The sequence below is a fragment of the Topomyia yanbarensis genome, chromosome 1 (genome assembly GCF_030247195.1).
Source record: "Topomyia yanbarensis strain Yona2022 chromosome 1, ASM3024719v1, whole genome shotgun sequence".
In the NCBI taxonomy this organism is placed as follows: Eukaryota; Metazoa; Arthropoda; class Insecta; order Diptera; family Culicidae; genus Topomyia; species Topomyia yanbarensis.
The window spans coordinates 175,539,182-175,653,374 of NC_080670.1; the positions used below are offsets into that span (position 1 = coordinate 175,539,182).

The 114,193-nt window shown below is 40.9% G+C and overlaps 9 protein-coding genes across 14 annotated transcripts; 6 read left to right on the forward strand and 3 right to left on the reverse strand.

The window, feature by feature from the left end:
* Positions 1–285: 285 nt before the first annotated feature.
* Positions 286–25,069, forward strand: LOC131682019 (cytoplasmic dynein 1 light intermediate chain 1). The gene is made up of 8 exons (XM_058963170.1): positions 286–1,016; positions 21,381–21,571; positions 21,640–21,843; positions 22,165–22,364; positions 22,556–22,785; positions 22,843–22,954; positions 23,014–23,202; positions 23,270–25,069. The coding sequence occupies exons 1-8, from the start codon at positions 937–939 to the stop codon at positions 23,531–23,533; spliced, it is 1,470 nt and encodes a 489-aa protein (XP_058819153.1). The 5' UTR covers positions 286–936; the 3' UTR covers positions 23,534–25,069.
* An 8,366-nt stretch (positions 25,070–33,435) lies between these two features.
* LOC131682033 (non-structural maintenance of chromosomes element 3 homolog) lies at positions 33,436–35,263 on the reverse strand. The gene is made up of 3 exons (XM_058963204.1): positions 34,463–35,263; positions 34,104–34,390; positions 33,436–34,045 (listed from the first exon to the last, which is right to left on the reverse strand). The coding sequence occupies exons 2-3, from the start codon at positions 34,386–34,388 to the stop codon at positions 33,542–33,544; spliced, it is 789 nt and encodes a 262-aa protein (XP_058819187.1). The 5' UTR covers positions 34,389–34,390; positions 34,463–35,263; the 3' UTR covers positions 33,436–33,541.
* A 3,272-nt stretch (positions 35,264–38,535) lies between these two features.
* On the forward strand, positions 38,536–43,015 carry LOC131682025 (protein shifted-like). 2 transcript variants are annotated; one of them, XM_058963183.1, is made up of 7 exons: positions 38,536–38,726; positions 40,448–40,904; positions 40,992–41,174; positions 42,136–42,336; positions 42,446–42,541; positions 42,613–42,816; positions 42,875–43,015. In XM_058963183.1, the coding sequence occupies exons 2-7, from the start codon at positions 40,490–40,492 to the stop codon at positions 42,916–42,918; spliced, it is 1,143 nt and encodes a 380-aa protein (XP_058819166.1). In that variant the 5' UTR covers positions 38,536–38,726; positions 40,448–40,489; the 3' UTR covers positions 42,919–43,015. The 2 variants fall into 2 exon arrangements, with proteins under 2 accessions (XP_058819166.1, XP_058819174.1); XM_058963191.1 differs by having other exon boundaries at positions 40,992–41,135.
* A 38-nt stretch (positions 43,016–43,053) lies between these two features.
* LOC131682041 (5-demethoxyubiquinone hydroxylase, mitochondrial) lies at positions 43,054–46,010 on the reverse strand. The gene is made up of 3 exons (XM_058963217.1): positions 45,869–46,010; positions 45,623–45,806; positions 43,054–43,596 (listed from the first exon to the last, which is right to left on the reverse strand). The coding sequence occupies exons 2-3, from the start codon at positions 45,789–45,791 to the stop codon at positions 43,166–43,168; spliced, it is 600 nt and encodes a 199-aa protein (XP_058819200.1). The 5' UTR covers positions 45,792–45,806; positions 45,869–46,010; the 3' UTR covers positions 43,054–43,165.
* Positions 46,011–46,054: 44 nt separating this feature from the next.
* LOC131682051 (mediator of RNA polymerase II transcription subunit 10) lies at positions 46,055–46,732 on the forward strand. The gene is made up of 2 exons (XM_058963227.1): positions 46,055–46,283; positions 46,353–46,732. Exons 1-2 carry the CDS (start codon positions 46,162–46,164, stop codon positions 46,621–46,623), a joined length of 393 nt encoding a protein of 130 aa, XP_058819210.1. The 5' UTR covers positions 46,055–46,161; the 3' UTR covers positions 46,624–46,732.
* Positions 46,733–53,572: 6,840 nt separating this feature from the next.
* On the forward strand, positions 53,573–55,780 carry LOC131682059 (phosphatidylglycerophosphatase and protein-tyrosine phosphatase 1). Of its 3 annotated transcripts, none has more exons than XM_058963238.1 (5): positions 53,573–53,687; positions 53,748–54,027; positions 54,296–54,325; positions 54,461–54,931; positions 55,457–55,780. In XM_058963238.1, the coding sequence occupies exons 2-5, from the start codon at positions 54,022–54,024 to the stop codon at positions 55,628–55,630; spliced, it is 681 nt and encodes a 226-aa protein (XP_058819221.1). In that variant the 5' UTR covers positions 53,573–53,687; positions 53,748–54,021; the 3' UTR covers positions 55,631–55,780. The 3 variants fall into 3 exon arrangements, with proteins under 3 accessions (XP_058819221.1, XP_058819230.1, XP_058819240.1); XM_058963247.1 differs by having other exon boundaries at positions 54,299–54,325; XM_058963257.1 differs by lacking the exon at positions 54,296–54,325.
* LOC131682074 (succinate dehydrogenase [ubiquinone] cytochrome b small subunit, mitochondrial) lies at positions 55,710–56,655 on the reverse strand. The gene is made up of 3 exons (XM_058963268.1): positions 56,446–56,655; positions 56,065–56,368; positions 55,710–56,012 (listed from the first exon to the last, which is right to left on the reverse strand). The coding sequence occupies exons 1-3, from the start codon at positions 56,486–56,488 to the stop codon at positions 55,823–55,825; spliced, it is 537 nt and encodes a 178-aa protein (XP_058819251.1). The 5' UTR covers positions 56,489–56,655; the 3' UTR covers positions 55,710–55,822.
* A 6,554-nt stretch (positions 56,656–63,209) lies between these two features.
* Positions 63,210–81,704, forward strand: LOC131682081 (nuclear pore complex protein Nup205). The gene is made up of 5 exons (XM_058963283.1): positions 63,210–63,401; positions 63,525–66,655; positions 78,584–81,077; positions 81,142–81,318; positions 81,379–81,704. Exons 1-5 carry the CDS (start codon positions 63,392–63,394, stop codon positions 81,588–81,590), a joined length of 6,024 nt encoding a protein of 2,007 aa, XP_058819266.1. The 5' UTR covers positions 63,210–63,391; the 3' UTR covers positions 81,591–81,704.
* A 5,432-nt stretch (positions 81,705–87,136) lies between these two features.
* LOC131682085 (cytosolic endo-beta-N-acetylglucosaminidase) lies at positions 87,137–95,111 on the forward strand. 3 transcript variants are annotated; one of them, XM_058963304.1, is made up of 4 exons: positions 87,137–87,266; positions 92,550–93,058; positions 93,121–94,190; positions 94,584–95,111. In XM_058963304.1, exons 1-4 carry the CDS (start codon positions 87,239–87,241, stop codon positions 94,762–94,764), a joined length of 1,788 nt encoding a protein of 595 aa, XP_058819287.1. In that variant the 5' UTR covers positions 87,137–87,238; the 3' UTR covers positions 94,765–95,111. The 3 variants fall into 3 exon arrangements, with proteins under 3 accessions (XP_058819287.1, XP_058819294.1, XP_058819279.1); XM_058963311.1 differs by having other exon boundaries at positions 87,146–87,266; positions 92,553–93,058; XM_058963296.1 differs by lacking the exon at positions 87,137–87,266 and having other exon boundaries at positions 92,035–93,058.
* The last annotated feature ends 19,082 nt before the right edge of the window (positions 95,112–114,193 follow it).

The following is a 114,193-nucleotide window of genomic DNA, read 5'->3' on the forward strand; positions in this document are numbered from 1 at the left end:
GCTACTTGTGGCTAAAAAGTATACGATATTCCTATGAAATTCGCTGTATTTTTTGCCTGAGTGTGGATATCCAGTTTAATTTTACTGCTCTATTTATTTTTGAAATTTGTAGCTATTTTGACAATGGCAATCTGTCGAAAACGCTATTAATTTAATTTTATGAAATGGTTTCTTTCAGTGTATCTAAATAAATGTACTAATAAACGAGCGTCACAAATCGCGCCATCTTTCCTTTTAGTACACCCCCTTTGACAGCTATCTGACGTAAGCGCCTAAAACACCAAAAATACACAAAGAAGAAAATCGCGACGACGTCGAAGGTGTGTGAAAACCTCTGCGTAAGAAAAAAGAACAGTAAAACGGGTCGGTCGGATTGTTCGATAGATATAGTGGCAAACGGGGACGAAAAAAATGTTTTAATTTAACGGGTCCAACTCGATCGTTTGCCTCCGCGCACTAGTTCTCCAGCTGTAACCTTCGAGAACTAGTTTTGGATTACGGTGGATCACAAATCGATCCGGAAGCGAGTTTTTCCTGCAACTTTGTGGCTGCTGCTTGAAGTGAAAACGCAAAGAAAATCTTCCCCTTCCTTTTCCTCCGCCCTGTTCCTAACTTGTATTTTTGTGTGCATCACCACCAGCATCAATGACCTGATCTCGGAGACGGCCAGTGTATGAGTTTTTTGTGGAATTATATTTAAATATCCTTACTAAATAGCGAAACGATTTGGAACCGTGTTGTCCCGTTGCGGTGGCGTCAGTGGAACCTCGCATAAGCCCGTGTGTGCATACTGATCATCGTCTGCGGGAGTTTTCATCGCGGCGCGAGAGCGTCTCAAATTCCAAGAGTCAACTTGGTCGGTCGGACATCGGAGCCTGAAAATCAGCATCGTTTGGTGTTACAGATTACTCGACATTGAAAATCTTCACAGCAACTATGGATATTCTTTCGGTATCGCAAGTAAATGGATTAACAACGCCCCGAAAGAAGGATATCGATCCGAAGGAGAACCTTTGGTAAGTTTGAAAGCGGATGACGCACCTGTTGTATTCATAGCTATAGAGCATCTGCTAGGAATATTTTCAAAACTCGTCACGGTTTTCAAAGTAATATATCTGAAGGTGGGAAACAAATTTTGTTCAATCATTCATTGCTAAAACAAATTTTCTGGTCACTATTTGCCTAGCCGTTGTTTATCAGCATTCGTGTACAATGTCACAAACACAGGTGGCAGCTAGTACGACCGATTGCCCATATGAAAACGCTCAGTGTTTTCTGCATAAGCAATTTCCTCTCGCACCATTTTAGCTAATGGTTGCACTCATTCAACGAGCCACGATCACATTTTTATTTACTTCTTTACCGCACTCTCTCCCCTATTCAACATCAACGATCGATCGATAGATTGGGAGAAGGTGAAAATCGAGGTGCCAGCCTATTGTATTGTACAGCTTTTTGGGGGGTTTCTTTTCCTACAACAGTCATCAAATTTCAATGATGCGATGAGTCCAGGCGATTTTTGAAGTGCATTTTTTCGATTTTCGTGTCACATGCTTAGTTGAGTAAATAGTAGCTAGCGACACTGCGAATGTTGAAAGAGAGAAGGCGAAATAAATACGCTCACGATCAGCAGTAGTTTTGATGAATCATATCGGGTTTTGCGATAAAAAATAATGTCGCCCACCCCCTCCCCCGTTGCTTCAACGCATTTTATTCAAGAGCATCGACGTTAGGTCTGTTGTTGGAATTGTTAAATCATTAATACTAGTGCGGTATAGGTAGTATGCGTGATGACGAATAATATTTGTTTTAAAACTTATCAACATATGGTTAGCTAATCGGTACAACGGGCAGTGTGCCAAATGTATCAATGTGAATCGTTGAATTTTGTGCAATTTGTGACCAAGTTCTAGGTCATCCATATTGATCAGTTTACGAATGAATTTTCTCATTTCAAAATAAGAAAATTAATTAGCTCAACTAAAAGCGTCAGTTTCTACAGTGTCTCAAGCGTGTACAGAATTACGCTGGTGGACATACAAATGGGAATTACAGTCTCGAGATGACGTTAGTGTTCCATATTGGAATGCAGTACCATTTGTAGAAAAGTATGACTAGACAAGACAGTCTCTTTCACACAAAGAAGGCACTGTCTACGTTGGCAATATGCGGTTATCACCACATAAATTTATAAAGTGGGTTTATTCATTTGCGATCACTTGACACGAGATCATGGAAAACAAACGACAAACAAAAATCGTGCCTCTTGAAATTTATTCAACCATTCTTTGCATACAACTACAGTAAATCATACCTGGTTGAATGACTTCACGTGCATGACGTAATGTTTGTTCCCTCCCTTTCGTGTATTTCTTTCGCTCGAAAAGCATGATATATCGTTTAGTATTGACTCTCGAATACAGCACTACTACCTAATAACACGGCACATTTTTTTGGGGGTGTCCGTCAACCAGTGTAGTCCGGATGATGTGAGATTATTTTGCGATTTGGGTCCCAGCTGTCTTGGCCTGTTGGTGTAGGCTGAATAGGTATGCGAAACCGGACGGTAAATACTTATCGCATGGCTTTCCCGCGAGTTGTCTTCTTCGCAACTAGTTGCTTGCAGTGGTTCAAATTTACAGACGTATCCTCATATTTTAAGGCATGTTAATATGATACAGATGGATTCTACCCTATGCCAAACTAGATTAGAATATCTAAAAAAAATTGAAAACTTAGATAGAATCGTAGCAAAATATGATTGATATCTTTGCTGGAAATTCTACGTCTGTTTATTCATTGTACAGGCAATGTACAATGAATCGGCCAGAAACGGCGCTTCGATGACCATATTTAGTTGTCCGGAAAAGTAGTCACAGGAGAGTGCAATTTCTTAGATTAACAAGCGTCTCTTGGCAAAGTCTGGTAGATGCTTCAATACATTAAATTTGATTCTATCTAGTTCTGGAACTTGATTGCTACATGCTAAGAGAGCAAATGAGAACTTCATCATTGAAAAGGTGCTTTGATCGCGGTATCTTGAGGGGACGTGGCGCGGTAAATGTAATATCCGAATATCCAACGGTTTGAATATTCAACACAATCTTTCGACCCTTTGCCTTTGCGGAAACCAAATTTTGTATCTGAAAGTAAGCCATTTGCTTCAACCCATTTGTCGAAGCGAAGCAATATGATTCTTTTGGATACAGGACAGCATTGCAATTGGTCGATACGAGTTGTGGTCAGAGGATGGTTTACCTGGTTTATGGGTAGCGATGACCTTCATTTATCTCCAGGCATGAGGGACAATATTACCCTCGAGAAACTTATTAAATAAATTCAACAAGCGTCTCTTGGCAGAGTCTGGCAGATTTTTTAAGAAGTTTAACTCGATTCTGTCTGGCCCTGGGGCATTATTGTTATATGATAAGATAGCAAGTGAGAACTCCACGCGGTGTTTCTTTCGCGTTATCTTGAGGGGCGCGGCGCGGTAGATCTTCTGTGCCGGGGCGGTATCCGAACAAATCTTGACAAAATCGAATATCCGACGGTTTGAATATTCCACGCTCTCGTTAGTATTGTTTCGGTTTCGTAAGCGCCGAGCCGTGCCCCAAAGAGTGCTCATCGATTCATTTGTGAGTGGTTCGTTGGAATGGTTGACTTCCATTAGCTGAGACCGTGCTAATGTGAGGTAGGTTTTCAATAGAAACTAAAAGGGGCAAAAACGTCAAATGATCAGAACCTGTTATTCAATTGACAGTGAACTCTGAGTGACTCAAACGAAGACGGCAGCAGAACTCAACTGATATAGTGGCGGTATGCTTACAGTGAAAGACTCGCAGTTTCAATTGAAACGAATATTTTCGTTTGAAATTGATATTTTACCGCACTGATAATGGTTCATTTGTTATGATTTGTTTTAAGATTTAAGGTGGCGTGGCTCTTGAAAAATAGGGTTGCTAATATTATCTTTTGATGTGTTAATTTCTGCAATGCATTGTTCTAGAGATTTTTGAACTTTTATTGGAGCATATTTTCACCGCAGCACTGATGTTTTAATCCTTTTGTTTGGACAATTGCAAGTGATTTTTACAGGTTTTCTTCAAACCTATCTTCAAACATTGCAATTTGATTTTCAATCTATCAATGCCATCTGAAAGATCGACGATTGGTAGTTATAGAGGACAAAATTCATTTATTTTTTAAAAGAGCTATGTTTTTTTAAACAAAATTGTTCATTAATATTCACGAAAGAAAAGATAACAATCCCAGGAGCGAATGTCATGATAGCACACTTTGAAACTTTTTTCGAAGATGTAGAAATAAAACATTATTTTTTATTAAAAAAAAATGTTAAAATTCATTTTCTCGAGTATTTTTTTAAATGTAATGTAGTGCCTTCTACATAAGCCTACATAATACGTTAAAAATATCAAACAAACAACTTTGTCGAGGAAAGTTTTTTGATAGAACACCTCTGTCAAAAGATAGAACTAATCTAGATCAGTTTCTACTTATCTAGATCAAAACCTAAAATGTCAAAATAATTATTATTTTCATCTAAGATATTTTGCTAAAGACACCAATCCTCCACAATATATACCCAAGGCGCTAGAGGTTTTGAGCGTCGAAAGTAGCATTCTGCCCCACCCTACGACGTCTGAATTTGATAAAAACATGAATAAAATTGAATTTTCTTATATTTTTCATCTCATTCCATTTCACATATGATTAAAAATCCATGAAACATTATTGAAATCGTAAATTGAAAATCTAAACTTCAAAAATTAGGTTCCATTTTTGGCACGGCTCCGGTTTTGGCAACTGAAAAAAATAAAATTGTTGCCAAAAACGGAATCCTACTGTACTACAAACAGTTGTGCCTGGAAGCTGATGACAATCCTGGGGGAACGCTTATCGAGTCGTGGTGGCAAAGATAAAAAGTCCATAGACGGTGGTTAAAATGAATGTACTCGTGAACGATCTGTTCCAGAAGCACGATCCAACGAGGTATCCGCCCACACAGCACGGCGAAGTAGGCGCAGAAATCGCCGGAAATATACAGGTGTCCAATGTCAAGTTTTTGACAGCGATGAAGAGTTTAAAAGTGAAGCAAGCTCCCTGTGCAAATAGATTCCCCAAAGTGGCATTGAAGATGTAATACTGGCACCCCCGTATATATTCTGGATGATGAAATGCCTGAAATAAGCCTACTTTCCAGACGGAAGATGCAGAATCTGACTGCTGCCCAATGCAAAGATACCGCCAGCAGATCTAGCATCATAAAGGCCCCTTTTGCATATTGGATACTCTCGGGAAGGGTCATTCTTAACAGGGTGACGGAATGCACGAAATGTGAAAGGGGTCTGTCAAATAGGGATTCCCAGAAAGAATGATCAACAGTGGCAGCGGAGGAGGTGAGTTCAAACTAAAACAATTTGCAGAACTTAGTGTTGGTCTACGACACTGATCCGACGTAGAAGACGATGATAACAATCCCGCAAACATGAGAACCGCCCCGTTTATGCCTATGCACTAACAAATTCAATAACCTCAATCGTGAATTTGCAAGCGCGCTTGTGCACGTCCAGGGTTACCAAGAATACAGAAAAATCTGTGTTTACACAGATTGTTCAGCCATTTTCAGACCAAGAATCTGTATGTACAGATACACAGATTTTTGAGAAATGTTACTGAAGCGACTGCTAGAAATATTTTTTCAATTTCAGTGAAACTTCTCCTCTGTCTCTCTCAGTTTAGCCCTCTATGTTTGAATTAACTTATGGGGTTTTCGATTGATTGACACCGGTGTAGTGGATTGCACTGGTTTTGCACTTTCTAGCAGAAGTGTCAATGGAACATACCCAGTTTTCTGCACTTCTGCTAGAAAGTGCAAAAAACGGTGCAGTTTCAATGCACTCCACTACACCGGTGTCAATCAATCGAAAACCCCATTAATTTTTGAGAGTGGTAGCTCACTCAGCAAGATAAAGGTTTGCAAAACACTCAGGTTCGCACCCAACAAACGCCTGGCTGTGTAGTGCTCCCACAAACGTTAATTGTAAAGTTTGTTAATTCTCTAAAAATTCGACAGCTACATTGGTTGACTTAATGTATATAACATTATATATCAACAAAACCTCCATTAAATGAAGAATACAGTTATTTTTTCATTATTCATATCATGATTGATGTTGCTTCTCAGTTTTGCACGACCCAAAGCAAACTTGACCTCAATCCCACAGCTCTGTCATCGGTGTTACGTGACATTCGCTCGGGAATATTGTTTGTAAGAAGGCCATTCATAAACAATGCACCGCAGAAAAAAGTCCAAAAATTATTGCTGGTTTTATTAACCCCGCTTTCACTAGTACGTCTCACATTTTTAATTTTTTTTCTCGGCTTTTCCCCAACTGTCAATACGCGACACCATTTATGAGCGGCCCTTGGTAATATCTTTAGAGCAGACAATCCAATGAAAAATAGGATTGACAGGACAGGAACAAAGAGAAAAAAACTGTCATTCGCGAGGCAGTTTTTTCAGACAGAGCCGTCTATAGGAAGCAGCTAAGTGGCTCAATCAAACGCAAAAAGTTATAAATGGTAGTGCCTTGTTCCTATTTAGATCATGATTATAGTGTCCAATTGGTACAATAAGCGCTATGGATTTTCGGCAATGTTAGCATTTGCACACACTTGCACCTAACTGACTAGATCAAATACAGGTATTTTTTAAATAGAGGTGTCATGTGCCCGTTCAATCATTCGTCGCTCGCTTGCCAAACGAGCAACGTGATGACTATATCGTCCGGACGGTACAATCCTCCGTAAACATGCACATATTCAAATCGACCGGGATGAAGAACGCGCAATAAACATTTTGCACAGCAATGAAACTTGTGCAATTTATACACGGTTAGACTGTGTACCAGTAGACGCTATGGATTTTCGGCAGTGGTGGCATTAACGCTCCACAGTTAAACGTTTCGCAATGGTTCGCAGGTTCAACGAGTTCTCCGAATTATTTGATTTTAACCTCACCGATCTTGATTTAGAAGACGAATAGGGATCTTTAGGGGTGTGCGGGTTAAGGCATATTCTGATGCAGATTAGTACCGTGAGTTAATATCTCAGTCCTTTTTCAATTTTTTGGCCCGAAACTATTGAAAAAAACATTTTTTAGTTTGTTTCCTTTTAGGATAATAACACATCCAAACCCACGCGACTTGCACGACCCTATAGGTTGCCTTATCAGATCTACCATAGTTTGCAGATGAAACTTGGGATGGCAGGTTGCTAGCGGATTGAAAAAGTACCAGATCATGCTGTGTGGGGTGCTATCCCGGTTAACAATGAGGCGAACGAGATATTTGCAGATACGTCATTTAGTAGGACAACTGTCAGTTTGCTGGTTGAGTTTAATTTGGTTTTTTACATTTCTTACAAAAGAAATGTATAGGATTCGCTCAAACTTTGACAACTTTTTCCGAGGCCCGGAGGGCCGAGTCTCATATACCAATCGACTCAGCTCGACAAATTGAGACAATGTCTGTATGTGTGTGTGTGTGTGTGTATGTGTGTATGTATGTATGTACAAAATGTCATGTAATTATCTCAGCAATGGCTGAACCGATCTTAATGAAATTAGTTTCAAATGAAAGGCCTAACGTTGCCATTTGACACTATTATTTTTGATTTTCGATATGTTCTTTACTTTCTGAGATATGGGCGATTTTGTCAAAACACAGTAGGTTTTTTGCAAATAACTTTCGAACAATACAATATTGTCCAACAAACTGCACATAAATAGAAAGCTTGTAAAAATACCTTTCTAACAAGCTATAGATTGTCTTAATCCGTGCACGAGCGGCGGAGATATTAGAAATTTTGTATTTTTAGTCCTCGCTTACCAATTTCCACTAATTAAAAATGAGATTGTTTCATACAGAGTATTGCTTTACTGGTGTTTTAGGGGCAAAACTAAACCGATTTTGAATATCGGGGTATGAAAACACATCTACGTGATTCAAGGAATTCGATGTTGAGAACATTTTGTGAATTACCTTTATAATAAATGAACTATTTCTCAAAAATTAATATATAAGTTCACTTCAAAGACAAAATAATGTGTTGATAAAGAAACAGTGAGTTCCAGTATTTATTCCTTGGACTAGGCATTGCGTTCAATCATGAGGTAAATGTTAGATGGTATATCAACACACAGATCAACAAGTAATTCACCTAGTAGTGAGATAAAAGATTTCTAATATAATTACTACTTGTGGCGTCACCGAAAGCAACTGTATGTTTGAAGCCCAAAAATCTAGCGAAAATTTAGCTCTTTTCCAAGATTTAGGTTATACTGGTTATAGAGCAAAAATTACTACTTACATTATTTATGATAAGAATGTAATAATCAATATATCATGATAATATACCTATAAAAATAATGTCACTGCATTAACCATCATTTGCCATTCCTCACACGCCCCCCCCATCTCTCTCTCTCTCTCTCTCTCTCTCTCTCTCGCTTTCTCTCTCTGTCTCTCTTCTATCGCATCTATCTAGCTATTTCTGTATCCATTTCTAAGTTGTGTGATAAGATCTTCTGCCAATCTGAAATATTTATAAATTGTAACTGCGAAGGTTTGAGAAAACAAAACTATTTTTGTCTGCTGCTACATCAACTCAACTTTAATTCAATTGTATTCAAAGCCTGTATCTACACTATAATTAAGGAAATTCATGGCTATATCAAAAAAATATTTGGCTTAACTAGGTAATATGAAAGTTTGACGAAGGAAATTTTCAAAAGAGACATTCCACGTGCGATATTTAAACTATTCGTATCTCTATTGAATTTTGAATGAAATATATGCTCAAAGACTGAAAGCTGAAGCCAGGATTTTGAAGACAAAATACATGAGAGGAAGAGGTTCTAGAGACGACAATGTGAACCTCCCACCCGAGTTCGGATTGACGGTGACGAAATCGAGATGGTCGACGAATTCATGTATTTGGGTTCACTGGCAACCGACGACAATGATAACAGCAGAGAAATTCAGAGACGGATCTTAGCGGGAAATCGTGCCTACTCCAGAGGACGCTCCGGTCGAACAAAATTCGCCGCCGCACGAAGTTAATTATCTTCAAGTCGCTGATTAGATCGGTGGTCCCTTACGGCCACGAGACCTGGACTATGCTCGTGGAGGACCAACACGCCCTTGGAGTTTTCGAACGAAAGGTGTTGCGTACCATCTATGGTGGCGTGCAGATGGAAGACGGAACGTTGCGCAGGCGAATGAACCATGAGTTGTATCAGCTGCACATTCGTTGTATTGGTACGAACTTTCATGAAAAATAACGGATCAAAGACCAAAAATATCCACAAATTAGATCCGGGAAAAGAAGTCCCCAAAGTACCCACTCTCGATGGGGGATGCAACTACAATGTGTCTTCTAGCTTATCGTCGTCCATATTTGGATATACTGAGTAGTTTGAACCATTTCTTTTTCACTATATTGGTCTGTATAGGACTTATTTATCCATATTTCCTGCACGAGAATTCCGAACGAAACAATACAAACACGGCTTTTATGCAATCGACATAGCCTAGACATTTCACACTATTTACTTCAATTCAAATAAAAACTTTGAAATATCTACCTGTCTCATTCACGCATCGCATTCTCCCTCTGTCGTTCTCTGTCCAAGGGGCTTGAAAGCACATGTGACCTTGTCTCACTTTACTATATTCAATTGCGCGTTAAAATACTGGACCAGTAAACTCTGTTCTGCACATAAATCTGTTTTCGGGAATATGTGACCAAAAAGTAAACTTTGAATTCGTCAAGTAAAGAAGCATGAAAACAAAAAGAATAAAACCAAAAAAAGATGGAAGCCCTAGAAAGTCCATTGCATATTATTTAGCCTTTTCTCAGAAGATGGGATTTTCAAAAACATTTCAAAACTTTCTGATGCAATGGTTTTCAAATTCGTACAATCCGGTTTATTCATTTTCTTTATTCAAAAATGTGTTTGGCTTCAAATATATGACCATTTAATTTTAATTAATTATTTCATTCCGCATCTTTTTATTCGTTTTGTTCATCTGCGTTCATTTTACTTATTTTATTCGTTTCATTCTTTGGATTCACTCTGATCAGTTTACTCTTTTTGTGCATTTTACTCATATCATTCATTGTTTTCATTGTATGCATTTTATTAATTTTTTCCAGTTTATTCATTTTGTTCAGTTTCTTCATTTTAATAATCTGACTACTTTTTCAGTTTTAATCATTCCATCCAAATAATTTATTCGATTCAATTTATTTCTTTATATTAATATATAACTTTTTACTGTTGTTCAATTTTTCATTTTAATCAATGCATTTAATTCTGCTCATTTTCATCTTTTTATTCATTTTATCACTTCAGCTCATTTTGTTTATTTGATTCGTTTGTTTTATTTATGCATTTCATTTATTTTTTACTTTATTCGTTTTGTTCATCAATTCTTTTTATTCATTTGATCCATTTCATTAATTTGATTCATTGTATTCACTGGATGAATTAAATCAATTTGATTCATTTAATTCATTTAATTCATTTTATTCATGTGATTCATTTGATTCATATGATTCATTTGATTTATTTGATTCATTTGATTCATTTGATTCATTTGATTTATCTGATTCATTTTATTCATATCTTTAATTTTATGCATTTCATGTTCAGTCATTCGTTTTATTTCATTCAATTTGTTAGTATGAGTCAATTTATTCTATTAATCTTATAACTATTTCTAAATATAATCTTAATTTTTATCTAATAACCTAATCTAATTTGATTCGTGTATTTGGATCAAAATTATAATGATTTCCATTAATTTTTATACTCATTTTATGAATTTAAAGACCTATTGTTTCATTTTTTGCTTTACTTTTTTATTTCGGTCGTTTTGTTGATTTCTATAATTTATTTAGTTTATTCGAGATTTTATTCGTGCAAGACTAGAAACTGTTTTCATCCCACCTCTAATTGGGTGCCTACTTCTCGTGAGTTCTGCAAACTAATCCAATGGTGAAATGTGTAAGAAATGTCTCATCTCACTGCTAGGTGGATTAAATCGGTTTTTAAATTTAAAAATCATAAATGAATAATTAAGGTTTAAGAATGATATGGGTGTACTCGTAAGGATACCCGCTACCAATACATATGAAAAACTGGCACAATTTTTCCAAATTAAAGATCCCTATTGAATCACACTAGTTTTAGCAAATTTCATTGAGACACATGTTGGATGAATAAAAATATTACAAGTACAAATACAAACCGTGAGTGCGGTTCTTGCTGTGTGCAAAGTTTATCGCGTGCTCTTCATCCTGCGACAGGTTCAAGATGATTTGCAAAGTGGGTGGGTTTGGATTGAATTCAACACCGCAGGGTAAGGCATGTGTGAGTTACGTTGGGATAAATTAATATTTCTGCTTGTATGTGGTTGATATGGAACTCTCGGAAAAATGTTTTCGATTTGTAGGTTCGTAGGGTAATGAACCTTTCGACACAACATAGCTTTCATATTTCGAAAGCACAGTCGGACTAAACGGGATTTGCGCCTACTGAAAGATGGATGTCAGTTGAAGATTTTGATTGAGTTGTGTTAGAGCAGTTTCAGTTTGTTTCAAAATGTTGCGAAGCTAATCTTGGTAGGTAACCCAAAAGTTATGCCATCTGACTAAGATAAGGTACTGATTGTTTTTTTTTTATTGTTATACAGGTTTGCAAGCATTCGTATTTTATAACAATCAAATCCCTTAGGGTATATTCAGCAGTGTGGCGCTTAACATGAAAGTTTAAAATTGAAATTGGATTGAAACGAAAATAATCACGTCACCAGCAAAGTATTTTGATTTATTATTACGAACAGTTGTTTCGAATTTTAAAACTGATGCACGCTGTCGTTCTCTTTGTTGCTTCATTCGAAGAGTTTGATAAAAACCAGGAACCGTAATTACTGGCGCCGGTTCATTGACGGATTAACGAGAAAAACTCCGACCAAGATAATAAATACATATAGGGTAAAGGCTATGATAAGACGACACAACTCAAGACGGATACAGCTAGGCACATTTTTTCCCTGTGTGAATGAGGCTGTCATGATATGAAAAAAAATAATCAAATGACGTACTGGGCTTTTCTGTTAATATAAGTTTTACAATAATAATTATTTTTGCCTTTCTCCTATAGAAAGGTTATGCAATCACTCTGAACATCGTAAAGCTAATCCCGGCCAATTTTTTTTACTTACATGGGTTTTCTGTATTTTAACAGGATCGTAGTTAGGGGGATTCGGTGAGGGGCACCCCCCCCCCCACGTCACTCACCACCCTTCCCTAAACCGCCCTTCCCTCATCAAGTACCCCTCCAGGCGAATAAAATTTTCTAATTCCTCTATAGTAAACTTTCCTGGTGGGTCTGAAAAACCTGTGAAAAAATTGGTTTGAAATGATTTTGAGTTGAGAGATTAATTTAAAATTTCTTAACAAGTTGAAATTTTTTGGCGAGGTCCAAACCCCCGAGCCCTCCTCCTGGATCCGCCGCTGGTTTCAAGTGTTTCTGCGTCGACACAGCAACTCAAGTTCGTAGCTGTCGATTCATTATACGTATGTGTAAATAGCACTGAATATCTAATAGACAGTTCCACCATTATATTAAACATAACAAGCCATGGAATCGTAGTTTGGATAAATGAGAAAGGCACAATTGCACCACTAGAAGGATTAAAACGGATTTTATCAGTAGTTTTGAGATAAAAAGGTAAAACCCGGCCTTTTCTTTCTTTTCATCGGCGTCAAAGAATCGGGATGCTCGTCCGGATGATTATGTTTACTACCAGGGGCCCGGTGGCCATGCTTAATTTTACAAGTATAAAACAAATACACTCAAAAATGACAATGTTCCGAACCTTTCTTTCTCCTCATCTTCCCAGTTAAACTCATTCCGGAACCGGTTCGGATTTTTAATGGAGTCATTATGGATTCCAAATCAAATGCAACAACCGATTCCGACTCAGAATCGGTTGTTTCATTTGATTTGGAATCCATACTGACTCCATTCAGGATTCCGAATCAAATTCCGAATGGTTTGACCGGGTTGGAGCAGTTGGCTCTGTATTTTTAGTTTTCTTACCTTTCTTGTACCCTGCTGAATAATTGTTGACAGATGACTGTATGCAGCTAGCGAGGTTGGTAGTGTAGCCAATTCCTTTGTCATATTTAGATATGTTGCTATAATACACATAATACTGACCGTTTTATTAACTCACATTTCGCCAAAATGTAACTGGAACTAATCAATCCAACATTTTTACCACATAATACATGTTTCTAGCAAATTTGGCCAGCATAACAGCCTATTCATCAGAATCAAATTTGCCATAAAAATTGAAATAGAGATGGACGTACTACCAAAATACAGAAATATACAGAAATCGTTTTACTAGTTGCCTTGTCTTGTCTTAGGAGTAAAAGGTCAAACTCGTTAAAGGTTCAAGTCATTTCAAACGAAGGCGTAGTTGGTTGAGTGGTAAGCGTGCCAGCCACCCATCCCAGTTGGTCTGGGTTCAATCCCAGCCGAGGTCGTCGAGATTTTTCTGAGGTGCAAATTATTCCTTCGGAAGGGATGTAAGGCCGTTGATTTCCGATCCATGAGTTGATGGGTTGATACCTAGTTACTAACAAATATCCTCCTCCTGTGATACTTGTGGAGTGCGCAGTAGTATATACGGCCTCTAGCAAAAGCAAATATCGGACGAACGTTCCTTCTGCGATCTACGTTCGGGCCTGACCGATGCCGGGTTTGATCAATAAACACTTTAGGATTACCAGGAGTTGCACATTGAAAGATGTTTTCCTAATCCCAAGCATAATTACCTTCTGATTCTCTTGCAACTTCAGCTAGTCCAGATCGATAACGGAGTAGCAGCCCAGGGGTGGTCGCACAATGTAAAGCTCAAGCTCAAGCTCGATGGTTAAAGTCATTTTAAAATCAGAGATGAGGGCAACATGGATACCATTTAAAAGGTGAGGCCATTTTGAAATCTAAGATGACGGCCTTTGGTTACTAAGAAGTAGTGAAAACAACTATCAATGTGGATATCATTTAAAGTAGTCATAAAACACCGGAATTTATGCATTTAGGCCATCATGAAAACAAAGATGGCGGTTTCCGGTAACCACTAAAGCGAAAATCATAATCAATATATCTCGATAAACATGTCAAATGAGAGCCTCTCTTTGTTTACTTTCTCTTTCGATTATTACGGCGTCATCTTAAAACTTTTCAGTATTGTTTCACGATATATCGAAAAACTCTGATGTCGACTAGCTTATTCTGCTATCAAACGTATAAACTGCCGAGTTATTAGCGAAAAAGAAAGTAAACAAAGAGAAACTGTCATTTGCACTTAGGACCATTTGACATGTTTGGCTAGATATATCTATATTGCTTTTACAAGTCTGGTCAGTAGATGACGGAAACTGATGATTGAGGACATCTTGCAATCAATCCAATAAGGCGACTTTTGGTTACTTCAAATCAATAAACCACCCACCATCGATATGGCCTGTTTATAGCATTCATGTCGAGCAAAATCCTTTCGAATTCTTTCTGTAGACTGTGTTCGTAATGTGTTCCGATAAACCGATCTTAAATTCGCAGATTTCAGACAAAAAATAATGAATCTAGTAATAACAGCTTGTTGGAACTGGTTGCAATGAAAAACGGATTTGGTAGTACGTTCATCTCTATTATATTTTTGTTGCAAATTAGATTCTGATGAAACTGGACAAATTTGCCAAAAACATGAAGTATGTGATAAAAATGTTGGATTGATTAGTACCAGATAAATTTTGGCAAAATGTGTGTTAATAAAACGGTCATTATTATGAGTATTATAGCAACATATCTAAATATGACAAAGAAATTGGCTGCACTGCCAACCTCGCAAGCTGCATACACTCATCTGTCATCTGGCACAAGAAAGGCAAGATAACCAAAAACACCAGCCTTTGTGCAGTGCGGTTGGAAAGTATACCAGGTGTATCATAGCGCGCAACGCGGTTATTTAGAGAGAAAAAAAGCTAACCTCAAAATTTGATTTTCATCGGAAGTGCCTTTCCGGCCATTTTGTTGCATTGTGAAAAAGTGTGTGAATCGCAAATTGACTAACTCCGTTGTTTTTCGGTCTCTCATACAAATAAGGTAGGTTACGTTTCACCTACGCAGTCTCGGACGAGACTCGTAGGAAAACATGGAGTTAGATGAGGATGGGCCTCGTGGTCCCGACCATGATGATGGGTCTGATACGGGATATGAGTCGGCGAGTGACGCCTCTATGACGGGTCCCAGAAAGTTTGTTCTATCTTCGGATGAAGAGGGTAAATTACAAAGGAAAAAAATGAAAAAGGACAAGAAGACTCAAATTAGAACAGCTACGATAGAAACCACAAAAGACACAAACTCGAACATGAATGAAAAACTGGAAAAGACAAACGACAACGAACCGACAAGAACGACAAGCATTCGAAAACGAAAATTAAGACTGGATGGATTCAGAACAAAATTTACAAGACATTCATTATGGAACCTACAGACGACAATTGCAAACTACATATAATGGAAATAGCCAAATTACTTCACAACATAAAAATCACTCAATATAAAGAACTTAAACCCGCTGGTAAATTCCGATATAAAATCATATTTGAGAACCCAAAACATGCAGAAAGCTTACTTAATTCCAAAATACTGTTAGAGACATACAAATACAAGATATTCGTTCCTAAGATGTACCAAGAAACCATCGGGGTCATCAGGGACATTCCAATATCATTCACGGACGAGGAACTGCTGAAGAACCTCGAATGCGAAAGAATAAAAATTACCAAAGTTGAGAGAATACAAAAGTTAGTCGATAAAAAACTTACGCCTACTTACTCGATAAAAATTTACGCTGAAGGGGAAAAACTACCACAAAATGTTACAATATATACAATCCCAAGAAGGGTTGATGTATATTTGTTCCCAATCAAATTCTGTTGGAAATGTTTACGCTATGGTCACACATCAAAGGTATGTAAATCAGAACAGGTCAGATGCAGCAACTGCTCATTGAACGGACACGACGGAAAAGACTGCAAATCACTAAAAAAAATGCTTTCATTTCAATGAAGGTCATAAGGCATTTGACCCAGAATGCAAGGAAAGAACCCGACAAGACAACATCCGCAAAGCCATGGCATTTAACAAACTCTCCTTTGACGAAGCCAATAAACTTTATCCCAGACAATCACAGGTACAACAACGACTGCAGTCGCTAGAAGAGTTCCCCCCTATCACACCGCTAAACACATCGGAAGAAACAAACACGACAAATCAACTAAATAAACCGACAGCTGACAAAAAACCGTTACAAACTACTAGTAAAGTCACAACTGCAAGCAATACTCAGACCGAAAATGAATCTAATTACATCACGAAACTTGAATTGACCCAAATAGTAAACAAACTCAAAATTGAAATAGTCAAACAATTAAATCTGAACAAACTCATAACTAAAATCAAAGAAATCCAAGAAAAAATAACGGAAAATATTTCAGAAAACAGCGCGAAAAAAGGAACAGACTATAAATTTCTAACAAACATTAATGAGCAGTTGAACGAACTAATAAATCCGGAAATACTACAACCATTAAAACCACCCAACAAACAATAATGGGCTCACTTCGCAATCTTAATATACTACAGAACAATATCAATAGCATAAGACCTGTTGCTAACCGTTCTCTTCTCACTAATTTGCTACAAACACACAATATCGATATTGCTATGTTATCAGAAATTTGGTTAAAGCCTGAAGAAGATTTCAAATTTCCGGGCTATAAATTTATCAAAAAAGCGAGAGATAAAGGCTATGGTGGCGTAGCATTTTTGATAAAAAACGAAATAGCATTTCAAGAAATTAACCTCCCAGACACACAACCAGTTGAAGCAATAGCAATTAAAACAACGAATACAATCGACCCACTTTTATTTGTTTCGACTTACATACCTCCGAGCCCTATAAATAATAACCAAATAAAAAATCCTCTCACTAGCCTTCTTAACTTTATTGATCAAAGTCGCTGTAAAACAATTTTTGCTGGTGATTTCAACGCACATCATTCAGTATGGAATGTGGCAAATAAAACTTGTCCAAGAGGTGAACTAATTTTAGACTCGATAGAAAACAGAAACATGATTATACTAAATGACGGCTCACCAACAATGACAAATCATCCAAATAAAACACCTTCCGCAATTGACCTGACCATAGTAACATCCTGCCTTGCCCCACGAACAGAATGGACAATATTAGACGACGAAATCTGTGGAGATCATAAAATAATAATACTAAAAATAATAAATCAAGCACAAAAATTCACTTACAACACCACTTTAATCAACAAGAAAAAATCAATAGCAAACCTAAACTCAATAGACCCAGAAAGTATATCATCACCAGAACAACTAAGCAATATTTTCAAACACGAAATTGAAAAAACAAAATATAAACCGCATAAAAAATTCTACCCAAAAAAATGGTGGAATAACGATATCCAACAGCTATTTAACGAAAAACAAGATAAATTTATCATATACCTTAAAAACTTAACAATAGAAAACTTCATAGCATTTAAAAAAGCAAGAGCAAAATTGAAAACAGAAATTAAAAAAGCGAAAAGAAAAAAATTCCAAGATCTCACAGACACACTCACACCGGACCTCGACATTAAACAGCTATGGACAACCGTCAAACTTATCAGTGGAGGATTTCCACAGAAACATAACCTAAAATTACTAAATAATAAAGAACTAGCAAATCAATTTATGGATTTAAATTTCCCAAACATATCAAACGAAATAGAATACTCGGTAAGAAATTCACCAAATCACCTACAATTATCAGTAACGGAATTCTTCAAAACAATCAAATTAAAAAAAAAAGACAGTTCTTCACCAGGCCACGATCATATTTCTTACTTTATTTTGAAGCACTTAAATCCAGAATTAATCAGAGTAATAACAAACATGTGTAACGATGTCTTAAATACTCTTATAATTACAGACAGTTGGTTAAAGATAAAAGTAATCACAATTCTCAAACCTGGAAAAGATGAAAATAGTTCCAATTCATATAGACCGATATGCTTAATTCCAATTTTTTTGAAAACAATAAACATTAAAATAAAACGCGAAATAGTTAAATTCACCAATGCCAACCAGATTTTGTCTCAATACTCGTTTGGTTTTAAAAGCAAAACATCATCAATTAATTGTGTTAATTATCTTGTCCTCAGAATACAAGAGGCAAAAATTAATAAAAAATGTATCATGGTCACCTTCTTAGATTTGTCTAAAGCATTTGACAACGTTGATATTTCTAAGCTACTGAAGATCTTATCAGAAAAAGAATTTCCCACACACATAGTTAACTGGTTATATTTTTATCTCCATAAAAGAACAATACAATTAACACTAAATGATGGTTCCACAATAGAAAGAGTTACAAATAAAGGATTACCTCAAGGCTGCCCGATATCACCAATACTATTCAACATTTTTACAACCAAATTACACGAAATTACAGAAGATGGTACACTCATTCAATTTGCTGATGATTTTGCAGTAGTTACAATAGGCACAGATGCAATAGAAGCTAGCCATAACATGAACACCACACTCAATACAATATGCAGAGAACTAGACAATTTAGGCATGCAAGTAAATCCCGATAAGTCTGCAACAATAGTATTTATGAATAACGTCCCCGAAAATATCAATATAAAAATCAACAATACTCCAGTAGAAATTAAATTTATACACAAGCATTTAGGAATCTGGATAGACCACAAGTTGAACTTTAAAGCGCATATCACACATACTATAAATAAAACCAGAAAGAAAATCAATATATTAAAGATGTTGAGTAGAAAGAAAGGTGGCTGCCACCCCGAGGTCTTACAAAAGATAAATAACTCCATAGTTCGTTCTCAGTTAGATTACGGTTTGACGGTTTACTCCAAAGCTTGCAAAACAGACCTAACTAGAATTGAAAAAGTACAGAACCTTGCAATTAGAACCTCTTGCCGTTATCTACAATCGACTCCTAATCACGTCCTCTATGCAGAAGTTGGTGAATTCCCACTACATTATAGAGCACAATATTTAGCTTACAAAGAATTGCTAAAAACGCTTTATTTCGAGACCAGCCCAATAACAAACCACTTATGGAATTTGATAAACTCAGACGAAATACCCAAATACCATAGTTACCTTCAAAAAAGCGCATCGATAAATAATTATCATATCCTGCAATGTAAAACATTAAAAATTAATTCTACTATCATTCACGACCCCAAAATAGTTGAAATAATACCAACAATACCTAATCTACATAGAAAAAACACCCCACTAGTATTACAGACAACTACAGTACAAAGATTAATAAGAGAAGACTATTTTACCTATTTCAAACTATTTACAGATGGCTCGAAAAGTGAATATGGAGTAGGATATGGTATATATGACCAAGAAAATAGAATATCCTTTAGCTACAAATTAAATCCTAATTTTTCTATCATGAATGCTGAACTGGTAGGCATTATTGAGGCTGTAGAATATGCAATTAGTATCAACCAAACCAAAGTGGTCATATTTACAGATTCACAAAGTGGCTGTATGGCGCTTATAGATAACAATATTGAAAATTACCTAGTACAGCAGCTATATACAATAGCCAATTGCAATAATTTACAAAAAATAACCATTCAATGGATACCCGGCCACATCAACATTTTAGGAAACGATAGAGCGGACGAAGCCGCTAAATTAGGGATTAAAAAATCTAGTACAGAATATTATCCTTTAACTATCGGTGATTCTCTAATAAGTTTCAAAAAAGAATTGACTACAGAATGGAACGAAGAATATACGAGACTATCACAGGAAAAAGGAAAAGAACACTACCAAATAATGAATACAGTGACAATGAAACCCTGGTTCTACAAAATGCAAATGACTACGACACAAACTATTACAATGGGAAGAATAAGAACCTTCCACACAGCCTCTAAAGACAGACTATATAAATGGAAACTGATACGAACCGAAAATTGCGACGATTGTAACGTTCAAGAAAACTTGACCCATATCCTCCATGACTGTCCGAGGTATAACTCGACCAGACAAAAATATCCCGTGCTAGACAACCGAATCAGCCTCATTAGCGTCCTGAAAAACAAAAATGCCGATGAATATATGCAAATAGCTGAATTTGTGAGAGAGATAGGAGGCAACGTTTGAGTGATTCCCGCGAAACTTAAACTTACCATCGATTCACAAACTTTCGCAACAAACTTGGGTTTTCACTTGTTTGGAAACGCATCTGACAGAGGGTAATCAAATTCATTATTTTCCTCGAATTCGTACGTCAATTGACAACTATCATTTGATACACCTGGCAAATATGGACCAACAGGTCTGTGCCACAAAAGGAGAGAAAAAAAAACCAAAAACACGAAGCCAGTTGTCTCTTCTTGTCTTGGGCTTACCCGGATCTCATTTGACTGGTGCTCACTGGGTAAATTGAAAGCGGATCTATTCATTTGAAAAGATCAAACGAAGGAGGTTCACTATGAATAGCGACTCATTTGAAAGCGACGGTGAGTGAAGAGCCATGAACCGAGCTTCAGATCAACAGCATCTGATGCGTTAAATGAATATGAATGCTACGACTGATTGACTGCGTTCATTCAGTTTCGATCGAATGAAATGTAATTTTACTGCACTGGCCCATCCAAAAGGCTCAATGAAAAAGTAAATTTTGAACAGCGTTTTACTCGGCTTGCTGTTTTTCAATATGGGACTGTCGCTATACGCATAACTGCCCCATGTACTATGCGATTGCCTATACACACGGGACAATCATGCGTAGAGCGGCAGTATATACTACCTATAATCGGGAGTCAGTCCCCTGTGTATAGGGAATCCCGCAGAACATGGGACTGACTTGCGATTATGGGCAGTACAGCTAACATCTAAATACGCTTGACGATCGTCATCTACAGGCTGATAACTGATCAATGACATTGTCGTATCCCTGCACAAAAAACTCAACTGTACATACTTTAGAACAAATTCCTGCTCGTCATCTACCAATTACCCGTGTCAATAACTAACAATTGGCACCTTGCAATTACGAGAGATTGTAAAAAAATGAATCATTTTGGGAAAACACTAAATCTAACGATCTCATTGTTCTCCCCCACCCCCACAGGTCCGCAATCCTCAGTGAAGTACAAACGCAAAGCAGCACCAAACTACCTACGAATAAATCCGTGCTCGTACTGGGCGACAATGCTAGCGGTAAAACGACACTAATCGCAAAACTGCAGGGCGTGGAAGATCCCAAAAAGGGATCCGGTCTAGAGTATGCATACATCGATGTACGAGACGAGTACCGAGACGGTAAGTGGGTCGACCTTTTTATAGTGAAACGTTTTAATCACACACACAAATTCCCCTCCCAATGTTAGATGTAACCCGCCTAGGCGTGTGGATACTGGATGGTGATCCCGGCCACAACAATCTGCTCAAATATGCACTGCACGAGCTGAACTACGCACACACCCTGGTCATTCTGACGCTATCGATGACGACACCGTGGAGCTGGGTGGATCAGCTTCAGCACTGGATCAAGATATTGGATGATCACATAGCGGGACTGAAAATCGAACCGGGTAAGTGGTGAAGAATGCTGCGAAAGACAAGAACACAGTAAGGAGCGAGCACGAGAGTTAGTAACGGTCACTAAACTTTTCGAACGATGCAATATCGTATTACCTACTTATGTGATTCGATTGTTGGCCATATAATACGTTTAGTTTGTATGGTTTCCTATTTCGCTTCTTTTGTTTTTGTGTCTTATGCTATGTTAGTGAATGGGACAAAATCGTAGGTGGGCCAATTTTTGCTTCTGCAAATCGAAACAACGTTGTTAATAATTTCGATCGGAGGAGTTTTGTTTTAAGCATAATAATATTTACATTTTTTCTTTACAGAGGAAAAACAACAATGCCGCCAGCGGTTGGTCACTGTATGGCAGAGTTACTGCGACACAATCGACGAGCTGGAGCCAGGCTCACCCATCAAGCGCACCAACCGTCTCTCCTCGGTGGATGACGATCTGGATGCGCTGCCACTTCCCGAAGGTGTACTAACGACCAATTTGGGCTTAGATGTAGTTGTTGTTGTAACGAAAGTACGTGTCCGTTTAAAATTAATCTTGTGCATTTATAATAATCTCATGTTCTCTACCCCTGTCTCTCCGTTAACTGCATTAAGATTTGTTGCAATTTTAGTCAAAATTCTCGATACTATACTAATAGCATCAATTCGTGGCGTGCTTTACAAAAGCAGAAATATTAACTTTTTGTTTGTAACTGTTCCCAGACCGACTACATGACCACACTGGAGAAGGAGCTCGACTACCGGGATGAGCACTTTGACTTCATGCAACAGTGGATTCGTCGGTTCTGTCTAATTTACGGAGCGTCGCTGTTCTACACGAGTGTGAAGGAAGACAAAAATTGCGACTTGCTGTATAAATATCTAACGCATCGAATCTACGGGTTACCATTCCGTACACCCGCACTTATCGTGGAGAAAGACGCCGTGCTAATGTAGGTTTATTTTTCTGATCCGTTGTAATTCGTAAGCTTATGGCTTTCCTTTTTCAGACCTGCTGGTTGGGACAACATGAAAAAGATCAATATACTGTACGAAAATATGCAGTCATGTAAGCCAGATGATTACTACAATGATATTATTGCACAACCGCCTTCTAGAAAGGTAAGGCTGCCCAGAAAATTGCTAAATCTTTGTAATTATAATCTCATCACCCATTTTAGACTGTCTCCAACCGAGAGGTTGAGGTTCAAACTGAAGAAGAACAGGCCTTCCTCACCCGACAATTGATGCTTCTGCAGCAGGGACAAACACCGACGCGGGGGGAGTCCCCGATGCGATCACAGGGTAGTGCCGGCAAAACGACACCACGGACCCCGGGTTCGGCGGGTGCGCAAGGCTCGCCAAAAAAGGTACCTTTAAATCGTGGACGATTCTGCAATAGTGTGCTGATTTTTTTTTATCTACACCCGTCCACAGGTCGATGGCAAGCTCAATCCAGGCACGCCCAGCGGCGAAGGTGTTCTGGCGAATTTCTTCAACTCACTGCTACATAAAAAGTCTGGCTCACCGTCCGGTGCCACCCTGCCGGGGTCTACCATCTCGCCGAGGGCAACGAACGGGGGCGATCTGGTGTCGAGCAGCGAAAAAATTTCCATGCGAACCGATGCTGCCATGGAGTTGGACCGTTTGACGCGTAGCGTCAAAAAGGATCTGGACTTTTCGGCACAATCGGACTGCTAGGCGCGCTGTGGTGATAAGCCTTTTCCGAAAGAGACCAGTTGGACATTGTAAAGACCGGAATTTACACGTTGTGTGATATGGCTTCAAAGCACTATAATGTACTCTGCGCTGCGCGATGTTATGTGTGTATGTATGAATGTGCGCTTCTACGCAATAGGCAGGGATGGACAGAGTTGGAGTGCGTGTATGTGAAATAGAAACGATGGTTTATACGCCATTGTTCGCCGGAGGCAAAACGTGGGAATGCTTATTGAACCACTTTTAATAGTTAGGTATTGCGAGAAAGTAGAAAGGTTAAGTCGAATATAGAAGAGGTTCAATAAAAAAAATATATTTAAAATGCTCTTTCTGCTCTCGCTATTGGTGCTACTTGTCGTTTTTTACGGTTTGTAACGATTCCAAATCGGAATTTTTACATCAGAATATTTTCAAATACTTACGTTTTACTCTCGCATGGAAAAAAATTTCAGCTTAAGGCATTCGACCTTCATTCGACTCGTTAGTAAATTCAAATATATACCATCGCGCATATATGGCAGATACAGTTGCACTCCACAAACATTTCCCCGGGATAAGGCACCGATTCGTGAGGTAGAAAGGGACATAGTAGCCTCCTGAAGCGTAACGCAAGTGAGAGAACAAGAAAACATTACTACTAATTAATTAACTTATATCAAATTGATGATAATTTGCAGCTTAGCGATGATGATAATGAGAAGAAAAAAAATAGGGATCCTAACTTATAAACATTTACCCATTGCAATTCCTTATTGAAAGCAGAAAATAAACACAAAACATCGGCGAAGCAAGCTGACTACCGTTTAGAGCGAAGGATCAGATTTGTAGTCTTAATTCCATATTTTTTCCGCTCTCCCGCTCAACAAAAAAAATGGTTGGGGAGATCGGTTAAGAAAAACATCGAAACTGCGTTTTTTGTAATATGTTTTATTCTCATTTTCGGATCATGCATCCCCATTCGAACCGGGTTTTTTTTAAGTACAACTAAAAATAACAAGTCGTGCTAACTAGAGACGTACTCAAATATTTTAGTGATGCCTGCTTGAATTCAGTCAAGGATATGTTTGTTTGAAACACAAATTACAGCCGCTTATTACTACTGAGGTGTTATCAAGTGTAGGAGATCATAGCGTTGATCGTGTTACAGAGTAGCCATACATTACGTGGTTTCGTTGCGCAGTTATTATTGGAATTTCCGTTCTAGAAATAAAAGATGTTTTATATACTTTTGCCTTTTGTTAGAAACGAGAAAAAAATGCATCTGCCACCAACTAATTTATGTGAATAATCCTTTATATATGTAGACGTTTATCAAAAACAAAAACCAGCGTAGCTCACGTCAGATTGAGAACGACATAATACCTAGTAACTCAGTAATTAAAAAAACATACGACCTTCATGTAGCTAATCTGTAATTATACCGACTTTTCAGCAGAGGATCAAAAAGTTTGGATGATTAAATCAGTAACACTGTAGGGATAATGAGAATGAATTATTGCAAAAAAGAAGTTTCCCGTATTTCCTGACTGTATTCATTGATCCGAAATCCTCGGATAGTTCATTCCTCGCCTAACCGACGATCGGTTCCTAAACGATGATAGCTCTGCTGCCATTTTGTGAGAACGCGGATGGGCTAAATAAGTTTGCTGGCCGGAGGAGGAATTGGAATCGAAAATAATTGAATTACTGCACTGCACCGAACGAACGAGTGACGAAGCAAACAACCGAAATAAATCCTTCAGCGCGACGGTCATGAATTAAAATTCGTTCTTCTTTCAAACTTACTCGAGCCTGTTAAATCAGCCTTTTTCTGCATTACGACGGACCACATTTTCAAACAAACATAACATAAACAAGAAAAACGCCTATTGTTTGGCATATTTGCGCATAATGAACCATCAGCCTCTGATGATTTCAAAAGGTTTGTATCATACTGTGGCAGAAATAAGTTTCCCCTCATAATCGGCGGTGATGCAAATTCCCATCACATAATTTGGGGCAGCTCAGGTATCAATTTGAGAGGCACCGAATTGATGGAATACTTCAGTAGTGCAAATCTGCACATACTTAATGTAGGAAATCGCCCAACATTTGCACGAAATGGCGGAGAAGAGGTGTTAGATATAACTCTCTGCTCTGACGGTATTACGCACGAATTGGCAAACTGGCTCGTACCAAACGAGCTCGAACTTTGGCATATTATCACAGTCACGTTACCTAGTGACTAGAAGAAAATTTCCTTCTAGTCACTAGGTGATGTGACTGTGAGAATAGGGCCCCGTAAGTACATCATCTTTCATCATTTAAACGTCTCACTACACATCGCCACATATCGTATTCGCAAATCTACGAACTGGGAGCTCTACGAAGAGGGCTTGGTGGCTGGGTTTGATGGGTATCCTCCGACGATTGAATCTCCAAGTAACTTGGACGAGATCGTTGATCAAATAAACTCACAGATTGTGGCAGCATAAGGCACAAATCCCCGACTACTTACGGGGAACATGCCATTTGAGCCATTACATTCTGATTCCTGGGCAGCATACCAAGAGGCTTGTTCGCTTCGAGTTGTGCGTGCTTCTAGAGGAACATCTTGGTAGAATACCGAACTGGTTCGACTCAAAAAGTTAGGTAGAAAAGCTTGGAATCGCAGACGCTGGGACGGGTCGGAGGCATTTAAGTTGGCTCCCAAAGCATACAGAAATTCCCTTCGATTCTCTGAGCCAAATGGTTGGAAAAGCCTTTGTACAAATGTCTCAAGTCTCAACGAGACTAGTAGATTAAGTAAGTTACTCTCGAAATCGAAAGACTTTCATATTAGTTCGATTAGATGGAAGACATGGAAGATAAAAATAAAAAAAAAATCTCTCGGAGCAAATGTGGTAAACCCGTTCGCCAATGGTGGGTAACGATAGGTTTGTTCCAGTACACGGAAGTCACTCCCTGTTGCTCCGGAGCAAAAAATTCTTGCTCCTTTTCACTCCGATTTGCTACCAGAAGATGAAAAAGAAAAGAAGATAATACAGGAACGATTTTCTCCGTTTGCTCCGGAGTACTTCCAGTTTCTCCTGGTACTGGAACAAACCTGATGTCGCCGACCCAGCAAAATGACCAATTGCCAGAGATGCCAGGTACTTTTTTCAAATGTCTGCAATAATAATTTTAAAAGTCTGGGAAGAACAAAAAATGTCAGGAAAGCTAGTGTAACCAAAAGCCTTTATATTCAAAAATCTGCAAATATCTGCAACAAAACTAAAAAATCTGCAAATATCTGCAACCAAACTAGAAAATCTGCAAATATCTGCATCATCGAAAAAATCTGCAGCTTAAATTAAAAGTCTGCGAATTTGCAGACTTGTCTGCAAATCTGGCATCTCTGCCAATTGCGAGAGCAGCCCAGGGAGGCCATACCGAGCACGAGCGGCTACAAATCATGCGTGCACGCTGAAATCAAGCATTACCCAAGAAGATTAGCAGTTTGGGTTGCCTAAAGTGAGGAAGCTGAGCAGAGCTCTACAAATTCGTGAAAAGCAAGGGCAACGTGTTACGATAAGATTGTGTTTCAGTATGCGAATTTAGTTCAGTCAACAATAGCATGTCGACACAGATCTTTCATTAGGGCCTAAGTCGCAATGTACTCAAATGGAGAAAAATCAGTTTCAATATTCGGCGAAGCTTTTCTAAATGTAGTTTTTATTGTAGGTATAAATTACTTTATGACCGTGTTTTTCCGGAAGCATTTTTCGTTAAACCTTATGACAATATAACAAAGAATTTAATTCCTATGTGCTCTTAGTAGGTAGAAACTAAAAAAATGCTTACGCCCAATTTGCATCCCAGTCGTGATTTCGCCCTTCTGCAACCACCATTTGCGGAAGGGCTAAACCGTGTACATAATTTTCAGAAGGGCGCGGTAAATGGGCTAAACTGACTCTGTTTTGCTGGGTAGGGCTGGGTAAATGAGCGAGCTTGACAGTATACTTTTTAATAGGGCTCAGCAAATGGGCGCATAGAAACCCAATGTAAATGAAAGGGCGCGTGAATCTTTTCTTCAAATTTCATGAAAATATCGAAATATTCGAATGTTTATGTGCAACAACTATCGAGTAGACATGATCGTAGTAGATATTCCTTATCATTTATATAATAGAACCGCCGTTTATTCTTTTATTTGTGAATAATAACCGTACGCCCGCTTCTGGCTAAAAATGTAAGTTTGGCCTTTATATTCCATATGAGAAGAAGGGCCTAAGTCGAAATCTCGAAGAAAATGCATGTTTCGCCGTTTTGTTTTCTTTAATTATACATCGAACTAAAAACCATTTTAACTAATTTTCACCTCAATCTTGTAGTATTTTTGTTGCATAATGTCGTAATAGCGAAAACGCAGTTTGTTTACATTTGCGATTTAAGCCCTAATGAAAAATCTATGTCGATGTATTACACGCACTCCCAGTCAAAAAGGGCAAGTTGCTGGCTAACGGGGGGCTATTTACCATCTCGGATGCGCTAATTGCCCTTCAATTTGCCAGTAAATTGCTGGCAATTAGGGGGCTATTTCAAATGCAACATTTGGGCGTCATTTTTTCTGCCCAACCCGCCCTTAAATCGCCCACGGAACGCGCCATTTAATCGCCCTTAATTGCCTAATATAAAAATTAAAAATAAGACTTATTTTCGGATTCATTATCAACTCACATATACTGACCAGTATACTAGGTAATCACCACCAACTTATAGGAAGAATCAAAGGTTAAATTGGTATTGCACACCACAACTTATCACAATCTGACGTTCATTAAGATTTTAGGTCAGAGCTCTTGTTCTACTATACTTACACACGATTCCACAATTTCCCACATTCGTTGGCTAAATGAAGTGCACTAGACAAAAAAATACAAGCGAGAACACGCCAATTGGTTTAAAAAAAAACAATTTTAAGATTAAGCCAAACATGAACCGCCATGCTTGAAAAACGCAAAAAAAAACAACCAAGTCCATTTCAGCCGCCAGAAAATTTGTCTAATGTGGTTTTTGTTTGAAGCGAAACTGAGTCAGTTCCTAACCCCAACTGCTGTCAAAATGTATGAACTGACAGCGGTTGGGGTTAGAACCTGACTCAGTTTCAGTTTCAAGCGAAATCGCCATAAGTGTTGAAATTGCCTTTAAATCGCATTCACAAATTGCATTTGTTCCTAGGTGCAATTAGCAAAGGCGAGATGAGTCAAACGTCAAACTGTTTAAATCGCCTGACCATGTTCGTCCGCATTTTTTTGACCGGGTTGTCACACACTTGCTTGATCACAGCGCCGAGCAACAAATTTGCTGCAAGCAAAACAGCTGTCAACCTCTTCCGAAATCGAGACGAGAGCTAGCACTGCCGCTATATAAGGTGTGCGCAACAGACAAACGAGTCATTCGCAATTGGGACGCCGAGGAGGAAGGACGACTAGCAGCAGCCAGCAGCAAAACCCCCTCCCAAAGCTCGGATGAGAGCTAGCACTGCCGCCATCAGTGGAATCCACTTCCAAAGCCAGTGACGAGTAGATGAGTAAGCGAGCCCTCTGTTCTTCGGGAACAGAGTAACTGCAAGTCCTCTGTCGAAAGTCCGCGGCAAATAGCAGCCGGCGATACACACACAGCAGCCCGCGGTGCGCTTTACAATGGCGACGCACAGCAGTGCAATGGCGGTCAAGGAGCTGTCTGGTCACAACAAAGCATCCGATTACGGCACTTCCTTCCGCTCAGACTAAAAATTTCATTCGTAGTGGAGTGAATCGACACGACTGGTCGACTAAAAGATCGCCGGAAAAAACGTGTGCCGTGAGTGTTTCGCCAGCGAATAAAAAACTAACTGTCGCGTCGGATGATACAGAGAAAGAACGATACTTTCGGTTTAAACGTGGCAAGCAACAAAATTTCGCTCTATTCATCGCTACGTTCCAAAACGCCACTATCTTTCCCAGATTCGACCAGAGTGTGGAGCACGCGAAACCACTCGCATTACCCGAAGGAAGCGTACACTGAAAAAAATCCAAACGTTAATTCTATTAACTCCAAACCGCTTAAAATTCATATGAAGAAGAAATGCTATTGTTATCACGCGCACACATACCTTCTATGTGTCAACTGTATAAACTATGTATGCACACACATAAGTTATATGTGCATATTGTTATAGAACGGGGTTTTATGTGCCTAATAGTTATGAAATGTGAATGTAAGATTAATATTTCTTTCTAATTCATAAGGTTTATGTGCCAGCAAATAGTGTCTATATGCCTCCGTTAATTGCAAAAATCTATGTGTAAAATCAATAGGCATAACGCAGAGATGCCAGGTACTTTTTTCAAATGTCTGCAATAATAATTTTAAAAGTCTGGGAAGAACAAAAAATGTCAGGAAAGCTAGTGTAACCAAAAGCCTTTATATTCAAAAATCTGCAAATATCTGCAACAAAACTAAAAAATCTGCAAATATCTGCAACCAAACTAGAAAATCTGCAAATATCTGCATCATCGAAAAAATCTGCAGCTTAAATTAAAAGTCTGCGAATTTGCAGACTTGTCTGCAAATCTGGCATCTCTGGCATAACGTTTACTTTTTTTTGAGTGTACAAATGCGAGGTATTTGTGCGGCACAAAACAGGGAGTAGATTAGCAAAAAAATATTGTGGCGTGGTGAGTACACGCGCGGGCAAGACCAATTCCTTTTGTTGAAGTCTTTCATTTAACAGGAGAGAAAATATCTATATCGAAGGAGCCAAAGGATTTGCGCTAAACGACGGAACTGCACCAAAGAAACGACCCACTGTAAGACGGTAATACCGAACAAACGGTTAGGCGAGTCGTAACGCTGCTAAAAGGGCGCCCTGTAGAGGTAAATTGCTAACAATGACATTGGTTTTAGGGCTTTTTACTGGAAACTGATTGTTATGCTTGAAACTGAATTTTTGCTTCGGAAGCTGATTCGTTGTTTTCGTTCTGAGCGCGACGGAGAAAACGTCGGTTCGGAAGCGTACGGGGTCGACGTCGAGCGACTGGGATTGCTCCCGACGAAGGTGTGTGGGAAGTACTAAACCCGAGGGCATAATTAGTACGAGTGCAAGAAAGAACTATTATGAAGAGATGTCTGATTGGGCCTAGTAAGTAGCGTTCAGGAAGGAGAAAAGGAAGAGAAAGCGGAGTGAGGTGGAACATGACAGGGATGTAGGAGTGAGAAGCAAATTGCGTTGGAGGAAGTTTTAAAGAGGAAGCGAGAAACACAGCAACAAAATGTATGTAGAATAAGATTTCTGGATTGTTTCGATTACCAGATTTGGGTAAGCCTTTTTATGCTACAATACGTGCACGGGCACCTCATGGATCTAGTGATTAGCACCAAATCCGCCGTAGCAGCGGCCGAATAATGCGAACATTTGGCGGTAGTGGAGAAAGCTGAAAACGGCGCAAAGATACTGACGATCACGGAGGTAGCGAAAGCACAAGCCTATGAGACGCCGAATAGTGACCAGTATAACCGTTCTGTGAAAAGAATAAAAGAAACACCAAGAGAGGAGGAGAAAGAGAGAGAAACGCAAAAAGGTCGGCGAAGGACAGCGAAACAGCCGACAAATGGAGAGTGGATGGCGAACCGTAGGAAACACAGAATAGAGGAGGAAAAAAAAACAGAAAGAAGATGAAAAAAGAAGAAAGATTCAGCCACGCCAGAAGAAGTATAGGGGAGACGCTCTAATCGTCAACGCAAACGACGGCGTGATGTCGCATCGATCCTCAAAAGGGTGAGAGAGGATCCAAAGCTAAAGAAGAACGTAGCAAGTGCTAGACGCACTCAAAAAGGGCAGATGCTGTTCGAGCTGAAGATGGATCCCTTGATCAAGAGCTCGACCTATCGTGAACTCGTGGCAGAAGCGATGGGAGGAGAAGCGAACGGAAGACGAAAAGAGAGCGCACTATTAGAGAAAGTAGATGTCAATCGCGATCCTTGCGTTTCCTGACATGTTCAGAATAGTTCTTGTAAGCTGAAGCCACCCAGAATAACAATCGAGGCAAGATGTACATCGATCAAGCTGGATTCACTGATCACCACATGCTCGGAGCTCTTCCACCGGTCATTGTTGATCACTCGGCCTTTATACCAGGGTGAACAGCGATAAACACACCACCACCCGATGTCTTATAGCTGTTGATGACGTTACGGTCCTAACAGTAGCCATCGAATACTAAACCAAATACCTAGCGAGCACGGTTGTCGAGCCACATCTCGTTGGAGGACGGATCAGGTTCGGCAGAGAGCCAGGTTATGTTGCCGTTTTGAGCGCTTGGTCGACTGTAGTGGAGGATTAGAAGCATCCGGAACCAACTGCATCGAGCCTCACGACGAATTTCGAGAGAAATAGTTGACTTCTAGTCGCAAGATGTGGGAGCAACAGGCAAATTAGTGGAATCAAAGAATATATCAGCGCTTGAAGTGTTCGGAGGGGAGATAATGCCAAATGCCTAGAGCAGCTGGACTACATTGACGATTTTTAAGAAGCGGTGAAGCTGGCACACGAGGTCAAGCTTGTCTACCCTCGGTGGATTTCAACTTACAGACCCCCCTGAGGCTCTCGCATGGTTTGAGGAAGCAGTCACGGAGAATTGTCTCCAGCTGGACAAAACAGCTCTACTAAACGCATGCTCAAGATGTACAGGAAGCCAGCCAAAGATTTCTTTACATTTACTACGACTCTGTGCGAAGCATCAAAATAAACGTCAAGTGCTGCGTGTATAGTCATGAGCCAATACGATCCAACAGAATTAATGTGTTTTTCCTCATCCAAAATACTGATCCAGGAGCCGTGGAGGGCGAAGACGGCCTGGAATCAATCGATCACGGAGATGTTGCTTACGAAGCGATCAAATGGGGTGGGCGAATTTTTAGCTATCTTAGCATTCTACGATGCTACTTCGCTCAGCATTGAATGAGAGATACTCTATCGCTGCAATTGCATATCTGCATGGACGCCAGTGAAGGAGCTTATGCATGCGTCACTTACATTCGGGAGGTATTTCTGGACTAAATTTCTGTTGCACTAATCGTGGAAAATCAAAGGTAGCTCCACTGTCGACACACTCTACCCCACGGTTGGAGTTGATGGCAGCGTTAACGGGATAGATGAAGACCGACCTCACCGGGCATTTGCAGGTTGTCGAGAGGACAGTATTATGGTCAATCCAAGATGGTCGCTGGGTACATTGGGAGATATTGCCAGTTCGGTATCTGCCAAGTAGATGAAATTTTGTCCAAGGCGCAATGGCGTTGTAAACTACCGAAAAAGATTGTCGCTGACGGTGTGAAAAAATGGGGGAAAGGTCTGTATCAAGCGCCCGTTGCTTCCGTGGTGACGACGATTTGTATTTGCACGAAGAAAATGGACCGTGGATTTACATACAGTCAAAGCGACGACAAATGAAGAACTGAGGCCGTGTCTGGAGCCTAAGGAGGCCATCGTATAGCAATTGTTGAAGTGGGGGCGATTCTTAGAGTTCACACATTTTTATCAATCGATAGCCCATGCCCATTGCTACATAAATAGTCTCTAGCGAACGGTGAATGCGTTATAAGCAGCTGAGACAACAAGTGCGGCTGATGAAAACCAACAAAATACACAAACTATCTCGGTACTTGTACGAGGTAGGTGTAGGACAGACGTTTCCACTATGCGAAGATCGATTCATGGCAGACGATATCAAGGAATCCATCTGGTCATTAGGATGACGTGACTGTGAGAATAGGGCCCGAGATCGTTGATTTCGACTTACTAATCGAGTCCAGACAACAGAGATGGATGTTAGCACCAGTTTCGAAAAAATGAAAATTATTTAAGTAAAAGCTCCTTCAAATATTTTTGGAATCGCTTCCATTCAGTTACTTTTTATTATTCATTAACCTCAGTTTATATTTACATATCCAATCTTACACATACCAATAAAACAAAATTAACTCTACTCAAGCTTGCGAAGCATCCATCGATTCGTCATCCTCCCCGTCATCGCGGCTCTCGCCGTAAGCAGCCGTGTGCTGAGTGACGTAGCAGATCGAAGGTTTCCCGAGCAGCTTACAGATAGATTCCAGAATGTCCTTCTGGCTGAGCTCGTGATGGGCCCGCACGCCCCAGCTATACAAAAACCGATCCTCGTTCATACCTTCCACCACCTGTTTGGTTCGGACTATGTATGCCTGTTTGGCGAAAGTTTCCCCCACCAACTTTCGAACGTTGCCGAAATACGTATGCTCTTCCTCATCGTTAATGTTGAGCTTGGCCAAGAAATCCCACAGACCCTGCTCCGGTACGTTACCGTTCTTCATGAAAATGTACCCGAGCACTAGATACAGCAGGGTGTACTTTCGCCGGTAATCTTCGTTTAGGTCCAGGATCGAGCCACAGGGCAAATTGGACACAAGAATGAAGGTTTTGTTCCGTTCCGTTTCAATCAGCTTATAGCCGTAAACCTGCGAAACAGTTAGTAGGTTTGTATTCTATAAAAAAAAAACAAATGCAAGCACATACCTCACTCAATTCAGTCATGGCCGGTCCGATTACCTTCGGGAAGGCACGACTGTTCCCTCCGAGGGCGTTCTTCGCCAGATCAGTCTTCTTGATGGGATACTTGTTAACCGATAGGTTCAGGATTACCTTAACCATGTTGACCACTAGCTGATCCAACTCTCCATCGACAGTGGGAGCGCTTTGGCTGGCTTGACTGCTGGATGGGTTCAGTTGGCTTCCGCGCGGCTCTCTTGGCCCCCCGGCGGAGGAGGACGACGGTTGCGATGCTCTACTTTGACGAGGCATGGCTGTTGTAATTATTTGATTTACAGGACATTGAGAACAACTTGAAAGCACATAGGTATTTTAGAAAGCCTTACTTGATGCTGAAAATGATTCCGATAAGATTGTGATAGAAATATAACGTTTGTTTGTATTTTGTGCGTTAACTTTCTGCTAAGAAACTACAAATTAATAAATTTGCACATTCGCGCTTCCTGATGTTTATTTCATATTCGAGTTGTGAAACAAATTTGAAATAAGCCACTCACATCTCTATTACAAAAAGCCTTTTCCATTTTCCCAACAAATTGCACTGAACCAAAAGAAAAACAAATCGTGTAATTTATGATTAAGGTCGAAAAGCCATCTGTCAACATACATCATAGACTTTTCTACGGCTTATGTACGTACACGCCACATGACACAAATACTACATTACAAGCTGGTGGAAAATAATAAACAAAGACGGCAAAAGTAAATGGGATTGTTTTCAACCAGGAAACTTCATTAGTGTTCGTGAGACCGGTCGCAAAGAACTCAATTACATTATGTCCGATGCAGCTGACTTTAAAGATTATGCAGATCTTTTTTCTACGTTGAATAATAAATAAAAATTATTCTATCAAATTGGATTTACATTCCATATGATCGGTGTTAAGACAGACCGAACTAAGTCGCAAAATAATCGCAGTGAGATAATGAAAGCACTGGATAAAGAATTTCTCCAGCTATACAGTCGTGATTCGCTGGTTGGACACTTTTTAACTGGACCGCTTTTTAGTTGGACTTCCGCTAGTTGGAGCATTGTCCAACTAAAAAGCATCTGAACGTCAGAATCTCGTGTCAAATTTACTTTGACAATCAATCTGACAATATTTAGAGATTTGAACAGATGCATTTACACTGCCAACATCTCCTTTGGAGAGTTTATGACATATGTCAATCGGTCCAACTAGCGAATCAAATTCGTTAGTTGGGCAAGGCTGTGGCCCAACCAGCGAATCACGACTGTATTCCACCTTTGCCAGAATCGTAACATGATGCAATAAGCACAGAGAGCAGACATCTATGATCGAACAAAAATATTTAAAAAACGTGTGTAAACATTTGAATTGATATACAATAAACACTAGCGCCGCCACACCAACCTATCCCAGCTATCCGTCAAATCAATTCCGAAACCGGTTCGAAATCCTGAATGGATTCAGTATGGAATCTTGCTCAAAGAAAACAACCGATTCCGACTCTATCGGTTGATGCATTTGAGCTGGAATTCATACTGGAAGTCCGAACCGGTTCCGGACTAGTTTGGCTGGGTAGAGGAATAACCGCTGTCAATTCTGTCGAACTCAGCCACAAAAAAAACATGACGACAGTAGCGCACCTGGTTTGGATATCCCAACTACCTTCGAAACCGTTAGAGATTTTACACAAGTTGAATGCTGAAGATGGACGCCTGTTCTCTGTGCAATAAGCATGAATTATGGCAAATATTATTTTCGAACTGTAATGTAAAGGATGCTGCGATTCAAATTTTAAACTCGTTTTTCTCGAAATCAATATAATGTCACTTAGCCCGGTCTGACTCAACACCGACCATTTAACCACCATGATTTCTATCTCTATTCATTGGGTTTACTGCCGAAGATGCAAAATCCGCTACATATACATGTAATACACTGTCGATTTGCCGGCACACAGGGAAATCAGCAGATTTCGTCAAACTTTGGCGACTTTCTATAGAAGCACGCTGCATATTCGAATAATGTTCATCGAAACTTTTTTTTGCCAAATGTTTGACACAGTGAACGACATAGAAATTTACGAAAAATCAACTTAAAGAGTTCTAAAGTGTAAAGGATTTTTAGAAGTATGTAAATCGTCATTTAATAGTATATTGTTTCTGTTAAAAGTAGGTGTAATATATGTACATAATTGAATGTTTATTTGTGACGATAGCGTATGCTTTAGATCAGGTTAAGGTATCCTTTTTCAACATTGAACAACTCTGCCATTTTCAGCCGATTTTCACAAGTAAATAATTTTTTTTAGGATATTTTATGCCATTTATTATAAACCAGGTTTAGAATATAACGTCGATTAAATGACCACCCCCATTTTAATACACAAAAAGCAGCTTTTTTGCGGGCATTTTGCATGATATTGGACAGCGGGCTTAATCGAAGCAATTTCAGCTCGTGTACAGTCGTGATTCGCTGGTTGGGCCACACCTCTGTCCAATTAACGAATTTGATTCGTTAGTTGAACCGATGTCAAAAACTCTGCAAAGGAGACGTTAGTAGTGTCATTGCATCTATTCACATCTCTAATAATTTTCAGATTGATTGTCAAAGTAAATTTTACATAAGATTTTGACATTCAGATCAGGGTTGCCAAAATTAAATCTGTATTTTTATCCTAAAAAATCTTTTCATCTGTATTTACTCTTCGAAAAATCTGTGTCGGTATCTGTAACGAATCAGTTGACTTGTTTAACATTTTGGTGGATTATCTATCAGAGATATTAATTCCTGTGGTTTAAATGAGTCAAGCAAGGACCTTTTCGCCATAAAAACACTGCAAATCGTTCTGATATTTTGCATCCAGAAACTTGAACTTTACCGATGTGCTCAATGGAAAAATAATTTTCTTCTTCATTTAATGACTTTTGTTGATATATAATGTTACATACATTAAGTCGACCAATGTAGCTGTCGAATTTTCGGACAAAAAATTGACAATTAACAAAGTCACAGAGCATTACAATTAACGTTTCCGGAAGTAGACTTTAGCCAGGCGTTTGCTGGGTGCTAACCTGAGTGTATTACAAACCTTTACCTTTCAGAATAAGCGACCACTCTCAAAAGTGAATATTTTTTAATTAGGCTGTGCACGCGGACGAAGTCGACATAAATAATGACTTTTACTGTGAGCCGGGTTTACCAACACTGCCATTAAACTGTGAAGCAATGTTTGTCAACACGGCTGACAGTAAAAGTCATTTTTAAGTCGACTTCGTCAGCGTGCGCAGCCTATTTAGAGGGCTAAGCTGAGAGAGACACAGAGGAAGTATTACTGAAACTAAGAAAATATTTCTAAAATAGGTTTGGTAACATCACTTCTCAAAAATCTGAATATCTGTACATACATGCAAAAATCTGTTTATCTGCACATACAGATTCTTGGTCTGAAAATGCCTGAAAAATCTGTATAAATACAGATTATTCTGTATTTTTGGTAACCCTGATTCAGATGATTTTTAATTGGACAATGGTCCAACTAGCGGAGGTCCAACTAAAAAGCGGTCCAGTTAAAAGTGTCAAACCAGCGAATCACGACTGTATGTCATGCTTGGAAAGATGGTCTCTATCAGTTTATGAAATAAAAGAAGAATGTAACGCAAAAATTGCCCAAAACAAACTCCCTTCTCCACCAAGTAACGAATTGTTACAAATTTCTCTATCCCCGTTTACGTAACGTTCTAGCTTACTCCCCCTCCATTTTTTTAAATTTTGATTATGATTGTTTTAACCTTAAGGTCATTCGCTTATTTTCGGGTCAGAGAAATCTCTTTTAGAAAAATCACTAACCCTATGTGCGGTATTGGGAATAGAACTCAGGTAAGCTGCGTACAAGGCAATCGATTCACCAACTACGCTATGCCCGTCCACGAATTTGATTCTTCATTTAATTACCCAATTGTCTAGAATTTCTCTTCAACGTGAATTTTGAGTGATTGTTTCAATTCGGATATTTTTAACCGCTTTCTCAAGCATAACACATTACAAAATCAACTTTCATTTCACACAACTATATTCGTACTTATAGAATTCGCATGCTTTTCGGCATTGAGTTCAAAGAAAACATCCCAGAATCAACCGTTGTCGTTTGAAAGAGTGCTTTAGTTCATCCTTAACTATTAAAAAACGACAATCCTTTTCAATAAGAATTTCACTATATGTAATGCACTACAATCGGTCCGTTCCACTCGATAAATCCTCTCCTGCACCTGGTCCACGCGGTCTTCTCTGTTTTTGTAATCCCTCGCGCGCTGCACCATGCTCTCGCTCTCTGTCCTCTCTCCCGCTCTGTCACTGCCTAAACTGAATCAAGAACATTTCTGCTAAGACGATCGTCTTCGCTCACACGATCAGTTAGTCCTGCAATTTACCTCGTCGCGATCGGTTCTACAGCATCACTGCTCGCTTATAGCGTATCCTTCTGCCTAACAGTTTATTCGGTTGTGATATGGTGCTTTCGCGGAAACGTTTCAAAGAGTGTTATTTCTGAAATCGTGATCCAGCAAGATCCTGCATCGCACTGGCAGCGCCACAGTAGGCGGAGCCATCCGAATCGAATATAGTGCGTACATTTTCAGGTTACTTTTTTACCATCTAATGGCGACCAGGGCAAACGGGGGTAGCATCTAGACATCTGTTTAGTTTCTTTGCTGAAACGCGAAACGACTCCCGGTTTCCCAAGGGGGGGTGGAAGCAACTGCCTCCTGTCCGTTTGGATAAAATTTATTGGATGCGTTTTAATTTTTGCTGTGCGGGAGCAAAAATCTTTCGATCACGAATCGCGCAAAACGAGAAGACAGGCGCAGTAAAACGGGAAGAAAACATTCGCCTGCACGTCTGGCTGGAGGAAAAGTCAAGAGCCAAAGCAAGCCTGAGCAACGCCGTGCACCGCACCGCAGTTGGCAGAAGTGTCGACCGGCGGAAGAATATGGAAAAGGGACCATAAAAAAGATGGGACACGGAGATGTGCAAAAAAAAATGAAACGACCCGATGAATGGGCCCAGGGGCGGGTTCAGGGAGTAGTCTATGAACGAAGACAGTTCGGATGTGGGACAAAAGTGCGGACCTGACTCGGCAATTGGCGGATGATAGTCTGCCTGGGTTTCGGGGTGAAGATGTTTTGTATTAACGAGATGTCAGAGCCGGAGGATAAATTGTCGACAGTGCAATTTTTTTTCGGGAGAGCAGACGAACGTATGACTCGAATCAAATCGGTTTTCTGTGTCGAAAACCCTTGGTTCGACTCTTACCAGCACGGAACAAGACGAGGGCCTGAGAAAGATAGAGAGAGCGCGAGAAGCACAAACAATTAAACACTTAAGTGGATTAACTTCATTTTTCGTTCATACAGCACGCAAACTCTCTCACGCTGCCTGCACTCGATCGGGCAGCGATCGTGCGCACACGACCGGTGCCGAGATGGGGTGTGGATGAGCATCCCAGGCTGAAAGAGGCCAAACTGACCAATATAATTAGTTAAGCAAAATTAAAAAGGAAGTGAATAATTAAGATTGATGAAAGTGTTTCGAAGACAGGCCGCATGTCAAGAACAACAGGGACGGCTCGTGTTCGCGTTGTCGCTTGACAAATTGCGACATTCTCGCTTTTCGGCACGCATTATTGGGCTCCGTGGGCATCCACCGCCAACTGACTGTGACGACTTCGCCTACTCACATTTCCATATTAAGAACGCTCGTACCAGGCGAACAGGTTCGCGTCGTAGTAGAATGTTTTGCTTGCGGTTCTTGATCGCGAGTTTGCATTCTGCCTTTTTTTTGTTTGTTTGATTATTTACTTGGCACCCTTCTGGCTCACACACGGCTGCTCATTATTATTACTATTATTATTCGGTTCGTTTGTCGGCTTGTTGGCAGTTTGGCTTAACGAGATGCCTGCGCATAGCCCATTCATAAGAGGGTGCGGATGTACCACTTTCTTCTCTTTGCCTGATCGCTCTGCTCACGGAGCGAGTAGCTTGCAGTCGTTTATTTTTATTTTATTCTCGGATAGTGAGAAAATTTAATCTCTCGGTTAAGGTTGTCGAATGGATCACGATTTATGTGGATTTTGGGTTCTTTTTCGGAGCGGTTTGATCAGAGTTGATTCACACCGCCGCTTGCGCAATCGGTGCGAGGATAGCCACAGGCTGGTCCCAGTTTCGGTCGGATGCGAGCCCAGTACGAAGCGGATATTGCAACAATGTTGCACACGATCGACAGTGCTACATAACCGTTTTTTCATTTACTCCTTTCTCTTTGATCTCTATGTTCATTACTGTGTAGGTTTTGCCCCTCGCTACCTACCAAGATATAAGTGACACAGAAATGGCGATAGGTGTCCTGCTTCGGAATATAATCCAATACTCGCTGATACTGATACTAGTGATCACAGTTGGACACGTTAGAACCCGCCAGGATTATTACTACAGCTACCAGGATCCGTACGATGATGATCTGTCATTATGGATCAACGAACAGCAGGTGAAGATCTTCAGTGGGGTGGCGATGAAGATCTACGCCATCGATAATGGCCGAGTTTCGCCACACATCCGGGATCCGATGTTCAGCCAATACCTACCGATCATTCCATCCGAGGTCAGTTGCGTCAACTTCACCTGGAAGTCTGGCTCGAAGAAATACCACTACAACTTTGACCGGCTCATGTCCGAGGATGAGTCGGTCTTGAAACCGCCGAGCATTTCGATCAAGACCAGTGGACGCGTGCCGAAAAATGCCAAGGGTGAGTGCGGTTCGACTCGTTCATTTGCAGACGATTTTGGCAGACGATTTGTATACCTAATATTGTTTCTTTTTCGGTTACCTGCAGAGTTCAGTGTGACACTGCCCTGTTCTGGCAATGTGTCGGGCATCGCGGTGTTCAGCATTGGACTCCTGATACAGAGCCGAAAGGGCAAACCGGTCCCCGGTACGCCACTCCGAATCAAGCTCCGTAAGGAATGTGCACATAGAGGTGTGTATGATAGAACTTCTTCTCTAGCATCTTCGCAAGGTAGTGTATGCCTTTTTTATTTAATATTACTGACTCCCTATCTTCTCTCTATCACTATCGCTTTTCTTCCGCCTCTCACTCTCTTCTGTACTGCGTGGTTATTTTCTTCTCTTTTGGTTTTGCGTGAGCGAACAACAGCATCAGTGACAAACGAACCGCTCTCCGTCATTCGAGACTCACGTGTGCAATGTTTTTCGGCATCTGCACATACTTTACAATTCAAAATTCCATCAATAAATACAGTGCTTGCGGTATGTTTGTTTATTTTGCGCTCGTTCTGCCTCTCTCGCTCTGCCCACCTGTCATTCGTCGCACGATTCGTGCTTGCGTTTTCGGGTGCTCAATTATCGAAACGTGCCTGCGCATTCTAATTAACCTTCGAATGAAGTTTTTTTTTCTCATAATCAATTCGTTCCGTAATTGTGTATGGCGGGGTAAGCATCCCAGTTTATCGCAGCCGCTGTGGAATGTTTTGAATAAGCTTGGTTCGTTTATTTTTTTCCCTGTAGTACCGCTTGATCGAACTGTCTTTCGCTTAGTAAACATGTTTATTTATGACTCTCTTTTTTTCCTTTTAAAAAGTAGATCGCTTGAAGCCTCGAACCTCCAGAGCATTTCTAAACGGCAAAATTAATTGGCATTAGTGTAAACAGAAAAAACGTTTCTATTTCGATCCATTCGGTGCAGAAATGCTGTGCTCCACCCGCCTTTATCCTCGCAAAATAAACCTCGAGCGCATGGTAACTAAACTAAAAACAAACAAATCAAACCAAAACCAAAAAGGGTTGAAAATTATTCTCAAGTCTCTGTCGTACCTGACCCTTGATTCCTGCTCCGAAAAATCCCCCTTTTTTCATCAACCTTCCAACGGAAACCTATCCTGGTGTACCCTGTTTGAACCATGAACCACGAATCTTACTGATACGAATTGAACGAACAATCAAACACACGCGCGATGAAGGACCCGATCCGGAGTGCGATCGAAAATGCGCCAACAAGGGCGTCTGCAACGAGGACAAGATCTGCGTCTGTCCCGAGGGTTACATGGGCCAGTACTGCCAGACGGCACTGTGCTATCCGCAGTGCATGAACGGGGGTAACTGTACCGCGCCGGGAAACTGTTCCTGCCCACCCGGATACCAAGGCCGACACTGCGAGGGTGGTAAGTTTTTTAATGTGTTCGTCCTGTTAGAGCTAAATTTTATGATTTGTTTTAATTTATCATAAGCTCTTTGATTTTGGTGATCATTCAAACTCCCTAAACCCCACAGGAATATGCTCGGAGAAATGCCTCAACGGAGGAAAGTGCATCCAGAAGGACAAGTGCGAGTGTACTAAGGGTTACTACGGGCTGCGGTGTGAGTTCTGTAAGTATACGGACAATGGTTTCCGTTGCTATCCCTATCTCTAATTCTATCCGTTTACCATTTTCATCCAGCGAAATGTGTCATCCCTTGTCTACACGAAGGAAAGTGTAAAGGCGTAAATAAATGCCGCTGTAAACCGGGCCTCAGTGGGGACCACTGTCAGATTGGACGACGTCAGCGATCGACCTGTAAAAGACCCTGCAAACACGGGACCTGTATGCCGGATCACAACTGTAGCTGCGACGGAGGATGGTTCGGGAAGTTTTGCAATAGACGTGAGTGATGCTAGTGCATGTAGTGGCGGATTTCGAATTTATTATTTTTAATTTCCAGGAGAGAAGAAAAAACGCAACAGTTCCAAGCTACCGAAGAGATAGTTGTCGATTTCCAAGGTTTACCAACAAACACGCGCGCCTTGCCTGTTTCGCTTTTGTGTGTTTGACTTTTTCATTGGTTTCTTTCCTATGGCTCTCCCGATGCGCACCCGCGGAGAGATTAAAGCTACATGTGTATTTTGTTGTGATAAATAAACAAAAATTTATAGTTTCTCAGTATTAAACCAACGACATCAAAACTAAACACAAAGAACGTAAGCACTTCTAACTACTAATATTTGTATTTTATTCACACCCGTTCGGCTATTTTTATCGCTGCCCGGCAGCCAAACTTGATCACGTTGGTAAGCGCTTGGTATAAAGGTGCCTGTTCGGCACCCTCGTCCATACCAGTGTCATGATGTTCCTGCTCCTCGTCGCGGCACTTGGTGATTACCGCAAGCAGCTCCTGATCCGTGCAATTTGGATCCTCCATCAGCTGACGCAGCTGGTCGTTGTAGTGCTCAACAATTACCGATTCAACGGCCACCGTACATGCCATAGCCGCCTTCTCGCCGAGCAGAGCACTGCCTGCACCCAGCGCGAATCCGGCCACGTTCCACAGCGGAAGCAAAGCGGTCGGGCGGGCCCGATGTTTGCACATCAGTCGATCGAATTCGGCTTTGTGGACCTTTTCCTGCTCCCACATGTGCTCGATGGTTCGGCCCATCTTGGTGTGACCTGTGTGTATGCAGCGGGGAAATACCCGTTGTTAGTGGCGGTTATCTATCAGTGTGCTGCGAAATCTCAAAGCCAAATTGAATTTACAGAGACCAGCATTCAGTTTTAACGCCTCCCTCATTTATTCACCTCCAAGCTGACTGAAATTTTACGCAGAATCGAATGGCCTCAGCTCATAGGAAGTATTTTACACCAACTAAAGCTTTAATTTGGGATGTGGACAAATTGAAGGCAGGTTCCATTTTTTACATTTTAGATACTTATGTCACAATTGTTTAATTTATGTCTGATGCAGTTTTGCTCAAGAATTCTACTCAGAGCCAGAATGGAAACAAAATTCTGTTTGCAGCTAAAGTTGAATTTGATCGAAAATAATTGAATGACGAACGAAGAAGTGACGAATGCAAACAACCGAAACATACCATTCATAATGGCAGCATGAATTGAAATTTGTTCTTTCAAGTTCACCTGGGGATGTCAATATTCTTGAGCTCTGATTTATGACAGGCGAGTCGGTAAGTCTGTGAACATTTTATTGAAAGCGAAAGCGGTTTTTTCTGCTGTGTAATCAATTCCTAATAGGATCAGAATGCTTGTTTTAGTAACCGTCATCTCTTCAGGCCCAAGATGGAGAGCAGACATTCATGTTGAAACAGTGATTCGCTCATTGGACACTTTTTAGTTGGACCATTATCCATCATTATCATTTTGTTTTTCATGGCACATTACAAACCATCCTCGGCCATTTGAAACCATTTTCAAGCAATATTGCAAATTTCGAACTAACTAATGCCAATCTTTATCAATCCGTTCAGAATTATAAATTATAAGTTCATTTCATCAACAAATCACGGAGTTCAAAAATCAGCGAAATTAAATGCATTTATTTTCATCAAAATACAAATCCATGTATTTTGTGTTGCGTGTAGGACGTCAAAACCCGCCTAAACAAAAGGTTTGTTCCAGTACACGGAATTTACTCCCTGTTGTTCCGGAACAAAAAAATTCTTGCTCCTTTTCAATCCGGTTTGCTACCAGAGGAAGATAATACAGGAACGATTTTCTTCCTGTTTGCTCCGGAGTACCTCCAGTTTCTTCTGGTACTTGAACAAACCTGAAACTAGCGTAGGACGTTTGTTGACTTTTCTGCGAGGGAGTGCAAAGTCGATGCTGAAATGGAAATGAAACGCATTTTTCTAATTTGATGTAAATTTATGCATTTATAGTGATCTGTCCCTAGATTTCAGCTGAACTTTTCTGGATAGCTTGGCGTCGATAGCATTCGCCCATGGCTTAATGCTAGCAGAGGAAAAATGATCGTGTGGTTGATTCTAGGCTGGAGTTGTGAAGAATTTTTTGCCCGCGTCGGTGGCGCAGTGCAAACGTTGCGCTGGCTTCTTGACACTGCTGTTAGACACATACATAATGTTTGACACCTAGACAAAGAATTGTGCCTCCTTTTGATCGTGCTTATATAAGCCTGCCTAGTAGTCTTGTTTTCCGTTTTAAGTTTAAAACTGATTCGTTCTAGAACGCCATCTTGCAAACTTCATGTCTTTAGTCTCTATTAGTCATTCTTGCCGAAAATGACCAATAAAAATCGACGCATTAGAATTTTAAGCGGCCATTAAAACATTTCAAAAGCGAGCCAAAGCTAATATTAGCAACGTGAATGCATCTGTTCACATCTCAATTGTTATCAGTTTGAATGTAAAAATGAAGGTGGCATGAGCTTTGAACATTACTTTGACAATACTCCACCGAAAAAGCAGTAGAAGTTCCATAAGAAAAGGATTTATGTTAAGCTCGTGAGAACTACGTAGTGAAATTGAATTTTGGTTCGGCTTAGCTTAATCCTGGTATTAAGTTAGTGTGGGATTCTGATGAGGCGAAGTCGAAACGCAAATTGCATAACTAATTTAGTAATAGGTTTTGTGCCATTCACGCGCAAGTGATTTTCTCCTAATTTTTCGCAGTTTTGGATGAAAATTGCAAAAAATTGAAGTTTCCATTACTGCCAACTTACCCAGCACGGCCAGCTGTCCCTTATAGATCTGATTAGCACCAAGCTCACCAGCATGGTCAACTCGAATAAAACGGTCAATCATCTCCGGACATCGCTTCGTTCCGCATGTAGCAGCGACTCTGCTGCTAGTGTGAACACTCCTTACCAAACTGCTATTGAACTTGATCATGATTATTTACTTTGTCTGAAAGTGGCACAATGATAGTGTAATTAGGATAAACATTATAATTTCAAAATTCTACACACGTTAAAGGGTAGCTTATTCAACAAATAAATGTTAAGCGCAGCAAGAACTCGATATTTTTCCTTGAAAACAGCTGATCTTCCAAATGATTGTGAAATTCCGAAATTGCAAACAAAGAGCGCCTCACATCTCTCATCTGAAGTTTAGGCGACAACCTTCAGTGAAAAGGCTTTTCTCGACAATAGCACTTCTGCGCTTCTCGCTCTGTAAACGTACCTCTTACCTACTGCTGTCAAACTCCTAAATCAAAACAAAAGCGTTCCCTTCGTGTCGGATCAAAAAACAACACCAAAAAATGACCTCTCCGCTGGAAAATCTGGAAAACCACCTGGAAATGTTTATCGAAAACGTTCGTCAGATCCGGATAATCGTCAGTGACTTTCAGCCCCAGGGTCAGAATGTTCTGAATCAGAAAATGTAAGTAGCCGTCTCGCCTTTCTCCAACATTCCGTGTATTGAATTTTAGCATCACTTTCTCCGGCACAGCCAATCGCTGGTAACTGGACTGCAGGAGATCGACAAGCTGAAGAACCAGGTGGACGTGAACGTGCCACTGGAGGTGTTCGATTACATCGACCAGGGCAGAAATCCGCAGCTTTACACGAAGGATTGCATCGATAAGGCGTTAACCAAGAACGAGGAGGTCAAGGGAAAGATCGATTCCTATCGGAAGTTCAAGAGCAACCTGCTGAAGGAGCTGGGTGAGATGTTTCCCGGGGAGATCGGCAAATACAAGGCCATCCGGGGTGATGAGTAGAGTTCGTGGGATCGAGGTTTCTTGCAGGAGTAGGAGGGGTCAATCATTTAGGAATAATGTATTTTTAATTGTATTGCGATAAGAAAATAAACCGATATAATTATATGAAAACAAAGCTGTTGGTAAAATGTTGTTAGAATTCTGTTATTATTAATATAATTATTGCTGAAATTCGTTTGCTGGTTGGTCCACCAGCACGGTCCAATTCAAAGTAGCTCTAGACTAGACCTACACGGAAACGAAAAACTACCTAAAATTGAGTTCCTTTGACTCAATCTCGTGGTATCGCGGGGGAAGTTAAAATTAGGTAAACCGTATTGAAGGTAGTTTCCATTTAACCACGGCAACTACAACTCATTGATAGGTTTTTTATACTCAAATTAAAGTTGAATTTACCTAATTTATAGTATACCCCAAACAACTCAAAAGTACCTTCCTCCACGGAAGACCTCGACTGAGTCGAATCTCGTTTTGTTTTTGACAACACTAATAAGCAGGGTTGCCACTATTTTTCAAAGAAAATCTGGTTGTTCAATTAAAAGTATCTGGCAAAATCTGGCACTTGACTAGGGACGTTGCGATATTTTCGTTACTAGTACGGAATCGATACTTCTGTTTCCGATGCTCGATTTTTTGGTATCGATACTTTAATCACGATACTTTACTGATATCGATACAATCTTCACGATATCGAAAAGAATCGAATGAACCAGTAGTTGGAAGTATTCGATTCGGAATTATGAACGATTTTGGAATTATTTCCGAGTGGAATGTGATAACCTATTCAGGCTAAACCATCGCGGAATCGGTTGTTACATTTGAGTTGCTACAATAACTGGAGCACCAATCGCATTTGATTAAAACATCGATTCCGAACATTGCCCATTATTTGACAGTCCATGAGACTTTCTGATCAGCCAAATTATTTATTGTTTATCTTTTCTGACATTCGACGTCTGACATAATCGTCGACTGGATCCAACATCAAACGAATCAGATCAATAAAATATATTTGTCGAATGGGTTTTTCTGTTCCCAGGAGCAGAGCAAAACGTTAACTGACAAAACCCACTACTGAATTTCAAAAAAAACGGTTTGCAGATTACCTAATTCAGGGAATTAAGCTACTGTAAAAGCACAGACTAACAGACATAACACTCGAAAACAATGCTTCGCCCGCTTTAACGGTCATTTTAAATATATTTGTAGTTGGGACTGTGCCCACATTTGAAATTATGGCGCCACTGACCTATGAACAAGCAGATGGGGGATAGACCACTAGTGAAAAATTGTTCCCAAACCTGAGGGGTAACCCATCAGCAAATGAGTGTTTGGGACTGTGCATAAAAGGTGGAGCTAGTGTTCTGGGAAAATTGCCGGATCGATGTTTTTATGGGAATTCCCTCATAGTGTTATGTCTGTTAGTCTGTGGTAAAAGTGCGGAATCGAATGGCGATACTTTCAAGTATCGATACTGCGACTACGATTATATCGAAAGTATCAGTACTTGCATTCGATACCAGTATCGATTCTAAGTATCGATGTATTTTATTATCGAAACGTCCCTACACTTGACAGCGACCTCATAGTCATCGAAATTTGGCATATATTATAGTTTTCGTAGAATGTGCATCAATCGATTTTTGTAAAATTTGGGACATTTTTACCCAAAATACACATTTCCAAAATGTGTATGTAGCCGCTTCCAAAACTTAAAAATCTGGTAGAATGAGGGATTTGTCTTTTTGTCTGGAAGCTGCCAAAATCTCTGGCTGTGCCAGATAAATCTGGCATAATGGCATCCCTGCTAATAAGTGCGAAAGCGACGCACAACTCAAAAGTAAGTTGAAAGAACTTATTCATCAGGTTGTTTTATTTAACCGTGTAGTATCGTGTTTGCCAGACCGCTGTGAATTTCCCTTACAGTAAGTTGACCCTTCAAACGGAGAAAACTACCTACGACAATTCGCCACCTGACGGTGAGCACTTCACTAGTGGTCATTTTAAACTGGACCAGAGTATATCCAAATACAAATATTCGTATTTGGTAGATCTTTAACGGCCAATTTCTTCACTGGAATGAAACCCGGTTTTTGGCTAATTGGTCACCAGCAATCCGAAAACTAGTTTTCAGCGAGAATCATTTTTCATGCAGTGAAGAAATTGGCCATAAACAAGCAAGACAACTAGTAAGCGATTTCTGGAGCCAATTTGACTAATGGGATACTGTTTTCGTTACAACAGGGCTCATTTCGCAATGTTGGCATCATAATCAGTGCAAGTTGCCTAATAAAATAAATTGAATTCGTCAATTCTGTATCGAGAATATTTAATGCTAGTATGTGTCAGAGTTAGCATCATGGTAATTGAATAATCTAGCAAAAATCGAAAAAGGAGCAATTACCTGCCAGTTTGACCCCAATTGTTTACTTCATGGTTCTCCTCCAAGAGTTGTGCTATGAGTAAATTGAAGCATTAGCCACAGACCAATAGACAAACCAACCACTGTGACTAAGCGTTTAATTCTTACACACACGCAGAAAAATAATTTTTAATGTCAAATAATATGAGGGTTGAAATAATAAATTTACCAAGTTGTTCTGTGTTCAATAAAAAATACATGTTTATATAAATAAAACAATAGGGATCTTTAGGGGTGTGCTGGTTAAGGCATATTCTGATGCAGATTAGTACCGTGAGTTAATATCTCAGTCCTTTTTCAATTTTTTGGCCCGAAACTATTGAAAAAACATTTTTTAGTTTGTTTCCTTTTAGGACAATAACACATCCAAACCCATGCGACTTGCACGACCCTATAGGTTGCCTTATCAGATCTACCATAGTTTGCAGATGAAACTTGGGATGGCAGGTTGCTAGCGGATTGACAAAGTACCAGATCATGCTGTGTGGGGTGCTGTCCCGGTTAACAATGAGGCGAACGAGATATTTGCAGATGCGTCATTTAGTAGGACAACTGTCAGTTTGCTGGTTGAGTTTAATTTGGTTTTTTTAAATTTAAAAATCATAAAAGAATAATTAAGGTTTAAGAATAATATGAGTGTACTCGTAAGGACACCCGCTACCAATACATATGAAAAACTGGCACAATTTTTCCAAATTAAAGATCCCTATTGTTGAAATTACTCTGAAGAATTTATTGGATCAAACATGGAAAATAGTTGGACCAAAATTTTTTTTTGTTGATTTTATCATAACAACAATCGAAACAACAAACAACTTTGTTGAATCAATGAGCTCGTTTTGTTGAATAAAACTAATAAAATATTTGGATCAAGGCATGTCAAATGTTCAATACAAAAAACAATTTTGTTAAATCAATTAATATCTTTTATTGTTTTAAACATAACAAATATTTGAATCAATGCATAGCAAATATTGAAGCAAAACCAATTTTATTGTATATTAAATATGCCTATTCTTTAATAGGAACCAAAGGTCAACTGTCATGGTGACAAATTTAGAACAAACCTAAGACAAGACGTGACAATCGGCTTCTTATTTTCCTTCGACATTCTTCTTTTCGCACATTTTCACTCTGCCGAAATCTTCCGAACAGTGTTGCTATTTTTATTAATAAAAATGGAGTCTTGTTAATTTATTTTATACCGGAAATATTGTGTATCTTTTTTCCACTATACTGATGAAGGTTTTTCCATGTAATGGGTGTTTAGTAAGGTTTGATGAAACAATTTTCTGAAAAAATTTAGATTATGATGTGGTTTCTGTCTTATGTTTGTTAAAGTTAATCAATCACATATTCGGTAAATGCATGATAAATACTTGTTTCACTTTGCCACACAATTTCTGTTCAATTTAATCATTTTTACATTTTTAACGATAATAATTTCATTTGTCAAAGGCAATGACAATCTTTTCCTATAAATATAGCAACACTGCCAACTATCATTCCCTCTAAGAACGGTTGGTTTCAAAATCGTCCAATGAAGGACGTTCGTTGGACCAATTTGGACAACGTCCAAATAACCGTTCAACGAACGTCCATCGTTGGACCCGTGTTGAACGATTTTGAAACAATTTTTTGGACGTCTCAGTGGGTTTCACTATCCCTGCAGTAACATTCGGTATGGTGCAAAAAGTCAGAAACAACCAATCAGGAGCTGGACCATTCTGACGTAAAATTGGAACAAAAACGCCCCCCCCCTCCCCCCCCCTATTGTCACGTCTTGTCTTAGGAACAAACCATTACTCGCTGACAACAGATCACAAATGAACCTCACAAAGTAAATACTGGCCGTTGACTTATTGGCCTTTCTCTAAAAATAGGCTACAAACGCATTAGTTTTACGCAGTCAAATCATTCTGGAACCGCTTCGGAATCCTGAATGGATTCAGTATGGCCCAGTCAAACTCATTCCGGGATCGGTTTGGAATTCTGAATGGATTCATTATGAGTTCCAGCTCAAAGGCAACAACCGATTCCGACTCAGTCGTTTGTTGCATTTGAGCGGGAATCCATAAGGGATTCCAAACCTGTTCCGGAGTAGGCTTGCTTGGAATGAAATGAAATTTTATTACATGCAGCGCATACGATTCCAATCACCGTCCCTTTAGGTGGTACCTTTAGCCGTGCGCGTGGTTTATTCCAGATATGCGCTATAATGTAGTGCTTCAGAGTCTCGGCTTTTCCAAAAAGATTGCAGAAGGCGCACGAATACGCTGTGTCTTCCTGTTGGACCAGAGATGGTGAATTACAGGAAACTGCCCTCTCGAACGGGTATTATTTATCTCTGGTGCCGTGACGTGTTTTCAGTTCTGCGATTGTCGTTTTTAAGCCACACAGGGTGTTTTGTTCACGCAGAAAAATGTATTATAGATATAACAATATTCTGGTTTAAACTCAACAATAGTTATTATTGTCTCAGGGCTAATAATATTTAATACTTGATTCAATCCGTAATATTGTTATTTCTACAATAAATTCTGGTTTTGACGTTTCAAGATTTCAATCACATCGCCGGTTGAATCAACAATATTAATGTTGAAACAAATTCCAGTATTATTGATCTAATGTTATGAATGCGATTGGTTAAGCAATATAATTTTGTTGAAACAACAACGAATATAGTAAATATTTACTCTTGATGTTTGATAATAAATAAAATATTTTTATTGGTTTACTTTTAACTTTGCTGTAATTTTGAAAATGTAGCAGAATCGTTTGCCAGCTATTTATTTCCAATATTTTGAGGTTGTTCTGAAAGTTCAAAGGTTATGTTACTTACAATGTTAATAATTATTTCAACATTGACACTTACCACAGAGTTCACCTTGCTGTGACTGGACAGCGAAATTTGTCGAAACCGGAATTCCAAATTATGCACACAATGTGGTTTTTTTTATTAATAAATGGTATTTTTTTATAAACAAATACGGTACATAGGAAACACGCACAAACATTTTCAATGCACGCTGATTTACTACTATGCAAAACCAAAATTAAATAAAATTTGGTTGGAATAAAAATAATATTGTTAGTTCAACAATAAAATATTGTATGTTTGACAATCAAAGAGTTTCGAATCAAAAATAGGTCGTCGATTAAAATCAAAAATGAATTTTGTTGATTTAATCATGTGAAATTTCGCTGCGTGTTTGAGTCCTGGAATAGAGGAAGGCACCATAAAATGCACCGTGTGCATTCGACTTAATTTATTCACTAGCCTTTGTGCGACATCATGATTATTTTCAAGCTGCACTTGCGCCCATCGAGTCCGGAAAATCTGAGCACAATAAGAATTTACCGAAATCTGAATTCCCTGATTTAAAAATAGCGAATTTCTCCAGCATTGACGCACACGGAAAAAGTTTTCTTCTTCGTAGCAACTTTTATTTTTTATTTGTTTCAATTCAAAAAGGACTGTTGATGTAATGCATTCAGTCCTTTTGAATCAATTAGCTGCATGCTTTTGTTAGAATCACTGATTTGTTTGGAACAAACAATAATTTTGTCGATCTTCGAAAAGCACAGATAACAAAACTTGTAAGATTGATTCAAAAGATATTTTGGTTGATCTAACCAAAAAATTAAGTTTAGTTTAATAAATTCCTTGGTTCACAATAAAGAATTTTTATCGATTAACCCTTTCATGCCCAACTTTTTTCTCGTGCATGTAGGGTTTCAAAACTATTTTTCCATGAAAACGGTGGGGTCAAGAAACACGAAAAGCCTTTTTTCATAAAGATGGGTGCTTCCCTTGCAGTGCTAGAAGCTGTTCAATTTTTATCTTCCAATGCCCAATGTGATTCTCCTAGAATAGTTACAATAGTCCAATTGCGTGGAAAATGTAGCCAAAGACAGTCTAAATTGATAAGTTTTATCGATTTTCAATAATATTGCAACATAACGAAGGTATATGAAAAATTCATTTTCCGTCGTCAACGTAAACTGTTCCTGGCAGCACTGCTCCATCAGAATCCAATCAGACTAATTGCAATAACTTCAGTTATAGAGCTGGTCCTTGAAACTATTAATACTCAAATAAAAGGCAATAGTCACATTTATTAGCCTTACTTGTTTTTGTGAGAGAATTTTGCCTTAATCAAAAGTTATAGCTGTTTAAAAACGTTGTTGTCCACAAACAACATGGGCATGAATGGGTTAAAAATGAAGAAATAATTTATAGAATCAAACATGCACAATTCTTTTGCGTGCATGCTCAAAGAAAGTAACTTGAGCCTTAAATTTACTGTTTTCTATAAAAATTTATATGGAGAAAAATCGATTTTTTAATGTTAAGATGCATAAAGCATGACATTTTACATTCTAATATTAACATCCGTTCGATTTTCTCCAAATTCCTCGTGTAAATTATGTATTATTTGGCAACATTTTAGTATTTAAGAAGAATCACGAATTTTGGTCAAAATGTATAGCCAGCTGTCGCACCATGCAACTGCTGTCACCAATATTTACGTCATTGTCAGCTATAAAAGGAGTGTTTTGTTTTGTGCTCGATATTTAGATGTGAAATTTTATTTTAAATTATTTTTCAAGTAGTAGTTAGCATTATACTTATAACATGGTAAGTTTCCAGTCGACAAGAGCAATCCGTTTCCTGTATTCAACCTGAACTCACTTTCAGCAACGACTTTGACCAACGAATTAAACAAAAATCAAAATACTCAACCGGGTCACAGACGAAAACAGACCGACAAAAATTAGAGGTGCGTGTTTGCATGATCATTTCGAAAGGTGCCTCTGCATGAGAGTCTGCTGAGAGAAGCAGTTCGACCACGCGCTATCAGTCTTGAGACCTTGACGAACCAGCCGGAAGAGAGAAACTCCGCGTGAGTCGCGATCAAGCCGTGCGCGTACTTCAATCGTGTCTTCAGTCGGCCACACTCAGTTCGCTCAGGATGATGGTAGAGTAAACTTTCACTTCCCCATCTTGTGCCGTTGTTCCATGCTTGTCATAGATAGCTAGAAAGCACCCACCCCAAATATTTGAGTTCGTCGCTTATTTGTTCGTGTGTGATCGTGGTTTTTGTCGTAACAAGAGCAGTAGTAGCTTCGTTAATCATTTAGTAATGTGTTCTATGTCGTACTAATTATTTGTTTCGTTCTCTGCATGGGGGTTGGTTGCCAATATTTGTGCATAAAATACGACCATTTGTTGGATTCAAACAAAAGCAGCAGCGAAATAACCAGCAAATTCGCCAGGTACGTCACCACCTGATTATCGTCAATCGTCACGTTCGTATTCTTCTATCGATAACGCATGCTTGTAAAACTGGTTTTTTTTGGTGTTGTTCTTACTCAAATCAGCCGACTTTGACTATTTTTTTTAATTCGCAGGCAATGTTCGCCCGGGTCACGTTCTATCCGACGTTGTTCTACAACGTATTTATGGAGAAGGTGACCAAACGAAACTGGTACGATAGGATTGACGAAAATATGATCCTCGGTGCGCTACCCTTTCGCTCGGTAGCCCCGGAGATGATTCGGGAGGAGAACATCAAGGCGGTGGTCTCTATGAACGAGGACTATGAGCTGTGGCTGTTCTCGAATAATCGAGACAAGTGGACTAAACTGGGGGTGGAGTTCTTGCAGTTGGCTACGACCGACATTTTTGAGGCTCCCTGTCAGGACAAGCTGTGGAATGGCGTCAGCTTCATCAATCGGTTTCTACCCCGGGAGAAGCGGATCAGTACGATGGCAGGTTCTGGCGATGATGACTTTCGGGAGGATCGCGTGGGAACCGTCTACGTACATTGCAAAGCCGGGCGGACCCGGAGTGCAACGCTAGTTGGGTGCTATCTGATGATGGTGAGTGCTATTGTGTAGCGAGTCTTTTTGACATGAGATAATAAGTTTGGGGCTTGAAACGGCTAAGCAATTCGTTGGAAGATCTATTTGATACCTGGACTACCCAGGACGGCTTGATTTTAAACTTAATGAACATCACCTTGATGTTTCTGAACAAGGAGGACTACGTCGCAGCCCTGGTTGCGTGAATTTCATACCTGAAAACTCGATTTTTTTTTATTTGAATCATGCGTAAACCACAAATAAAACGGTGACTTTTGCCTCCCTATTTTATGCATAGAAGTTGCTGGCCTGACGGCGATATGACTGAGCATCAGAGATCAAGCCAGATATCTAACTTGCAGTGAATTGTTGTAGTCGTTTTGCGGTTCAAAGGAATACAGTGCTAACCGTAGCATCTCAGATGTCAAAACCTTTCCTATCGAGCCTGATCATTTGTTTTTGCAGGCCAACTGGAATAATGAGTCAAGAAATTCAATTAAAACTAATTTCTTCTGTTTTTTCTACTTCCCGTGCTATTTACAGCGCAACGGCTGGAGTCCGGAACGGGCGGTTGAACATATGCGCGCCTGCCGACCGCACGTGCTTCTCGGCAGCAAACAATGGGATGCGCTGCGGATATTTCACAACACCCGAATAGCCTCAGCATCTGCTGCCACCACCGCGACATCCGGTCAGAAAGCACCGCAAACGAACTAATGCAAAATAGAACCATTCAATTGTAAATAGGCGTTAGACGAAGAACAGGGCTGTCGGATAAAAGAATTATTTTGGTAGGTTTATGTGTTCCGGTTTAACTCTATATTTAAATAAGAAATAGCTTTTTGTTATGCAAATTTTGCGATCTCATCACGTCCTGTTCACTCGATCCGAACTGATCCCGCCTGCTGCTTAAGCCTTCGGTTTGGTAGCCCATATCTTTCGAATACTGTTGGCGATGCCAATGTCGTTGTGGATGAAATAGAACAACCCACCGAGGGTGGCAACCGATACCACCAGCAACATTCCTTGGGCCAACTTCGGTATCACATTTCCGAACAGAATTGGACGAACATAATCGACAACGATGGCTTCAAGACCCCTGCGAAGACAGTGATAAGATTCCGTAATCACACTGCGATATGCTGACTTACCAATGGAAATGCATCACCATGGAGACTGCCATGATAGCGTCTCCGGCCTGCGATGGGAACATCAATCCAACCGGAATAATACCCAGCATGCCTAGGGCCAGGGCCCGTTCAGCACTCCACACGGTGACGTGGTTACCGGTGGCCGAACGCCGTACTGCAGTGGCCGTGAATTGTCTAACCGGTCCGCCGATCAGGGTGGTTACTGCCTTCGGTGTACCCAGAAAAGATTTCGGCACGGTGGAAGTTAGCGAACGGCTTACCATCGGCAGTTTTCCGCTGTTGATGATTGTGTTGAAAATCGGTGCTAATGGTGGAGGGAAGGTAAGCATCGAGATGGCAATTTATTATGTAATCCAGGGGAGAGCTAAACTACCGTCTTACCAGAATTACGACACGACGAACGCAGGACAAAGTGGAGAGCCATGGTGCGGTTATAGGGTTATTGCCTTTTTAGTGTGAAAATTGCTTGAAGTCACTCCAAGTACGATACTACGTTAAAACTATGCACAGTGCAGAATACTGAACAGAGATTTTTTAGTATTCAATCTGTCACCTTGGTGATATGCCAATCACCGTTTCTGTTTTGTGTTACGATTTTACTCGTTTTACTTTTTCGATTTAATTCGCACGAGATGTGAGCCGCCAGTTTATAAAACACTGAAATCTTTTTTGCGCAGAGTTCTTGTGCTTATTATTCTTTACACGGAAAAAATATCAGCTGTCCGCACGGAGAGGGATCTATACACGCAAACGATAAAACTACCTAAAATTGCGTTCATTTGACTCAATCTCGGGGTATCGTGCAGGAAGGAAATAGGTAAACCGTGTTGAAGGTAGTTTCCATTTAACCACGGCAAAAATTAAAACTCATTGATAAGTTATTATACAGTCGTGATTCGCTGGTTGGACACTTTTAACTGGACCGCTTTTTAGTTGGACCTCCGCTAGTTGGACCATTGAGTTCTTGTCGCTCGGTCTCACGAACACTTCTGCAGCTTGCTGGTTGAAAACAATGCCATTTGATTTTGCCCTTTGTTTATTATTTTCTTCTTCTTCTTCCAATTCTGTTTATTTTCCGTCGGCCTATTTCCGCTACGAGGCCAAACCCCGACGCCAGAGAGGTGACACTCCCACTATCTGGATTGGATATCGACCCATCAACTCATGTACCGGGGATCAACGGCTTTACTTCCCTTCCGAAGGAAGGCGTGAGCTCAGATATTTCTCACTTCTGAAAAATCTCAACTACCTCGACTGGGATTGAACCCCGACCAACTGGGGTTGGTGGCGGTCACGCTTACCACCCAACCATCCACCTGCTAGTGATGTAGTATTTGTGACATGAGCCGTAGAAAAGTCTATTGGCAATTTGCGGCAAAGCCAAAATTAGTCATGCGACACCTATGATTCAGCTCATGAACTGGCAAAGTGATACAGTTTGCTTTTTTTCACCCGTAAGTGAGTCGTAGCTTACAACAAAATCTTCATTATCTTCTCGGAAAAAGTTTACCACTGCCAAAATATGAATGAAACGAGTAAGAAATTTAGTTTTATTTGCAATTATTCTGAAATTACAGCCATTTGCAACTATTTCACTCATACATTTCTTCGAAATGTAATCGGGGTATTATTGTGGTTATAAAAAATCGTTCCATTAAAAAAGTTCCAACTCGAAACCGAGACCCAATCAGTACCAATGTCAAACTCCTTCATATTTTGAACTACGTAGGAGATTCAGTGAAGACTATCGGAGAGGGATCGGCTGTGCATGATACAAAGCTGACACTTTCCTATTAGCCGGATATATTCTTTCCTCGCCTGATCTGGAGAGTTTCATGAATTTACACCATCTCATGAAGGTTTAGCTTAACTTAGGACGAACGGGAAATGCTGTTGCGGCGGCTACGGTGCTCAACAAATTACATTTCGAAACAGCGCGCATATAGTTCTGCGAATAATATAAGAAACCACTATGTTTTACACTCTTTTCGCAAGATGTTTACTCATCATCTTATAAAATGATGGTTTTCCTTCATTTTCATAAACAATTATCAACAAATTGATCGGTAATTTGGTGTTTAAAAGTCATTTTTTACCAATGTTTACAGAAAATATATGCACTATGACAGAACAGAATCAAATCAGTAACACTTTCCTTCCAGCGCTATCTGCGAGCGGTTTCAACGTAGAATCGCCAATTGTCCAACTAAAAAGCATCTGTATGTCAAAATCTTAAATTTACTCTAACAATCAATCTGACAATTATTAGAGATGTGAATAGATGCAATTACACTACTAACGTCTCCTTTGGAGAGTTTTTGACATCTATCAGTCGGTCCAACTAACGAATCAAATTCATTAGTTGAACGATTGTATAACATTCCCCCGAAAACCATTCCCCAGAAGAAAATATACCGAAGCTTTTTCCCCAGAAACACATATTCCAGAAAGTACTAATTCCCAGAAAACTGATTCCCAGAAAGTACCAAAGCCCAGAAAACTTTCACCCAGAAAGAACCATAACCCAGAAAACTGTTCCGCAGAAAGTACCAAAACCCAGAAAATTATTTTACCGAAATTTTTTTTCGTCTATTTTTTCAATAAACAATTTGTTACATTTAGATAATGTATACTTAAATACTTGTTATAAGTTTGCTATTCACAGTATTTTTTTTAATATTTACGCATTGTGCTTAAATTTAAACGCATTAAAAAATATGGAAAGATCGATGGGTGATCATTATATGTTAAATGAAAGCTTTCGATTCCTATTTGATAGAAAAAAATATTATAATTGGTTTTGAACCATTTTTTTACATTTATAACCGCTTGCTCCGCAGGTAGCAATAGTGGCGCAATTACTAATTCCGGTTCCTATAGATGCAAAACCCATTGACTACTTTTGGAGCATGCAACTCTAGGTACATTTGGCCCACTATAGCTGCAAAGGAGCCCAAAAATCAAGGAAAACTCACTATTTCAGTTGTTTTTTGAGCAAATTCCTATGGTAAAACTTGTGTTGCCTTGCGAGCTTAGTGCGAACTACAAAGCAAAAAATAATTAGCGACGGTTGGCATTTTAATCAAGCGTTTAGCCTACTACTGCAACTAGTAGTACACCGCGGCTATTGGAGCACCCACCCTATTGTTTATTAAATATTCAACAACCGTCGATTTTCGATATTTGCGGCATCGTGCCGCGTAAATGTCCCAAGACTCTAGAAACATAAAAGGAGCTCCATTAGGTTAAATACCTAATAGGACATCTCAAATCTCTATCGCTTTGCGTGCCATTGACGGTTAATGATTGAGCACAAACTTTGGCAGCCTTGCGCTGTAAAAGTCACTAAAATCGACGCAAATTTAAAAAAAAATCATGTGAAGAAAATATAAAATCCTACGTATGTCGCTGCAGATAGCATTTCTGAATACGGGGCTAACCTGTTTGGCATAACGTCGTTTGGCATAAGAAAAAAATGATAGTAGGCCATTTGGCATAATAGCCATTTGGCAAAATGGTCGTTTGTCATAAAATGTACAAGATATGCTATTACGGTCGTTTGGCATAATGGTCTTTTGGCATAAAAGTCGTTTGGCATAACGGCCGTTTGGCATAAGAGCCATGTAGCATAAAGTATGAAAATACCCGTTCAAATGTTTATGGCGTTTTGATTCACTGAAATAAGTACGATTCCAAGAACTGCTCATGTTTGAAAGAAGCAATCATGCCAAATCAATTAGAGGGAACGAGCGAAGAAGAACCATTGTATTAACCATTCCATTTACGAATATTTGGATTGCTAGATTTTTTTAACCCAACTACTTTTTATACAATATGAAATCTAATTCGAGATATATAGTATCTTGCTTTCCGAATTTTTGTTCTTCTGACGTTTACTTTTGTTTGCAGTCTAAATTCAAAAGAGGGAAAAATCTCGACAAGTTCATATTCACAAGAAGAAAAAAGCTCAAAGCAATAAAATTAAAAGTTAAAAGCAATTTACTACATATATGTAAAAGAAGGCAAAATCTCAGACGCTTTAAGTTATCATCGAAATCAAAAACTTTCGAAGAATTGACAATATTCAGAATAATGTAAACTCTTAGAAATTCATAGTTGCATTGAAAATGAATAAAATTCAAACAAATTTTCATGTTCAATAAAATGTGGAAAGCTAAAGCGCAGTTGGCTGCCTAGCGGGTCTTCTAGGACAAGTTCAGTGTTGACTGTAGTTTTATTGTATTTCCGTAAAATTCAGGCAATTTGTGTAGAGTCGTCCAACTAACGAATTTGATTCGCTAGTTGGACCGAAAATGCATCTGGTCAAATCTCTAATTAATGTCAGTTTGATTGGCAAAGTGAATTGGACATGAGATTTTGACATTCAGATCCAACTAGCGGAGGTCCAAATAAAAAGTGGTCCAGTTAAAAATTGACCAACCAGTGAATTATGACTGTAGTCCATATCGTGCAATGGTAATTCGGGAAACTGCATACCAGAAAATTACCGATTTTGTATCCTATTATTTCGGTTACATGTTAATCAAATAGACCTGAGAAATTAGGTTTAATGTCTATTATGCCAAATGGGCATTATGCGAAATGGTCCTTATACCAAATGGCAATCTATCTTCAATTTTGTTTTAAACGATTATGCCAAATGGCTTTATGCCAAATGACCACTTGAATCGCGCTATGGTTATGCCAAGTGGCTTTATGCCAAATGACTTTATGCCAAACGATGTTATGCCAAATGGGATTCCCCCCTGAATACACTGTGCAAATTTCAAAACGATCCAAAACGAGTTGTTTGACTTACATTACTGACCAGCTAAAAAGCGGTTTCGACAAAAAATCGCGTTTAAAGTTTTCAGTACGCTCGGGGTATACACAAGAGGCGCTTCGACGACATATTTTCAAAACTATTTAAGCACATTTTCAGCCATTGAAATTTTTTTCGATCTTTTGAAAATTCTAGTAATGTAACACCTTAATAACTCGATATTTTCAACAACAGAGTACTTAGCATAAGTCAATAACAACGTTTTCTAACTTAATACTACTTCATTGATTGCATAGTTTCAATTGAATAAAATCTGTTGCATACGGACGGTTTTTAGAAGAAATGAAACATTTTTTTGGTAATGGCTTTCGAATTTAACTTTTGAAGACGAAAGCTCTACTAGCCGAAACTTTACTTAAGCGGGGTCCATGCAATTTAAACATCAATGTCACAAATGACGTTTCAAGGCCGCAGAGATGTTTGTTTTCGTCGTTGAAAGTTAAATTGAAAAGCCGAAACATGTATCTTCAAAATAAAAAAAAATAAAGATCCATTCAGTAGATCTTTCGCAAATTATTCCCAAAAAACACCTCAATTTTAGGCCTCGAGAGTAGAGGACCCTCTTGAAATTTCGATGGTACATGATGCAACAAACATCGAAGAATGTTATAAAAAATCTTTAATATGATAGTTCGAATACGTTTTTCCTATCTTAGCCAACTTTTTGCTCCAGCTATTCCATAGTGTGCTGGAAAGAATGAATCAACCCCTATGTTTGAGAAAACCGGTCTGACGAGTGGATAACAAGTTTCATTCCGAGGGCTATTTGGCATACATATTCAAAGAGTTGCTCATATTTAAAAGAGGAGTTGACTCCTTATGTTCGAATAAACCGAGCATACGAGTTGATCACAGGTCATGCCCTTATTGATTCATCATGCTACATAAATCCACGGGTCAATCGGAACATTGAGCGTTGAACGAACATTCCTGCCCTTAGTACACATGCCCCTTCCAGATAAATCACAATCCAACTACAAAAAAGCTCTAGAAATAACCATAGCAACCAACAACAATATTATAATTAATCCGTCGATTGTATTGACAGATTTTGAAACCGCTTAGATAAACACTATAGCAAGGATTGTTCCCAATTCTGTGCGATATGGTTGCTTTTTCCACCAAACGAAAAATTGGAGGAAACGGATTCAAAAATTGGGATTATCTGGAATTTATTTGAAAAGCGTGCAAATGCAGATCTCTTTCAGACAAACCCAGACCTTGGACTTTTTGAAGCCTCAAGATGTGCCTGAAGGCTTGGGAATTGTCCGTGCTTCAGCTCCGGAATAAATGTCCCCGTACTTCGATTACATTAAAAAATACGTTTTGGGAAAGCGAAGGGTTGGAAAACACTGCGCACAGGCACAGGCCAGATTTTCCCCTGAATTATGGACCATGCGATACAACACCCTCAATGACATACCCAGAACCTCAAACGCAATAGAAGGGTATCACAACCAATTAAATGCACAATTAAAAGGTACCAGTGACCTTAAACTTTATGCGGTTGTGAAAGCATTCAACGAGGAAGAGCAGTCCACGTCGGCGGAATATATGCGATATCTGCAAGGAGATATGATAAACCGGCGTCGCTGTAAAAACAGGCAGAAGAGATAAAAAAAATTAAAAGAAGTTTTATTTGTCGACCAGGAAGATGCTACAACATTAAAAGATACCATTTTATCAATAGCTCTTATATTACAAAACCAAACCTGAATATTTATACTAATAAATAAGTCATCTTCAGTTAAAATACCTCAATTTCTGGGAAATGGTTTTTTCTGGGGTATGAACTTCTGGGTATTTTTTCATTCTGGGTAACGCTTTTCTGGGCAAAAATACTTTCTGGGAAAAGGTTTTCTGGTAATTGGTACTTTCGACGGAATGGTTTTCTGGAGAATGGTTCTTTCAGGGGAAAAAACTTCGGTGTTTTAGTTTCTGGGGAATGGTTTTCGGGGGAAAGTCGTACAACCTAGTTGAACAGAAGTGTGGTCCAACCAGCGAATCACGACTGTATCAGTTTTTTGCTGAACAATAAAATTGATTGTTACATGAAACTTTATTGTAAATCTACTGCGAAAGCTCTGCTACGAACAATGTTGAAACAGTAATCACTATAATATTTATTGTGTTATGATTGTTGGTAGGGTAAATGCTACTGTAAAATTCTCTTCGGGCCTTCTCAAAAAAACACGCGAATTGCTCGGCTTTTTCTTGACTAGGTTTTGAAAATTCAATCTGGTCACCCTGACTAAGATGTAAGCCACTTTATAAACCCCCACTCGCGCGCGCCTCTGTTCACTTAAAACTGCACTGTCAACGGCTAGAAAAGAAGCAAAAAGAAACAAAAAATAGCGGTGCGTTTCGGTGCGGAAAAAAAATCCTCGGTTGTGTTCCACTATTTTCCGTAAAAATCCACAACAAACCGCTACAAAAGTGTACAAAAATTACTGACAACTGAAACTGAAAATAGAACATTCAACAATGGCAGAAGGTTAGTAAAATAAGCTATTTTAACGCACCTTGTTCGGCACGAACGATTCGGCTTCTAAAATAGTAGGGTTATGTTTACACTCGTCATTCGGCTTTTTCTTTTCCCGGTACCAATCACCGTTAGCGGCTACACCGGACGATATGTGGACCCCGTTCAAACATCTGTTCAACAGCATTGAAGCTTTTCTGCTGCCTTCGACGCCGGCCGGTCAGCAGCAGGAACAGAATGTGGCCTGCTTGGATGCGTTGCTTCGGAAGCATAAACAAAATTTTACCACCCTGCTGCGGAACCCACCGAAGAATGCGAAGAGTCGGGAAGCGATCCGGCAGGGAATAACCGAGGGGATCACGCTACCAGAGTTTGGACATACGATCCTGTCCAAAGATTTGGTGGATGAGAGTGTTATTATTTCGGATATGTACGACCTGAACGAGTACATTGCGTTGGAGTTGCTTTGTACCGCACAGCAGCAAATGCCGAACCATCCGGGATTACCGCGAGGACTAGTCGCGGTGCTGTTGTATTATGATGGCCGAAAATCATTGGTGGCCAGCTTGAAGGAACTGTTTCAAGCTCGGGCCGGTGTCAGCTGGTGTACAGACGCTCCTACGGAGATTACGCAGCTTATTACGGCGTACACGGACGCGTTGGTGGCCGATGGAGTGCTGGAGAAGATTTTAGACCTACTGGAGGAATTGGATGTAACGAAGGAGCTAGATGTACTAACGACGAATAGAGCGCTCGGGCCACCGAAGCATCACCGTCAGGTGCTGGAGCTGTTCGAGGAGATCCGGCTACTGTTGGCCACTTGCCTGTTTAACTGGGCAGCTCAGTGTGGATTGCCGAGGGGAACGACGCTGAAGCTGATTCGACATTTGGCCAAGTACAAATCGACGGTTTCCAGCGGAGGGATTGATAATGTGACACTAGCACTGCAGATGGCGCTAATGTACGGGTTGGACATGAGTGTGATTCAGCGACGGGAAGACGGGGAAGATATTGTTAAGCGGCTGGCTATGGTGAAGGATACGGAATTTATCGAAACCGTAATGGAAGCTTTGTCATCGAGCTGGGAGTGCGAAGGGCTTCGATCGGTTTCGTTGTTTACATTCGGTTTGGCGATTGCTACTTTGAGATTGGCTCCGCAGAATTTGTACACCAATTCGTCCCGGATAATCGACCAGGATGAGATGCTGGTGGATGCGGCTATTCAGGGACGTGTGTTTGACTTTATTCATTACACTTTGCTGGAGAACGAGATAGTCTTTCGAACGGAATTTTACTACCGCCGGATGCATGTGCTGTTCACCGATTTTATTGAGCTGATGCACTCGAAAGTAACGGAACTGAGAGCGAGAGCGGACGAAACGGCAAGAACTGTACAGGCTTTCCAGCAGCAAGGTTTGGACCCGCCGGCTAATTTATGTCGGAATTTTGAAGCTTTACTACTTTCGGTTGGAAAGCTGTATCAGAACGATCATTTGCGTTTGAATTTGTCCCTGGAGTACTGGGGGCCAATGGAAGTGGCTGCGAACTACCAACGGGCCTCGTCTCGCTCGGTTTGTCTTTTTAAATTTATTCGTCTAGCAGGAGAATTACTTCCACCGACACTCTTCATTCCGTATCTCAAAATGCTCTCCGGACTCTCAAGCTCGCCTCAATCTGCTCGGAATGCGTTCAACTTGCTTAAACAGGGCGGTGGACCGTCTGGAGCTTCGGCCACAATTTCGTGGGATCATTTCTTCAACTCACTCTTCCGTTATTATCAGAACTTGCGTCAAGAGCAGAATCCGGGCAGTGAAACTGTTTACCGGAATCGAGCCCTCAGTCGGAACATCAATCCGCAGGAAATTGCCGGGCTTCAAGCGGTCCTTCAGGTGATCCGAGCGGTTGCCACATACGACGAGGTCGCTCGAGTGGCCCTCTGTGAACACCCGAACTGGTCCCCACTCCACGTTCTTCTTGGTTTAATCAGTTGTTCGGTGCCGATTTCATTGAAAGCCGAGCTGGTTCAGACACTAGCTGCTCTCGGAAAAAGTAAAGAAACTGCTTTGCAGCTTTGGACTAATCTGGAAGCGTCGCAGATCATTGCCACAATACCAACGACCAGTACCTTTGTGAACCGCGGAATAGAATCCGAATTGGAAGAAATTGAAAGCCGTAATGAAACCTATCCGCTAACCCTTGGTATGTTGGATCTGCTGTATAATCTGTGTGAAACTGCCATCCCTAAAGGTCTCGGAGCAGGACCACGAAAACCTGGTCTCGATCCGTACGTCACTTTTATCATCGATGCCGTCTTTCTGCGTTTCTACAACCGAAACTACAAAAATCCAGCTGAAAAGTGGCAAATCGCTGCCAAGTGCCTTCAGCTGTTGCACGCATTCGTTAAGCAGTACGTGCCCTCACCAGCGGATTTTCCCTCACCCAACCAATCGCGTGAGGAAAATTCTGCTCCCGGTTTTCACATCCTTCTGCAAATCAACACCAAGTCCGACTTTCTTCGCCTTCTGCTTCATATCCTTGACGAATCGATCACCTTATTCGATACATATGCTCCGTTCTCGGGACGTAAACAACTGGAAACTACTTCACTGTACGCACTCCAGATTATCGAACGTGCCCTGGAAACTCAGGAAGATTTTTTCAATGCCCACTTTGCTTCCAACTGCTCGATCCTGTTGGCCGGAGCCAACAAACTACTGCTTGGAATGAACCCACGCAGCGGAAAGGCAGATCACATGCTCAACGTGACCCGCTTCGTTACCTACAGTTCCTCGCTTCCGGAGAACGCACTGGTAGCTGTCCGAATTTTGACCGCGATTATGCGCCAACCGAACGTGAATCAGCAGATTGTTGGATTGTTAACGCAGACCGATCGGATCCGGAACGAAATTCGGCAAGGATTCGTTGAGTGTTTGGAGAGTGAAGGGGCCACTTATACGGCTAATTCTGGCATGGTCGGTAATGGCGGTGAGCCGGTGGATGATCTCGATCAGGAAATGGATGAGTTTTCGGCAGCAGCTACAGGTGGTGTCACCGGGTCCAGTGTGGAGCTGCAGATCAAAGAGGCGATCGTGGGACTGCTGCAGGAGTGTCTGCCCCAGCAAAGCACTCCCAATCTGGCCCACTATCTGCTTGGGTTTGAGCTGAACAAGGAACTTCGGTTGACCAATCTGCAGCAACCGGGGGTGATGAATTTTCCCAGCAACTGTGCCAAGTCGCTGATTACGCTGCTGGATAATGCGCTGGAGGTGAGTTTGGTTATTAGTGTAGTTTTAAAACGCTTATTTATAGGTACATTATAGTCGCAAAGGGGAGCGGGCAGTTTGGTATAAAGTCGTTTGGCATAATGGATGTTTAGCATAACGGACATTTGGCCTAATTTTGAGAAGTGGTCATTCTGCAGGATAATAGGCATAACAGACATTTGGCATAACCATTTTTAACGTCTGGGAAATGGACATTTTGCATAATTTTGTTAAGAGACCTCAATGAAAAGCAGTTCCTTTGAATTTCATTTTTGAAATTCTTGTGTTAATTTTTGCAATGATGGATTGTTTGTCTATGACTCAAGTTGTAGTATAGTGTTGATTTTACTGGTTTTTGTTCATGTAGTGCACCAGAACGGCGTATGTTGTGTTTTGGTTATCATTATTATGATCGCCAGTGAGTTTTAGCTTCCCACACAGCGTTTCAATCATTAAAATTATCCTGATTACCCTTCTTTGTATCATGAGCTGTTCTCTCGAATCCAGACGATAGTTAACTTTATCATTTCTGGATATCGCCAAGTTTTTCAAACGATGATGTGTTGAATGAATTTACATTGGTAGTTACACTGCTCTATCACTTGGGCGTAGCCAGTGTAATGCGGCTTCGTCGCAAGACAGAGGCCGCGGATCCTCGCAAGCAAACCTGTGATTCATTAGCTAGCGCTCAACTTCCAAGAGGAGTAGACACGTTTTTGCTTTCGCTTTGAAGTCGTGCACGGGCTATTTTCAATTCCAAGTTTTTATTCCCTCGAAGGGATTTTGGGCATCGCCGGCCCTATATTCGTTCAGCATCCGGGTCGTTTCGGTTATTATCATGATGGGACGACGCGAAAACACGTTCCGCATCGACTATACGTATCTTCCGCGGAAGCCATCTTACGAAGAGCTCCACAGCTTCGTTAATACGATTCTCGGATTGCAGAAGGAGCAAGTTGTTCGTGTTCAGCCAAGTAGAAGTCTAGGGTGTACCTTTGTTAAGGTCAGTGAACTTTCGATAGCACAGACCACGACAACAAACACGATACAGAGTTCAACGGCAAGACGTACAAGCTGAGGATCACAATGGAGGATGGAGCAGTGGAAGTGAAACTGTTTGAGCTTTCCGAGGATGTTACTGACGATAAAATTATGGAGTTTTTACAAGCTTACGGTGATATACTATCACTTCAAGAAATGATGAGGGATGAAATATACGCGTTCGGCGGTATCCCGACTGGCGTTCGGGTAGCGAAAATGTTGGTGAAAAAGAATATTCCACCGTTTATCACCATCGACGGAGAGTGTACAGCTCTGTTGTACTACGGCCAACAGCAAACATGTCGACACTGTAGCGAATTCGTACACAGTGGCATCTCATGCATCCAGAACAAAAAACTTCTGGTTCAGAAACTAGCTGCCGATCAGCAAAACGTCTCGTACGCGAAAGTCGCGAAGCAACCAGCCAGACCGAAGCCGATCCAGCCACAGCCGATGATAAAAAAGCAGTCAATCAACGCGCCGTCGGCCCCGAAGCATTTGCCGCCGCAGCCGAATACATCGACAGCACTCCCGACTGCTCCCACACACACACGAACAGACCACCACAAAAACAGTGACATTCTGATCTGAGTCTGATCAGCCTCCAAGTCGTACAACGCTAAACGACGGCGCTTTCAAGGTGCCAACCCATCAGCCTGCAGATGCACAGCGCAGCCGGTCTTCGCTTCGTCGTCCACCAGGCAAAAAACAACGACACGACGAAGGCGAATACTCGCACTATGAAGATATAATTTTGTAATGAAGTACAACAGTTACAATATAGCCACCATTAACATAAATACGATCACCAACACGACCAAGCTGAACGCGCTACGATCTTTCGTCCGATCAATGGAACTCGACATTGTTTTCCTGCAGGAGGTGGAAAATGAGCAGTTATCCCTACCAGGTTATAATATGATCTGCAACGTTAATCATGCCAGGAGAGGAATCGCCTTGCGAGAGCACATACGATTCACCCACGTTGAAAGAAGTCTGAATGGTCGCCTCACTTCGGTACGAGTACATAACACGACACTCTGCAACGTGTATGCACAGCAATCAGAGCAGAACGGGAGAGATTTTTTAACAACACGATTGCCTACTATCTTAGACTGCCGACCGAGCACGTGATTCTAGCAGGAGATTTCAAATGCGTACATAGGCAGTGTGATGCGACGGGAAATAACACGAGTCCCGCACTCCAGACGACCATCCAGCAGATGAATCTGCACGACGTGTGGGTAAAACTGAGTCCGCAAACAATCAGCCACACATATATTACTCACAGCTCCATGTCGAGACTAGATCGCATCTACGTCAGCTCAGGCCTCTGCGATCAGCTGAGAACTATTCACACTTATGTCTGTTCTTTTACGAACCATAAGGCCGTTACTGCGCGAATCTGCCTTCCCCACCTCGGCAGAGAATCGGGTCGAGGTTTCTGGTCGCTTCGTCCACATCTTTTGACTGCTGAAAATATTGACGAGTTTCGGACTCGATGGCAGTATTGGACTCGACAACGTAGGAATTACAATACGTGGATGGATTGGTGGTTGACATACGCCAAACCTAAAACAAAATTATTTTTTCGATGGATGTCAAGATTAGCATACGACGAGTTTCATCGTAAACAGCAGCAGTTGTATGCTCTGCTGCGTACCGCGTACGATGGTTACTATCAAGATTCCACCATGTTAACAACCATCAACCGTCTAAAGGCTGAAATGCTATCACATCAGCGAGAATTCACGCACATGTTTGTACGCATCAATGAAACGTATATCGCCGGAGAACCGTTGTCCACGTTCCAGCTAGGGAAGAGAAGAAGGAAGCGAACTACAATCACCCAAATTCGAAACGAGAGAGATGAAATTCTCGATTGCTCCGAAGACATCGAACAACACATGCTAGATTACTACAAGGAGTTGTACGCAAGGGAGGGATCGAACGACGCGAGGGACGACGAGTTTATATGCAGCAGAATAGTAGCTGATAATGATATAATGAACGAGAACTGTATGAGGTTCGGACGGCCTCCCAAGAGAGTTTTATTTGCGAACCTTTGACGTCATCCATCGAGAACTCAATCTCATTTTAAATGAAGATCTGTCGTCCAACCTCCCCGCCGCCTTCGTTGAGAGCATTATTGTATTGGTAAAAAAGAAAAACACTGGTAACACCGCTCGCTCATACAGGCCGATTTCACTTATTAACTACGACTATGAACTTCTATCTCGCATCCTCAAAGCAAGACTGGAGAAGATCGTAAGTGCCCATCGAATTTTGGGTGATACACAGAAATGCTCAAATTCCGATAACAACATCTTCCAAGCCACGCTCTCCCTCAAGGACAGGATTGTCCAGCTGATCGCGCGTAAGCAGAGAGGAAAACTCATATCGTTCGACCTGGACCACGCGTTCGATTGTGTGAACCGAAGTTTTCTATTCGATAACATGTGCTCGCTCGGCATCAATCGAAGGTTAGTAACGCTACTCTCTCGTTTTGCCGAAATGACGTCGTGCCGTCTACTCGTCAACGGCCATCTGTCGACTCCTTTCCCCATCCAACGATCGGTCCCGCAAGGGAATCCGTCATCATCCATCTGCTTCTCGCTATATTTAGTCCCGCTTCTGAGACAACTCAGCAATGCGTGCGGAAACGATCTGATTGTTGCTTACGCCGATGATATCTACGTTATCGCTTCGACTGTCGAAAAAATAAACAGGATGCACGATCTTTTCTCTCGGGTCTCGGGACCCAAACTGAATCTGGCAAAAACAACGTCTATCGATGTAGGGTTCATTGATGGAAGCCGTATGGATGTGCCTTGGTTACAGACGGCAAACACAGTGAAAATCCTTGGGGTGGTATTCACCAACTCAATTCGCCTCATGGTCAAGCTGAATTGGGATGCTCTGGTGGTGAAATTTGGTCAACTGCTATGGCTACATTCAACGCGCTCGCTGACTCTATTACAGAAGGTGACACTACTAAATACATTGGCAAAGTCCAGAATGTGGTACCTCGCTTCAATTCTTCCGCCATCAAGCAGACATATAGCAAAGCTGACTTCATCTATGGGAACTTTCCTATGGCGCGGACTACCAGCTCGCCTTCCAATACATCAACTGGCACGCGATCGTGAACAGGGTGGACTAAAGCTTCACCTACCAGCGTTCAAATGCAAAGCATTGCTAATAATTCGCCATCTCCGAGAAATCAACTCTACTCCCTTCTACAAATCCTATATCCTACAAGATAATCCCAACCCAATAATTCCGGCTGATTGCCCCTGTCTGAAACTGATCCGCCAGCAACTTCAACAAATACCTCCCCAACTCCAGCAACACCCATCCGCTGATCTCATGCACCGTTTCTATGTGGATAGCACCGAAGAGCCCAAAGTAGAACTTGAAAACCCAAACATAGACTGGCGACGAGTGTGGTCCAACATACATCGTACGCAAGGATTATCATCCAGCCAGAGAAGCGAGCTGTTCCTTCTAGCTAATGGCAAAATCGAACACAGGCGATTGATGCACGTCATCCGACGCTCGGATTGGGAGCAATGTTTGTATTGCAATATTGTGGTTGAATCGCTCCAACACATATTGAGCGAGTGTTCCCGTGTAATAAACGCGTGGGCATGGCTGCAGCGAAAGGCTACGACTTTACTGCGCGGTTGGAGAATACTGGAATTCTCCGACTTGACAAGACCCACTCTCAATGGAATGTCAAGAGCAACGAAAACACACATACTAAAACTTTTTGCAAATTATATACAATTTATAAATAGATGTAGTGTAATATATGCTAATGAATTGGAATTTTATTTGACAAATGATTTGTAAATAACGGATGTAGATATTACAATAAACAATGACAAAATTAAAAAAAAAAAGATGGGTGGGTAATGTCTGCGACATAACCGGAGAGATGTAGAATACATAAGGAACACGTTCTTCAAATATGTTGATACTCATTGGAATTTTCGGACAAAAGGTGATTTGGGCGAGGAATATTTCAAATTATTCTTTACAAAAATTATGGTGGTCCTGAAAAGGACCAGTTTTGTTGGCGTTGTTGGCCTTGGTGAGGGAGATGGCTAACGATGAAATTAATTGTTAGCATGAGGAAGTCGCGTAGTACTGGCCAATGGAAGAACAGATAATAATTGATTCCTGAAAATCAATTTTTCTTTATTCATGTAAATTATACATACTTACAAATCTAACAGAAGATTCCTGATCATATTTCTGAATCATTAGTGCGAACATTGTGTAATTTGGTTAAGTACAATGAAAGTTACAAACTTTCCAAACTCGACCTTCTGTTCCTTCAGAAATATTGAAATGGGGTGTCTATATTAAACCGTTAGTCGTGGTCACAATAAAAAAAGATGGGTGGGTAATGTCTGTCACATAACCGGAGCGTCGTGATTTCAATTCGAGACGTTAATTTAAATCTAATAATATTCAACAGAATCACGTTTGAATGGGAAATTTTCAAATAATTCTCTATGGTAATAATGGTGGTTCTGAAAAGAACCTTTGGTATCGGCGTTGGTGTTGATGGTGATGCGCTGGATCGTTGGATATTTTTGGCATGATAGTTACGTGCCTGGCGAACTGTTTTGTAGCCTCGAACAAAACGACAAGACTGGCTTCTTCGGGTACCATTACGGCTGAACTTTATAAGCTTAGCTCGACTTTGAAATCTTGCACAATCTCACGAATCAGACACTAGTAGGGCCATTTTGTTTGCTACTAGCACGGAGCTGCACAAAAAAACCATTTAATGCAGTTAGTTCACGGGGGCTGCCAAAAAGCTTGAATATAAGCATGCGACTTCAACGTTTCTCTTAAACACATGCAACAACACATTCGTTTTGGTAATACTGATAATAACAGTAGAAAGGAATGGAAAAGCAGTGCACGAAACGAGCGAGAGGATAATTTAAATTTTTGTTCCGTGTGCAAGCTACTTCTTTCCACACAACGTATTATGTTGCTTGTTGAAAATTTGCTACACACCTTAAAATGAAAGTTTCAGTTTGACTCTCACTAGAACACAATTGATTGGTCCTGAAAAGAACCGTTGCTTTTATTGTAATTTACGCCCACTCCCATAAACCGACCAAGTAGGCATCACTGGCTTCATTACGGCTGAGTTTTGTAAGCGTAGCTCGACTTTGAAGTAATACACAACCTTACGAACCAGACGCTGGAATGTTAGCCAGCGGAATAGTTGCTCCGTTGCCCTTTAGTTGGGGCGAAATACTAGCATGGCGATAGTTCCTGATCGGTAGTTGGTTGCGATGGGCCACCAGTAGCTGGGGCACTTTTGCGGACCGTAATCATCGTCAACTGCTTTCCTCCGGTGGACTGGCTGCTTGCTAGTGCTTGAACGAATACGAATGATGAGAAAAACCAACCGACCAATATTCATATATGAAAACACGAGAAAGCACTACTATCGCTCTCCCGCTCGTTTTCGTGCCATTCCTGTGCCTTTCCTTTCCGTTCGGCTATCAATACTAGCATAACCAAAACGAATATTCTGTCTTTCCATCGCCTTCAATCTAGTGGCCAGTGCTAGCAAACTTGCATGTTCAGTTTTTCAATAACAACATTCCAACAATATTTTCAAAGAATGTTGCAGATTTGAAAAGAAGGAAGGAGAAGATTTTCACAAATTTAAATTCTTTTGTCTTATTTGTTAGCGCTGATAAAGGCTATTTAGTTTTCTACTAGCAAGGAGCTGCACAAACAAATCGATTTATGCAGTTAATCAACGGAGGCTGCCAAAAAGTTCGAATAAAAGCATGCGACTAGTGTACTTTGCATATTCTATATTTTATCAATACTAGAGAGGATCAATAAAATAATTCAAATTGTTATAGCGACATGCAATTGTGGCAACACTGGCCATGAGATGGTGGGAGAACACGCACATTCGTTTTAGTTATGATTGTAGTAGCAGCAGAAAGGAATGGAAAAGCAGTGCACGAAAACGAGCGAGAGGATAATTTAAATTCTCTTTCTTTCTTTCCACACATCGTATTTCTTATATAGCTTTCTGAAAATTATTTGTTATACACCATAAAATGTAAATTTCAGTTTAACTCTTATTAGAACACAATTAATTGGTCCTGTAAAGAACCGTTTATTGTTTTATTGCGGGAGCATAATTCAGACGCACTCCCCGCGGACACGGTGAGCCCGTTTAACTCTTATTAGAACACAGATTAGTTTCTCTGTTGCCCTTTAGTTGGGGCGAAATTCTTGCAGGGCGACAGTTCCTGATCGGGTTGCGATGAGTCACCAGTAGCTGGGGCACTTTTTCCGACCGCCGTCATCGCCAACTTCTTTCCTTCGGTGGACTGGCTGCTTGCTAGTGCTTGAACGAATACGAATGATGAGAAAAACCGACCGACCAATATTCATATATGAACACACGAGAAAGCGCTACTATCGCTCTCGCTCGTTTTCGTGCCATTCCTGTGCCTTTCCTTTCCGTTCGGCTACCAATACTAGCATAACCAAAACGAATATTCTGTCTTTCCATCGCCTTCAATCTAGTGGCCAGTGCTAGCAAACTTGCATGTTCAGTTTTTCAATAACAACATTCAAACAATATTTTCAAAGAATGCTGCAGATTTGAAAAGAAGGAAAAGATTTTCACAAATTTAAATTCTTTCGTGTTATTTGTTAGCGCTGATAAAGGCTATTTAGTTTGCTACTAGCAAGGAGCTGCACAAACAAATCGATTTATGCAGTTAATCAACGGAGGCTGCCAAAAAGTTCGAATAAAAGCATGCGACTAGTGTACTTTGCACGTTCTATATTTTATCAATACTAGAGGATCAATAAAATAATTCAAATTGTAATAGCGACATGCAATTGTGGCAACACTGGCCAAGAGATGGTGGGGGAACACGCACATTCGTTTTAGTTATGATGGTAGTAGCAGCAGAAAGGAAAAGCAGTGCACGAAAACGAGCAAGAGAGGATAATTTAAATTCTCTTTCTTTCTTTCCACACATCGTATTTTTTATATAGCTTTCTGAAAATTATTTGTTATACACCATAAAATGTAAATTTCAGTTTAACTCTTATTACAACACAATTAATTGGTCCTGTAAAGAACCGTTTATTGTTTTATTGCGGGAGCATAATTCAGACGCACTCCCCGCGGACACGGTGAGCCACAAAGCACTATTTTGCATCCTCGAACAAACCGACCAAGTAGGCATCGTTGGCTTCTCGGGGCATCATTACGACTGAGCTTTGTAAGCGTGGCTCGATTTTGCAGTCCTGCACAATCTCACGACCCAGACGCTGGAACGATAGCCTACTCTGTTGCCCTTTAGTTGGGGCGAATTTCTTGCAGGGCGACAGTTCCTGGTCGGGTTGCGATGAGTCACCAGTAGCTGGGGCACTTTTTCCGCCGTCGTCATCGCCAACTGCTTTCCTTCGGTGGACTGGCTGCTTGCTAGTGCTTAAACGAATAAAAAATGATGAGAAAAACCGACCGACAGATATTTATATAATCGCGCTAATATGCACTACTATCGCTTTCTCGCTCGTTCTCGTGCCGTGCATGAGCCTTTCCTTTCCGCCCGGCTTCTAATGGCCTAACCAAAGGAATATGCCGTCGTTTCCCCACCAACTGCTCTCGTCAAGCAACCCAATGCGAATAATCATAGGAACAAACATGTAGTTGACCTATATATAAACTTTTCATTATTTTATTGTTCGGTTGGTCCACCATAGTGACGGCTGTGTGCGGGATGGGCTGAAAATTTTCACTTTTCCGAGTCGTTTTCGAAAGATTTTTCAAAACACATTTTTTTGTTATTAGTGCATGTTATACATACTTCAAATTTTAATACAGCATAGAGGAACATATTTGCAACAAATTGGCCTAAAAATCAAATCATTCTGTTAAGTATGATAAAAGTTATTAACGTTCAAAATCTGACGCGGCGCCGCAGCCGATATTTTGAAACGGGACCCCTATATTGAAACCTTAAATGTATTCTACATTAAAAAATTCGCTCAGTGTAGACGGGCGATTGATGGCAGGTCCAGTTCTGTATATTCGCGATGGATCTCGCTGACCGTCCGTACCAGGAAACATTCCTCTCCGGCTGTCCACTCCAAAAATCCCAGTGCTCTTCTGGCGACGGTGAGTGTAGCCGACTAACGAAGGGGTAGGATTCCGACCTTCACGCAGGTCGCTTGAGCAGGCGTACTGGGAAACAGGCCAGAAGTAGCGCGGATTGACCCGTGATAGAGGAGACTTAAAATGTTGATAAAGTTATTGCAGGACGCCAGCTCCACCCCGTAAAATACCTTGTTGTGGATAAACGCCTGGCTAATATTCAATGCGGTGCAACGATTGCAACGCTTGTGTCGGGAACCGCAACCGGCTCTGGCACTCGGCTTTGATCCGTCCAAAGTGTGGCAGACAGGTAAGACGACAGTCTATGGTTATCCTCAGAATCTTCGGTTCTTTACGGTATGGAACAATCTCTCCGTCCAGCAGGATCGGCCTCCCTGTTCCGATATGGTTTGTGTTTCCGCAGTGCCTAATCATACTTTTAGTGGGTGCCATGTTAAAGCCAACCATCGGCTGACCGTTTTTACGGCGGCTTGAAGTTTATAACGGGTTCGTCCGGGGATCCTTTCCATCGCGACCAGCACGATGTCATCGGCGTACACAAACTCGTCGGCAGGCTGGTAAATAAAGAGTTCATGGATACCAGGAACAGTGTGACGACGAGGACCCCGTTGTCCTCCGAAAAAGCCGCGATGGATTGGGCACCTTAGATTCCCACCCGAAAGGTGCGGTTAGATAGGTAGTCGCTCAAGAAACGGCCCATATTTCCGAAGATACTCCAGTTGGTCAGTTCTTGCAGTACTCCGTGACGCCTACGCCACGTCGAGTATAGCGAATCCCGAATCGTCAGTTACGAATTGACGTACCACCTCACCAGAGCTGGCGAGATAGGCACCCGTTCCTGTTCCACATTGGAACGCAAACTATCGTTGATCCAAGTGCTTACCAACCTGGATTGGGAAGTGGTCGCCGTTGTATGGTTCGGTACGGACAGTTCACCCACAAGATCCTGCTAGTGCCCCCGAGCAGATAGATACATCGATGGTGGATTCCGTCCGTCCGCGGAGAAAAATCGAACTGCCATCGTTGAGAACCACGGCGTCGTTGTTTTCGACTACTTCGGCGATGTCGTTTCCTCTTTTGTTGCATGTACGCGAGCCTCACATGGTGTGGTGCCCCTTTAACATCTTCCATTATGATGAATGGGGCCTCAATTTGCTCAATGAGCCGCTGAATTTTGTTGTCCACATTCCAAGTACTGCCGGGAACATAAAGGGATGTGCACTGAATTGTATATTCGATCCTCCTGGATACGGCTTACCGTCTGGTAGATGTGATCCACACCGGCGGCGTCCCACGAAAATCGGTGTCCAAACTATGATGCTGGGTTCACCTGATCCCAGATGTGCGTCTCCTGCAGTGCCAAGCAGATGGGCTGCCTCTGGATAATAATCCCTTGCAGTTCACCCAGGCATCCACGTAGGTCATTTGTTTTCCACTGGATTCGCTTTTATCGTTGGAGCACTGGAGTTGAGGTACCCAATATCTCCGACGGCGTTGTTGTGAATGTCTGTGTAAGATATACGAGCAGCATATGGTTCCGGACTTACTGTAACATACGACGAGCTTAGCCTCCGCACTAGCAGCCACCGGGGGTGCAACTGCTTAAAACCCCGTTGTATTACTTGGTGATCCTACGGACCGATAGAACTCCTTGACCTCTTAGTTCCTTTAAAAGTTAGTCTTAGGTTTCGATGCCGTAGATCACACCGTGGGTAATGTTGAGCGTGGGGCGAGAGACCACCTCAACCTTTTGACCGCCGACCGTAACTCGCTCATGCGCAGCAGAGCGTAATACGCTTTTTTTCGAGGTCGTTCTTGAAACATATCGGGCTCCTCTGCCTTCCTTCGTGCCCGAAACCGCCCTGTACCGACTTCAAAATCGTGAACGGGTCTGTATTCAGTCGGGCATCGGACTCACCGTTCGGTGCTATAGCTCTCAATTGCAGGGTCTGTTTATCGATTATGTCACCTGAGTTGAGGTACTCAGGTAACGTGTGTCTTAAAGGGGCGGAGCTTTGTTCTTCTGAACTGGGGGCTTTGTTCTTCTGGTTGTGGCTTGTCGGGTGGGTACTTTGGAAAGATAACTCTAAACATAGCGCTAACCTGTCGCCAATTTGGAGTCTGAGCTCTTGGTATCGGTAGGGAACAAAAAACGATATTGATTTTTTTTTTATTAAAAAGTAGCCTTTGCACTTACGACGACACACTGGACCTAACACTCGCGGAAACAGGCCAGGCGAAAACCGGGTACATCAGGAGATATACCGGTGGTGTGGACCGAGCGGAAGTTTTGGTTTCTAAACGCGGAGCTTATGTTGAAAACAAGCAACGTCTCCGAGTGATTGAACCTAACTGCATTTATTAATTTGAAAAGAAGAATAGACTAATTAATTTTGGACCTTCAGCAGTAGCACCGGCCAACATAATGCCGAATGACCTTACTTGTCGCACAGTCGATAATGTCTGTTTCCCTGTAGATAAAAAATGGCTTCTCAAAATTATACCAAATGTCCGTTATGCCAAATGACCCCCATTTTATGCATTATTATAAATTAGGCTAAATGACCGTTATGCCAAATGGCCGTTATGCTAATGACCGTTATGATAAATAACCTTATGTCAAATGGCCCAGACCGCCACACAATATAATTCGTTGGATCGGAGTGAACTTAACGTATTCCAATTTCCCGTTTTTCCAGGCATCCAAAGCCGGCAAACAGGCCAGCTCCGCCCAGGAACGCTTGATCGAAAACGCCTACATGCTGCTGTACTCACTATGCTACAACAGTCGCACCTCGGAGGTGATTCTACGCTTTCTACGCTCCTGTAACGATTTTCTGTGCCGACACGTTTCAGGTCTCCCCTTTGGCAACGTCAAAAGTCCGCACGTGTTGAACCAGATGACGGGACTACTGAAATGTGTTGCCATCGAACTGAAGCTAACCTCCGACAAGAGTCAGGTCTCACAGTTCGGTAACATCTGCAAGATTCTGCTCGGTGTGGTTCAGCAGCAGGGAACGGAGCTAGTTCCGCTGGAAATGACCCATCACTACAGCACCGTGAATGCCAGTATGATGTCTACCGCGATGGAAGCGTCGACAGTTGTTCGGAAAGGCGCAGAATCGGCGAAGTTGCTCCTCTGTCAGTTGCTGGATTGTTTGAATTTCGAGATTAAATCACTGGAGAAACCCAAGTGGGACTATTTCGACAACACGCTGCTTCAGAGTCTGCTGCAGAACTGTGAGATTTCTGTGGTTGGCAGCGGTGGAGGAGGAAGTACTTTGAAGCTAATCGATATCAAGAAGCTACACGACGTTCTGAAAGATGAACTGAACTCGGTGCAAACGACGATTGCTGCGGGACAGAGAGCTCACATCATGGCGGAGATTGAAACGATTCTGTTGTATGCTCTGCAGGTCAATAGCCAGCGCAATCTGTGTGCTTCGACGGTAAGGTTTCTGGAAGCGTGGGGACAAACTACAGAGGTCCTGTTCAGCGTGACCCCTGCCATGTTTGTGTCGTTGGATGTCAAGCAGGGTCTATTAGTGGAGATTGTGCAGGCCATTCTGGGGAAGGTAGTTCCCAATCAAATTATGCCGGAACTAGCTAACTTAGCCTCATCGACGGTGCTGCTGTTAATGGTTAATTTGAGACATTGTTACACGTTGAAGAACAGTCGAGAAACGGAAGGTCAGCAGGACCAGAACTCACTGATGAGTTCTTTGGGAGGTAGTGTTGGACCCCGCGCAATTGGATCCGGCGGGAGAATGTTCTCACCGAAAACTAATACGCTGAGTTTGAGATACATTTTGCAGAACATCCTCGACTGGATTTTGATCAGCGGCGTTGGATCGCAGAAGCTGAGGATTAATTTGTACGCTGCTCTGTTAAACTACATGCACATTGTCAAGGGGAATCGAGACAAAAGTGAACAGGAGCAGCAGAATGTCCGAGATGAGTTTTATGTATCCCGGTTGGACAAAAGTTTGAGTTCGAGCAAGACTCACGACGTTACGACGGATGAGTCAAATGCTCAGATCGAGATGGTCGTAGAAATTTTCCAGCAATTCGGGGACAAGCTGATCGATATTCTGTGCCATGATTGTACCGGAGGTCACGATATCTGTAAAATGCTTGCCCTGTCCTGCGTCGATATGCTGCTGGACATGGATTCGATGACTAACGTGATTCAATTCATCTCGAAACGAGGCTACTTGTCTCATCTGATCGACAGTTTGCTGAAAAACGATGGCAAACTCTGTCGAATCCTGGATAATCAGCCGGAAAATATGAAGGCCCTGTATGTGTACGAGTCGAAAATGGCCATGCTCAGTCGAATTGGAGGATCACACATAGGAGCTGAGTTGTTGCTGGAGGAAAAAGCTCTGAGTGTTCTAGCTGGAATGAAAGTCTTTGATCTACACCCAGACTTTCAAGTTCTAAACTACTCGTCCCACTATCCCCTATCGTCCAGTTTTATTCCTCCAATAGAAGCCCGCTATCAGCAAATTCTCTTCCCGGCACTCAGCTTGTGCGACTCAATCCTATCAACTTTAGGCCAAGAAAATCACTCAGCCGTAACACAAATCATTCACTTTCTCCTGTCCCACGGAGATACTATTGAGATCGTACTCCGAGCCGGAACGCCTTTCCTTAACATTGGACTCCTGCAGGAACTGGCTGGCATCACTAGCCTCATTGCTCGGGCAGCCAATCAGGAAATATCTAACCTCATCACTCCGAATGCCAACCAAGACCTCGGAGCTCATCTGTACCGTCTACAGAAGCTTATGTTGACCCTCTTTCCCCGGTTTACCCTCACCGAGCAGACGCTCAAGGAGCTCCATCAAAACATTCTGACCAATTGTAGCGAACGGGAACGGTCAGCTCACCTGAAGTACTTCCTACAGATCGGCGCAAATCTGGCTCTGTATGCCCGAAACAGCATCTCCAACCATTCCGTAGATCATCGCACTATCAATGTACTGTTTTCACCGCAAATTAGTGAAACGAGTGTCCATCAGCAGGGAAGAGCGGAGAACAGACTCGCGCTGGACAGTACGCACAGCAGTTTGAACGTTGTCGTTATGCAGCTGCGCTGCTCGGTTGAGTACTACAATAAGGGCAAACTGGGTTACGAGAGTTTGCTGAATCAGCGAAATTCGCTGCCCGGGTTGAGTTTGGACGCAAATGGTAAGTGCTTGCCGATTTAGATACTGATTTTAATTTTGAAGACACTTTTTCCGTCCACTTACAGTTCAAATCCAACATGACAACCTAACAGATCGCATCGCCAGCAAGCAGGAGGAACTCAAGCGATGCGTCTTCATTACCGAACACTGCCTATATCTGTTATGGGCCCATCTGGACTTCTTTATGCTGAGAGCGATCCCGGTTAATACACTGCACTTTAACGCGCCATACGGATCGGAAAGTAGGATTCGCATTATTAGTTTCACATCGAAATTTACTAAGATGTTCCGTGTACTTCTAGATTACCTTTCGTCCCAAACTGAAGTCGGCTGGAAGATCACAGCCGAGGATGTCGCAGTGCTGAAGAAAACCCTGATCGGGGTGTTCAATGAAACGTTTTGCAAGCAGCTACTCGACACTGCCCAGGATCATGCACGTGCTTCGGACAAGGGATTCATTGAGGCGTTACTACGGCGAATCAAGCGTCTCATACAGTTCGTTCCTGTCAAGTAGATAATTTTGTGTCGTCGACAATTGTAATAGTTTCTGTTCTATTGCCTTTCATTGTTTGATTACTAATTTTGATTGTCATTCTTGAATGATTACACTGTTTCCGACATGATGGAAGGAACTTGTTTCGTGTAGCAGCACCGTAGTTTAATATCATGACCTTCGTGTAATGTTTTGATTTGTGGTGTCTAATTTAATAGTGAAATAGGGCACCGCTGTTCTTGCAGTGGGGGTTCAGTCTAAATTACGTATTCAACAACCGAATGGAGCGAAACATGTTTTACAACACATAAATGCGGCGTTCATATATACTACGGAGACTGTTCAAAGTCAAGAGATGTCAAAATTCCATTGGTGACTTGACAAAATGCCGCAGCGTATTCTGCGCTAGATTGATTCATCAAAAACTGAGTGCATATTGCGGAATATATTTGTAAATTTCGGCTAAAAAGCAAATGTGGTTGAAAGGATAACAGTGAGTTTAGCTTATGATAGGCAAGATGTAGGAACCAAGTTATTCTTGGTTAATATACATTTGGAGCAATATCAGATGTTGCTTTAAGCTGTTGTTAATTCTCTTTCGACAGTTTTCACGACGCCACCTACGTTATGGTTCAATAAGGTCATGCTGGTGTCGAAGGAGATCAAATAAGGTTGGCTGACGTGTTCTTGAGGGTAACATCATCAGTTTCGGCTCATGACGAAGGTAGAAAATTGGTCTGTGAAAATGGCATTTAAATTCTTTGTCGCTTTAGATAGTATGGTATACGCACTAGTAAGAGCTTATTCGGCATCTCAAATACCATTGCAGAAGAGGTTGCCAAGTTCGATTATATATCTTCCGATTGTAAGAGATGATCAAACGACGGTGTTTGAAGTGCTGGAAGAGCGGAGCAGTGGCTGGATGGAGTGTACCTTAGGGAAGGTTTGATACAGTTCGTGAGTTTTAAAAGGTCGCATGAGACACTTGCACTGAAACGACATCTGTAAGTACATAGTATTAATACATATTGAATAAACAATTTCAGATACCCTACCCTTATGCTCAGTAAGAGAAATGGGTGCATTGTGCTAGATTGGTATAGGCACTTTTCGGCTGTGAAGCCAATGAATACCTGACGCGCAAAAATGTCAGCCAATGGTAATTGTTGGAAATGATTAGTCGAAGATTTTGAAACGTTAACTACTTCGACTTGATCAACTATAACAATTGGTAGTATTTGCAGTGAATATATCACAAAAACTGACTAACCACATTCCCGTTTCATATCCGTTGAACCATACTGAGTGGCTAATATATACCTATTTATATTAATATCATTTTTCTTCATTATTTTAGTATTTGTGTTTCTTCCTGAAGAACATCGCTATACCAGAGGAATGAAACTACATATTAATAGTCTAATGATGTAAAATATTCGCAACTTCTCAGAAGAAGGAACGAAATTATCAGCTGGCCTAAGACAGGCAGAGCACACCGATATAACTGAATATTAAGGTAATATCAAATAACTTAATCCATTCGTACCTTACAGAGAAAGCAGAAAGTGAAATCCAAACAAGGAAATCTAAAAAAAGCAGTTGGCATGATTTACAATATCATAGATGTTCTCAAAGGAATAAGGAATGTTGAGAAACCAGCGTCAAGGTAAATTATGGAAACGGAAAGGTATAAGAATGCATAATCTCCAATAATAATAAAAACAATGATACCAAATGAATTTATTCATATTGAAAAAAAAGAAAGGCTGATCACACCGGTTCGTTAGCAAAAATGTATAAGGAAGACATTTGTGTTTCGAAATCGAAATCAACACTAACTTAGTGACAGGACTAAGCTAGGGCTGGATCGACGTTAGCTTCAAAAACGGAAACACTAATTGTGTTCTTAAGCGAACCCCTAGTCAAGCGTGATGTTGTAGTAAGAAAAGGAATGTGCGAAACGGAAAAGTGCAACACACAGAAGAAAGAAAAAGGAAAATAGCAAAGATGGCCACCGCCATGTAAGCGGCAACCATGTGGACATCATCGCCAACAGCTTGGTGATCCGCCACATTCCTATGTTCAGATGATGACGAGCACTGTGGCAGCGTGGTTAAGGTAAGTGCACCCCTTCTTACCCCTTACAAAGAGCCATTTTGTATTTGGGATCATTAAGTATAAATCTGAGTGCAGCCAACATTCTTATTTAACAAAGCTCCTAAAATTTTCCACAGATCCATTAGAATGGTCATTGTTTTCAAGCTCGTTCGGGTCAAATAAGGCCATATGTGGAATTCAGCCCGATGAACATCTGGTAATGTTACAGAAATTCATGGTAGGAAATGCGTATTCTTAATACCTTCAGCGATTCCGGAAATCGCCAACGCGCTTCGATATGAATGTGAGCGACTAGAACAGTTAGTCAATGGCTTGCTGATGAAACTACGCAACGCTTCTGCGCGGAATATCAGCAAGCTAGAAACATTAGTCACTTTTGGCAAACCGGTTAAAAACTTAGTAACATAGGACGTCGAGGTCGGAATTCTGAATGCTCACCTCTCTAACGCGATGCTGTTAATGGTGTTGGTAGGGAAGTTTTCGTCGAGTGAGCACTCAGACTGGTGGCTCTATAGCCAGAGGATGAAGTTATACTAAAAACATTCAGAGACTTTGCTTTCTCCATCAAGACAGCTGCTTGATATGTAAGTCTAAGAGATGATTGCAGCAGACGACGAAGCTACAAAATCTAAAAAAACGGATTTTTAAACGCATAAACGACGATGAATGTAGGCCAGAACCGGAGCAACCAATTCTTAGCTACGGAGCTAAATTGTCACGCGTACCAGCGTATCGATCATCGTATTCGTAGCTGCGAAACGTTGGTCAAACTAACTGCCGCGGAACATCTCAAACGTGATGAAGAAATTAATTTATGCAAATGCTGCCTGAACGGTCATGGCAACTGGCTGTGCAGTACTAGACGTCTGTGCAGCATAGATGAATGCAAAGAAGAGCATCATAAACTGCTGCATGCCTTTTTATTTTAAATCGTCGGATAAAGCTCCTGAGCCGGGACTAGCGGTGGTTATATCCGTACAAGAGATCTCTTTTCGAAATAATCCTCGCACTTCTGAGGAGCAAGGGCAAAACCTTTGCATTCCTAGACGATGGATGGAATTTCGCACTGTTGAAGAACGATTTTCTTTTCTACGAGGTCTTCCGATACAGAATTATCACGCAGAATAAAGATTTGTAGATTGAATAGAAATATGGATTAAATTCAATAAATAAAATTATTGGTCGGTTGACAAAAAATTTATTGAATTTAATAAAATTTATATATTGTTTCAATAAAAAAATTGATCCTTTTTTTAAAAAATATTTTATTGAAATTAAAACAAAATTGCTTAAATTAAACGTGTTTGTATTGAAAGCAAAAATTTATTGCTGCCGCAAAAAAAATTCAGACCAATAAGTTTGTTGTTTGAAGTAATAAACAATAAATGATAGGATTCAACAGCGCAAATTTATTTGTTTAAATATGCTTAATTTTTCTGCGTTATGCAGAAGTAGTAGTAGTAGTGTTTTGATCGGGGTGGGCAAAACGTTGTTCATGCTGCCACTGAACAAGCGAGCTAGACATGATACGGAACCTGTAGCAATTAAGACACGTACGTTCCTGCTCAGCGGAACCTGAACTAAACGAGTTGGTGAAGGACTATTTTGCGATGGAAGACATAGGTGTCCTTTGATTTACAGTATCAAAAACAGCAGAAGATCAACGTGCACGGAAGATTCTACAACAAACAACAAAGCGGTTCCCTGCTCCAAAAATAAATAAATAAAAATCTGGCAGATTTGCTATCGAGCTTCTATGGAAAACTGACAAAATCTCATTTCCTTACAGTTTTCCTATGACCAAGCACCGAGTAAAATGCTTAGAGCGACGATTGCGTTTCGATCCCGAGCTGCAGTATGTATTTTCTGAACAAATCGTAGAATATGTGGAACGAGGATATACTCATGATACTACAGAAGAACTGCAGGGAACCGATCCCCGGATGGTTTAGTATTTGCCGTTGTGAGTGGTACGGAGTCCTTGCAAGCAAGACAATATTTTGTTTAATTTGGGTCAGTGAGGTGTCGTGAAACATGACGTTGCTTAAAGTGTCATAATTATTGAAGCCGCTGTTAGTGTTATGCCGTATTCGACAAAGGTAATACGCGATAGCAGCCGAATAGCCAAATTATAGTTCAAAACGAAGATCTTCCTTCACAAAGCTGTGTACGATAGGGGTGTGGCTACGTTTAAAGTTTCATCTAGAAATAAATTTGCTTGCCTTTTTTTGTTTGTAATTGTATGAATCAATTGATGCTTGAATTATGTAAATAAATCAACAAATAACGCAGTGTATGCGATAAATTTCTTTATCATAATTTTCTAACAATAAAGCGGGTTTTTGAATATTGAAACACCAAAATAAAGTTACTAACAATAGGGATCTTTAATTTAAAAAAAATGTGCGTTTTTCATATGTATTGATAACGGGTGTCCTTACGAGTACACTTATATTATTTTTACACCTTAATTATTCTTTTTGACTTTTAAATTGAGTCAAACTGAATTAAATTTCACCAACAAACGGAAGGTTGGCCTACTAAATGACGTATCTGGAAATATCTCGTTCGCCTCATTGTGAACCGGGACAGCACCCCACACAGCATGATCTGGTACTTTTGCAATCCGTTAGCAGCTTGCAATCCCAAGTTTCATCTGCAAACTATGGTAGATCTGAAGAGACGTCGCAAGTCGCATGGGTTTGGAAAATGTTTTTTTTTTTTCAATAGTTTCGGGCTTAAAAACTGAAAAAGGATTGAGATTAACTCACAGTACAAATCAGCATCAGAAAATGCCTTAACCCGCACACCCCTAAAGATTCCCGATTCAGTTAGACTAGTTTCAGTCGATTGTTAAATTATGGAAATCCTTCAAGAATTACACGGAAACGAAAAACTACCTAAAATTGAGTTCCTTTGACTCAATCTCGTGGTATCGTGGGGGAACTTAAAATTAGGTAAACCGTGTTGAAGGTAGTTTCCATTTAACCACGGCAAAAAAACTCATTGATAGGTTTTTTATACTCAAATTTAAGTTGAATTTACCTAATTTTGAGTTCACCCCAAACAACTCAAAAGTACCTTCCTCCACGGAAGACCTCGACTGAGTCGAATCACTCTTTTTGTTTTTGACAACACTAATAAGTGCGAAAGCGACGCACAACTCAAAAGTAAGTTAAAAGAACTTTTCTGCAGGTTGTTTTATTTAACCGTGTAACAACGCTATAATCGTTATTGTGTTACGAATTCGTGACACTGGTCAATTTCACAATTTTAATTTTATACATAGCCACAGCCCCGTACAGTCGAGTAAAGCATTTTCAATGAATAAGAAACATCCACGCGTTCCGTGCTATTTGTTAGCATTACCTTACCGTTGAGTTCTTTCTCGGCAGCGTGTATGGTGCATGGTTGTTTTTGGCAACGCTCTCGTGATCATCAGCTGTCGCTCGTCGTCACCGGTACGTTGATAAGGGCAATGCTTTTGTTTTGATTTTACCATCAATAGAGTGAGGGTGTTTTTAAGTTTTTTTTGTGTGCTTTCATTTACTATGATTAACGAATGTGATGTAAGTGAAGGTAAATATAATCTGTCATCAAGTTGAGATAGTGGCATCATTGTTATCGTGTTAGTTGTGTCAGTGCTTGGCATGTACGATAGTTTTTGGTTAGATAGCGAAAAGAGACAGGTTCTAGATTTTGAAGTCAGCCATAGCAACGAGGTGATTACTTGTATAGGGACTTTTAGGTGTTATGGGGGGCCCTTCACAAAAGTTTAGAAAAAAAATTCCAAATACGATCATGCACTTTATTCACTTTTTTGCACGGTCTTTGAAACATTTTCTGCATGAATAGCTTAGTTTTTTGTTAGTATTGTTGTGAATTTATTGCTCTTTAAATATATTTTGCAATCTATTCGTCAGACTAAAATGAAAAGAGTCCCAAACAACAGTTAAAATAATCGAAGCTCATTTTTGACTGCTGAAAATGAACCAGATGCTCGTGGTGAAAAGAAAAAATATTTGAAAATAGATTATTTTGGACCCTGCATCGTTTGGTTTGGTGAGCTCGTTCCTATCTTTTGGTTTATTTCAGAGAGCGAATAAAGGCGCTATAACCTAAGCGTTTCAGCCAGGACAGGTCCAAACACCTTTGTCCCATCCCATGCCCAAAGAACCTTTTTAGCTAAGTCACTCTCAACGATTTATCAAAATCCCTTTGAACTGAAACGGTTGGTACGGTTATCCACGTTTCTTCCTTATCAAGGTTCAAAATGGTTCATTGATTAAATTCTTCAAATGAATAATTTAATTGCCTTACAATTTTGAATCATCTTCTACATTGTACGCTGCACAGTTGGCCTGGTTGTGTCGCATATCATATGTGCCACACACATTAACATTGACAAGAAAAATTGTAGGCGAATGTCTGCAATTTTCCAGGCATACGTTGGCTGTGTATGTGTAGACTAGGCAATAATGAAAACTTATCATCTTCTATAGAGTTGCCTAGTATTTACATTTCTCGATGTGGTATTTATGTTTTGCCTTTCTCATATAGGAATGTTATTCAATGACTCTGGACATGACCAACTTAATCCCGGCCCGGAGGGCCGAGAGTCATATACCTCATTCGACTCAGTTCGTCGAGATTGGAAAATGTCTGCGTGTGTATGTGAAAAAAACGTCACCTCTGTTTCTCAGAGATGGCTGGACCGATTTGCAAAATATTAGTCTTAAATGAAAGTTACACCCTTCCCATCAGCTGCTATTGAATTTCTTAGCGATTGGTTTTCCGGTTCAGGAATCTTCACACAAACACCTCCCCCATGATAAAATAAGTTAGCCGAAAGACGATATTGAGGTAATGTTGATTATGCTATTGCTGGGACAGATCCAGAATAAAATTTCGATATTGAAATGAACACATTAAGTGAAACGCAATAACCGCGTTTATTAAAAACTAGTGGAAAATTTGGTTTGAAATGATTTTGAGTTTGAAACTACTTCAAAATTGAAACTAGTTAAAAATTTCTTAACAAGTTGAAAATTTTCGTCGGGGTCCGGACCTCCCTCCTGGGCCCGCCTCTGGCTTCAAGTGTTTCAGCGTCCACACATAGCATCTCAAGTTCGTGGCTGTCGATCCATTGTATGTATGTGAATATTCAATATGCATTTCCATCATTATATTGAACATAACCAGCCATGGAATCATAGTTTGGACAAATGAGAAAGGCACAATCGCGTACCTAGGTGGATTAAAACAGAATCTTTCCTTTTTTTTATTAACGCCTAAGGGTGAGTCAACTGTTCCTTTTTGTGTTGTAACGACATTTAATTAGCAAGAGACTGAAAGGTGTGAAGTATTTTTCAATATTAAGAGCCCTAGTACTCAAGGAAGAGCAAGGAATTGAAAGAAAAAAGTTTAGAAAAGCGTGGAATGAGGTCATATGAGCAAGTTTAGAGTTTCCCGACAACTTAACCCTTTGTCTTCTACCGCAGGAGTCAGGATGTTTTGGTATTTGAAATACGAATCACCTGAGTCTGCGGCATGCGTCCGGACAAGCGTAGCGATTTAGCAATTTATGCTGTCGGAACCGATAAAAAAGTTAAGTCGTGGAAAGCTTCCACGTTAAGCATTGTGCTTATACTACGACTGTTATAAAAAAAGAAAACAGATTTTTCGAAAACAACGAGTAAAATTCAAAATGTTCCATCCTTTTTCAGGCAGAGTCGTCAATAAGGAGCACCTAAGTAACTGGAGGGTTATATATATATATAGATCACGCGTGTCCGTTTAATACTATTCGTTGCTAGCATGCCAAACGAGCAATATGTTTATTATAAAATCTGGACGGCACAATAAGCGTGAGACGCTGTGGATTTTCGGCAGTATTGGCACACAATTTAAACGAGTGAAAAAATTTCACATACCACCCGGTTCCTAGTTGTTTGAAAGGTTTAACGGGCGCTATTCACTCTGCTGTGCGAGGTTAAGCTTCGCACACACGAACGATAGGTTCGAATCGTGTGCACACATTGATTTGCAATTTACTCGGGTGGCTTGGATTTGTATGTGCGAGAGGATGGAATCCTCATGTGAAAATGTTTTAGCGCTTCGTTGGAACCTAGGGTAATGAGCCTATGTAGCTACTTATGTTTTATTGACACACACCTATGTGTAGGTATTTTTAATACACGGGCGGACTCCACTAGGTTTGGGCCTACTGAAAGGCGAAGATTTTTGTGGATTGGGAGAATGAGACAGTGCAGAATGCAGAAGAAGCTATAGATTTTAGGTAGTGTTAGCATAAACATGCACTAACTTGAGCCGAGCGCAATTTTTTGGGTGCCAATGGCCAGTACAACTTACAGTGTACAAAGTTTGTCGTGCCCTCTTCGCGCTGTTGTACTGCTTCGCATACACAAACCAGTGTGCGCAAACGCGATGAGTTCGAGGCGTACATGAGATGTAGTCATGATGATTTGTGATGAACTTGGTTGGATTTGGTTTCTATTGAGTTCAACTTTTAATCTTGTCTGGATATGTGTATGCACAGCTTGGTGTAATAGCCCAGACTTAAGACGTCAGATACGACCAAGAGTGACTCACTGAATGATGATTTATTAGCAATCCATTTCTTAGCCTACTTGATCATATCTGTAGACACTACACTTGGGAGTGAGTTTGCGTTGTGATTGAATGGAATATGTGAACCAGTCGGAATTATTGAAAGTAGTTGTTATGAGGCATAATTTGTATACATTATGTAAGCATATGTTTTAACAAGGGTTGCAATATTTATATTGCCAATAGGCTTGTATATGTGTGTTGTTTTGACGAAGTAAATGGGTGGCAAGTGGAATTCTGGCGTTATAAAGCTTTCCAGCGATTTACAGCGATTCTCAACCTGGGGTCCGCGGACCCCTAGGGGCCGGGATAAGTCGTGCCGTGTCGATTTTACACACAGTGCCGATTTTGCTCGTAATAACCCTATTCTTAGTTTCTGACTCCGGGAGTTTTAGAGTGCAGATGCCCCAAAATAGGATTAAAATTACGACACTAAAGAGGAAATATTTCATATAATTATATATTGCAACAAACAAAAACTCACTTCATATTAATTTGTTTGGTGTGATGGAAAGCTTAACGCAATAGAATCATCTAAATTTGACATTTTCTCTAACAATACTGTTAATTGGGACATCAAATGAAGAAAAAAATCCTCTTTTATTACATACACCGTATGTTCAACCCATAAAGCTTTAGAATTATTTTTAATTGATTTTCTACGAAAATTTAAACACGTACCCGTTTGACACTATCGCTCTTCCTTGACAGTGAATTTAGTGACATGGGTAAGCATTTTTCGACAGTTATCCCAGCAATAGGATAGGGAATGAAAGGTGTGGTCTTCATAATTCAATTTTTAAAATGTTGTTTATTTGTTATTTTGCGTACAAAAAAAACGAAAAAAAAAAGTTCGACAACCTATCTTGAACTTGAGTTGCATCGGAAAAAAAAAATTAAAAACCCATTTTAATCCACCTAGTGGTGCAATTGTGCCTTTCTGATTTATCCAAACTACGATTCCTTGGCCGGGTACGTTTAATATAATGGTGGAAATGTCTTTTACATATTCAGTGCGATTTACACATACGTACAATGAATCGAGAGCTTCGAACTTGAGTTGCTATGTGTCGACGCTGAAACACTTGAAATCATCGGCGGATCCAGGAGGAGGGTTCGGGAGTTTGGACTCCACCAAAAATTTTCAACCTGTTAAGAAATTTTAAATTAGTTTCTCAACTCAAAATCATTTCAAACCAAATTTTTCACTGGTTTTTCTGACCCACTAGGAAAATTTATTCTGGAGGAGCTAGAAAATTTTATTCAGGTAGGGAGGTACATGATGACGGAAGGGCGGTTTAGGAAAAGGTGGTGAGTGATGTGGGAGAGAGGGAGTACTCCTCACCGTATTACCCTAATTACACCGCTGTTAAAATACAGAAAACTTATACAAATAAGTTGACGATGTTCAGAGTGATTGAATAACCTTTCTATAGGACAAAGGCAAAACATATGGCTTAATGACCCAATTACATTCAACTTCAACGAGTTTAGTCAGTACTAAGCTCATTCAAATCCTCTTTTTTGCACTACATCGGTACAACACCGTGTAAAAACGATATCAAATAATATTATTCACTGTAAAACACCGATCTTTTAATGACAGCGATAGGCAAGGACTACTGTGTATGTATTTAACTGGATCATTTAAACTTCCCACTGTACTATTCAAATAGCGGTATGTGTACGAATGTTGATGCCTTCATCAAATACTTGAACTCAGTAAATTGCAATTCCCTTTCGACGTCAAAACAGAGGAAGCATATAATTCATTCAGGGCCAGTTCTGATAAGAAATTCTGTCCGCTCTTGGGGGTGATGAAGGAAGAAATGTATGTTACATGTTTTTTTTTCCATATCTGCCCATGCGGCCGTAGTAACGTACTTTGCATTTTTTGTAATCAGCCCTTCTTCGTACCGTCCAACAACGACGAAACATTTACTGTTATTTTGATCAAGTGCGAGTACCCGGAATGCATCTCTGTTTACGGCCGTCACCTTCGAAATGCATCCCGCGCAATCTGCCGAGAATGCAATCAGGGGCGATAGCATGATCGAGCTGCTACAAGTCTGATTCAGTTGACCCAGTCCCGTGCCGAAGCGAGCATCACTAAATATTGTTGCCTTTCTGTTTCTTTTATCTGCCATTCTGTTGGACTTGGGTGTGTCCGCACATCACACCGATGAATGATGTCCCGCCATTCCTATAACAACAATCGGTTGCGCCTACAAGAAGGATACGTGTGCCAGCCGATAAACACGATCGAAGACCTGTTGAAATTCGAGCAGCATCCCGTCAGCTGGCGGAATCTAGTGCTACCGATTACACCGCGATCTAAGTCGCGATATCTTGGAGAGCGCTACCAGGAAATTGATTTCAATGCAGGGATCATCGATTTCGTTGATGACCTCCAGAGGCCGCAGGTTTTGCTGTGCCACGATTTTAAGGGAAACTATCTGACGGATCGGTTCATCAACGGAACAACCGGTGAGGAATGGGTGCACTACCGGTTCTATAACTGGGCGGCGGTGGATGTTTTTTGCTACTTTAGTCATAACTTCGTTACCATTCCGACTCTTCAATGGTTGAATTGTGCCCATAAAAATGGAGTTAAGGTAATTGGGACGTTTATCATCGAAGGGGGAAATGTTACGCTGCTGAAGGAGATTCTACGAACGGAGGAAATGCTCCAAAAGGTCGCAGATGCGTTGGTGATCGTTGCAAGGATTTGTCAGTTTCAGGTAGATAGATTCCGTGATTTTCAAATAGAAAACTCCGTTAATCGTATTTGTATCTTTTCTAGGGCTGGCTACTGAACATCGAATGCACGTTGGCCGAGAACGAGATTACTCCGCTGAAAGATTTTGTCGCTTATCTCACAAAGAAGTCGCACGAGCAGATCCCGGGCAGCATGATCATTTGGTATGATGCGATAACAGAAAAGGGTTTGCTCAGTTGGCAGAACGAACTGAACAGTCAGAATCAAGGATTTTTTGCGGCTTGTGATGGAATTTTTCTTAACTACACTTGGTCCCAGCATCACCTCGAGCGATCGGAGAATTTTATACGGAACTATTATCCGGAGAGGAAGCTAGACGTTTACGTTGGGATCGATGTGTTCGGTCGAGGACAGAAAGCCAAGCTTGACACTCACGCTACGCTGGCGTCTATCATGGCTTTTAAGTTTTCCGTGGCGATCTTCGCCCCTGGGTGGACGTTCGAATCGTTGGAAGAATCGATGCAACGAGATCAGCTTGACCAGGATAGTAGTAATCTTCGTTTTTTGAAGTTAAACGATTGCTTCTGGAATATGCTGTGGCGGTATTTTTTTGTACGTGGTCCTAGAGAACTGCCGTTCTATACCTCGTTCTGTCTTGGTTCTGGAAAGATACGGAACCGGCTGGGTAAACTACAGGCGCAATCGTGGTTTAACCTATCCCGACAGGGATTCCAACCGAGCATTCCTTACACACCGCCGAGGGAACACGAGCAGGATCAGGTCGGACCGGTTTATTGGACGCACAATTTCGAAACGGCTCTGGATGGAGGATCCTGCGTCAAAATGGAAGAAGTTCATCCGAACAGCCGACTGTTTGCGTGTGATTTTTCGTGCGGCTCAGATTTGATAGTGGCATACGCGTTTCAGCGTAACAGTGCACTCAGCGCGGATGTAAATTTATTGCTAAAGGCCTACAATGCTCGGTATCACGATTCGCTGAAGATCGTTTGCGGTGCGGAAGATTGTCACATCAGCGAGCGGAGCAATGAAATGAAGGCTATCCCGCTGGACGCCGAAAACTGCCGGATGCTGCTGGAGTTGAAGGCCAACGTGAAGCTACCGGTGACGGCCAGTATCAACGGGTGGGAGATAAGGTAGGGCGAACATTTTATCCAACGATTACTTAACAAACTGAAAAGAATCTGAATCTCAAAATCTCATGAGAAATTTACTTTGACAAGCAACCTGATTTAGAGATGTGAACAGATGCATTTACACTACTAACATCCTCTTGGACTAGTTTTCGCCATCCTTCAGTCGTTCCTACTAGCGAAACAAATTCGCGGTGATCCATTAGCTAACATTAACAGGATTTATTTAATTTTTCAAAATCTTTCAGAAGTTAGTAAAGTTGCTGAATTGGAATTAACAGTCTAAAGTGTTCTACTTCACTCTAGTTATGTTTCTGACATTACCAAACTAACTAACCATTAGTGCACCCAAATTGTGTACTAATTGTACCATGCGATTTCTCTTCCCTCCCTTAGATACTACTACCTCTCGTTCGAGGCCATCCGGCAACCGATGGCGATCGTGGACATAGGCATCGAGATTCGAAAAGATGACCCGAAAGACTACGTTCTACTCGGAGCCATTTCGCTGCAGGCTGGCTTTCCAGCGAGTCGCGATCGCATCACGAAACGATCGTTTGTAGCATTCGATGTTTGAGCATGATCCTACTATCGTATCATAAACAAGTATATTGCCGGCGATCATAGGTAAGATGGAGTATGCTTCGGTGCGATGAAATACAGGGGGGACCGGTTCTTGTGCACTGTCGCAAACAGTGCCAACCAACAAACAGAGGACGAGCAGGCGATTCAGGAAGGCCAACTGGAAGCAACTCTCGAAGTGGTTTCAGGTTAGTGTCTGTCGTTTTTCTTCTTTTATCGCAATTAAAGTTCAATCATGATGTTATTAGCTGCAATTTACACTAGTGCCTAGGAAAAAGCGATCTTATTTCTATGAGTATTGTTTTGTACATGCCATATTATTAAACTCGTATCAAATTTAAATTGTGGTCAATTTTGTTTCGATGACTACCTTCTGCTCAATCTACGGAATGACGAGATGATCCGACGTGTCAACGTCGAGAAAAAACATAGCCACAATTGGTGATGTAACAAACCAGCTGTCATTAAAAAGGTGATCCTCTTGAATCCAGCAGCCTGTGATTACGCCACCTGTCAAAAAGGCCACAATATTGTTATCGCAACGGCAATAAAAAACGAACACAAATCCTCTTAACATGAGCACCCGCCCGAACCCGAGACCCGCATTCGAAAAGGGAAAGTTATCGGTCTGGGAGGGGAGCCTTCCATCCATCCAAGTAGGCATACCATCCATTCGTTCCGACTGTTTATGCCTCGCAAATCCAAAAGGTTAAATCGTTTGCTTAATAGCGATAAAGTCAAACAAAGACCAAGCAGTTCCCCATTCAATTTAAACATACTTAAACCATGCAGTGAAGGTGGAAAAAGCGTTCCACCGAATGTGTTGCATATTCCTAAAATAATTGTCGTAGGTATTTGCATCGAAAAATGTTTCACTTTCCGTCTCTCTATCTGTCCCGGTAGCTATTAGTTCAGTTAACGTTGAGATGCCTACTGCGATCGCACTTGCACCACTTGCGGCTCTTAGTTGGCACGTGATTGTTCCGTTCGTTATGCTGCCGCACCAGCATCGACTTCCATTATAACCAAGGTAAGAAAAAGAAGAGAAGAAAACGTGCGAAATTATGAATGTGTACCTACCCCGTTGCGCGACCACCACCACCACAGTTCCTATGCAATCGTTGCTCGAACTCACTCCGAACCGAAGCTACAACTTCTCCGGCACTCAGTTAATCAGCTATCATCTGCAGAGCGTGTGCGAGAGACGATGTTGCAGGCAATGAAAAGGTCACTCATCATTATTATGAATCAGCACACGCGATGCGACTCAAGATGGAAGGTGCGTGTAGCGTGTAGCGAGTGGCTTCGGAAGATCAAGTATTGGTTGGTGGAAAAGTGAAAGTAGCAACCAGTTTCGCGGTCGTATTCACCATTAATTCCTTTCGTTTAGTGGTTGCAATTAGACATTGCGATTCTGAATGAACATCAGAACGGAATCTTCTCACTGCAGAAGCTCCACTCCTAATGGTATGATATTATTGTTATGATCATCATGGAAATGTTGCACAGCCTACTTCAATTGACAGGTAGCCGAAGTTGAATAGATACCGATGATCGTCGAAAAGATTTCCGCCCGTGTCCGGATCCGACCTGCCGAACTGATAAGGTGCGCATAACTTTTTTTTTGCATTCTCTTGGTCCAGCATCAGTGAAACCGGTTCGCTCCACTTGTTTTGCGACGGAATTTTGTTTTCTTTCTTCGCGACTGTTGATGACGGCTTTTAAAGTGTGCGCCGCATATGCATAACACTGCTCTTTATATTTTGGTAACTCTCGTTCCATTCGTTATGCAATTCATGCACGGAACTTTCGAAAATTCAAGACTCATTTGATCACACACGGAAACCTGATGTTTGTTTGATGTCGTAAAAAGTTGACTGCGATGCGAGGTTGTTTTTTGTTTTCGTTTGGAGGCTCTGTTTTATGCAAAACACGAGGTCAGATTACATCAACGCATGACCCGTGGGAAAGCTTTGTTTCGCATCTATGATATGGTAGGAACTAATTGCTGGATTAGGATAAACCCATGGGCTACTGAACTGTTTTTGTGTGGTTTGTTACGTTTATAGTTGTATTGTTTATAAATCACTGAAACAGTAAAACTAGCAACCAGTTTAAATGGCAACAAAAACTACATACGATCTGGCATCAACCAAAACGTCAACATTTGCTTTGTTATTGTTTTTCAATATTGTGCATTTCGTGAGTTTTTGTAACAAACCATTACAGGAAAAGGAATTAAATCGTTCATAAAAAAATCTGGTTGGATACATCGTTACTAATGATTGCAGGATTTGAACCGTAAGACATTTTTCGATGCAATGTAATAATTTTATGTATAACTGAAAATATTCGCAGTCCTATTTGAACTTCGATTATCTCTACCGCATATCGAGAAACGGTAGATTACTGAGACTTCCGAATTCAGTCCCGGTGTAAGGAAACATCCTAGATTTATATGCTGCTGAGGATGTCCGGCGACCCATGTAGTTTTTGTTTGTGACTGAAACTGACTCAGCTTCGGACCTAACTGCTGTCAAACCGTTTGTTTGAAATAAGTTTCGAACCCAAGTCATGCTCCATTGAACTGAAAATCGGGTTTTATTATAACCTGAAATATGTTTCAAATCCGCTCGCACCACCGCTGTTTTGTGACAACCCAACTCAGGTCCATCAGAAACGTTTGTTTGAAAAAACTAACCTGGGTTCGTTTCTAGTTGTCAAGCAAAAACGGTTGCAAATTTAACCATATGCACGATAACTAACACAAAATTTATCCTTATCCGAATCACTAGCTCTACCACACGTGGACTGTATTATTACTAATACCTTATTATTTTTTATGAATGACATTTCCAGGTAATTCATTTTTCTTCATTGAATAAGAAACAGAGTGTACATCAGTAAAACATACACAATCAAGTGCTTCAATCTTCAATGCTTATGTGAACACTTTCCCGATAAGAAAAGTAGTATTAAGCAGTATTAATCAGATGCTGTTGGTTCCTCAAATCAATGAAAGTACAACACGATAACACCGGGCTGAAGCGAATGAAAAAATTCAAGAACCGAAAGGATTGCTGCGGAAAAATGTGAAACGTATTTAGTTCTGGAGAAAGTCTTTGAGTGTTCCCAAAGAGACAGCTCCGGCGAAAAACCTCGAATAATCTACCGAAGAAAATGAGGATATTGCTCAACCATCATCAAGTTCAAATAAACGCTCTGTACCAGTTTGTAAACATCCTAAATTCCAGCTCAACGACGTAAACTTTAAAGATTCTGACTAACAGGAGGTCTTTTGGTCTATTGGCGGATAACGAACATCTGAGACTTGAGGAGCTTAAAAATAGATAAATAAAACTTGAAAAGAAAATTACGGAAGACGAGCAAGAATAGCAGCAGAAACATCGCGAGAAAATGAACCAGGCTAAACTACTTTTATATAAAAATAACTCAAAAATAGGTAATTATGAAATAATGACAAGTTTGTTCTTAAAGTCTAGTTTTCAAATTCGTCTAATTGTTAAATTTTAGGGTATCATCTTCTATTCCGAGGTTCTGCACACGTATTGAAGAACAGCAACCGTATATACCCTAGAAAAAACGGAGCAGCGTAAAAACTTTGGATGATTTGACTCCTACATTGCACGGGAAAGGATTCCCCATCAAAAAGTCAGCTACATATCAGCGATTGATTCCCAAGTGCGCTAAAACTTATAAAGGTGAATGTCACAAAAATACTGTATCTCTGAAATTGTTGCGTACTAGTACTGCAATTCCCTACAGCAACCATAAGGGCGTCGTAAGAACTTATAACAAGATCCTAATGAGGTCGGAATTATGAGTCGGGACGATAAAGTGACTATCAGCTATTAAGAAACAAACGGAGCGGTGTTGGTTCTTATGTGGAAATGGAGTAAGGTACTAGCGACGATAACGATGTTATCGGCGAGGTAAAAAGACCTATTTCGAATAGATTTTTCTACGGCTCGCGTAGTCGTTGAAAGCCCGTAGCATACCGACGCATACAACTCGATTAATTCTTCCTGTTGCATTGGATCATAAGGTGCGCACGAATGAGACAGATGGTCGAGTTCTCGGTGTTTTTGAGTGCGGTTAATACATGGCGTCACAAAAATGGTGAATGATAAAGACGTACAAATTACGGACTGTATCAAGACATCGAAAGGTGGATAAAGCACGGCAAACTAAAGGCAAATTTAGTCGTTTTAAAAATGATGTATTAATTTGAATCTTGCATTTAATAAACCCGAACTCCCATTATATTGCAGCCGACTGCGTACAGTGATCAAAATCACGTCCAAGCATCAAAAATTTTCCTCGTGCATATTGAAAATGTCTTTCTTGCATGCCGATTTAGTAATAAATAAAAATTTTCCGAGAACATTTGTTAACAGCCAGGAAACCTGAATCCGGGGAAAATAAAAACCGGAAACGGCAGTGGACACAACAATGGTCATCACATTCAAGCGGATTCCCAACCCCTCTGTCCGAGGTATCGCAAACAAGCTAGGATTATCGTTCACAACCATTCATCGAGCTTAGAAATGAGCCGAACTGTCGACTTATAAGATGGCAATGACTTCAAATCAATGAACAAAACCTAATGACCAAAACGGGACCCCAAAAGCTGAACGCCACGTTGCAAACGAAGTTCGATTGCGCGGTAATGGACAACGAATCCTCCGTCGAGTCCTACTTCGAACAGCTTCTGGGGCAGCATTGTTTTACACCAACCGGAAGGGAAACGTCGGCAGAAAATTTTAAACATAAGAAACTGTCGAAGTTTGTTAAGAAATATCTGATTTAACGGGTTATTTGTACATGAGCCTTGAAAAGCTACATCTCTATTGCCATCCGGATCATCGAGCACTACATTTTCTAGAAGCAAAACGATCATTCCATGCTAGTTTTGCCTGAAAAAAGTTATGAAATTTTTTGCCGTCAAAAACGTGCCGGTGGTGCTCATGGTACCCTCCCAACACGCCAGAGCTGATGGAATTATCGGGCGTAACCCGAGGAAGGCCCAAAAAATGGTTGGAACTAAGAAGCAGTTTAAAACAAATTGACATTCTAAGGCAAACAAAGTGGATGAGAAGACTGTATATGATCTCGTGACAAGAGTTAAACGAAAGGACCGGCAAATCAGATTCGACAACCAGAAAGGTTAGTTGAATTTTTTTTAACGGTACAACTGGTTCTCGGACGGGCTGCCTGTCAGAATCACTCACTACAATTGCAGACGAGACGCGAAATGTCACCCACTAAAATACTGCTTAAGGCCAACTGCAGATCCGTGATTCCGATTGTTCTTAAAATCTTGGGCATATTTGTGGGTGGATGGACGATCGCGATTGCATGTTCGTCTTTGGGTATCATCGCGAAGGTTCGAGCGTTTCTATGTTAGTGTGTTCGATCGCGTGAAAGTTTGTACGTCGCGTGTGCTAGCATGTATAAATTCGAGTTTATAACCGTATAGCCATTCGCGTATTCGCGTGAGTTCTGTAATGATCGCGCGTACGGTGAATCTGGTACTTAATTTTCTGTGAAAGGTTAAAAAAAAGGTCCCCCCCATCACGTCGAAGGTGCAACTTGTTGTATAGTGTAGATCAGCGTCATTTTTTCTTTTTTATTAGATTGGGCCAACTGAAGGTCTGTACATAGGTTGTTAGAGCAGAGGGTAGGGACTTCCGGACGTAACCGATTCATGATCGCGCGTGCACGGGCGTTTATAGGTTCACGCTTGAGATCGTGTTTATAAGTGCTAAAACGTTCGTTCCATCAACGGGGCGTTTTCATGTTTCCGAGATCGCGAGCCCCCTGCTGTGAGAGGATGATCACGAAGGATACCATGTTTGATCGCGTGGGCGTTTGAAAATCGCGTATGTTAGAACACATAGAATACAACATTTCTAAAGCTTCCAAACTTTTAGGATTTATTTTTCGTGTTACAAGAGAATTCGTTGATGTACCCTGCTTAAAAGCGTTATATTGTGCCTTGGTTCGTTCTACGCTTGAATATGCAGCTGTTGTTTGCGCACCTTATTACCAAAACGATATTCAACGCATCGAAGCTGTCCAACGCAAATTTGTCCGGTTCGCAATTCGGAGACTTCCATGGAGAGACCCGCTAAATCCCGTCCTACCCTGATCGCTGCAGGCTAATCGATCTCGATCTCCTCGATTTCCAAAGCAATTTTCATCGCTGATCTTCTTCAATCACGAATCGACTGGCCTGATCTCCAATTATTGGATTTCGACATCCGTCGTCGTAGCCTTCGATCCCATCCATTCTTTCATCTTCCTATGGCCAGAACCAATTATGGCCATAATGAGCCATTCGCCAGTATGTGTTGTTTATTCAACCGATGTTCCCACGTCTTTGACTTTCATCTTTCCCGTACCGTCACTAAGCGATTGTTTGTTAATTCCTTGTCAAGGTAGCTTTTGTCCCTATTTTAGTTATTCAGTAGCAAAATTATTGTGTTAGTGTTAGTTGTAGAAATAAGCTGTGTAATGTATCATTTGGATGTTTGGTACAACAGATGAGGAGATTTTATGCCTGCTGGAGAAAGGGTTTGAATGAAACCGAACTCCAGGGGACTTTCCCTACTCTAAATAAAGCAATAAAATAGAGACCGATTCCTTATTGCGTGGAAGCGCGTGTTTGTAAAATCGCACTTAAGGCCACGTTTTTAAATTGTAAGTGTTAAAACGTTCACCGAATCACAAGGGTGTTTTCATAATTGCAAAATAGCGGTTCTAGTTTTGTTTGAATGATTGCAATTGCATATTCGGGTTTGTGACCAGGGCTGTATTATAGCGCAGAGCTCGAGTGTTTGTATGTTAATGAGTTTGCTCACGTGGGCGGGTGTGTCGCGTGTATGTAACCTCGCGTGTATAACTTTGTTTGCATACCTGCTTACATATTCGCGAGTGAGTTCCTCCATATCACTAGAGTATCCAGTCATGGTGCTCTGAGACTTCTTGAGTATATTAGTTTGTTTTTTTTTAGACGAGACTACAGGCTTCCGAATATAACCGATTCATGTTCATGTGGGAGCTGGCATAGGTATATTCACACTTGAAACGGCGTTTATACAATCGTTACTGCTAACTTCTTTGACTTGATCACCGTGGCGTTTCTATATACGCGAGTTCGCGGGTGCAGGTGTGCGCAGATGATCGCAATTACGTGATGGCATGAGTAATCAGATTTGTACTATCGCGAAGCGCACGAGCATTTCTATGTTAACCCGTTTGGTCGCGTGGGCGTTTTTTGCCGTGTATAATTTGTTTATATGACTATGTAGCCGTTTAAATTTTCGCGTGAGCTTTAGAATGTTCGGGCTAGTCGTCATTCTGATGTCTAATTTTGGTTGCACGGTTCAAATTAAAGAAGAAAGCGAACTCCCTCATCTCACTGGTGTATAGAATATCTATTTCAGAGTGTGAGCTCCTGGTCGAGCATACTTCATGATCGCGCGAGAGCGGGCGTTTGTATGTTGGCACATGAGATAGCGTTCAGAGGCGAAAAGACAAAAACATATAGAACACGAAGCGAAGAACATTAGTATTCCGAATACCTCCTTTATAGTAGAAACACCAACGAATGGCTGAACTTTGGTTTGGGCAGGTGAGAGTAGGAAAGGTATGCAACACAAAAAAGGCCCAATAAGCCGTCTCGACCTCACCAATGCACCACTATCGAGGTATATTGTAATCAACAATATATAGTTAGTGTTAGTTTTGTAGATAAAATGACTTTTAAACTAGCACGGTCGACTGTTTGGAGTTCAAATTGCCGTTGCCATAACATACTCTCTCGGTACCGGGCTGCCCAGAGCACAAAAAATCTAAGAAACTAAGCAAGATCTTATTTTTTTTCGAGTGACTGGCACATTCGAAAACTAACTATAGCATTTTAGTTTTTACCAGGTACTACATCGAAATGTCCGGTAAGACCATCGATTCGTAAAGTGGAGAAATGGTGGACAGGAAGCTCACCATAGTAGAAATTAATGCTGTGCAATTCCACCATCTAAGCCATGATGCACTGATTATGTTCTAAAACATTAACCAAGCGGAATCATTTACTACGCAAAACAACTAGAAATACTTTGTCGTATGTAATGACATTATATGCGCATCCCAACATACATAGACACTGTTGAAGCTAAGTTACATGATCTGGCTCCGCGTACTCATCCCGCCGCTATCAAACAACTCATGCTATAATACGGTGAAGTGGGAACCTCTAAGGAAGATACTTGGAGGAACTTCTTCGCAGGTCTCTGCAACGGAGTTCGTGTGGTGAGAATGCGTCCGATGAAACCTTTCCCATCATATCTGACTATTCAATGCAAATTACAAGGTGTTACATTGTATCAGCGAACATTAGTCACGTACCCAGGGCAGATTCCTACGTGCCAGTTTTGTGGTCAATCGCTACACCACGTAGAACCTTGCCCGGAGGCTGCTAAAGAAAGTCCATTTGCTTTGACCAAGACCGGTACTCAGACGTCGTATGCTAAACCGCAACCGGTTGTTAAACCAACGAATGCGGACCACCGATTAACGAAATTATAACGATTATACCAAATGCTTCCAAACCAACAACCAACACCACCAAGAAAGAAACCGAGACCGATGTACAACAGCGACCCGTAAGCACTAAAAAAACAAGTAAGAACATCCGACCGTGAGCAATGTGAATGCAGTACCGATGACAACATGAACGTGAACGAAAACGCGATAGAAAACGGACTGAATGACCCGCAAGTTGCGGCAGACAAAGCAGCTAATGTTTCACCTCCAAGGAAGAGGATCACAACACGCAGCAGCAAGCTGCATCAACAAAACCCGATAAATAGGCATGTAGAAACTAACTTTTATGAAGTCAGTTTGCAATCTTCCAAAATCATCGTCATAACGAAACGCAAAATTTTTACATCATGGTGACACCAGTTCATATGGAAATGTACCGTACGCGCTCTTCAACCCGTAACTTCGGAACCGGAACTTTGATCGAAAGAAAAACCGATTGCAGCCTATGAGAGCGACAAACCGTTCGTTTGAAACTAAGTTCGGGTTAAGTGGTTTTACCATCTCTGAGAAAACTGTGTCGCATTGTTTAACACATACATACAGACATTTCGATGAGAAATTCGAAGAGGAATTCCAACAGTGGTTATGCTGGTAGAGGATCACCGGGTCATTGGTATTTTTAAACGTGCTGTCATCAACAAGCAGTGGAGTGCAAAGACATAACGTGAAGAAGGCATTTGAATAATGAATTGCTATAAAACAAACGATGAGTGCATCATTCGTGTAGCGAAAAGTATTATACGGTTAGCTGGATATCACATTAGAATACCAGATGGTTCCTGTAACAGTTCCGGGGCTCGGTAGATCATCCAAGAAGCTGAACGAGATCTGAGTAGGCGTACGGTCAGATATGCATAGCAAAGGGCAACGCACTCGAAAAACTAATTGCTGAAAATAGTCGGACCTATTTTGATCATTTGCATCACAACACCAGCAACCGGAAAGGCTTCCGGTACGGAAGCAATCCAAAGTACCTTAGTGATAGAGAGTGTATCCATGACGCGACGACCCAACCCAAAGTGTGACATTTCCATCATTGAAGAAGGCCCCTTTTTATGGCAAACGGCTCATTTCGCGGGGTCGATGGGCGAGGCTGCTGGAAGTGGCGACGGGTCTCTCAACTGTAATTTCACTTTCATTCAGCTGAGCTGTCGTTCGTGGTATAGGTATTTGCACCGGTCCGATGAAGCCAGATACAACATAGGTCCTACCAGCATTCAGCAGTGCCGCGCTTGCCAATATGAATTCCGCCACCATTGAACTGATGTTTGCTCGACCATCGACGACGATGATGATGCCAGACGATGTTGTTTATTATAAGGTGGGAACAGATGAGCGGTGAATGGCATGGAGCGTAAGGTGACCGCAAGGCAATGCGGAAATAATATGTTGAGGTTGAAAAGTTGCGAAGCTAGAGCGAATTGAATGGTGGGATAGGTCGGAAACCTGTCGGGGCAAGAACAAAGGTTATTCTTTTACGTTACTGACAATGCGGAAGAAAATTGTCTTTACGAGAGAAACGAATGAGAAACAGTGGCACCTTTACGATTCCGTAAGAATAAAGATAGGTTGCATACATTCACGACAAATTATGTGTTCGGCGAGTACAATGAATGAACTTTGCATCACATGACAATGAACTCAGAACAGCTTCAGTAAGCATGTCGATAATGGGAGCAATTCCAGCCACGGTACTGTCCTCCACGTTATATTTGAAAACTTTATATTGCTCAAGAGTGTAATCATCATATCATTTCACCCAGATAACTAGATTCATAGGAATGCGCTCTCGTCTGATAGATCACGTGTGTTTATATCGTTGCACTTTTGTTTTGGACGACTCATAACTATTCAGGTCACCATAGTGAGGCAAAATTGAAACACATCAAAACAACGACATCAAAAGCGTTGAAACAAGACATTAAATAACGCTCACCAATCGTTCCACCGGTGAACTTGCGCTTGGTGACCCACTCGCCGGTTTGGACAGTGTCTTGTGATGGGAATTTAATTGTTTTTAATTGAATATTTATGATACCTATTTGTTCATTTCACAGTTACGCGAAGATTTTGACTCGTTTCTGATTTTTTTGGCTTTTTGAATAGAGAGGTGTTTTTCATGATGGCAAAAGGTGAGTTCCCCCATTTTAAAACTTCATCGTCATTCTTTCAGTGCTATATTCGTTATGTCACGTAGCTAATTCCGTAAAACTTATTTGGAGAGAAGAAAAATATAGCATGTCAAACTTTGACGAAAACTTAAAATCAATTCGTATTCTTTCTGTCACAAGAAAAAAAGGCCGGGTTTTGTCAGATATAGAACGAGAGTGAAAATAGTATGAAAATAGTGAGGTATGGATTAGTTAGAAAAATTTATAACATTATATGCTAGGTTGGGAATCGAACTCAGCTGAGCTGCGTACAAGGCAATCGACTTACCAGACAATACCATTCTCGCCCCTGATATTTTATTATTATCTGCAAGAAATTGTTCGTTCTCGGCATAACACATGTTTACCTGAATTTGAATCGTTCTGAAATTGAGGGCCATGTGGCATAATGAATAAGAAAGTTCAATCAGCTTTAAAAAACTTTTCCAGGATTCCGCGGGATTCCTCAATACATCGTCAAAGGGGTAATATCAAAATTTATGAGGTGATGGTGCATGGTCGAGGTTAAGAACAGGAGCGACGAAAAGCCGCTTAGCTTATACAGGACGAGGCGGCAGACAGCCCTTATCGAGCAAATCTGACGTCTACCTAATTACTGTGATTCACAGCTAGAAATTACACCAAATGCACGGTCAGTATAATCAATTCTCACGAGTATGTCAAATGACCTCATGCTCATTCGTACTGTGATGTTTGGACCGTGTAGACGTTCATCCAAGTCTGCAGTGCGGCGCTATAACGTATAGTGCAAAGTTTGCTAATCCGCTTACGAGGTTATCTCGTATTAATACTTTTATGGAAAGTCTCACTCGGCAACAGTTTCAGCATCAATATAATCAATGACGTTTCAAGGTCGCCAATGTTATTTTCTGGTCTTCAAAATTAAAAGTCAAAACATGTAGCTTCAAAATAGAAAAGAAAAAAAGATAAGTAGATAATATCTGTGACAATATTACCCACCCATCTTTTGTTGTAATATTTATTTACTTTTGAAAGGAACTAACTACTCCAGTAGTTAGTATTCTCTGTGGAAATACTGTTGGAATTTTATTGAATTCTAATGGAACAAACACTATCTATGTGATTTTGGAATATTTTTGAATTTCCGTGTGACTTTTCCTTCTTTTCCAATCTCGTTGAAAATATTATTGATAAAAAGCTGAAAATACAAGTATGGCATTACTGGTCACAGGATGGATGATGGCGGAAAGACGCATATTCGTTTTGTTGAAAATGTAAAAGTGTGTGCGTTTTCCCCAAAAGTTTCTTAGGTGTGTGTTGTTTTGCAAGAAGTTTCAATTTAATTCAAATATGATTCGCCAACGAAGGAGAGAAGGAATATCAAATCGAAACATTTCATGCGGAAAAAATGGTCGCCCTGAAAAGGGCAGGTTCGGTTTTTTTTCTCGACATCATTTCATCTGCCAACAAAGTAAATCTTATTTCTTTACTGTCTGCTTTGGCAGCAGAATGGTATATATGTTAGGCAACACACCATCTTGGGCAAAGGTCACGCCGGAGAGCAATGGCCAGCTACACAGGGTGGCCAGACCTACCGATTTATCAGTAGTCCTACCGATTTTGGTCTTCCCTACTGATTCACAGACGACCAAGGGAAAACTACCGATATTTTGTTATCCCTACCGAAAACTACCGATTTTGTACTCGGTTCAGTTTACGTTCGAGTTCAAATGGGCTGGCCATCGAATGGAATCAGTTTGCTTCCATCGTCAAAGAGGTGGAGGTTCGAACGAAAACTGTTCAAGATGTGCGGCTCGGTGCATGTAATTAGCGGGAACTAATCACGAACGAGCTTCAGTTAGATGATTTTAAATCGGGTGTTTCCGTATGTGTATGCTATTGATTGATGGCTTGATAGCGCTAATAAGAGTTAATGTTGTTTCCAAAAAAAATTTCTCAGGGTGGGAGTTTTTTGTTCCAATTGGCTCCCGTTACTAGCACGGAGCTCTACATACTAATTATTACAGTCAATCTACGGAGCCGGCTGTAGTCTCCGGTAATCTAATAATCTTTCTGTTCAAGATTTGCTGCTCGCTGCATGAAATTAGCGATAATCAATCACGAACTGGCTTCGTTCGGGTGTTTTAAAATCAGGTTCATCGTTGTGTATGCTACTTTCTACCCATCAAATAAATTCCTCTGCTAGTAGCACATAAACTGATTCATCCACCAGCCGTGTACATCTCACAAATATTACTTTCTCAGTATTGTATAGCTCATTGAGGAGCTGCTCCGTTCGTTCTAAACAGCTCAACACGAATGATAATGAAACATATCAGTAGTGGACCTATATTTAAAACTTTTCATCATTTAAGTGTTTGGTTTGTGCACTATATTGACGGCTCTGACCGAGATGAGCGGAAATTTTTCACCGTTTCTGGGTAGTTTTCGAAATATTTTTCTAAACAGTTTTCCGTTATTAATGCATGTCATACATTCACCAAAATTTATAACAACTTTGCTGAACATATTTTCGACAAAATGGCGAAGAAATTGTTTGAATTCATGCAGTACAACAAAAGATATAACGGGTGTTCAACAAAAAATGAGAATTCTTTCAGTCATGTAGTTAAAAAAAAACAAAAAAATCAAGGAATTCAGTATTTTTTATTAAAAACATAATGTTTATTCTTCAAAAAATGTCAATGAATATTGGTGAAGAGGCTCTGGTCAGCCGTATGACGCAATTTAGTCGCGATGCTCTTACAAGAGCGCTGGATGCCACTGACGTCCATCTTCCGAATACAACTCTGGCTCCTGGTGGTCAACTGCTTCGTATCCTTGGCCCGCCAATTATTTTTGTGCACTAGAACACTGAGGGAACCGAAAAACTCCTCAATGGGACGGCACTGGGGCAAGTTGGTCGGGTTCCTCTCTTTCGGCACGTACGGTATCTTTTTCTGCTGAAGATACTTCAGCGTCTTCTTAGCGTAATAGGAAGATGCCTTGGCCGACCAGAAGTCGTACTTCCCATCCACATGATGCTCCTTTAAGAATTTTTTCAAGACACTCCTCCTGGTACACTTGTTGATTGATGGCCAGACCGCTCGGTTTAAACCACTGCTTTGAAATCCCTCTGTCCGATATGGCGATGTACAGCATAACTTTTTTTTAAATCTATCCTTAAACTTATATTTTATTTCGGGGAGTGTGGCCGACTTGTCGCTGGAATAGTAGCTGTCATTTCTTGAAATGTGGGTCTTCGTGAGCGGAAAGTAACTTTCGTCGTCCAGCACGAACGATGTCTCGCGATAGTTCTTCGTCATCCACCGGCACTGCGATTTCACGATCGCTATCTGCTCGTCCTTGTACTCGGGGGACCGAGTCTTCTTCCGACAGATGATGCTCTCCATCGTGAGGGTTCGGTGAATCAAGGTATGGGAGCAGTTATATTTTCGGCCGGCGTTAAACAAACTCGTTCCATCCTTGTTGTCGAACAGATTTTTCAACGCTTCCTTCTTTTTCGTCATTATCTTCGCCGGACGGCCGTTACCGGTCTTCCACTACACGCTCAGAGATGTAAACTCACGGGCACGTTTTCGTCTCGAAAGTGGTCTACCACAAACTTAAATTTCCACGATGACCATGACCGTTTCGTAAAACCGTAGAACACGCTCGATGAGTGCTTGCTGTTTCGACGCCATCTTTAATTGAACTGACAGCACCCGACCGAAAAGAAACATGCCACCCACTTCTAGGGAATGCAGAGGGCAATTTTCTTGGAAAGAAAAAAAATACGCTCTTTACTTTAATTACAGAAAGGTATTGAAATTATTCTCATTTTCTATTGAACACCCGTTATTTTATTGTCTGAAAGTTTGAAAAGGATCGGTTCACTAGATAATTTTCTACGACGTTTTTTCTATGATACTAAACTAAAGCTGTCAAAATAAGCTTAAATTTTTGCCCAAGATATTTTGTCAAAGGCATCAAACCTCCCAATTTAAACGCGTAGACGTACGTAGACGGAATTATGAATAACCAATTCTGTACACCGATTACCAATTTGGAAAATTCGTGATAATTACGGTAACCATTGGGGCCATGCAGCGAGCGGTGAATCTTCAATAATTGGAGGCCCGATCTCGTTGACCCCCATCAACGTAAGCTGCAAAAATATAAACGCAAATTAAAAATCACAAGCACATTTACTGGCGGGCGATCGGAAAAAGACCACCCACAGCCACAGCAGTACAGCATTTCCCAACCGAACCATATTTAAAGAGTCAGTCAGTCAGTACACAAATACAATAAACCGAAAAATAGAAAACAGTTAATTTGACCCATCTCTTCCGGGCCGCTCCGTACCGAGTGTTTTCAGTGAAAACTGAAAGCCAACTCATTACTGGCGCGCTTCTTATGCTCTGCGTGCTTTTCTAGCTTATTTTGTACAATTTGCCGCGGGAATGGAATCAATCGCCGCAAACGCAGCAGGCTGGCATATATTTTCGAACATCTATGGTTTTCTGGTTCAAACAACAGTAATAGGCCGATGTAAAAGTCTCATTTTGGGGGTATGAACCTAGAGAAAACAATTGGCATCTAGTTGGTTATCTGGTTCGGGAAAAAGGAAACGGTTTCAACATAGTAATCCGGCGGATTCGAGAGTCGGGTTGTGAAGTGCTGTGTCTTGTAAAATATGAGCTTCTAGTCCAATACATTTTCCAGTAAAATTTCTACGTACGTCGTCCGAAACTATAGGAAAGGATGCGAGCTAGAGGTGCCGCCCTACGTGGGTGTCAATAATTCGAACAATTTAATATTTATTTTAGAGTGGCCCTTTTGCATTGATAAACTATCTCACCTAGTAAGGGTATTATCTTAAAGTCGAGATCAGTTCTATATTCAAAACCAACATTTGCTAGGCCTGATTACTGGGGAACAACTGTCCGTTTACCGGCGGCAGTATTCACCTACGATATCATCTCCAACCATAGCTAGTTCCTAATTTAGCTACATGATTTTACGCAAAGCAACTGGCACAAAATTACCGCACCTGAACTGAACAACTGAGGAATAAGAGCAGTGGAAAAAGAGCACACGTAAGCGCATATAGATAGAAATCTGTTTCGGCACAGTTGTTTCAGCCCCAACCCCGGTTCTTAATTAACATACTCTCACACACATTCTACTTCTAATTAGTTGGCTCGAATGAAGTTACGGTTTTCATGCTGAACGCCCCTGCTTTTTTACTATTTTGCACTGACTAGTTTGCGGGGTTGGTATGTACCAGTGCACGATTCGAATTAGCACGCGGTTTGGCACATTCCGTGCGGGCGAAAAATGTCACGTTCACCCTATTGATTTGAATTGTGGAAGAAAATTGGACCATTCGATGCACAATTTCGCAAATCAATTGTTTTTAGACAATTTCTAGTCTAGTACGATGACCCATCCTAAACGGAATGGTGAGAAGTTTTTGTCAAAATATCTACTATTTGACGTATCGAATATAAGACATATTGCGTGTACTGATCTAAAGAATTTAAATGCATTGCCCACTGATTTCCGCTCGATCCCACATTCCGACACTGTACTCATAATTTCCAACGCCTCAGTAATTCAACCACCTAATATAGAGAACAATGGATGTGTTTCTGTATATGTACGGTTATTAATCTCGTTCCTATTTTCGGAGGAGGTTCGCATATATATTATTAGGCAGCTCCGAACGGTTACAACCGCTGATACTTTGGCCTACTAGTGTGGTTCACATTCGAGCTAATTCGCTAGATCCGGGACTCCACATCAAAGTGCGCGAACTAGTTTCAGCGTAGAGGTGCATGTAGGCTACCTGCCAAGCGAAAAACGTCAACTGCCAGTGTCTTGTTTTCTCTCATTTATGCTAAACGCAATTATTTTCATCTAGCCTGCCAGTGGAAACCATTTGCGCAAATTTGAACTTTGCTTTGTCATGTGCCCGCAACCGAACGACCGCAGACAGTCACAGGCCTGCAGCGGGTTATTCAAGCGCTTTATTACCACAGCAGCTTTTCGAGGAGGCCCTTCACCTCTGCTGTGCTCGCGGGTGTCTACGCTGCGGCTGTGCAAACTAATCGGGTTCCTTTCCACCTGTGTGCTAGCTAGCTAGCAAGCAGGCATTGAAGTCGTTGTAATTTTCGCGCTCACGCGCCTATGAAAGATGCACGTGCCCGCTCAGATGGGTTGCGTTTAGTTCGAACCGTTGAACTTTGGCTGCAGGCGTATGCTTGCATGCATACGATCTAAGTAGGTCGAGATTTGTCCGTTGTTCGTTGAACTTGCGCAATAAGGTTTTTCTTCCGAAAAATTATGATTGCCAAACAGTGTTGATAGCGGTTGAGCGGTAAATGAATTTCATCATCATCATCATGCATTCTGATATCTGCGCTTGATCGGGAACTTTCATCGGCGAGCTGCGTACAGGGAACTCCACCAGAGAACCGTTCTCTGTATAGATTGATTTTTTGTAACATTATTTAATTAAATTTAACTCAATGTTCTGCAATTTAACGGGAGGTGTGAAAAAATATAGTGCTGCCGCTAAATGTGTGGAAATGCTTGAGAACAATTTAACACTATTTTTGAATTAGCCATATTTCATTTTGTACCTGCGAATGAAGGCTTCGAAACATAAAAATGATTACTCCACTAAATTACCTCCTCAAACTAGAATAAAAACGGGTACAATTACATTTATCTTTTTTTATTTGGCTCTCCTTAGTTTATGTAAACAATAAGAGCAAAACTTTTTCGCTACTAGTCGAAACATTATTTTCATATAATTTCTGAAAGATCGCGACTTGTCATGATAATCCGGTTTGGAACATTTGGTGGTCTAACTTGAGCCACATTACCACAATAGATCTAGATGTTGGTCGCAGTGGTCCGTCTCCAACAAACAAAAAACTTGAGCGCGAAGGGAATCATCTTACTTCGATCTGACCTTACAATAACCTCTGCATATCCAGACAACTTGCTCGATGTCGTGATAGCTCTCGTCACAAGTTGAAAGATTACTTCCTGTCAGCCGCAAATGCGTGAAGTGGTTAGACATGAACCGAGACATTTCCCCAATGTCTCGGTTCATGTCTAAATCCAGGTTTGTCAACCGACGAGAAATACTGAAAAATTCATTGAAGCGAATTGCTCTGAGAAAGAACCCAAACTTAGGTAATCTGGTAAGGTTTTTTCCGATAAACCACGCGGGGAATTCCGTCCAGGAAGTACGAGGAATGCTTTCCAGGCTTCATCGAATGGATATTCTCAATTAAGCTGAGACTGTCCGAAATGATGAAGTACAGATCTGTGGGTAAACTGACAATGATCACAAGAGTATACCCAATAACAGCTAATTGTGCAACATAAGCAGAATCATTGACCTTCAATTAAATGATGAATTTTCATTCAAGATACCGTAGCAATTTCGACTTTCAGAAAACAGTTTAAAACAGATATTTGGGATCACTTACGCCCAGTGATCCGAAAATCCACGAATTTCTATGGATGTGTCGAAGAAAACATTTGAACTTACAAGAGTTGAATTATACGCAGAAGGCTGGAGATTCAGTGCCATGGACTGAAAGTACAAGGGCATAAATCGGGGTTAAGATTTAATCTCGATAAGCCTCACGAATTTTCGTTTGATTTCGATTATAGTGATTTTAACCTTAGGGTCATTCGCCTCTTACGAAATTTTCTATCACCAAAGGATTCAACATATCGCATCTAATGATAAATCGACAAGAGATCTAAAATTCGATTTTCGGCGGGAACACTTCAAAACTAAATTAGCCATGGAATTTGCGTTTTGATTTCGTCACACCATTATTGTGTTCTATAGAAAACTTCTAGTCTGATGTCCCGCACGAAAAGACTTCGAGACTCATCGTATGGGTCGTGTGCTTGCAGCCCAAGGCAATACGCAAACAACGATACTGGATTCTCTCCAATTGGATGAAGTGCATGTTCACAGCACAATGAAAGCAGAACAACCCGTACTCCATCACTAGAAGGTTGATGACAGACTACTATCTTTCTCCGGACAGAACCAGCCTAGAGGCCGTGTATGTGGCATCCGGTGGGTTGTAGTATCTCAGCCAGAAAATTAATCTTCAGTATTAACATACAGCAACCATGAATCTATCCCGCCTTGTGCAAAAGGGAAAAGTTGCCACAGCTTTGGCTCAAGATCCGTATTTCCTTAAAGGAAAGCTACTTATCCCCGTCTTCGTGACTTTCAACAAAATGACATGACAAATTCACATGAAATGCCTTATATATATTTGTGAATAGTGCTATTGGCGCATGTCTTATATCCGACCTCACAACTCGCAATATTTGTGCTGTCACGGTCGATATGACTGTTGTTACTTAAACAAGAAATACGTCCATTGTATGGCATATTTGTCACACATTGAACCATCACCTTCTGATGATTTCATAAGGGTTGTATCATATTGTGGCAGAAAAAAGTTTCCTCTCATAATCGGCTGCGATAAAAATTCCCACCACATCATTTTGAGGCAGCTCACATATCAATCTGAGAGGCGCCGAATTGATGGAATAGCAGCATAAACCTGCAGATACTCAAAATAGAAAACCGCCCAACACTTACACGATCTG

Coding starts and splice junctions, on each gene's coding strand:
- LOC131682059 (XM_058963238.1), top strand. Junction 54,326..54,460: donor ATAACCAGCAAATTCGCCAG/GTACGTCACCAC, acceptor TTTAATTCGCAG/GCAATGTTCGCCCGGGTCAC. Junction 54,932..55,456: donor TTGGGTGCTATCTGATGATG/GTGAGTGCTATT, acceptor TGCTATTTACAG/CGCAACGGCTGGAGTCCGGA.
- LOC131682074 (XM_058963268.1), bottom strand. CDS start 56,488: ATGGCTCTCCACTTTGTCCTGCGTTCGTCGTGTCGTAATTCTG. Junction 56,369..56,445: donor TTCGTCGTGTCGTAATTCTG/GTAAGACGGTAG, acceptor CTCCACCATTAG/CACCGATTTTCAACACAATC. Junction 56,013..56,064: donor ATGGTGATGCATTTCCATTG/GTAAGTCAGCAT, acceptor CTGTCTTCGCAG/GGGTCTTGAAGCCATCGTTG.
- LOC131682051 (XM_058963227.1), top strand. CDS start 46,162: ATGACCTCTCCGCTGGAAAATCTGGAAAACCACCTGGAAATGTTTATC. Junction 46,284..46,352: donor AATGTTCTGAATCAGAAAAT/GTAAGTAGCCGT, acceptor TCTCCGGCACAG/CCAATCGCTGGTAACTGGAC.
- LOC131682085 (XM_058963296.1), top strand. CDS start 92,504: ATGATGTCCCGCCATTCCTATAACAACAATCGGTTGCGCCTACAAGAA. Junction 93,059..93,120: donor CAAGGATTTGTCAGTTTCAG/GTAGATAGATTC, acceptor TATCTTTTCTAG/GGCTGGCTACTGAACATCGA. Junction 94,191..94,583: donor ATCAACGGGTGGGAGATAAG/GTAGGGCGAACA, acceptor TCCCTCCCTTAG/ATACTACTACCTCTCGTTCG.
- LOC131682019 (XM_058963170.1), top strand. CDS start 937: ATGGATATTCTTTCGGTATCGCAAGTAAATGGATTAACAACGCCCCGA. Junction 21,572..21,639: donor ACGAGACGAGTACCGAGACG/GTAAGTGGGTCG, acceptor TCCCAATGTTAG/ATGTAACCCGCCTAGGCGTG. Junction 22,365..22,555: donor TAGTTGTTGTTGTAACGAAA/GTACGTGTCCGT, acceptor AACTGTTCCCAG/ACCGACTACATGACCACACT.
- LOC131682025 (XM_058963183.1), top strand. CDS start 40,490: ATGGCGATAGGTGTCCTGCTTCGGAATATAATCCAATACTCGCTGATA. Junction 42,337..42,445: donor AGGCCGACACTGCGAGGGTG/GTAAGTTTTTTA, acceptor TAAACCCCACAG/GAATATGCTCGGAGAAATGC. Junction 42,817..42,874: donor CGGGAAGTTTTGCAATAGAC/GTGAGTGATGCT, acceptor TTTAATTTCCAG/GAGAGAAGAAAAAACGCAAC.
- LOC131682033 (XM_058963204.1), bottom strand. CDS start 34,388: ATGCCTCGTCAAAGTAGAGCATCGCAACCGTCGTCCTCCTCCGCCGGG. Junction 34,046..34,103: donor CCATGACTGAATTGAGTGAG/GTATGTGCTTGC, acceptor ACTGTTTCGCAG/GTTTACGGCTATAAGCTGAT.
- LOC131682081 (XM_058963283.1), top strand. Junction 66,656..78,583: donor TGCTGGATAATGCGCTGGAG/GTGAGTTTGGTT, acceptor CCGTTTTTCCAG/GCATCCAAAGCCGGCAAACA. Junction 81,319..81,378: donor CGCGCCATACGGATCGGAAA/GTAGGATTCGCA, acceptor GTGTACTTCTAG/ATTACCTTTCGTCCCAAACT.
- LOC131682041 (XM_058963217.1), bottom strand. CDS start 45,791: ATGATCAAGTTCAATAGCAGTTTGGTAAGGAGTGTTCACACTAGCAGC. Junction 43,597..45,622: donor GGGACAGCTGGCCGTGCTGG/GTAAGTTGGCAG, acceptor GCATACACACAG/GTCACACCAAGATGGGCCGA.